Raw genomic sequence first — 144,179 nt, 5'->3', positions numbered from 1 at the left:
TGTTATAAGCAGGTTTATATAATAGTGTGTGTGTGTGGACCCCAAACTTCTGACCCGGGTTTCGAGGGTGCCACAGGTTTGATATCAGAGCTACAGGTTATAAGTCACTGACACAATCCTAGATCAACGGGAATGGGTAGATGGTTAGGATTAGAAGTAAGAAATAGAAAAATAGAACATCGAGAGGTTGAGTGCGACTACATAATAGGTACTAGTATGATCCGCCTTGTGGTTCGAGATTCTGATATTGCGATATGATTTTAGATAGCAACGATGGCAGATTCTTTTAAAGAAGCAGCTTGAACGAGAATAGGAAGTGATTAAGGCATGGAAATCATCCAGAGATGTCCATGCTCAAATCACTAAAGTTCAAGGTATTGAGTCCTTTTATGATGTAGCCTGGAAGAAGAGTAAGGAGAAGCTGGAATCCAATTTGGTTGAAGGATTGTTGATAGATGTGGACTCGACGGATAATGAAAATCATCCGTCGGATAATCAAAAGGATTATCCATCGAGTGACAAAGAGCCACATCCGTCGGCTGTGAGTAAACCTGTGAGCAAAGTTAAGCTTGCCAAGCTGAATGAAAAATATGGCTCAGTTTATAAGAACTTTATTCTAGGAGAATCAAGTCAAGTCAGGAAGGAAAAGAAAGTTAATGTCGGTCATCTTTCTATCAAGCAATTGAATAACAGATTAGAAAAGATTGAGGTTAAAACATAGAAATGGGAAAGTAGGAATCAACAAATATAACAACTACACACCTGATAAATATGCACCAAGAAAAATCCGTGTCAAGTGTGGTAGTGTTAATTACTTGTCTGTTAATTGCAAACTTGCCATGCCTACTCCCATGTCTGCACCTCCCTCTTTTCCCAACATAACTGTTATGCCTACCATGCCATTGAATGCTATGTCTACTCGGAATATGAATGCATAATTTGCTAATATGCCATTTGCACCTAATCCTTATTATGCTGTATTTAGTATGCCTCAAATGCCATTTAGCATGCCTTGCTGGAATAACATGTTTGCAAATAGCATGCATTTTCCTGTTAATCAAAATGTGCATGATAATTCTGTTTTAATGACCGGTTTCAAAGGTTCAACTCAGATGACTAAAAATAAATCAGAAATTCCCAAGTTAAATGAGATCAAACCTAAGAAACCAAAGAAGAAAGCCAACAAGGCAGGACCCAAGGAAACTTGGGTACCAAAATCAACTTGATTTGATTATGATGTGTCCAGGGAAACAGAAAGAATCTTTGGTATCTGGATAGTGGTTGCTCAAGGCACATGACTAGAGATTCTACCCCGCTCACTGAGTTCAAGGAAAGAGCTGGCCCAAGTATTACTTTTGGAGATAACAGCAAGGGTTATACTGTGGGATATGGCTTGATTTCAAAAGACAATGTCATCATTGAAGAGGATGCCCTAGTGGATGGTCTCAAGCACAATTTGCTGAGTATCAGCCAACTTTGTGATAAGGGTAATTCAGTAACCTTCAATTCAGAAGCCTGTGTTATGACAAACAAAAGAGGCAACAAAGTGGTTCTCACTGGAGTGAGAAAAGGAAATGTGTATGTAGCTGACTTCAACTCATCTAATGCAGAATCCGTTACTTGTCTTCTCAGTAAAGCAAGTCAAGATGAAAGTTGGCTATGGCACAAGAAGATGTCCCATCTAAACTTCAAAACCATGAATGAGCTTGTCAAGAAAGAACTGGTTAGAGGCATTCTGTAATATCCGGGATATTGCTTGTAATTATTTTTATCAATAAATGATTTTTATGTGATTATTATGTGATTTTTAGTGAATTATCTGATGATGGGTGTGGATATGTGGATGCTTATATGTGGTAAAGTATAAGTATGTTAATTTTATTATGACCAGAATAAACTATAGATAATTACGGTATTTTTCTGGTAATTTTTGGACTGTTATATGATTTTATATTGATTTATGAATTTATTAATTATTTTCTAAATAATTACAAAATTATATTATAACGCCGGGAATCGTCTAACTTCAACCCTTTTTACGTTTTTATAACCCAAAACTTTTCCGAAAACTTCTTCCTAACCTAATCTTGTAATTCGGGACATTTTCCGTGTTTTGACTTTTTCAATCCGGATTATGGTTTGACCTGTGCGCGGCCCGACGCAAGATTTTCGATATGACAATCATTTAGGTGAATCATCAAAACCCGTATTCTCGAAAGACGGGATATTATTACATTATTTTCGTATAGAGTGTTTTATAAAAAGCCCGGTTTGGATAATTATCCAATACGGGTACCAAATCGGATTGTTTTTGCAGTTACTTAGCGGCTAAGCAACTAATTTATTGATCCAAAACGATCCAACATGAACCAATATTCCATAAATATATATAGCCCTTTTATTATTTCATTTTATTCGTAAAATCATAATCGATCAGTAAACATATAAGAAATACAGAGAAAAACCCTAAAAACGTTACGTTCTTGAGAATCAAACGTACGAACGAAGGCGTTATCGAACTCCGATTCAAGCGTGCTATATATCAAAATAAAGTTCTCGAGAAACCCTTTTTGAATCAACCATCCATTTTTGTGCAGGAATCAAGGTATTTTTCTTATTTATTTATTTTATTTCGAATTAATTAAAGATTAAATTATGAAAATTTGTTCTTAATGTTGTTGATATGATTTGATGATTGCATCGTGTAGATAATCTTTTTCTGGTCATTTTGGTATATTATACTTCAAATTTGGAGTTCAATAACATATGGAAATTGATGTTTGATTCTGTAAAATGGAAATTAGGGTTTATAGGTTGAATGTTCTTAATTGGGAATTGGGTATTTCTGTGTTTAGGGTTATTGTTTGAAATTGATTGCATAGAATTATAGATCGTCCAAAGATGAATCGATTGGTACTAGTGGCATGAACAAACGATAACGGGAAGGCTTTGATCGGAAAAAGTCGAGAAACGGCGGCGAAAACTTTGGCTGGATTTTCCGACCAAACGCCATGTTATTGATCGATTTTAATTGTACAACCGTGTTCCTGGAATTGAGAAGTTGTAGCATTTCTGGGCAAGTTGCAGTTGGCCGGAAAAGCTTGGTGGCCGCCGTTAATGGCGGCCGGCCACCGAAGAAGACGATCGGAAGGGGCAAAGTGCAATTTGACCCATGATGGTTTTCTTCATTTGCAAATTTCGTACTTTCGTTTTAAAAACTTACAAAAACAGGATTGTTGTTTACTTTATTTTGAAAATGATATTTTTATTATTTTAAAAATCAGAAAAATTGTTTATTTAATTATTTTAAATTCAGAAAATTGTTTTAACTATTTAATTATTAAAAAAATAAATCAAAATTATTTTATTAATTAATTTTAATTAGTTTTTAATTATTTTAATTAATAGATTAATTTAATATTAATTGATTAATTAATTTAATTAATTATTAATTGATTTTAATTGATTTAATAATTAGATTTAATTATTTATTTTTGATTTAAAAATTTTGAAAAATAATTTCGAGCTTTAAAATATTATTTTAAATTATTTTCAAGGCTCGAAAATTATTAAAAATTATTTTAAAGTCAGATTCGGGTGTTCGAACCCTGTTATTTAATTATAAAATGATTCGGAGTCCCGTTTTAATTCCGAAAAATGTTCAAAAATTCGTATTAAATATCTGGAAAATCATTTTAACCCCGAATCTTCTTTGAATAATTATTTTAATTGAATATCTTACGTGCTACCTGTTATATGTGATCTGATTGATGCGTAATATGATTGTATGTGCATTGTTTGACTGTTTTATTCATAACTTTCAATCCGTACATCGGATTTGGGTAAAACGAAGGGTAGATGAAAGCTTATGACGTTTATGTGATGATTAGAATGATCTGAGATTGAGTGTTGATAGATACTTGTGATTCCTAGCAGAGTAAGCGAGGCATAGAAAAGAAAGCCAGTGATGAGTAAATAGAACTGAAGTGTGGAAAAAGAAAGTAAGTGATCAATGAATTGAAGCAAGGCATAGAAAAAGAAGGAAAGTGATGGAAAATTAAAACTGTTAGATGGGTACAAGTAAAGTTGGAAATCATCGGTGATAAGGCAAGTACTTCTGAACCTTCTTCAAGATATATTGCAAATATTTTCGAACTTTCTCATAACATGTCGCTATTGTTAGTCCCTAACAATGCAGCAAGAATTACAGAAGGAGGGGGGGTTGAATGTAATTCTAGTAAACTTTTTCTTGAACTGAAAAATATTCTAACTCAAACTATATATATAAGTGTTTTGATTTGCAAGGTGCGGAATAACAAGTTAAGTGAATCAAAAACACAAAGTAATAAAAACATAAGCTTTTAAAACTTTCTGGTGGATTTGAAAGTATCCACCAGATATATATATATATATATATATATATATATATATATATCGATTGAAGAACTCTGTGATGAACAAATTGTCTCACAGCTGCTTTACAAGTGAACAAACAAACTACAGAGAAATTCTTAACAGTTATAGCCTTTTCTATTTCTCTTCTAAAAGTGTTTGCTTAGCAAAACTATCAAGTCAAACTCCATGCTGCTTCACTACTCTATTCCAGCATCTTTGAAAATCTTTTAACTTGCATGGAAATGGTAATGCTTCTTTGTTCTTCATTTCCTGTTAAACAGGCTCCCACATTCCTTTTTGTAAACACCTAACGCATGTGACTGTCTTGTCACTGTCAACAGATGCTTGAATTGATCATCCTTCGGGTATATGCTTGTCATCCGTCGGGTTGCCTTGTTGATCATCCGTCGGGTAGCTTTGTTGATCATCCGCCGGGTAGCTATTTGACACTTGACTTCATTTCACTTATGCAGAATTATAAAACATCTTATATTTACAATTAATCAGCCTATTATGTATATCTGTTAGTAGTCAACATGACTCATATGCTACTACAGGATCTATACAAAGTTGTTCACAGAAATGTGTTATAATACTTATTATTACATAAGCTACTCACTCGATGGATGTCAAATCATCATCCGTCGGGACTATATTGAGTCATCCGTCGGGACTATATTTGATCATCCGTCGAGTGCTACATTTTTCACTAAGTTAAATCTACTAAGGTGTTTTGTTAATGTAATCATCAAGTTCACAACATATTCCCAACAATCTCCCCCAATTTATGCCTACTAGAATTGTAGCCATAAATTAAGAGAAACTTGATGATAACAAAACACCCTAAAAATACAGATTTAAAAGGTAGTAGATAAAACTAAAAAGTGCTGCATAATTTACTGAAAAATTTACAAGACAATGTTTACAAAGATTTGCTCACAATCATTTTCAAGGTGCTCCTCTAGTCTGAGCAAATTGATCTATTTCCTTGATTGTCTGGATATCTTCCCAAGCCTCCTGTTGTTTTCTTCTATTTGATTTTGGAGCTGTCTGTGGAATTCAAGTTCATCAAATTCTGAGAGATGTAGCATTCCTTGCATTTTCAAAAGAGTCTCATTGCTGCTCAACTGGTCTTCAAATCTGAAGAATCTTCTAACTCCCTTATCATCCATGAATTCCATCAGCCAGTAGGGCCTTAGATGCACTCTACTCCTTGTGTAAGGAATAGTTAAAGTCTTTGGGAGTGCATCTTTGGCTCTAACACTCTTCAGTTCTTCAATCTTCTTTAGAACTAATCTTCTAGCTGTCACATTGAATCCAAAGTTCTTTTTGAAGGAAGAATAAACTTTTATCAGTACAGATTGGCTCTCCTGAAGAATCCTGTGAAGTGGCCATGATATCTATTTTCCTCCCTTGTACTTGAATACTAATCTTTCAGGTAGAATCCTGTAAGTATCAATCCCTCTAACTTCTTCCAGTTTATCTAGATAGAGGTTTAGATTAGAAAATTCCTTGATGTCACATATGTACATGATATCTCCCTTGTTGACCTTGGTTTGAGCTTTGGTTAGGGACTTGGATCTGAGAGTTGAGGGCTTCACTTTCTTGACTTCTCTGGTCTTTGTTTTCTTTGGCTTCATGAAATGAGGTAGATTGAGTTCAGGAATTGGTAGACTATCCCAGTCTATTGGCTCATCCTTTGGAATGATAGGTTCATCATGGAAATTCTTGGATGGATCTATCTTAAATTCTTCATGTGCCACAGAGGGCATGGATGTTTGAGTTGTTGTAGAAGTAGACTTTTTGGGAAACTGGTCTTCCAATCCTTCTTCATCAAAGTTCACTTTTCTCTTGGAGTGAAGTTTGTATCTAAACCTTCTTTTTTGCTGTGATTCTTCTTACATTTTCAGATCCTTAGATCCAGTGGTTTCAGATGATTGTTCAGGAATTTATTGTGTGGGTTTCACAGCTTGTAACTTGTCCAAGATAGCAGCTTGCTCCTTCTTTTGTTTGAGCTTTTTAGCATCTAGAGCAGCTTGTTTCTTTTCTTGCTTCAATCTTGCCTTTGCTTCCCTTTTTGCTTCAACAAATTGAGGTTGTCCAGTCACCACACAAATTTCCTTACCATTTCTGAAAACCTTGGCAATTCTCTTCTTCAATGCTGAATCAGTTGGATCTTTGTAGAATGCAATAGATCATGACAACAGTTTCTTCTCATCAGGCTTTGGTGTCTCATACACTGTGTCCAAAGGGTTCTTTAGTGAAGATTTTGGGTAGTTCACCTTTGGCTTCATGATTAGATCTGCCTTTGGGGATTTGATGTAGGATGTCTGGCCTTTTTCCAGATAGTTCATGCTCATATCATTCACATAAATTTGTCTGACTTGAGAGTGATGAATGACTGATTTTTCTGGCTTCTTTGCTAGACCAAACTTCTTTTGAATATCCTCATCAATTTTCTCCTAGTTTATTGGACTAAACTGCTTCTTCTCAGCTACTCTTAAAGTGGCTGTTGCTTCATTTATCAGATCAATGCTATCTTTGGTTGGTGGTTTTGTGAAAGCAATTGTTGGCATAATTGCTTTACTCACTTGAATGTTAAGCACCTTTTGCTCCCCCTCACTCCTAGAACTCTCTTTCTCCCCCTTTTTGTTATCATCAAGCTGAGTAGAGAAGGAGGTCTGTGCAGCCACCAGTTTCTGAAGCAAGTCTGTTTGTTGTGCTTGGTGTAGATGGATTGTTGTAAGAGAAGCTTCCATAGCAAGCATTCTTTTATCCAAGGAATCCACCTTGGTTGCAAGGTCAGAGTTTTTCCTTAGCTATCTTTTGATGTCTATCATTGTTGTCTCTGGAAGTCTAGCTTCCAACTTGTCAGACATGTCTTTCTTAAGTTGATCAACTTCATTTTTGATGAGGGAGACATTTTGACTTTGTTGGTAGCCTGATATTTGCTATAGTTGGAGAGATGCAAGATGTGCTTGCAGAAGCTTCTTGGTGCTAGCATTTGTGGATGATTGAAGTGCAGACTGTGTTTGGCTGATAAGTTGGATGAGTGTTGTCTTGAAATAGTGTTCATCACACTACTTTCAAAATGCTCAAGATGGCATGCCTGATCTTGAACTAGGGCCTACTTCTCCCCCTATATCCAATGGCTCTTCTTCACTATCTCCACTCTCACCTCCAAAGAATTCTTCTGAACCACCAGTCTCATAATCAACATCACCAGCTGTTGAAGGCATAGCTGTGATGGCATCCTTAGCTCTTTGCATGGACTGTGTGGTGTGCACCAAGTTCAGCATCCTTTCTGCATTGTCATTGCCCTGTCTAGCTAGAAGTTGATATGTTGGAACAGGATGAGTAAATGTCTCAGCATCTAAGGAAGTAGAATCTATAACAGCTTGAGTTTGCTGAGATAGTCCCTCCCTATCTGCATCCTGGACATTCATTGACTCACTTGCAATGACATCCACCCTTATGTCTCCTGTACCTGCATTTCTCTCATTATCTATCTTTTCTTGCATCAAGGTCTTACCTTGGCTCCCCACCCTCACACCCTCACCTTCACCATCTAAGGTGGGACTCCTCACACTCACTTTTGCCAGTCCTGAAGAAATGGACTGCATTGGATCACTCTTTTCCTCTCCTTTTTCCTGGGAGCAACCCAGACTCTCACTCGTGTCACTACCTTCCCTCAATCCTAATAATGATTGCATAATTACTAAGTCATCTGCACTTGTAACTATAGTTGAACTTTGGAGTTGTGCAAAGACACCCGACGGATGAGAAATATCCATCGGGGTAGTAATTTGACTATCCGACGGATGACTGCTGTTAGGCACATCCATTGGGATACAATCACTACTCGACGGATGAACAATATCCATCGAGTGAGTAGAAATGAATGAGTTTGGAGCGGAGACTATTGTGGACTCTGTGCAGATTGATGAAAATTTTGGCACAGATGTCTCAACAGTCTCAGAAAGAAATGGCAAGTGAGCCAACAAATCATCTAGAAGATGATGCTCACTTGCATGGATTTTTGGCTTCTCCAACAGAGTTAAAGATGGAAAATATGATTTGATGTTTGAATCATGTCAACATCCAAAGATTGAGTGGGAGAATTTGGTGTTTGAGGTGTTTTAATTTGTACAGATTTTGGCTGTGACTCCATATTTGTTGGAGCCACATCAATTTGACTTTGAGATGGTGCAGTGACTGGGTCTTTAGCTCCAGTTTGCACTGTGTGTGTACCCTATGCATCCTCAAGGGTTTTAGATTTCTTCTTTCTTGTGTAGGTTTGTGGTGAACTTGTGTCCCTACCCCTTTTGTTCTGTGCTCCTGGTTGAGAGCTTGTTTCAATAGTTACATCCTTTTGGGAGGATGAAACTAGAATTGAGCTTTTATCCTTATTAACAACCATAGTTTGTTGGGAAACTATGGCGTGGCTTGGTTTGGGTACACTATGCTCACCATCATTATCCTTAGGGCTTCTTTGATTTTCACCCTGTCCCTCACCTGTCTTTCCCACCTTCACACTCCCCTCTTTGTGTTTAGTGGATTTTATAATTGGCATCTTTTGAGAGACACCAGAGGGGGCTTTCTTTGTCTTTGGATTTGAAAATTTAGTTTTGGTAGCTTGGGTAGGCATCTGTATGGTCATTGACACAGATGACACTACTACACTAGAAGGCAAAGAAATGGTTGAGGTTGGAAGAGTAGAGACAGTTGAAATTACCTCACTTACCTGAGGTGCCTCCATTACTGGAAAGTAGAAGAGTGGCAACTCTTTGTGGTGATCTGCTCTATTGAGATCTGCAATAATTCTTCTTTCTTGAACCCAACAATCTAACTTGTTGGTTGGGTTCTCAAGCACAATATCCTCAGAGAGGTGGTTAGCAAGCATCATGAAAAATCTAGCATAATAAACATTCTTACCCCTCTTATTAAGCTCCCCTAACTTAAACCCCAACTCAAACAAGACTAGATCACTAAAATTGAAGTATTTATCAGTTACTAGCATGTAGAGCATATTGAGCATGGAGATATTAATAGAATCAAAGTTGCTAATTTTACCAGAAAATACTTTAGTAACTACATCACACAGATAACTCCATTCTTTCCTAAGACCCAATCTCCTAATTTCACTTAATTTAGAGATGGTGAGTGCATAACCCATGGAGTTTAACATGTTAACAATATCAGTGTCTATGTGTGGAGTAGTGACAGTATTATTAGGAATCTTAAAGCATGTTTTAACAATGTCACTATTAACACAGAATTCCTTACCTTTAATAGTGAAAGTGATGGTCTTTCCAGTTGAGTTGTACACTGCAGTCGTCCATATTTCCTCCACAACCTCACAGTAGATAGTGGGAGACTCCAACATGGCATATTTGAGTTTACAGCCTTGCACAAAATCCATCATTTTATGGTAGTCGCCAGACTGTTGAATCCCATTGTTCACTAGAGCCGTGAAATTGTTCTTCTCATAGATAAAGCCAGTTTGAGACATGATTTTGACGACTGGTGCCATTGTTAGAGAGTAAAAGTTGCAGAGAGAGATAGGGTAATTGCTTTTGAGAAAGAATGAAGTTAGAGCAGATGAATTGAGAATGATAAAAGAAAAGAAATGAAAATGAATTTTGCTTTTATACTATCTCAAAAATAACTGTAAAAAATAATAAAGTAAAATAAAGTGACCAATAAAAATTGCCCAAAATAGCCGTTTAAAATAAACTGTAAAAATTCCATCACTTATCCGTCGTGTTATGCTTACAAACTGTAAGTATACTCGATGGATAATGTTCAAAAAATCAACGGCTAGGAATGAGACAATTCAACGGATGAGGATAAATCAGTTATCCGTCGAGATATAAAATATTCCAGAAAAATAATTGATTTTATTAAAAAATTATATATCGACGGATGATCGAACTCGATGGATAATGATCATCCGTCGGGATGTAAGTTTTGACTTAGCCAAAATTTCATCCAAGACTGAAAAATCAATTAAATTTTTGGCTGCTTCTTAACTTGCAAAATATCTGAAAAGATTCAAGAATAATTAAGCATACCTAACTCCCTTACCAACCTTGAAAAGGTGGATTCATCCAGTGGCTTGGTAAATATATCTGCAAGCTATTTTTCACTTGGAACAAAATATAGTTCCACAGTACCATTCATTACATGTTCCCTTATGAAGTGATACTTGATGTCTATATGCTTTGTTCTTGAATGTTGTACTGGATTCTCAGTGATGGCAATTGCTCTTGTGTTGTCACAGAAAATAAGAATTCTTTCCACTTGCAGACCATAGTCTAGCATTTGGTTTTTCATCCACAAAATATGTGTACAGCAACTGCCAGCAGCAATATATTCAGCTTCTGTTGTAGAAGTAGAAACTGAATTTTGCTTTTTACTGAACCAAAACACACGCTTGTTTCCTAGAAATTGACAGGTTCCTGTTGTACTTTTTATATCAATTCTACAACCTGCATAGTCTGTATCTGAATAACCAGTTAGATCAAAACCAGAATCTCTAGGGTACCAAATGCCAAGTTTTGGTGGCCATGGGAGTTTTTGCAGATGTGCAATCCATTAGTTCAAACTTCTTCAAAAGATCATAAATGTATTTAGTTTGATTAATGAATATTCCATCACTAACTTGCTTAACTTGCAAACCAAGAAAGTAAGTTAGTTCTCCCATCATGCTCATTTCATACTTACTCTGCATCAATTTGGAAAACTTTTTGCAAAGTTTTTCATCTGTACAGCCAAAAATAATGTCATCTACATAAATTTGAGCAAGTATGCTAGAGCCATTAACATTTCTAAAGAATTAAGTTTTGTCTACAGTACCTCTAGTGAAGTGATTCTCTAAAAGAAACTTTGACAAAGTGTCATACCAGGCTCTAGGTGCTTGCTTCAATCCATAGAGTGTTTTCAAAAGATAGTATACATGATCAGGTAGATTTGGATCTTCAAAACCAGGAGGCTGACTAACATAGACTTCCTCCTCCAAATCTCCATTTAGAAAAGCACTCTTGACATCCATTTGATAGACCTTGAAATTGGCATCGGCTGCATAGGCTAAGAAGATTTTGATGGCTTCAAGTCTTGTAACAGGAGCAAAGGTTTCATCAAAATCTATTCCTTCTTGTTGACAATAGCCCATAGCAACCAATCTAGCTTTGTTCCTGACTACTATGCCATTTTCATCCATCTTGTTTTTGAATACCCATTTTGTGTCTATTAGATTCTTTCCTTTAGGCTTGGGTACCAGCTTCCAAACATTGTTCCTATCAAATTGGTTTAGCTCCTCCTACATAGCTAAAATCCAATCAAGATCCAACAAAGCTTTTTCTACTTCTTTGGTTCTTCCTTAGATAGAAAACTGCTATATATACATTCTTCTTGAGTTGCTCTCCTTGTTTGAACTCTAGAGGATACATCACCAATGATGAGCTCAAAGGGGTGATCCTTTGTCCATTTTCTTTGTTGAGGTAGATTAGATCTAGATGAAGAGGCCTCATTGTTGTCTTGATGTGAGGTTGAGTTTTGATTTTTAGAAACTCCCCCTGAGTTTGTGAATCTATGATTTGATAAAGGGGAACTTTCTGTAAGTAATCTATTCTGACTATCAGCTTCTTTTGATGACCCGACGAATGGTGTATATTGACTTCCGACGGATGAAGCTGACTCTCTCCCGATGGATGATGCAGATTGTCTGTCGATGGATGAAGCATCTTGTAACTCGATGGATGTTGAGTTTTTAGCTTTATTGGTTGTAGATTTTTCTGCACTATCCTTAGTTGTAGTTTCTTGATCACTTTCATCATCACTGTCATCACTAACCATCTCCACATTGTCAAATTTGAGGCTCTCATGGTAATCTCCATCTTGTAGTCCTTCAATCTTTTAATCATCAAACACAACATGTATTGATTCCATAACAATGTTGGTTCTCAGATTGTAGACTCTGTATGCTTTACCAACAGCATATCCAACAAAAACTCCTTCATCTGCTTTAGCATCAAACTTCCCATTTTGATCAGTTTGATTTCTCAAGATATAATATTTGCAGCCAAAGACATGAAGAAAATTTAGAGTTGGCTTCTTGTTCTTGAACAATTGGTAGGGAGTCATGCATTTTGCTTGATTAACCAAAGAAATATTCTGTGTGTAGCATGCAGTATTTACAACTTCAACCCAGAAGTATGTTGGTAACTTTGATTCTTCAAGCATTGTCCTTGCAGCTTCAATAAGTGATCTGTTCTTTCTTTCTACTACTCCATTTTGTTATGGAGTTCTTGTTGCTGAAAACTCATGCATAATCCCATTCTCTTCACAAAATGCTCTCATGACAGAATTCTTGAACTCAGTTCCATTGTCACTCCTGATCCTTCTTACTTTGAAATCAGGATGATTGTTGACTTGCCTTATGTGATTGATGATGATTTCACTAGCCTCATCTTTAGACTTTAGAAAATATGTCCAAGAGAACTTTGAGAAATCATCTACAATAACTAGGCAAAATATTTTCCTTGAGATGGACAACACATTGACTGGTCCAAACAAATCCATGTGTAGCAGTTGCAAAGGTTCTTCAATTGTTGAATCAAGCTTCTTTCTGAATGATGCTTTGATTTGCTTTCCCTTTTGGCAAGCATCACACAGTCCATCCTTAGAAAACTCTACTTGAGGAATACCTCTAACCAGTTCTTTCTTTACAAGCTCATTCATGGTCTTGAAGTTCAGATGGGATAGCTTCTTGTGCCATTGCCAACTTTCATCTTGACTTGCTTTACTGAGAAGACAAGCAACAGATTATGTATTTGATGAGTTGAAGTCAGCTAGGTACACATTTCCTTTTCTCACTCCAGTGAGAACCACTTTGTTGCTCCTCTTATTTGTCACAACACAGGCTTCTGAATTGAAGGTTACTGAATTGCCTTTATCACAAAGCTGGTTGATACTCAACAAATTGTGCTTAAGACCATCCACTAAGGCAACCTCCTCAATGATGACATTATCTTTTAAAATCAAGCCATATCCCACAGTATAACCCTTACTGTCATCTCCAAAAGTAATACTTGGGCCAGCTTTTTCCTTGAACTCTGTGAGCAGGGTAGAATCTCCATTCATGTGTCTTGAACAGCCATTATCCAAGTACCACAGATTCTTTCTGTTTCCCTGCTCACATTAAAATCAAATCAAGTTGATTTTGGTACCCAAGTTTCCTTGGGTCCTGCCTTGTTAGCTTTCTTCTTATGTTTCTTAGGTTTGATCTCATTTGACTTGGGGATATCAGATTCATCCCTAGTCATCTGAGTTGGACCTTTGAAACCATTCATTAAAATAGAATTATCATGCACATTTTGATTAACAGGAAATGGCTTTCTATTTGCAAACATGTTATTCCAGTAGGGCATGCTAAATGGCATTTGAGGCATACTAAATGCAGCATAGTAAGCATTAGGTGCAAATGGCATATTAGCAAATTGTGCATTCGTAAACTGTGTAGACATAGCATTCAAAGGCATAGAAGGTATAGCACTCATGTTGGGAAAAGAAGATGGTACCGTCATGGAAGTAGGCATGGCAAGTTTGCAATTAACAGACAGATGATTAACACTACCACACTTAACACAGATTTTTCTAGGAGCATACTTATCAGGTGTGTAGTTGTTATGTTTGTTAATCCCTACTTTCCTATTTCTATTGTTTTTCTTTTTAGCCTCTGTTTTAACCTCAATCTTTTCTAGTCTGTCATTCAATTGCTTGATGGATAGATGACTAACATTCACTTTCTTCTCCTTCTTCACTTGACTAGATTCTCCTGAAATAAAGTTTTGGAAACTGATCCATATTTTTCATTTAACTTGGCAAGTTTGGCTTTACTCACAGGTTTGCTTACAGCCGATGGATGAGGATTTATGTCACTCAACGGATAACCTTTTTGATTATCCGACAGATGACTTTCATCATCCATCGAGTCTACTTCTGTTAGCAATCCTTCAACCAAATTGGACTCCAGCTTCTCTTTATTCTTTTTCCAGGCTGCATCACAGAAAGACTCAATACCTTGAACTTTGGTGATTTGAGCATGGACATCTCTAGATGATTTCTATGCCTTAATCAACGCATGTTCTCGTTCAAGCTACTTCTTCAAAATTTCTTCTTTCTTCAAGGACTCAGTTAATTCCTCCTTAGCAATCTTACATTCTATTCTCAATTTTTCAAATTCAATAAACTGAGACTCTAGCACATTATTCCTCTCACTTAAAAATAAATTATTTTCTTTGATTTTAGCATTTTCCTTAGTGAGGGACTTAAGTGTAACACGCAAATGATATAATACTGTAGAATGTCATTTATTGCATCATTACACTCAGCTTTAGATAAATGTGCAAGGTTAGTGGTTATTACCTGATTACTTGAAGAGCTTGTCTCTGTTTCATCAGACTTGACCATTAGGGCTAGATTGACATAGCTGACATCTTCATCCTCATCCAGACCATCTGCTGCCCAGTCACTTTCTTGTATAATAAAAGCCCTTTCCTTTTGTTTGAGCAACTCAAAATACTTCTGTTTATAATCCACATGCTCAAACTTTTTCTTGCTGGAATCTGACTTTCTACACTCACTGGCAAAGTGCCCTGCCAAGCCATATTTGAAACATTTGAATTTTGATTTATCCACCATGTTTCTATTTGGCTTAGCTGCTCCAAAGTTCTTCTTGAACTTGAGCTTGGAAAATCTTCTGGAAAGAAATGCAAGATGTTCATCAATATCATCCATATCATCTTGGCTCAAAGAATCTTTATTTTCTGCTACCAGCCATTTGCCCTTATTTTCACAGACCTTTGAAGTAGACTCAACAGCTTCTATCTTCATCTCCTTCTCTTTCTCTAGCTCAGCAACCAGTGCAATGGACCCTCCTTTCTTTCTCCCTTTCTCCATTCTTTCATCTTGCTCTATTTCAAGCTCATAAGTCTTTAGAATGCCATACAGACACTCTAGTGTAAATTCCTTGTATTCTTGTGAGTTTCTCAAGGAGACTGTCATTGGTTTCCATTCTTTTGGAAGGGATCTCAGGAATTTGAGGTTAGAATCTTTGGTTTGGTAGACTCTTCCATGCAGCTTCAGAGCATTTAGTAGCTTTTCAAATCTATTAAAGATATCAGTGAGAGTTTCACCTTCTTCACAGTGGAAATGCTCATATTGTTGAATTAGTAACTGCATCTTGTTTTCTCTAACTTGTTCAGTGTCATCACAAATTATTTGAATGGTGTCCCTGAAAGAGATGTGTCCTAAGTCCAATCATGTATGATGATTTAGGAATAACTTTTATGTAATCTGTTTTGATTTCATTGATATTAATAAAAGACTTGTTTTGTTTTTATTGCGGGCTCTATCTATTTAAATGTTTAAATAAGATATACCACAGTTTAGAGTAAAGTTTTTTATGGATTATGATAAGATCATAATAATGAGACCTAAAAGATGATAACTCTAAACTTAAATAGTTCCTGGTCGTAGGATTACTAACTGGTAATTAATAATCCGCAAAGATCGGTACATACTATGCTTGCTTCATTATGAAGGATGTCTATTCTCATAGACATTTGTGTGGTGACACTATAGCTAGTATGTAGGTGCTTATTATAGAATAAGTTCACTGAACATGACTCACACAGCTGAACAACTGATGGAGTTCACTCACGTGTCAGCAGTTGTTCACATAGTGATAGTTATACAAGTATCCTTAGACTTGAGGTCATCATAGTCATCTTGTGTACACTAACCTATGTTTTGGTTTAGTTCTTAGTCTCAAGGGACAATTATTAGGGCTCTACTAGGTATAAGAATTTGTACACGAAGATAGTGTATGATCAATAAAGGATCTACCCCTTCCAGTAAAGGAAGAGAATGTTCAATGCTGAACAACTTATGTTAGTTCAGGAATCTCTGGCCAGAGTGAATGAAATTAGAAAGGAGTTTCTAATTTACATTAAATAGAACTAAGCATAGTGAATGGGAAAGCAAGTGATTAAATAAGATAGGCTTGACACAAGTTATATGCCTTGTATTTAATCGTGACATTGCAGGGTAGAAGGAATAAATTGTACGGTAACTACTCACTGAATAGGTTCTTGGTATTCTAAGCAGTGAATTCGTATTATCCGGATAGTCGCGATATGCTGAGAAATATCCCTCACGATGTAGAATAAATATGATTAATTAATTAATCATATTTAATGATTAGAGAAATTATATAAATAATGATAAAATAGTTTTATTATTATTATTTATTTCTACTACCGGCTTAATATTGAACCTACAGGGTCATACCATAAAAGAGAATGATTTAATGGTGGAGAAATTAATTAATAATGGCTGATAATTATTTATTTAAGAAATAAATAATTAATTGGCAAATTTAATTATTGATTAAATGAGATTTAATTGATTATAAATTAATTAAGAAAAAGTTCTTAATATTATTAATTAAGAATTTAATTTTTGGAAATTAAATCAAGTGAGAGAATTATTTCTAAAGTGTTTAGAAAAAGGATTAATAATTAAAAGGTGTTTTAATTATTAGTGAGAATAATAAAGGGTTAATAATAATAATATTTTACGGGAAAATTTGCAGCTAAAAATTTTGCCTATAAATACACTATTATAGACCCTATTTTTGCCTCAACCAAAAAGATTTACAAAATCCTAATTCTCTCCACCTCCTCCTCCTTCATTACATCGTTTTCTTGGTGGATACTGGTGGAGTGCTTCACACTTGAGGAGCAGCTGCTAAGGATCTCCGCTCTTTGTTCTTGAATCGCCATTAAAGACCTCCATCTTTCCATTAACGTAAAGCTTCTTAAGGTAAACATACTGAACTACGAAGTAAATATTATTTTTCGCATGGATCCTGCGGAGGGTTTCGTTTTTTTTTAAGATTAAATTTACGTTTTCGCTGCGTTTATGTGCTAAAAACCCTTCAATGGCATCAGAACTACTTGCGAAAAGTTTTTAATTCGTTTATGTGTTTAACTGTTTTCGATATATGAGCATGTACGTGATTCACCATGATTTGATGTTGATATAATATGCTTATATATGTATGGTTTTAAATATATGATATTCATGTGAGTTGAATAATCATAAGATGATTATGTAATCTGTATATGTACTGATATGTACATTATTTATGTTTGTTCAAATTATGAGAATCATATTAGATACGGATTCTGAATTGGCTGCTGCAGATTTGCTGAAATCTGGGTCTAGTGTCCGATTTATGCAAACGAATACCCTATTCCATAGGTAAACGAGCGTCTGAACAAAACTGATAGATAAAGCTATCAACGACTCGTCTGTAAGGCGTTTGACGTCGTTTACTGCCCGTAAACAGTGATTCTTATTTTTCTGATTTGATTCTGATTTTTGTCATTTTTTTTTATGATTACATCATGGATAATATGATATGTTAAGATCAGATTATGTGTTTTAACATGCTTTTATGTGTTTTATGAGCATGGTGGATGGTTATGGCCTTTCGACCTTAGTGTAATGGTTTTGGTTTTGGTTTTAAATAGGACTTGCATGTCGTCAATCTTTGTAATCATAAATCTCGAATGTAACTCGAGTTATTCTTGTAAGTTCATTAGATTAGTTTTACTTTCAATCATGTAATGTAATTGAAGACTCAAGAAGGCTATCCAATGGAGGTGATACAAAGAAGAAGACGAGGCATACAAGAAGTCTAAACAAAGAAGAAGACTTATGTAATAAGTAGTTGTATTTATTTCCATCACCATATTAGATTGACCTTGATCTTTATCATGAGCTTGATAAAGATCACATAGGATGGGGCCATAACCAAACACATTTACTTTATTGCACTTTACATTTACTTGTTTATTTAATTTTATATATGAGATATATGCCTATGTTTACCATGCGATGATAGATTTAGGTGAACTTAAATCAATATAAGGCGTGCTCTAGAAAATCTAGAATATGAATCGTTTCTTGCCTTAACAATAATATTATGAATACAATCATGAGATTTTTGTGTTTATGAAACACGTAATTGAATATGAATTTTCAATATTGAGAGAAAGGATGATTCTGTCAACAATAGATTTCTATCTGTAAGAAAGGGTTATTAAGTGACGCCTCTTGACAATGCTCCACCCGATTTGGGAATCATCTGATTATCGATTATTGATTTGAAATATTTAATTTAAAAGGAAGAATCTCTTTATAATATGATTATGATTGTAACGTAATATAATCCCTCTAAAATTAAATAATATCAAGTAGTAATTGGCCAATGACACAATGGGCTTGTGTCGGTCATAGCCTTCCAACATGGTAGAAAGTGGTTCTTATTTTTAAATCATTATCGTTTCATGCTACAGCCGAGGGCTTTGATTTCGAAATAAGAAATACTTGTCTATTACATAGAGATGTGTACATTGAATTAGAATCTAAAGGTCGGTACGTGCCATAGCCGTGGGCCGTTGGAGACTGATTCAATTGTACGAAATGTTGGGTTAGACTTGACTTAGAATATTGAGTTTGTCGTACCACAGCTGTGACTCAATTATTCAAGAGGCTAAAGTTATATTAGGGAATAACATAAGATGTAATTGACAAGAGTTGCCTGCCTATTGAACATCACATGACGTTTCGTGCCACAGCCGAGGTTGTGTGATGGAATGTAGGATCCCTATTCCCACTAGCATTATAAATGCTTAATTTTCACTTAGGGGGTTGAATAAATTAGATAAACTAGTGGGAGACACTTATGAATAAAGACCCGATTCATATAGTGTTTTGAAATGAAATTGAATATTTGCTAAGTGTTGTTATGTGTTTATCATTTACAGATTTACTATATTCGTCATGTCTTCTGCACTATCACTCCGGAGCATACTAGATGCTCACAAGTTGACTGGTCCTAATTTAGCTGTTTGTTTTCACTGTAACAAGTTGGGGCACTGAAAGAGGAACTTTAAGGTTTACCTTGCAGAATTGAAGAAGAAGAAGAAGGGTAGTAAGACTACCGCTTCTGATTCAGGCATGTTCATGATCGAAGTTAATATGTCACTAGGTCAAATTTCTACTTGGGTATTAGATACCGCCTATGGTTCTCATATTTGCAATTCGTTGCAAGGACTGAAGGGAAGTAGGACTCTTGAAAAAGATGAGGTGATTCTACGTATGGGTAATGGAGCAAGGGTTGCGGCCATATCTGTAGGATCATTTAGTTTACATATGCCTACGGGTAAGACTATTATTTTGAATAATTGTTATTACGTTCCCTCTATTGTGAGGAATATTGTTTCTATTCCTATGTTGGATTTGGATGGTTTTTCATTTATTATTAAGAATAATGAATGTTCTATCCTTAGAGATAATGTTCTTTATGGACGTGGTATTTTAAATAATGGTCTGTATGTATGTGACATAGAGCATGATTTACTTCAGATTGAACAAACTAATAAAAGAAAACGAGATGATGAAAATCTGACCTATTTATGGCACTGTAGGCTAGGTCATATTAGTGAAAATAGACTGCGGACATTGCATAAGGAAGGGTTACCTGACCCCTTTGATTTTGAATCATATCCTACATGCGAGTCTTGTCTATTGGGTAAAATGACCAAATCTCCATTTAGTGGACATGGGGAGAGGGCTACAGATTTGCTAGGATTGGTACACACAGATGTATGTGGACCAATGTCTACGCAAGCCATGGGTGGATTTCCGTACTTCATTACTTTCATAGATGATAGATCTAGATTCGGATATGTGTATTTGATGAAACACAAGTCTGAAGCCTTTGAAAAGTTCAAAGAATATAAACATGAAGTTGTTTATCTCAAAGAAAATGGTATAGATTCCCAGTGGACTGCTCCATATACTCCACAGTTAAATGGGGTATCTGAAAGGAGAAATCGAACTTTATTAGACATGGTTCGGTCCATGATGAGCTATGCGAATCTTCCAGTATTCCTATGGGGTTATGCATTGGAAACCTCAGAATATTTACTGAATAAGGTGCCTTCCAAATCTGTTCCTCAAACACCATATGAGATATGGAAAAGGAAACCGAGTCTTAAACACATTAAGATTTGGGGATGTCCATCTTATATCAAGAAAGTTGACCCAGATAAGCTGGAATCTCGATCCGTAAAATGTAATTTTGTGGGATATCCTAAAGAGACTTTTGGGTATTACTTTTACACCGATCATCGGGTGTTTGTCTCCAGACATGCTACCTTCTTGGAAAAGGAGTTTATCCTTGAAGGAAACAGTGGGAGCAAAATTGAACTTGATGAAGTTTAAGAAGCACAAACTACTACGGATCAAGTGGAAACACCTGTTCAGACTGAACAACCTTCTGTGGAACAGCCCATTCGTAGGACAGGGAGAGTGTCTCGCCAACCTGAGTGGTATTATGGCCTTGTCATTGAGAATGGCAATGAGTTGTCAATCATTGATGATGACGACCCTATGACCTATAATGAGGCTATGAGTAGTGTTGACTCAGAGAAATGGCATAGTTCCATGAAATCCGAAATGGAATCTATGTATACCAACCAAGTATGGACTCTGGTTGAGGCGCCTAAAGGTGTTAAGCCTATTAGGTGCAAGTGGGTATACAAGAGAAAGATTGGAGCAGATGGCCAGGTGGAGACCTATAAGGCCAGGCTCGTGGCAAAAGGATTCAAACAAAGGCAAGGGATTGACTTTGATGAAACTTTTTCGCCTGTAGCCCTGTTAAAATCAATTCGTATTTTGCTTGCGATTGCTGCTTACTACGACTATGAGATTTGGAAAATGGACGTGAAAACGGCCTTCCTCAATGAGGAACTTGAGGAGGAAGTGTATATGACATAGCCAGAGGGTTTTCTTTCCAAAGGAAATGAACACCTAGTGTGTAAGCTGCTGCAAACCATATATGGTTTAAGGCAAGCTTCTTGTAGATGGAACATCCGTTTTGATGAGACAATCAAAGAGTTTGGTTTTATCAAAAACATAGATGAACCATATGTCTACAAGAAGGTTAGTGGGAGTGCGGTAACATTTCTTGTATTGTATGTGGATGACATACTTCTTATAGGAAATGATATACTGATGCTACAATCAGTCAAAGTATGGCTATCAAAGAACTTCACCATGAAGGACTTGGGAGAAGTATCCTACATTCTCGGTATGAAGATCTATAGAGATAGATCTAGAAGAATGATAGGTCTTACCCAAGGTACATACATCCAGAAAGTGCTTAAAAGGTTTAGCATGGAAAACTCCAAAAGAGGTCTCATACCGATGAGCCATGGAGTGCCCCTTTACGAAAAATGTCTCCTAAGACACCTAAGGAAAGAGAGCGTATGAGTAAGATTCCTTATGCTTCAGCAATATGATCTATCATGTACGCGATGTTGTGTACAAGGCCTGATGTTGCTTATTCAATTAGTGTGACAAGCAGATATCAGTCCAATCCAGGTGAAGACCCTTAGAAAGCAGTGAAAAACATCCTCAAGTACTTGCGAAGGACTCAGGACATTTTTCTTGTTTTTGGTGGTGAACCTGAGTTGAAAATAGAGGGTCATACTGACTCTAGTTTTCAATCAGAAAGTGATAGCAAATCCATGTCAGGGTACGTGTTTACTCAGAATGGTGGTGCGATTAGTTGGAAGAGTTCCAAACAGTCTACAACGGCTGACTCCACAGCGAAAGTAGAATATATAGCCGCAAGTGAGGCTGCAAAAGAAGTCGTTTGGATGAGGAAATTTGTTTCTGAGTTGGGAGTTATTCCTAGCGTTGAAGAGCCTATTGTGTTGTATTGTGATAACTACACAGCAATAGCACAAGCCAAGGAACCTAGGTCTCATAAAAATTCCAAACATGTCATGCGGCGCTTTTATCTGATTAAGGAGATTGTTGAAAGAGGAGATGTCAACGTCGAGAGAGTTGACACACATAACAACGTAGCAGACCCACTCACAAAGCCACTTTCTCAAAGTCACTTTGATCGTCATAAAGACAAGATGGGTATTAGATACCAGAGTGATTGGCTTTAGTACAACTGGGAGATTGAAAGAGATGTGTCCTAAGTCCAATCATGTATGATGATTTAGGAATAACTTTTATGTAATCTGTTTTGATTTCATTGATATTAATAAAAGACTTGTTTTGTTTTTATTATGGGCTCTATTTATTTAAATGTTTAAATAAGATATACCACAGTTTAGAGTAAAGCTTTTTATGGATTGTGATGAGATCATAATAACGAGACCTAAAAGATGATAACTCTAAACTTAAATAGTTCCTGGTCGTAGGATTACTAACTAGTAATTAATAATCCGTAAAGATCGGTACATACTATGCTTGCTTCATTATGAAGGATGTCTGTTCTCATAGACATTTATGTGGTGACACTATAGCTAGTATGTAGGTTCTTATTATAGAATAAGTTCACTGAACATGACTCACACAGTTGAACAACTGATGGAGTTCACTCACGTGTCAGCAGTTGTTCACATAGTGATAGTTGTACAAGTATCCTTAGACTTGAGGTCATCATAGTCATCTTGTGTACACTGAACTATGTTTTGGTTTAGTTCTTAGTCTCAAGGGACAATTATAAGGGCTCTACTAGGTATAGGAATTTGTACACGAAGATAGTGTATGATCAATAAAGGATCTACCCCTTCCAGTGAAGGAAGAGAATGTTCAATATTGATCCACTTATGTTAGTTCAAGAATCTCTGGCCAGAGTGAATGAAATTAGAAAGGAGTTTCTAATTTACATTAAATAGAACTAAGCATAGTGAATGGGAAAGCAAGTGATTAAATAAGATAGGCTTGACATAAGTTCCATGCCTTGTATTTAATCGTGACATTGCACGGTAGAAGGAATTAATTGTACGGTAACTACTCACTGAATAGGTTCTTGGTATTCTAAGCAGTGAATTTGTATTATCCGGATAGTCGCGATATGCTGAGAAGTATCACTCACGATGTAGAATAAATATGATTAATTAATTAATCATATTTAATGAATTAGAGAATTTATATAAATAATGATAAAATAGTTTTATTATTATTTATTTCTACTACCGGCTTAATATTGAACCTACAGGGTCACACCATAAAAGAGAATGATTTAATGGTGGAGAATTTATTAATAATGGCTGCTAATTATTTATTTATGAAATAAATAATTATTAGGTAAATTTAATAATTGATTAAATGAGATTTAATTGATTATAAATTAATTAAGATAAAGTTCTTAATATTATTAATTAAGAATTTAATTTTTGGAAATTAAATCAAGTGAAAGAATTATTTCTAAAGTGTTTAGAAAAAGGATTAATAATTAAAAGGTGTTTTAATTATTAGTGAGAATAATAAAGGGTTAATAATAATAATATTTTATGGGAAAATTTTCAGCTGAAAATTTTGCCTATAAATATACTATTATAGACCCTATTTTTGCCTCAACTAAAAAGATTTACAAAATCCTAATTCTCTCCACCTCCTCCTCCTTCATTACATCATTTTCTTGGTGGATACCGGTGGAGTGCTTCACACTTGAGGAGCAGCTACTAAGGATCTCCGCTCGTTGTTCTTGGATCGCCATTAAAGACCTCCATCTTTCCATTAACGTAAAGCTTCTTAAGGTAAACATACTGAAATACGAATTAAATATTATTTTTTGCATGGATCCTGCAAGGGTTTCGGTTTTTTTTTAAGATTTAAGTTTACGTTTTCGCTGCGTTTCTGTGCTAAAAACCCTTCAGTCCCAAACCTCCTTTGTTGTCTTGTAATAGATGATGTCATCAAACATGTCACCATCTGTAATATCTGGGATATATCGTGTAATTATTTTGCAAATAAATAAATATTATGCATGTTCCTTATTTATTCTATGAATTATTTGTTAAGTGGTATATGTATTTGGATGTTTAAAAATAATATAAATTGAGTATTTTAATTTTTATATGTCCAAAATAAAATATAGATAATTGTCATATCTTCCTATTTATTTTTATGTTGATTTATGATTTTATAGGAAATTTATGGATTTTATTATTCTTTTTCCGAGTATTAATAAACTATTTTATATAATCGGGAACCAGCCGACTTCACCCATTTTTACGTTTTTATAACCCGAAACTCGTCCGAGAACTCCTTCCTAACCTAATTGCAATATTCCGAGCATTTTCCATATTTCGACTTTTTCGATCCGGCGTACGGTTTTTCCTGTACGGGTCCCGGCAAAATATTTTTGATATAATATTCGTTTCGGTAAATCAATAAAACTCGTATTTTCGATAAACGGGATCTTTTTATTAAACTATTATAATTATCACCTCGTAATACGTGTAACCAGGCGCTGAGACCAAGACCGCAGTACAAATTGTACTGATTTGGATAATTATCCCGAAAACCGGTACCGTTTGGATTTGTTTTTATAAATAAATGTACTATTTTATATCCGAATGATCCAACATGATACTAATTTTTTGTAATTATAAATAGCCTTTACCGTATTTTATTTCGTACCGAAAATCATTTGCAAACAGTAATTATAGAATTTTACAGAGAAAATTCATATATTCATAAAATCTTCTGAAAATCAAACCAGCTTTTGAAGGTGTTATTGATCTTTGTTTGGAAAGCTCGAGTAACCAAATCGAAGGGTTTGAGGAGTACTATCAGATTCCAGAACTCGTTTTACTGCAGAATCAAAGGTTGATTTTAGATATTTTTATTTATTTTTGAATTATTTTGGTTAAAAATATGAATTTTTGTACGAATGATTGTTTGAATGATTTGATGCCTGCATGTTAAAGAGCTTGTTTTCCTGATGATTTTGATATGTCATATGACTGATTTGGAGTTCAATAACATGTTCAAAATTGAGTTTAATTTTCGAATTTTGAAATTAGGGTTTATAACCCGTATGAATGTTCTTAATTGAAATTTAGGGTTGTTGTGCATATGTTGTGTACTTGATGATTACATAAACAAAACACCTAAGTAGATTTTACTTAGTGAAATAATGTAGCACTCGACGGATGAGAATTATAGTCCTGACGGATGATGACTTATTATCCATCGAGTGAGTAGCTTATGTAATAATGAGTCTATAGCACATTTCTACATACACCTTTGTATAAATTCTATAGTAGCATATAAGTCATGTTGACTTTAACTAGATATGCAGAATAGGCTGATTAATTGTGCATAGATGATGTCTTGTAATTCTGCATAAATGAATTGAAGTCAAGTGCCAAAATAGCTACCGACAGATGATTAACAAAGCCATCGACGGATGATCAAATAGCTATCAATAGATGTTTAATATAGCAGTCGACGGATGATCAATGAAGCCATCAACGGATGATCATAAAGTCGATGGATGATCATGTACTCAACGGATAAAGAATTCAAATATCAGTTGATAGTGACAACTGGTCACATGCATCGAAGTGTATGCAAATGGAATGAGGAAGCCTATTAACTAGGTAATAGAGAACAAAGTAGCAAAGCATTGGACCCGATAGTTTTTATAACGATCCTGTCTTTTGACTTTGTAATCTTGGTAATATATAAACCAAGAAGTAGCAAATAGAAACATAGATCTGAGATACAAAAAGTGAGAAACATTTGTAAGCAGAATTATTAGCATTTCTTTGTATTCTCATTAGTTCATATTTGTAAGCAGCTATGAGCATTCTTGCATACAGAGTTCTCTCGATATTATATATATCTCTGGTGGAATTGTTTAAATCCACCAGAAAGTTTTTAAAGACTCTTGTTTTTAATTACTTGTGTTTTGGTTCACTTAAGTTTTATTCCGCATTGTGCTAATCAATACACTTATATTTATATTCGAGTTCGAACATTTTTATTTTAAGAAAAAGGTTCAAGAATTCCATTCAACCCCCCTTCTGTAATTCTTGCTATATTGTTAAGGGACTAACAATTGGTATCAGAGCTAGCTCTTAACTTATAAAGAGTTTAAAGATCAAAACAATTCAGCAAGATGAACAAGAAGGATGTTGGAGTCAAGATTCCTTTTCTAGATAAAGATAATTACCATCATTAGAAGGTAAAGATGCATCTTCATATGCTTTCTCAAGATGAGGCCTATGTGGACTGCATAGAAAGAGGCCCTCATGTTCCTATGAGAGCTGCAACAGGAAACGAGCCATCAGTCCCCAAGCCAAGGCATGAATGGTCTGATCCTGACTTTGAACAAGTCAGGAAGGATAAAAAGGCCATGAATATTTTGTTTAATGGAGTTGATGCAGACATGTTTGACAATATTATCAACTGCAAAACTGCCAAGGAAGTTTGGGATACTATATAGATAATCTGTGATGGCACTGAGCAAGTTAGAGAAAATAAGATGCAGCTCTTGATTCAGCAATATGAGCATTTTCACATTGAGGAAAGTGAGTCACTCACTGACATTTTTAGTATGTTTCAAAAACTACTAAATGCTCTCAAGTTGCATGGAAGGGTCTATCAGACTAAAGACTCTAATCTGAAATTCCTTAGATCTCTTCCAAAGGAATGGAAACCAATGACAGTCTCATTAAGAAACTCACAAGATTATAAGGAGTTTACTTTGGAGAGACTGTATGGCATCCTAAAAACTTATGAGCTTGAAATAGAGCAGGATGAAAGGATGGAGAGAGGAAATAAGAAAGGAGGATCCATTGCACTAGTTGCTGAGTTGGAAAAGGAGAAGGAAGTGAAGATTGAAGCTGTTGAATCAACTTCAAAGGTCTGTGAGAACAAGGGCAAGGGGCTTGCAGTAGAAAGTGAAGATTCATTGAGCCAAGATGACATGAAGGACATTGATGAGCACCTAGCATTTCTTTCCAGGAGATTTTCCAAGCTCAAGTTCAAGAAGAACTTTGGAGCAGCCAAGCCAAATAGAAACATGGTGGATAAGTCAAAATTCAAATGTTTCAAATGTGGCTTGGCAGGGCATTTTGCCAGTGAGTGTAGGAAGTCAGATTCCAGTAAGAAAAAGTTTGAGTCTGTGGATTATAAGCAAATATATTTTGATCTACTCAAGCAAAAGGAAAGGGCTTTTATTACACAAGAAAATGACTGGGCAGCAGATGGTCTGGATGAAGATGAAGATGTCAGCTATATCAATCTAGCCCTAATGGCCAAGTCTGATGAGACAGAGACAAGTTCCTCAAGCAATCAGGTAATTACTACAAATCTTGCACATTTATCTAAAGCTGAGTGTAATGATGCCATAAATGACATGTCTGCAGAATTATATCATTTGCGTGTTACTCTTAAGTCTCTTACTAAAGAAAATGCTAAAATCAAATAAAACAATTTTTTTTAAGTGAGAGGAATAATGTGCTTGAGTCTTAGTTTATTGATTTTGAGAAATTAAGAATTGAGTGTAAGATTGCTAAGGAGGAATTAACTGAGTCCTTGAAAAAGGAAGAAATTTTAAAAAAGCAGCTCGAGCGTGAACAAGAGGTGATTAAAGCATGGAAAACATCCAGAGATGTTCATGCTCAAATCACCATAGTTCAAGGAATCGAGTCCTTCTGTGATGAAGCCTGGAAAAAGAACAAAGAAAAACTAGAATCTAATTTGGTAGATGGACTGCTAACAGATGTAGACTCGACGGATGATGAGGACTATCCGTCGGATAACAAAAAGTGTTATACGTCGAATGATGAAAATCCTCATTCGTCGGCTGTGAGCAAGCCCATTAGCAAAGCCAAACTAGTTAAGCTGAATGAGAAGTATGGGTCTATTTCCAAGAACTTTGTTTCAGGAGAGTCAAGTCAAGGTAAGAAAGGGAAAAAGGCTAATGTTGGTCACATGACTGTTAAACAGTTAAGTGCCAGACTTGAAAAGATTGAGGTAAAAACATAGACTAAAAGGAAAAACAATAGGAATGGTAAAGTAGGGATTAACAAACACAATAACTACACACCTGATAAATATGCTCCTAGAAAAATCTGTGTCAAGTGTGGTAGTGTAAATCATCTGTCTGTTAATTGCAAATCTGCCATGCCTACTTCCATGTCTGTGCAACCTCAATTTTCTATCATGAATGCCATATCTCCCATGCCTGTTAATGTTATGTCTACACAGAACATGAATGCACAATTTGCTAATATGCCATTTGCACCTAATCCTTTTTATGCTTCATATAGTATGCCACAAATTCCATTTAGCATGCCTTACCGGAATAACATGTTTACCCATAGCATGCCATTTCCTGTTAGTCATAATATGCATGATAATTTTGTTACAATGAATGGTTTCAAAGGCCCAACTCAAATAACTAAGGATGAATCTGAAATTCCTACGTCAAATGAAATAAGACCTAAGAAACAGAAAAAGAAAGCTAACAAGGCAGGACCCAAGGAAACTTGGGTACCAAAATCAACTTGATTTGATTTTGATGTGTGCAGGGAAACAAAAAGAATCTTTAGTACTTGGATAGTGGTTGTTCAAGACACATGACTGGTGATTCTACCCTGCTCACAAAGTTTAAGGAGAGAGCTGGCCCAAGTATTACTTTTGGAGATGACAGCAAGGGTTATACTGTGGGATATGGCTTAATTTCAAAGGACAATGTCATCATTGAGGAGATTGCCTTGGTGGATGGTCTCAAACACAATCTGTTGAGTATCAGCCAGCTTTGTGACAAAGGCAATTCAGTAACCTTCAATTCAAAAGCCTGTGTTGTGACTAATAAAAGAAGTAACAAAGTGGTTCTCACTGGTGTAAGAAAAGGAAATGTGTACCTAGCTGATTTCAACTCATCTAATGCAGATTCAGTAACTTATCTTCTCAGTAAAGCAAGTCAAGATGAAAGTTGGCTATGGCACAAGAAGCTATCCCATTTGAACTTCAAGACCATGAATGAGCTGGTAAAGAAAGAACTGGTAAGAGTTTTCAAAGGATGGACTGTGTGATGCCTACCAAAAAGGGAAGCAGATTAAAGCATCATTCAGGAAGAAACTTGATTCAATAATTGAAGAGCCTTTGCAACTGCTTCACATGGATTTGTTTGGACCAGTCAATGTATTGTCCATCTCAAGGAAAAGATTTTGCCTAGTAATTGTAGATGATTTCTCAAAGTTCTCTTGGACATATTTCCTAAAGTCTAAAGATGAGGCTAGTGAAATCATCATCAATCACATAAGGCAAGTCAATAATCATCCTGATTTCAAGGTTAGAAGAATCAGGAGTGACAATGGAACCGAGTTCAAGAATTCTGTCATGAGAGCATTTTGTGAGGAAAATGGGATTCTGCATGAGTTTTCAGTAGCAAGGACTCCACAACAGAATGGAGTAGTGGAAAGGAAGAACAGATCACTTATTGAAGCTGCAAGGACAATGCTTGAAGAATCTAAACTGCCAACATATTTCTGGGCTGAAGCTGTAAATACTGCATGCTACACTTAGAATATTTCTCTGGTTAATCAAGCAAGATGCATGACTCCCTATCAATTGTTCAAGAACAAGAAGCCAACTCTAAACTTTCTTCATATCTTTGGTTGTAAATGCTATATTCTGAGAAATCAAACTGATCAGAATGGGAAGTTTGATGCTAAAGCAGATGAAGGAATTTTTGTTGGATATGCTGCTGGTAAAGCATATAGAGTCTTCAATCTAATAACCAACATTGTTGTGGAATCAATACATGTTGTGTTTGATGATAAAAAGATTGAAGGACTGAAAGATGGAGATTACCATGAGAGCCTCAAATGTGACAATATGGAAATGGTTAGTGATGACAGTGATGATGAAAGTGATCAAGAAAATGTATCTAAGGATAATGCAGATAAATCTACCACCAATGAAGCACAAAACTCTACATCTGTCGAGTTGCACAATGCTTCATCCGTCGGAAGGCAATCTGCGTTATCCGTCGGGAGACAACCTGCTTCATCCGTCGGTACTCAAAATTCACCATCCGTCGGGTTATCAAAAGGAGCAGGAAGTCAAGACAAAGCACCTTTAGAAAGTTCCCCTTTCTCAAATCAAAGATCCATAAACTCAGGGGGGGTTTCAAATAGTCAAAACTCAATCACACATCAAGACAGCAATGAGGTTTCTTCATCTAGAGCTAATCTACCTCAACAAAGGAAATGGACAAAAGATCACCCCTTTGAGCTTATCATTGGTGATGTTACTTCTAGAGTTCAAACAAGAAGAGCAACTCAGGAAGAATGTCTATATAGCAGCTTTCTTTCCAAGGAAGAACCAAAGAAGGTAGAAGAAGCTTTGTTGGATCCTGATTGGATTTTAGCTATACAGGAGGAGCTAAACCAATTTGAAAGGAATAATGTGTGGAAGCTGGTACCCAAGCCTAAAGGAAAGAATCCAATAGACACCAAGTGGGTATTCAGAAACAAGATGGATGAAAATGGCATAGTAGTTAGGAACAAAGCTAGATTGGTTACTAAGGGCTATTGTCAACAAGAAGGAATAGATTTTGATGAAACATTTGCTCCTGTTGCAAGACTTGAAGCCATCAGAATCTTCTTAGCCTATGCAGCCCATGCCAATTTCAAGGTCTATCAAATGGATGTCAAAAGTGCCTTTCTGAATGGAGATTTGGAGGAAGAAGTATATGTCAGTCAACCTCCTGGTTTTGAAGATCCAAATTTTCCAGAACATGTCTATTATCTTTTGAAAGCACTTTATGGACTGAAGCAAACACTTAGAGCCTGGTATGATACTTTATCAAAGTTCCTTTTGGAAAATTACTTCACAAGAGGTACTGTAGATAAAACTTTATTTTTTAGAAATGTTAATGGCTCTAGTATACTTGTTCAAATTTATGTAGATGATATTATTTTTGGCTCTACAGATGAGAAACTTTGCAAAAAGTTTGCCAAATTGATACAAAGTAAGTATGAAATGAGTATGCTGGGAGAACTAACTTACTTTCTTGGTTTACAAGTTAATCAAGTTAGTGATGGAATATTCATTAGTCAAACTAAATATATTTTTGATCTTTTAAGGAAGTTTGATCTAATGGATTGCACATCTGTAAAAACTCCTATGGCCACAGCAACTAAGCTTGAATTAAACACTACTGAAAAGTCTGTGGATATTTCAAGTTATAGAGGCATGGTTGGCTCACTTCTGTACTTAACAGCTAGTATGCCAGATATAATGTTTGCTACATGTTTATGTGCTAGATTTCAGGCTGATCCTAGAAAATCTCACATAACAGCTATTAAGAGAATTTTCAGATATCTCAAGGGAACACCAAACCTTGGCATTTGGTACCCTAGAGATTCTGGTTTTGATCTAACTGGTTATTCAGATGCAGATTATGCAGGTTGTAGAATTGATAGAAAGAGTACTACAGGAACTTGTCAATTTCTAGGAAACAAGCTTGTGTCCTGGTTCAGTAAAAAGCAAAACTCAGTCTCTACTTCCACAGCTGAAGCTGAATATATTGCTGCTGGCAGCTGCTGTGCACATATTTTATGGATGAGAAATCAATTACTAGACTATGGTTTGCAAGTTGAGAGGATTCTTATTTTCTGTGATAACACAAGTACAATTTCCATCACTGAAAATCCAGTGCAACATTCAAGGACAAAGCACATAGATATCAAGTACCATTTCATAAGGGAACATGTAATGAATGGTACTGTGGAGCTACATTTTGTTCCAAGTGAGAAGCAACTTGCAGATATCTTTACCAAGCCACTGGATGAATCCACCTTTTCAAGGTTGGTAAGTGGGTTAGGTATGCTTAATTACTCTTAAATCTATCTGAGTTATTTTGTAAGTTGATATGCAGCCAGAAATTTAATTGATTTTTCAGTCTTGGATGAAATTTTGGCTAAGTCAAAATTTACATCTCGACGGATGACCCTTATCCATCGAGTTTGGTCATCCGTCGATATATAATTTGCTAATAAAAATCAATTACTTTTCTGGAATATTTTATGTCTCGACGGATAACAGTTTATCCTCATCCGTCGAATTGTCTTAATCTCAGCCGTTAATTCCCTGTACATTATCCATCGAGTATACTTACAGTTTGTAAGCATTACACAACGGATAATGGGTGGAATTTTTTTACAGTCTATTTTTAAACGGCTATTTTAGGAAATTTCTATTGGTTACTTTATAGTACTTTATTATTTTTATCAGTTATTTTTGAGATAGTATAAAAGCTTATTTCATTGCAATTGCTTTTCTTTTATCATTCTCAAATTCAACTGCTCTAATTTCATTCTCTCTCAAGCACCTACTCTCCTTCTCTTCAAGTTCTAATTCTCTAACAATGACACCTGTAGTAAAGATCATGTCTCAAACTGGGTTCATTTATGAGAAGAACAATTTCACTGCATTAGTTAACAAGGGTATTCAGCAATCGGATGACTATCAAAAAAATTATGGAATTTGTGAAGAATTGCAAGCTCAATTATGTGACTATCAAAAGAATTCTGTATCAATAGTGATGTGATAAAAGCATGTTTTAAAATTCTTGATAACAATGTGACTTCACCACACAATGACACTGATATTATAAATATGCTTAATTCCATGCACTATGCTCTTCCTACTTCTAAACTGAGTGATATTAGGAGAATTGGTCTTAGGAAGGAGTGGAGTTTCTTGTGTGATGTAATTACAAAGGTTTTCTCAGGAAAGATCAGTAATTTTGATTCAATAAATATTTCCATGCTTAACATGCTATACATGCTAGTTACATATAAATTTTATAATTTCAGTGACCTTGTCTTGTTTGAGTTAGGTTTTAAATTAGGTGAGTTAGCTAAAAGAGGTAAGAATGTGTATTATGCTAGATTTCTTATGTTATTGGCTAACCACCTCTGTGAAGAGATTGTGCTTGAGAACCCTAACAACAAACTGGACTGTTGGGTTCAAGAGAGAAGGCTCATTGCAGATTTGAACAGGGCCAATCATCACAAGGATGTGCCAATGTTCTACTTTCCTGTAATGCAAGCACCTCAGGTAAGTGAGGTAAGTTCATCCATCCCTACAACTATTCCAAGCTCCACAATTTCTTTGAGTTCAGGAGTAGCTATGGCAACTGTGCCAATGACCAAACAGTTGCCTACCAAAGCTGCCAAACCTACTACTATTTCCAAATCCAAATCAAAGAAAACCCCCTCTGGTATCTCTCAAAAGATGCCAGTTGAAAAATCCACAAAATCCAAGGATGGGAGTGTGAAGGAGGGAAAGTCAGGTGAGGGAAGGGGTGAACATCAAAGAAACCCCAAGAATAAGGTTGGAAAGTTGAGTGAATCCCAGCCTAGCCACACTGCAGTTTCCCAACGAACTGCAATGCTTAAAAAGGATAAAAGCTCACTTCTAGCTGCACTCCCAAAAGGATGTAGTTATTGAACAAAGCTCTCAACCAAAAGCACAGGCCAAGAGGGTTAGGGACACAAGCTCACCCCAAACTTATACAAGAAAGAAGAAATCTAAAACCTCTGGGGATGCACAGGGTACAGTGCAAACTGGTGCTAAAAACACAGTCACTGCACCTTCTCAAGTTCAGTTTGATGTGGCTCCGATAAATATGGAGTCACAGCCAAAATCTCTAGTTATAGAAGCACCTCTAACACCATACTCACCAACCAACTCTCTGGATGTGGATATGATAAACACATCAATCCATGATTCCCCTTCTTTAACTCTGTTGGGGAAGCCAAAATCTAGTGCAAGTGAGCATCATCTTTTAGATGATTTGTTGGCTCACTTGCCAATTCTTTCAGGTACTGTTGTGTCATCTGTGCCTAAAATATCTTCAATCAGCATAGAGTCAACAATAGTTTATATTCGCACCTCATTCATTTCTACTCTCTCGACGGATATTGCTCATTCGTCGAGTAGTGATTGTATCCCGACGGATAAGCCTAACAGCAGTTATCCGTCGGACAGCAAAACCACTTACTCGATGGATATCACTCATCCGTCGAGTATCTCTGCACAATCTCAAACTTCCATTATTTCAAGTGCAGAAGATTTAGTGGTTGTACAGTCACTCTTAGGAATGAGAGAGCAGAGTGTTTTGAGTGAGAGGCTGGGTTGCTCCCAGGCAAAAGGAGAGGAAATTAGTGAAAATATGCTATCCATTTCTTCAGGATTGGCAACAGGGAGTGAGAGGAGTCCCACCTTAGTAGGTGAAGGTGAGGGTGTGAGGGTGGGGAGCCAGGGTGAGACCCTGATGCAACAAAAGAGAGAACATGAGAGAAAAGCAGGTACAGAGGGTATAAGAGTGGATCCATCCATTGCTCATGAGTCAATGATTGTGAATGATGCTGAAAAGGAAAGACAATTTCAGCAACATTACAAAGCTGTAATTGATAAAATTTCCTTGGATGCTGACACTTTTACTCATCCTGTGTCAGCCTATCAACTGTTGGCTGCTCAGGGCAATGAGGAGACAGAGAAGACTCTAAATCTAGTACATACTTCAGAATCTCTACAAAGGGATAAAGCTGTTGTCAATTTGATGCATCCTACAGTTGGTGAGCCATCTGAAGAATTTGGAGTAAATTCTAATGATGATGACTCTGTTTCATTTGATGGAAGCATGAACTTAGGGGGAGATGAAGGCCCAAGTTCTATTCCAGATCTACCTGAATGGGCATTGACAAAGGAGTCTACACCAGGATAATTCAATGTATCCTTAGTCAAACAAATCATGTTTATCCAAAAGGTCATTCAGAACACCTCAAATGCTGGTACCAAGGCTATTCTTCAAGCCCACTTAGATTCTCTACATCTCATGAAGCTACAGCAATTAAGACAGAATCTGAGTGTGGATGAACTCAAAAAGGATATAGCTGACTTGAAGACCTACAATTCTGAGAAGCTGGATTCAATAATGTCATATGGTACCATGCAGAATCTGCTCCTGAGACTGAGAAGAGAATCAGATGCTGAAAAGAAGTTGGCCAAATTGGAGGACAGAGTTCAAGTTATTGAAAACTCTGTGATCACCATTCTTCAAAATCAACAGTCTCAGACCAGTCTTCTAATGCAACTGGCTAAAGCACAAGGCTTGACTCCTCAACTTGATGATAACAAAAAGGGGGAGAAAGGACCAAGTGAGGGGGAGAAACTTCAGATACAAATCAGTAAAGTAATTGTGCCTTCAATTACTATCTCAAAGCCACCAGTTGCAGATGGTATAGATCTGATTCAAGCAGCAGCAGCTAACTTGAAAGTTGTTGAGAAAGAAAAGTTGGGTTTGGTCAACTGGAAGAAGATTGATGAGGAGATACAGAAAAAGTTTGAACTTGTCAAGGAGCCAGTTAAGTCAGCCATCCATCACTCTCAAGTCAAGCAAATTAGTGTGCATGAGATGAGCATGAATTATCTGGAAAGAGGACAATCTTCCTGCATCAAGTCTCCAAAGGCTGAAATGATCCTTAAACCAAGGGCAAACTACTCAAAATCATCTTTGAAGAACCCCTTGGACACTGTGTATGAGACACCCAAGCCTGATGAAAAGAAGCTTTTGTCAAGATCAATTACCTTCTATAAAGATCCAGCTGATTCAGTTTCTAAAAGAAAAATTGCTAAAATTGTCAGAAATGGGAAAGAAATTTGTGTGATGGCTGGACACCCTTAATTTGCTCAAGCAAAGAGAGAAGAAAAAGCTAGATTGAAGCAGGAAAAGAAGCAGGCTGCTCTAGATGCTAAAAAGGCTAAACAAAAGAGAGAGCAGATTGCTATCTTGGCCAAGCTACATGCTGTAAACACATCACAACAAATTCCCTCTCAACCATCTGAAGCTATTGAATCAAGGAAGCAAGTTGAAGAACAGAAGAAATCTCCAAGAAAGAAAGAATTGGCTAAAAGAACTAAAAGGAAACTGGATATTGTTGACAAGGAATTGGAAGATCAATTTCCTAAGAAATCCACACCAATTACAACTCAAGAAACAAAGCCTTCTGTGGTATTTGAAGACATAAGGGTGGTGGATCCCTACAGGAATATTAATGGTGAACCTATTGTGCCCAAGGATGAGCCAATAGATTGGGATAACATACCAATTCCAGACTTCAATCTACCAATCCTTAGCAAGCCAAAAAGGATAAAGTCAAGAGCAGTCAAGAAAGTGAAGTTGTCACCTCTCAAATCCAAGTCTGTAGTTAAAACTCAGCCCAAAGTCAATAAGGGAGACTACCTGTACTTGTGTGACATCAAAGAATTTTCTGATCTAAACCTCTATCTGGATGAACTAGATGAGGTGAGAGGAATTGATGCATACAGAAACCTACCTGAAAGGTTAGTGTTCAAGTACAAAGGAGGAAAGGAGATTCAGTGGCCACTTCATAGGATTTTTCAAGAAAGCCAAGCTGTACTGGTTAAAGTTTATTCATCCTTCAAGAAGAACTTTGGGTTCAATATCACTGCAAGAAGACTAGTATTGAAGAAGATTGAAGAACTAAGGAGTGTAAGAGCTAAAGATGCACTCCCAAAGACTCTAATCATCCCATACACAGGGAGAAAAGTGCATCTAAGGCCCTACTGGCTGATGGAGTTCATAGATGACAAAGGTGTGAGAAGATTCTTTAGATTAGAAGACCAATTGAGCATCTCCAGCAATGAAACTCTCTTGGAAATGCAAGGAAAGCTAAATCTCTTAGAATCTGATGAATTGGAATTCCACAGGCAGCTCCAAAATCATATTGATGAAAACAATAGAAAGCTTGGAAGAAGATCCAGACCTTCAAGAAACTAGAAAAATCTGCTCAGGCTAGAGGAGCATCTTGAAAATGACTATGAGCCAACTTTGTACATTTTGTTACTTGAAGCACTTTTCAGTATTATCTACTTTTCTTTAAAGCTGTATGTTTAGGGTGTTTTGTTATCATCAAGTATCTCTTAATTTATGGCTACAATTTCAGTAGACATAAATTGGGGGAGATTGTTGTGCATATGTTGTGTACTTGATGATTACATAAACAAAACACCTAAGTAGATTTTACTTAGTGAAATAATGTAGCACTCGACGGATGAGAATTATAGTCCCGACGGATAACTCATTATAGTCCCGACGATGATGACTTATTATCCATCGAGTGAGTACCTTATGTAATAATGAGTTTGTAGCACATTTCTGCATACACCTTTGTATAAATTCTATAGTAGCATATAAGTCATGTTGACTTTAACTAGATATGTAGAATAGGCTGATTAATTGTACATAGATGATGTCTTGTAATTATGCATAAATGAATTGAAGTCAAGTGCCAAAATAGCTACCGACGGATGATTAACAAAGCCATCGACGGATGATCAAATAGCTATCAATGGATGTTTAATATAGCAGTCGACGGATGATCAATGAAGCCATCAACGGATGATCATAAAGTCGATGAATGATCATGTACTCAACGGATAAAGAATTCAAATATCAGTTGACAGTGACAACTGGTCACATGCGTCGAAGTGTATGCAAATGGAATGAGGAAGCCTATTAACTGGGTAATAGAGAACAAAGTAGCAAAGCATTAGACCCGATAGTTTTTATAACGATCCTGTCTTTTGACTTTGTAATCTTGGTAATATATAAACCAAGAAGTAGCAAATAGAAACATAGATCTGAGATACAAAAAGTGAGAAACATTTGTAAGCAGAATTATTAGCATTTCTCTGTATTCTCAGTAGTTCATATTTGTAAGCAGTTGTGAGCATTCTTGCACACAGAGTTCTCTCGATATAATATCTATCTCTGGTGGATTTGTTTAAATCCACCAGAAAGTTTTTAAAGACTCTTATTTTTAATTACTTGTGTTTTGGTTCACTTAAGTTTTATTCCGCATTGTGCTAATCAATACACTTATATTTATATTCGAGTTCGAACATTTTTATTTTAAGAAAAAGGTTCAAGAATTCCATTCAACCCCCTTATGTAATTCTTGCTATATTGTTAAGGGACTAACAAGGGCTTTTTGTTCCAGGGTTATTAGATGTTCTAGATGGGTGGGTTTTGTTCCTCTTGAAATTTGCAATCGATTGGTGTATAGCTCGTTAACAGACGATCCCTGGTTGGAAGGGAGTTGTCATTTGAAGTTTTCTTCGAGTCACCGGAAACCGATGAGATTCTTGGCCATTTTCCGGCCAGGTATGGGGTTATTAGGATGAATTGATTGTTGGGTTGTGTTCCTTGTGAGCTGTAGATCATATCTGGAGGAGATGTTGGTATGAGCAGTTCCTTGTGAACTGCAAAATTGCAGTTTAGTCCCTGAATTATTGAAGAAGATGAAGTTTGGTCCCTGTAGTTTCCTGAATTTGCAAAAATAGGATTCCTGTTTAGAAATTATTTAAAAATCATATTTCTTATTTATTTTAATTATAAAAATTTATTTTTAATTACTGAAAATTCCAAAAATTATTATTTTAATTCCAAAAATTATTTTTAATTTAAAAATAAATCTGAATTAATTAGTTAATTAACTTTAGTTAATAATTAATTAGTTAATTGGTCAATTAATTCGAAAATTAATCGATTTAATTAATTATTAATTGATTTTAATTAATTATTTAATTAGATTTAATTATTTATAAATGATTTAAAAATTCTGAAAAATAGTTTCGAGCTTTAAAATATTATTTTAAATTGTTTTCAAAGCTCGATAATTATTAGAAAATTATTTTGAAGCCAGATTTGGCCAACCGAACCCTGTCTATTGCTTTAAAATTGACCCAACGACCCGTTTTAACTCCGAAAAATATTTTAAAAATCATATTGAATACCCGAAAGACTTTATGACCCGAGACTTCCTTATAAATGAAATTTCATTGATTGTTTGACATGTTATGTGCTATATGTGACTTGTTTGTTTGACTATCGGTCTATATGTTCAGTGTTTACTTGTTTTTAGCGTAACTTTCAATCCGTTAGTCGGATTTGAGTAAAACGAAGGGTAGATAGAAATGTATACCAAATAGAATCGTATGAGTTGAGTATTGATAGATACTTATATTATGTGAGCAGAAGAGGTAAGGCGTAGGAAAGGGAAACAGATAGTCAAGGAGTAAGAGATTGTGATTAGAAATTGGTGAAGTATAGCAAGCTAGTACCAGGCAAGTGTTCTGAACTTTCTCGAGATATATTGTAGATAATTGATAATCCTGTTTTATATTGAAAGTGCTTTGAAGCACTGAACCCTAAACCTTGATTCCAGATATTGATCTTTGAACCGTAAACCTTATTCTTTCTTAACCATTGATTGTTGATTACCCGAATACGAACCACAACTATATGATACTACTCCACAAATACATACACACTAAATACCAACCACTGAATCAGATTGCTTACATGTTCAAACCATTGTACCTTACGCTCTGAAAGACCAAATCCTTATAACCTTGAAACTTTGATTCTTTTGTTATCCATTTCTTTCACCATTTGATAGCCATATTTCATTTGTGAAGATTGAAACCATCTCATTATCGGACATCCAATGTTGCTTATGATTTTGTATATTGCTTTGCATTGTTTATTCTGTTATTATGATATAATTGGATCGTTTTATAACATTGTGGACCAGATTCGTGGTCAGACCAGATTGGTGGTCAAGTTAGGCCAATGTGTGCCTTGGATCCAGTAATTAGAGCAGAGCTGTGTGCCTTCCTCGGGGTTAGTGCGTGACTGATCAGCAGCCTAACCTTGGTTTTTAAAATGAAAATATAATATCCAATTCTAAATCATTAATCATTGTTCACTTGATATCATAACTCTTTTCACTTGATGATCATTATTCTCAGTCTTGTCAGTGTGACTTGCTGAGCTAGTTAGCTCATTTATGCGATGTTGTTTATGTTCTTTTCCAATTAAGAAGGAACCTTTTGGTAGCGAGGATCCCCAATCCAGTGTGAGACCTAGGGGTCCAGGTTGATCGAGTTAAGCTAGCTGACAGCTTTTGGAATAATTTAAGTTTATGAAGTTTGTAATAATGTTTAATATTCAGTTGTAAGTTTGAATAGTTGGGATTTGGGCATTTGTAATATAAGTGTGAGTGTGTGTGGCTTGTGTGCATACTTTAACCTGTTGCGGTCCGTGGTAGTTAGTAAGTAGGGTCACTGCATATTATTATTATCTTTATTATTGTTATGAGCAGGTTATAAATAAGGTGTGTGTGTGTGGACCCCAAACTTCTGACCCGGGTTTGAAGGGCGCCACACCATCAACTCCATTGAATAAAATATTCATGGCCTTCTTGTCTTTCCTGACTTGTTCAATATCAGGATCAGACCATTAATGCCTTGGCTTGGGAACTGATGGCTCATTTCCAGTTGCAGCTCACATGGTACATGAGGACCTCTCTCTATGCAATCCACATAGGCCTCATCTTGAGAAAGTAAATGAAGATACATCTTTACCTTCCAGTGATGGTAATTATCTTTGTCCAGAAAAGGAATCTTGACTCCAACATCCTTCTTGTTCATTGTGCTGTTTGTTATGATCTTTAAACTCTTTGTGCTTCAAGAGCTTGCTCTGATACCAATTGTTAGTCCCTAACAATGCAGCAAGAATTACAGAAGGGGGGGTTGAATGTAATTCTAGTAAACTTTTTCTTGAACTGAAAAATGTTCTAACTCAAACTATATATATAAGTCTTTTGATTTGCAAGGTGCGGAATAACAAGTTAAGTGAATCAAAAATATAAAGTAATAAAAACACAAGCTTTTAAAACTTTCTGATGGATTTGAATGTATATATATATCGATTGAAGAACTCTGTGAAGAACAAATTATCTCACAGCTGCTTTACAAGTGAACAAACAAACTACAGAGAAATTCTTAACAGTTATAGCCTTTTCTATTTCTCTTCTAAAAGTGTTTGCTTAGTTATTTGTTTCACTAGCTACACTTGGTTTATATATCACCAAGTTTATATGGTAATAAGACAGGATAATAAAACAAAACTATCAAGTCAAACTCCATGCTGCTTCACTACTCTATTCCAGCATCTTTGAAAATCTTTTTAACTTGCATGGAAATGGTAATGCTTCTTTGTTCTTCATTTCCTGTTAAACAGGCTCCCACATTCCTTTTGTAAACACCTAATGCATGTGACTCTCTTGTCACTGTCAACAGATGCTTAAATTGATCATCCGTCGGGTACATGCTTGTTATCCGTCGGGTTGCCTTGTTGATCATCTGTCGGGTAGCTTTGTTGATCATCCGTCGGGTAGCTATTTGACACTTGACTTCATTTCACTTATGCAGAATTATAAGACATCTTATATTTACTATTAATCAGCCTATTCTGCATATCTAATAATAGTCAACATGACTCATATGCTACTACAAGATCTATATAAAGTTGTTCACAGAAATGTGTTACAATACTTATTGTTACATAAGCTACTCACTCGATGGATGTCAAATCATCATCCGTCGGGACTATATTAAGTCATCCGTCGGGACTATATTTGATCATCCGTCGAGTGCTACATTTTTCACTAAGTTAAATCTACTAAGGTGTTTTGTTAATGTAATCATCAAGTTCACAACATATTCCCAACAACTATTATTCAAAATAACTCATGTTTTATATTGCAAGTGCTTTAAACTATTTAGCCTTGAACCCTGATTCTTACTGATCTTGAGCCATAAGCCTTATTCTTCATAAACCATTGATTGTTGAATTCCAAGATACGAGCCAGACACATACGATACTACTCCACAAATATATATCTACCATATACTGATTTCTGATATTGAATTGCTTGACATACCAACCCTTATTCCTTGTTTAACAGAAGACCAATCCTTGGAACCCTTGAACCCTTGGTCTTCTACTTTCTGATTCTTTCCTTGATTGAAAGCCAATATTTTTGAATTCCTTGTTATACCTTCATGGTATTGTGAATCACCCTATGCTTCAAAATAAATGTTATTTATGATTCAGCTTATTGAATTACATTGGTTATCATATTTAATTGTTTTAGAATTTGATGGTTTTAGAATTTGATGGTTTTATAAATGTGGACCAGATTCGTGGTTGGACCAGATTCGTGGTCATAATAGGCCAATGTGTTCCTTGGATCCAGTATATAGAGCAAAGCTGGGAGCCTTGCTCGGGGTTAGTGTGTGACTGATCAGCAGCCTAACCTTGGTTTTTAAAATAAAAAGTGAATATCCAATTCTAATCATTGCTTATTCAGAAAATTGATTCTTCCGAATCGTTTTAATTGGTTATTATTTAATCTCGGTTATTGCTATTATGACTTGCTGAGCTAGTTAGCTCACTCTTGCAAACCTTTTAATATTTTCAACAGTTGAAAAGGAAATTGTTGGTAACGAGGATTCCCAGTCCAGTGTGCAAGCTAGGATTCCAGGTTAAGTTGGATCGAGCTAGCAGGAGCTTTATATTGTAGATGAGTTATGCAAGATTGTAAGAACGGTAGTATTATCAATTGTAAGTTGAACTAGTTGGGATTTGGTACGATGTAATAAAAGATAAGGTTGTGGCTTGTTTTCATACTTTAACCTGTTACGATCCGTGGTTGTGTAAAGAAGGGTCAATGCATATAATATTTTATATAAAGGTTTATATATTGGGGGTGTGTATTGTGAACCCCAAACTTCTGACCCGGGTTTGGAGGGCGTTACACATTCCTCCTATGGAGTTTACTAATGATGGATTGTGTGATGCCTGTTAGAAAGGAAAGCAGATCAAAGCATCATTCAGAAATAAGCTTGATTCAACAATTGAAGAACCTTTGCAATTGTTGCACATGGATTTATTTGGATTAGTCAATGTGTTGTCCATCTCAAGGAAAAGATTTTGCCTAGTAATTGTAGATGATTTCTCAAAGTTCTCTTGGACATATTTCCTGAAGTCTAAAGATGAAGCCAGTGAAATCATCATCAATCACATAAGGCAAGTTAACAATCATCCTGATTTTAAAGTAAGAAGAATCAGGAGTGACAATGGAACTGAGTTCAAGAATTCTGTTATGAGATTATTTTGTGAAGAGAATGAGATTATGCATGAGTTTTCTATAGCAAGAACTCCACAACGAAATGGAGTAGTGGAAAGAAAGAACAGATCTCTTATTGAAGTTGCAAGGACAATGCTTGAAGAATCAAAGTTACCAACATATTTTTGGGGTGAAGCTGTGAATACTGCTTGCTACACTCAGAATATTTCTTTGGTTAATCAAGCAAAGTGCATGACACCCTATCAATTGTTCAAGAATAGGAAGCCAGCTCTAAACTTTCTTCATGTCTTTGGCTGCAAATGTTATATCTTAAGGAATCAAACTGATCAACATGGGAAGTTTGATGCTAAAGCAGATGAAGGAATTTTTGTTGGATATGCTATGGGAAAGGCATATAGAGTCTACAATCTAAGAACCAACATTGTTATGGAATCAATACATGTTGTGTTTGATGACAAATAGATTGAAGGACTACAAGATGGAGATTTCCATGAAAGCCTCAAGTTTGATAATGTGGAGATGGTTAGTAATGACAGTGATGATGAAAGTGATCAAGATACAGTGAATAAAGATAATGTAGAAAAATCTACAACCAATGAAGCATATAATTCAATATCTGTCGAGTTACAAAATGCTTCATCCATCGGGAGAAAATCTACCTTATCCATCGGGAGACAATCAGCTTCATCCGTCGGGACACAAAGTGCATCATCCGTCAGAACATTAAGAGAAGCTAACAGTCAAAATAGATCATCTACAGAAAGTTCCCCTTTCTCAAATCAAAGATTCACAAATTCAGGGGAAGTTTCTTATAATCAAAACTCAGTCACACATCAAGACAACAATAAGGCCTCTTCATCTAGAGCTAATCTACCTCAACACAGAAAAATGGACTAAAGATCACCCTTTTGAGCTCATCATTGGTGATGCATCTTCTAGAGTTCAAACAAGGAGAGCAACTCAAGAAGAATGTTTATATAGCGGCTTCCTATCTAAGGAAGAACCAAAGAAGGTAGAAGAAGTTTTGTTGGATCCTGATTGGATTTTAGCTATGCAGGAGGAGCTAAACCAATTTGAAAGGAACAAGGTGTAGAAGCTGGTACCCAAACCTAAAGGAAAGAATCCAATTGACACCAAGTGGGTATTCAGAAACAAAATGGATGAAAATGGCATAGTGGTCAGGAACAAAGCTAGATTAGTTGCTAAGGGTTACTTTCAATAAGAAGGAATAGATTTTGATGAAACATTTGCTCCTGTTGCAAGACTTGAAGCCATCAGAATTTTCTTACTCTATGCAGCATATTCCAATTTTAGGGTCTATCAAATGGATGTCAAAAGTACCTTTCTGAATTGAGATTTGGAAGAGGAAGTCTATGTCAGTCAACCTCCTGGTTTTGAAGATCCAAATTTTCCAGGATATGTATACTATCTTTTGAAAACACTTTATGGACTGAAGCAAACACCTAGAGCCTGGTATGACACTTTATCAAAGTTTCTTTTGGAAAATCACTTCACAAGAGGTACTGTTGATAAAACCTTATTCTTTAGAAATATTAATGGCTCTAGTACACTTGTCCAAATTTATGTAGATGATATTATATTTGGTTCTACAGATGAAAAAGTTTGCCAAATTGATGCAAAGAAAGTATGAAATGAGCATGAGGGAAGAACTTACTTCCTTGGTTTACAAGTTAAGCAAGTTAGTGATGGAATATTCATTAGTTAAACCAAATATATTCATGATCTTTTAAAGAAGTTTGATCTAATGGATTGCACATCTGCAAAAACTCCCATGACCACTACAACTAAGCTTGAGTTAAACACTACTAAAAAATCTGTGGATATTTCAAGCTATAGAGGCATGGTTGGCTCACTTCTATACTTAACAGCTAGTAGGCCAGATATAATTTTTGCTACTTGTCTTTGTGCTAGATTTCAGGTTGATCTTTGTGCTACTTGTCTACAGCTGAAGCTGGATATATTGCTGCTGGTAGTTGTTGTGCACAGATTTTGTGGATGAAAAACCAATTGTTGGACTATGGTCTACAAGTGGACAGAATTCCCATCTTTGTGATAACACAAGTGCAATTGCCATCACTGAAAATCCAATACAGCATTCAAGAACAAAGCACATAGACATCAAGTACCACTTCATAAGGGAACATGTGATGAATGGTACTGTGGAACTTCATTTTGTTCCAAGTGAAAAGCAGCTTGCAGATATCTTTACCAAGCCACTTGATGAATCCACCTTTTCAAGGTTGGTAAGTGAGTTAGGTATGCTTAATTATTCTTGAATCATTTCAGATATTTTTGCAAGTTAAATACAACCATAAAATTAATTGATTTTTCATCTTTGGATAAAATTTTGGCTAAGTCAAAATTTACATCCCGACGGATGCTCATTATCCATCGAGTTTGGTCATCCGTCGGTATTTTGTTTGTTAATAAAATCAATTATTTTTCTGGAGTATTTTATAACTCGACAGATAATTGTTTTATCCTTATCCGTCGAATTGTCTCAATCTTAGCCGTCGGAATTTTAGACATTATCCATCGAGTATACTTACAGTTTGTAAGCATAACACGACAGATAATTGAAAGAATTTTTACAGTTTATTTATTTTCAAACGGCTATTTTGGGCAATTTTAATTGGTTACTTTATTTCACTTTATTATTTTTTGTCAGTTTATTTCTAAGATAGTATAAAAGCAGAATTCATTTTTATTCTACTCTTTTACCATTCTCAAGAATCAATTGCTCTAACTTCTTTCTTCCTCAAAAGCAAACACTCTCTCTGCAAATTTCAAATCTTTAGCAATGGCACTAGTAGTCAAAATCATGTCCCAGTCTGGATTTATCTATGAAAAGAACAACTTCACAGCTTTTGTGAACAAGGAGATTCAACAGTTTGGAGATTATCACAAAATGATGGATGTTAGATATATTTGATAATGTCATGGCTAATATGATTTATGTTTAGATTTAGATCTTATTTAACAGGACAAATCAGTACTTAACCATTAATCAGTACTTATACTGGAAGTCAGGACTTAAGGATATCAGTACTTACATTATCAGGAGATAATCATCAGAAGTTAGATATCAGAACTTAAGTGCTGAAGGACGTTCGGTTAAGGACAGTAGCTGATTAAAGGAAAGAAGATCGAGATAAACATAAGAAGAGATATGCATGAAGAAGGAGTTCCGTGAAGAATGGAATACTTGGAAGAAAATATATCTGATTGATATATTTTAGGAAACAGAATTATATTCTATATCAATTAGCGATTATCTTGTAACTGTGTAGTATATAAACACAGACATAGGGTTTACACTATAAGTGTTATCATATTCAAGAAGATTATTCATTGTAACCCTAGCAGCTCTCGTGATATTTGTTCATCACTGAGAGGTAACAGTTCCATACTGTAACAGAGTTTATTGTTTCAATAAAGTTTGTTTTCTGTTACTTAAGATATTAAAGTTCGATTTGATTGTATTATACACTGTATTCACCCCCTCTACAGTGTGTGTGACCTAACAAGTGGTATCAGAGCCAATCTGTTAACACACATACAGTTAAAGATCCAAACACAATCATGTCTGACACAGAAACTCCAACTAAGCCTACCAAAACTGAAGAACCTCCAAAGACACAAATTCAAAGTCGGTATGAGACTATCAGAGTCCCCATACTGAGACCATCTGAATATCCCATATGGAAGGTAAGGATGACCATATTCCTGGAAGCAACAAATCCAGAATACCTTGATAGAATCAAGGAAGGGCCTCACAAACCAACCAAGCTCGCTGTTGCAGTTGCAGGTGAAGCAGCAAAGACCGTACCAAAGGAGAAGAGTGATTATACTGCTGAAGATATAGCATCAATTGCTAAGGATGCTAAGGTACGACACTTACTGCATAGTGCCATTGATAATGTAATGTCAAACAGGGTAATCAACTGCAAGACTGCTAAGGAGATATGGGATGCTCTGGAAACAAGGTGTCAGGGAACTGACACAATTAAGAAGAACAGGAAGACAATACTCACTCAAGAGTATGAACACTTTGACTCAAAGGCTAAATGAGTCATTGAATGATTTATATGATAGATTTGTCAAACTTTTGAATGATTTGTCATTGGTAGATAAAGAGTATGATCTTGAAGATTCAAACCTTAAATTCCTGTTAGCTCTTCCTGAATGTTGGGATTTGAAGGCAACGACAATAAGAGACAACTACAATCTTGATGAAACAACTCTTGATGAAATCTATGGAATGCTCAAGACTCATGAACTTGAGATGGAACAAAGAAGCAAGAGGAAAGGAGGAAAGTCAAGGACAATTGCTCTTAAGGCTGAAGAAGAATTCCCCAAAGCAGTTTCCTCAAGGAAAGACAAGGGTAAAGCTCTTTTCATAAAGTTTGATACTGAGTCATCAAGTTCTGAAAGTGATGATGACTCAGATTCTGAAAGCTTGCCTGAGACTGATGTTGATGAGGAGATAATGAAGTTGTGTGCTCTTATGGTGAAAGGAATCACAAAGATTGCATACAGGAAGTTCAGGAAGGGAAAGAAGTTTTCCAGGAAAGGCATAAGTTCTGATAAGAAGAAATTCAGAAGATCTGAAGGCAGAAGAGGAAAGTCTGACAGAGGAGATTATACCAATGTTAAATGCTATAACTGTGGTGAGAAAGGCCACATATCTCCTGATTGCAAGAAGGTAAAGGGTGACAAAGGCAAGGCTCTTGTCACAAAGCAGAAAAACTGGACAGACACCTCAGACTCTGAAAGTGAGGGGAACTATGCATTGATGGCAAATGCTGCTAAAGAAAGTACTGAGAGCAGTTCTGAAGCTACTGAAACAAAGGTACCTCAGACTACTTATGCTTTTCATACTGATGATATTAATGAGTTGAGAAGATATCTTAAAACCATGTTTGTTAGTTATAGAGATCAAACTTTAACATGTGAAAGATTAACTTCTGAAAATCTTGCTTTTAAGAAAAGAAATGATTTCTTAGAAAAAGAGTTAGTCATGTTCCATCAAACTCAGAAGGATGGAGATGATGCTTTTTATGTTAGGGATGAAGTGCTAAAAATGAATGAATCTCTAAAAACTGAGTTAGAAAAGGAAAGAGAGATTATCAGGACTTGGACTAACTCTGGCAAAACAACTCAAAATTTGCTAAGTAGTGGAAACTGGAAAGAGGGCTTAGGTTATGGAGAGGATAAGAATGATAAAGGAACTGAAGAAATTAAGCATGTTGTTAAGCAAAAGCCAAAGTTAAAACCTATTAAGTTTGTAACTGTAAAGTCTGAAAATGAGAAATCAGAAGTTAAAGAGGAATTAACTTCTGACAAACTAAAACAAGAAAAGACAGCTGAAGTAAACATAGGCTTAATGACAAAGAAGCAGCTTAAGCATAAGCTGAAAGATGTTAAGAATGCAAATAAGGTAAAATTACCTAGGAAAAATAGGAATGGAAAGGAAGGTGTGAATAAAAGCAATGATTATAAACCTGTTCCTGATGCTCCTAGGAAAACATGTCATAACTGTGGAAGTTCTAACCATCTGGCTTTTTTTTGCAGGAAGAATAAGAATATTAACTCCTTACCTACAAAATCAGGAGTTAAGAGTCAGTCTGTTAGATACAAACCACAAAATCCTTGTTTTCATTGTGGTAGTTTATGGCATTCCATTTATACTTGTAAGGAATATCATAGTTTGTACTATGATTATTATCAAATAAAACCTTCTTTGAAGAAAGTTTCCATTATTCCTTCTAGTGTAAATTCTGATTCAAAGTCTGATAGTGTAAGTTCTGATAAGAAAAATGTTAACATAAACTCTGATGCTAAATCCGCTGCAAATGTTAACAAACTTAATAAGACCAAAGGATCCAAGCAAGTCTGGGTCCTTAAAACTAATAATTAGTGGTCTTTGTGATTGCAGGGCAACAGGAAAAATATTCTAGTTCTGGACAGTGGATGTTCAGGACATATGACTGGAAATAAGGCCCTGCTATCAGACTTTGTGGAGAAAGCTGGCCCAAGTGTTTCTTATGGAGATGGCAACATTGGAAAAACATTGGGATGTGGCAATATCAATCTTGGGAATGTCATAATTAAAGAAGTAGCTCTGGTCTCAGGACTTAAACACAATCTGCTGAGTATAAGTCAGATCTGTGACAGAGGTTATCATGTTGATTTCTTTGAAGAACACTGTGAAATTGTGAGTAAATCTAAAGGCAAAGTTGTTCTGAAAGGATACAGGCGTGGTAACATTTATGAAGCTAAGCTTTCAACAAGTACTAATGGTTCTGCAATTTATCTGATGAGTAGTGCATCAATTGAAGAAAGCTGGAATTGGCACAAGAAACTCTCTCATTTAAATTTCAACAATATAAATGAACTGGTCAAGAAAGATCTTGTGAGAGGACTGCCAAAGTCAGTATTTACTCCTAATAGCCTTTGTGATTCTTGTCAGAAAGCCAAATAAAGAAAATCTTCATTTAAGAGCAAAACTGAATCATCAATTCTTGAGCCTTATCATCTACTACATGTTGATCTATTTGGTCCAGTGAATGTCATGTCTATTGCAAAGAAGAAATATGCGTTGGTCATAGTGGATGAGTTCACCAGATACACATGGGTGTATTTCTTGCACACAAAAAGTGAAACTGCATCTATCTTGATTGATCATGTCAAACATCTGGATAAATTGGTCAAAGATTCTGTGAAAATCTTAAGGAGTGATAATGGCACTGAGTTCAAGAATTTGATAATGGAAGAGTTCTGCAAAAACCATGGAATAAAGCAGGAATTTTCTGCTCCTGGAACTCCACAGCAAAATGGAGTTGTTGAAAGGAAGAATAGAACTCTCATTGAAGCTGCACGTACAATGCTTGAAGAAGCAAAGCTTCCAACCTATTTCTGGGCTGAAGCTGTGCAGACTGCTTGTTTTACTCAAAATGCAACACTCATTAACAAGCAAGGAAAAACACCATATGAGATGGTGAAGAAAAAGAAGCCAAATCTGAAGTACTTCATGTATTTGGATGCAAGTGTTTTGTTCTCAAGACTCATCCTGAACAGCTATCCAAGTTTGATCTAAAAGCTGATGAAGGAATCTTTGTTGGATATCCACTTTCCACAAAAGCCTTCAGAGTCTATAATTTGAGAACAAAAGTGGTAATGGAATCTATCAATGTCTCTTTTGATGACAAGAAGTTTACTGGTCTTGAAGATTTCATTGACCATGATCAGCTGAGATTTGAAAATGAAGACTCAAATTATGATACTGAAAATCCTGACAGTTTAAGTCCTGATACTGTAAACTCTGATGGATTAAACTCTGATGTTATTGAAACTATGGTGACTACGTCAAAGGAAGATGCACCTATGCAGGGGGAGCATACTCAAGATCTTACCACATCTCAAGAAACATCAAAACATACATTTGGCTCTTCAAGTTCTGATTCGTCAAGTTCTGATAAGCCAAGTTCTGATAGTGCTGAAAATCTAAATTCTGAAGAATCTAACTCAGAGAGCATAGTTTCAGGGGGAGCATCAGAAAATGAAATTGAAGACAGCATGGATCGGGGGGGAGCATCCAGTTCTAGAGAAAACCTTCCATCTGCAAGGAAGTGGACAAAATCACATACACCTAATTTGATAAATGGAAATCCTGATGCAGGTGTTAGAACTAGAACAGGTACTTCAAATGAATGTCTTTACAATTCTTTTCTCTCTCAGACTGAGCCAAAGAAAGTGGAAGAAGCTCTTCAAGATGCTGATTGGGTGCAAGCAATGCAGGAAGAGTTAAATGAATTTGAAAGAAACAAAGTCTGGACCCTAGTGCCAAGATCAAAGAATAGATCTGTTGTTGGTACAAAGTGGGTATTCAGAAATAAAACTGATAGTGATGGCATAATTACAAGGAATAAGGCAAGGCTGGTTGCAAAAGGATATTCTCAACAGGAGGGAATTGATTATGATGAAACATTTGCACCAGTTGCTAGGTTAGAAGCCATAAGGATATTTTTGGCTTTACTGCTCACAAAAAGTTTACTGTCTTTCAAATGGATGTGAAAAGTGCTTTTCTCAATGGAGAATTGGAGGAGGAAGTATATGTTGAACAACCTCCAGGCTTTGTAGATTCCAAACATCCAGATTATGTCTACAGGCTTGATAAAGCACTTTATGGACTTAAGCAAGCTCCTAGAGCATGGTATGAGACTTTAGCTCAGTTTCTTCTGGGAAGTGGATTCAACAGAGGAACAATAGACAAAACACTGTTCTACTTCAACCATGCAAAGGACTTACTTCTGGTCCAGATTTATGTTGATGATATCATTTTTGGGTCTACAAATGACAGACTTTGCAAGAAGTTTGCCAAACTGATGCAGTCAAGATATCAGATGAGTATGATGGGGGAACTTAGCTATTTTCTGGGCCTTCAAGTCAAGCAGAATGAAGAAGGCACTTTTATTTGTCAAACTAAGTACACCAGAAACTTGCTGAAGAAATTTAGAATGCAAGATTGTTCAAGTGCATCCACTCCCGTGGCCACTGCAACAAAACTGGATAAGGATACTGGTAAATCAGTAGATATTACTGATTACAGTGGTATGATTGGCTCTCTACTCTATCTAACTGCTAGTAGACCTGATATCATGTATGCTACCTGTCTTTGTGCAAGATTTCAAGCAGATCCAAGAGAACCTCACTTAACAGCTGTGAAAAGAATTTTTAAGTATCTTAAAGGAACAGCTGATCTGGGATTGTGGTATCCTAGAGAATCAGATTTTAAACTAATAGGTTACTCAGATGCAGATTTTGCAGGTTGCAAAATTGACAGGAAAAGCACAAGTGGAAGCTGCCAATTCCTTGGAGGCAGATTGGTTTCTTGGTTCAGCAAGAAACAAAAGTCAATTTCCACATCAACTGCAGAAGCAGAGTATATTGCTGTAGGAAGCTGTTGTGCACAGATTCTTTGGATGAAGAATCAGTTAATGGATTATGGGTTAACATATTTCAAAATCCCTATTTACTGTGATAATCAAAGTGCTATTGCTATGACAGGTAATCCAGTTCAACACTCTATGACAAAGCACATCAGCATCAGGTACCACTTCATAAGGGAACATGTGGATGAAGGTACAGTGGAATTGCACTTTATTCCAACAGATCAACAACTAGCAGATATCTTCACAAAACCACTGTGTGAAGCCACTTTTACAAGATTGGTAAATGAACTTGGAATGGTTTCAGGTTCTTTTTCTAAATCTGCCCAGTTTTGTTCTGATGCATCAGACTTTATGATCAGTATTTACAGAATGTAATCTCTTTGTGTATTCTATGATTAATTGAAATATGCGTTTAGTACTGATTGTTGTCTGATATATGTTTCTAAACTCTGATAAGTGATATGTCTGTTTAAGTAACTATTCAATCCTATGAGGATAACTGTGCTAGATACTGACCTAGTAGTCTTCAATAAACAAATGATCCCATGTAAGAAGTAATTATTTATGTGGAAATCTTATGACACAAGCAAATTCTGATAATTGAGCTTAGTTGAGTTTACTTTGTTTATCTTATTACTAAGTCACAAATTAGAATAATGCTACTCATCTGTTAAGTTCTGATACTAGTAAAACTGCTGAATGTACTAAGTGCTGATAAACCTCACTTATCAAAAGAAAAAGCAAAAGGATCAAAGAATAAAATCAGGTACTCCTTTGAGATCTAGAGTAAAAATGTGGAAGGGACGACCCAAGTGCATTGCTGGTATTAAGTAAATATGCATTAGAAAAGCAAAATATTTTCTTGGTGACTTTTCACACTCTGTGATTACTGGAGAAATACTTTGATAATAGCATAAATTTTGATAAACAGTCGTGACTCACTTACACTGAGAAGCCATTGTAAAATAGAATTTAAAAATATGCATAAAATTAGCACAAAACAGTTGAGGTGGACTCAAGCATGAACTCATTCATCAGTAGGTTTCAGGATAATGACTGCTCTTTAGCAAAATTTTAGTTATGCCTTATTTCTAAGATGTACTGAAGTGAATCAGACTTTACTCTTTGTCTGCTATTTAGCTTGATGCACACACTAATCACTCCATTTGAATGATGAAAATTAATGTGGTGGTATATGTTGTTTTAGATAAACAGTCATTGTGTCATTTTGCACTAATTCTGAGGACAAGTTCTGGTTGCATATTCTGAAGATTAAGTTCTAAAGAGTATAACTCATAACTTGTATAAGGATTTACTCCGATAGGCATTCCTTTTTCGAGTTAAGAAATTATGTTCTGATGACTGTTAAGTTCTGATATAAGTCTAAGTTCTGATATTACAGTCTAAATTCTTTACTTGACTTATCTGTGGATAAAATTTGATAACAGTCTCGGTTCAATCTAGAATATGTTGAAGTGGAAGACTGTTTTCTCACGCCCAGTAACTATCCGTTATTACTGCATGTCTGACAGGTGTCCAACGGTAACATTTTTTTTTCAGAGTATAAGTACGACAGAGAGAGGATTTCTTTAATCTTTTATTTCCTTCATACTTTTTCTCTCTACTTGATTTTACTCTCTCTTTCTCTCGTCTTCTCACGTTGGTTTTTTCATACAGACATTTTATCAAACACCTAACAGGCACTTTTAAATCTCAATTTTTCACATGGCACCTAAGGATTTAATCATTGATGGAGCTAAGTTTGTTCCAAACAACTATGCTGCAATTCTTGATCATGCTGAAGCTCCATCTAAATTGCATTTTGTGCAAGATCTTCTTGCACACAGTGAGATTGGGTATGCATTAACCCGGCCTTCAGTCTTTTCGAGCCAACAAGTTCTGACGTTTTGGCGGACTGGGCACTTTGATGATGGTGGTAGACATGGCACTCCTAGTATTGTTTTCGAAGTGGGTGATTCTTCTTATGCAGTCACTCATGGTACAATACGCAAGGCTCTACATCTCCCAGAAGGTTGTACCTTTTCAATTCCAGAAGAATCAGCTCTTCAGGAGTTAATGGCAAATTTGGGGTATGAAAAGAGTTTGGCAAAACTTGGGCAGTTGAAACGGGCTCATATCAGAAGAGAATGGAGCTTCTTCTTCGACTGCATCACTAAAGCTTTTGGGAACAAATGTTCGAATTTTGATGCTATCCCAATTCTGAGTCAGCACATCGGGTATGCAATTATAAATCAAACTAATTTTGATTTTGCAACTGGTATAATTGGTTTTATTGGGGATAGGATGACAGAAGATAGGAATGTTGTCTATCTTGCTAGATTCTGTCAACTTATTTATACTTTTTGTACTGATGAACCTCAATTAGTCAGTTCCTCAACCCCACCTTTTAAAGTTGCAAAACGCTACTTTAATGACCTGGTAAATGCTGACACTAAGAAATCAGTGGTTAGACCATTACAGATTCCTCAGTCTGTAAAACAGATCCTAGTAAATGTTGATCCTGATACTTATAGATCTGTTTACTCTGATGTTCAACCAACAACAAACACTCAAAAACCATCATCCTCAGCACCTACCACTCATTCTACTCAACCTACCCTCAGGAAATATCTCAAATCCTATCTCTCCACTTCACAGACTGTTCAACCCTCATCCTCAGCACCTACTGTGAAGCCTTCATCCTCCAAGCCAAAGAGGACAAAGATTGTTCCTCAAATACCTCAAAAGAGAAGGAGGATTGCCTTGAGAGATGAATCTGATACTGAGGACCAGGTTCCTTCTTCAGAACCTGTTGTAGGTGAAGCTGAGAAAGAGACTTCTCAGAAGGATTCTGGAATTGGGGGATCTAGGCTTCTCAAAAGGCTTAGAAGAATGACAGTTCCTGAAACTCCCAAGGAATCCAAATCAACAAAGAGATACAAGAAACAGAGGGCAAAAAGGCCAGTTTCAGATGATGAAGAGGAAGCAGCTAAGGAAGGGGATCAGGAATCTCTGATCTCACAAGACAAGGAATTTGCTACAGTCATTTCTTCTCCATCAACTCCATCTAAGGAAGCTGTTTCTGAAAAGGCTAACACACCATCTGTGTCTCCTGTTGATCCAGGCACAAAAGCTGATATTGATGTTCAAAACTTGGTTGTGCCTGAAGTAATTCTCTTAGAAGCTCCAACAGCAACTAATCCTTCAACAACACCTGTTACTGATGCTGTTCAAACTCCAGAGTTATCTACAACACCTTCTCTGCATCATGATGCTGATGATCAGACTTTAGGTGAGCATCAGGATATGGCTGTTGATCAGAACTTAGAACCAGATCATCAATTAGAGGATGCTGAAGCCTCCATTTCTACACACACTGTTGTCTTATCAGAAGATACTGATTCTTTAAGTTCAGATGCTGCAAATGCTGGAGATACTGGTGATGCTGCTCCAACTGCAGATGCTGATGCAGCAGGTCCTTCAGGACATGCTCCTCAACAAACTATTCTTAAGTCTGAACTTATTAAGAAGTTTTTTACCCGAGAAGCACCAGTGCCTTGGAGTGAAACTCCTGCAGGACGGGAGTGGACTAAGGAATGGAACTCAGTTTCATGTGTTCCAAATGATATTCATCTTGCTGAGCACTTGACTAAAGCTAATGAAATGTTAAATTCTGATGATTTCAAAACCCAGCTTAGAGTCACTGCATTGAGTACTAAACATCTACAAGGTCTTCATTCAACTACTCATGCAGAGCTATACAAGATTCAGGAAGAATTTATTAAGCAAGGAGAAGTTTGGAAAATTGATAAGAAAAAGTTCTTCCAACCTACCTTTGACATGATTGCTTCTATTGAGAAGACTCAAGATCATCAACAAGCTCAGATTGGTGATATTCTGAAAAATCAAGCTTCTCAGCAATCACAACTTAATGAAATCCAATCTTCAGTGGAATTGCTTGTCTCTCTTCTATTACCTGCTGATGCCAAAAAGGGGGAGAAAGTAATTAAGTCCAAATGCAAGACTGACAAGACACTGAAAGGGAAGGATGATGGAAAAGATGATCGAGGAAGCTCTGGAATGGGTAGAGGTCATAGTCAAGGTAGAGGATTCACATCAAGATAAGCTGAAATCACAAGTTACAGGACAAGTTCTGATACTAGGAAAAGAATAAGTTCTGCTACTGGTAAAAGGATAAGTTCTGATGAACTTTTAGATCTTGATGAGGAAATGTCAAGACAGTTATTTCTTCAGGAAAATTCAGGAATGGACTTGGAGAGTTTAATGGAAGAAGAAGCCAGACTTAAATCAGAGAAAGTTGCATCTAAATCTGAAGCTTCTGGTAAAAAGCCACTTCCAAAACTCAAAGGCATTGTGATCAAAGAAAGGACACATACTGAAGCAACATTGGCTAAATCACAACCGCAGATAGATCCAAGATCCAAGGGTAAAGAAAAGGTTGGTGAACCTATCAAGGTTTATGTGCCTCCTGAGAATGAAGAAATTACTGATGAGAAGGATGATCTTGCTCTGACTTCAAGAAAAGTTCTTAAAACAACCTCTGACATGGCTCAAGTTGTTCAGAGTCAAGAAATTGTAAGTTCTGATACTCAGAAGAAGCAAGTAACCTCTGACATAGCTCAAGTTAACTTGATATCAGAAGATAGACCAAAGACACTCCTACCAGGATTCACTAAAGCAAAACAGACTCAATCTTTGAAGACTATTGCAAGTGGTTTTGAAGCTAGAGTAGTTACTGGAAAGGAAGCAAGAGATAAAACTGGATTGGGAAGTGCTAATGAAAGAAGAATACATAACACTACTAATGATCCAACTTCCTTGAGTGAACCAGGTATTGGAGCAACTCCTGAGAGATTGAATCAACTAGAATCTGTACAAATGGTTTATCATACCTACTTGAAAGAATACATCTTGTTGTATTTCATGACAGATGGTAGGGTTTATCATATAAGACAAAATGCCATTCCATTGAAGTATTTTGAAGAATTGGAGCATGTACTATTCTTACTTCAAGTGGATGACAGATTGACAGGGACTACTGCAAACTATTTGAAAGATCAGATTCAGAGACAGAAATGCTTAATTCTGTTAAGTCTGACAGCACATACGTTCCAAAGTACAGAGATCACAAGGGTGATATAGTTGAAATGAAGCCCAATTATCCTCAAATTATAACTACCTTTCTAGGGTACAGGGCTGTGGAATTCAATCTTGAGTCTGATAAAGCTTATTTGATCAGACTGGATCAGGATATAAGAAAAGCAAAGATCAATGATCTCAGAGCTGCAATCTTTCAAATTGGTGAAGATACTACAGAGCTTAAAGATGCCAAAAGGAGAATGATTGATGAACTTAGATATGCTGAGAGATGTTTGTTGAAGAACTATCTAAGAACAACTCCTGACATCAGAGAGATCAGATAATGAAGCCAAGTCAAAGATCTACAACTGCTTAAATTCTGATATTTGTACAGACTGAAGTTGTTATCAGAAGTTAAATATTGGTAAAGCTTTAAGGACTGTAAGTTGTAGTTATCTAGTCTAATTCTCATGCATTTGTACTTAATGTTTTTAACATCATCAAATATCTGTTAAACTTGTATATTATGCTAATTTACAAGTTGGGGGAGATTGTTAGATATATTTGATAATGTCATGGCTAATATGATTTATGTTTAGATTTTAGATCTTACTTAACAGGACAAATCAGTACTTAACCATTAATCAATACTTATACTGGAAGTCAGGACTTAAGGATATCAGTACTTATATTATCAGGAGATAATCATCAGAAGTTAGATATCAGAACTTAAGTGCTGAAGGACGTTCGGATAAGGACAGTAGCTGATTAAAGGAAAGAAGATCGAGATAAACATAAGAAGAGATATGCATGAAGAAGGAGTTCCGTGAAGAATGGAATACTTGGAAGAAAAGATATCTGATTGATATATTTTAGGAAGCAGAATTATATTCCATATCAATTAGTGATTATCTTGTAACTGTGTAGTATATAAACACAGACATAGGGTTTACACTATAAGTGTTATCATATTCAAGAAGATTATTCATTGTAACCCTAGCAGCTCTCGTGATATTTGTTCATCACTGAGAGGTAACAGTTCCATACTGTAACAGACTTTATTGTTTCAATAAAGTTTGTTTTCTGTTACTTAAGATATTAAAGTTCGATTTGATTGTATTATACACTATATTCACCCCCTCTACAGTGTGTGTGACCTAACAATGGATTTTGTGAAAGGCTGTAAACTCAACTATGCGATGCTGGAATCTCCCACAATCTACGGTGAGGTTGTAGAGGAGATATGGACAACAGCTGTGTACAACTCTACTGACAAAACCATAACCTTCACTCTCAAAGGTAAGCAGTTTTGCATTAATAGTGATATTATCAAAGCATGCTTTAAAATTTCAGTTAACACTGCCACTGTTCCACACACTGATGTTGAAATAGTTACCATGCTTAATTCTATGGGCTATGCACTCTCTACTTCTAAGTTAAATGAAATTAGGAGGTTGGGTCTTAGAAAGTAATGGAGCTATTTGTGTGATGTGGTAACTAAGGTATTTTCTGGTAAGATTAGTAACTTTGATTCTCTTAACATTTCCATGCTTAACATGCTTTATATGCTAGTTACTGATAAGTACTTTAACTTCAGTGACTTAATCATATTTGAGTTAGGTTTTAAGTTAGGAGAACTCAATAAGAGAAGTAAATGTGTCTATTATGCTAGATTCTTTATGATGCTTGCTAACCATCTTATTGAGGACATTGCAATTGAGAACCTAACCAACAAGTTGAATTGTTGGGTTCAAGAAAGAAGAATTATTGCAGATCTTAATAGAGCAAGTCACCACAAAGAGGTGCCCCTCTTCTATTTTCCAGTCATGGAGGGACCTCAGGTAAGTGAGGTAAGCACCACTGTCTCCACTCTTCCAACGTCACACATTTCTTTGCCTTCTAGTGTAGCTATGGCATCTGTGTCAATGACCCAACAGATGCCTACCCAAGCTACCAAACCAATAATTTCAAAATCCAAAGCTAAGAAAGCACCCTCTGGTTTCTCTCAAAAGAAATCAGTTGCAAAATCTACTAAACACAAAGAGGGGAGTGTGAAGGAGAGTGAGCAAGGTGAGGGACAGGGTGAAAATCAAAGAAACCCTAAGGATAAGGCTGGTGAGAACAGTGTACCTAAACCTAGCCACACCACAGTGTCCCAACAAACTGTGGTTGTTAATAAGGAAATAAGCTCATTTCTAGTTTCATCCTCTCAAAAGGATGTTACTATTGAAACAAGCTCCCAACCAGGAGCACATGCCAAGAGGGTTAGGGACACTAGTTCACCACAGACTTATGCTAGAAAGAAAAAATTAACAACCCTTGGGGATGCACAGACTTATGCCAAGGGGATGCACAGGGAACACACACAGTGCAAACTAGTGCTAAAGACCCAGCCACTGTACCATCTCAAAGTCAGATTGATGTGGCTCCAATAAATATGGAGTCACAGCCAAAATCATTAACTATTGAAGCACCTGAAACACCAAATTCACCCACACACTCACTGGATATTGACATGATCAATACATCACTTACAAATTCTCCATCTTTAACTCTGTTGGAGAATCCAAAACTTCAAGCAAGTGAGCATCATCTTTTAGATGATTTGTTGGCTCACTTGCCAATTCTTTCTGAGTCTATTGAGAAATCTGTGTCCAAATTTTCATCAATCTGCACAGAGTCTATAATAGTCTCCACTCCAAACTCATTCATTTCTTCTATCCCGGTGAATATCATTCATCCGTCGAGTAGTGATTGTATCCCGACGGATGTGCCTAACAGCAGTCATCCGTCGGCTAGTCAAACTACTACCCCGATGGATATTTCTTATCCGTCGGGAGTCTCTGCACAACTTCAAATTTCTTCAATTATCACAAGTGCAGAGGACTTAGTAGTAGTACAATCACTCTTAGGACTGAGGGAATGGAGTGAACTGAGTGAGAGGCTAGGTTGCTCCCAGGCAAAAGGAGAGAATATGAGTGAACAAATGCAGACAATTTCTTCAGGTCTGGCAAAAGTGAGTGAGAGGAGTCCCACCTTAGATGGTGAAGGTGAGGGTGTGAGGGTGGGAATCCAAGGGGAGCCCTTGATGCAAAAATAGAGAGATTATGAGAGAAATACAGGTACTGGAGTGATAAGGATGGAAACCATTGCAAGTGAGTCAATGAATGTCAGTGATGTAGAAAGGGAAAGGCTATTTCAGCAAGAATACCAAGCTGTCATAGATTCTATTTCCCTAGATGCTGAGACATTTACTCATCCTGTTTCAGCTTATCAAGTAGTAGTTGTACAGGGCAATGAGGAGGCTAAAAGAATGCTTAATTTGGTGCACACCACTCAATCCATGCAAAGAGATAAGGATGCCATCAAAGCCATGCCACCTAAAGCTGATGATGATATAGACTATGGTACTAGTGAATCTGAAGATCTTTTTGGAGATGATGGTGATGATAATGAAGAGCCCATGGACATAAGGGGGGTAGCAGGCACCAGCTCTAGATCTGGCCTGCCATCTTGGGCATTGTCCAAGGAATGTGATCTTTAACATTTCAAAATCACTCTCATCCATCAAATCCAGGAGACACATAATGCTCTTCAATCTACAACAGATGCTGGCACCAAGATGCTCTTACAGGCACATCTCAATTCTCTACAAATGCAACAAATCCAAGGCTTTCAACACAATCAGGATGTCACTTCTATCAAGACTGAGATTGATCAAGTGAAGAAGGATATTTCTGAAAGATTGGATGCTAAACTTCCAGAAGAAACAATGCTTGATATTAAGAGACAACTAAGGAAAAACTCTGATCTTGCCACAAAAGTGGACTCCTTGGACAAAAGGATGACTGATATGGAAGCTTCTCTCACAGCTATACATCTACATCAAGCATAGCAAACTCAACTGCTACAACAGCTGGTCGCTGCACAATCTTCTTCCTCCACTCTACTTGATGATAACAAAAAGGGGGAGAAATCATTATCTCAAGTCATTCAAGCAGAGCCATCTAGTGAGGGGGAGAAAGTGGTAAATGTACAAATCAGCCAAGTAATTGTTCCAGAAATTACTCTGCCAAAGCCACCAGTATTGGACAGCATTGATCTGATCCAAATAGCAGCTGCTAAGCTTGAGTCAAAGTCAATTCCTAAGGTGCTTGATGTTGCAGCTGTGGAGAAGGAATTAGATGATAAATGGAGAAAGATAGATGCAGAAACTCAACAAAAGTTTGGGCCAATTCAGAAACCAGACAAAATCTTCATTCATCACTCTCAAGCCAAGAAGATTTATGTGAATGATATAAGTATGAATTATTTGGAAAAGGGCCTAATTTCTTGTGTAAAATCTCCAAAGGCAAATCTTATCATGAAGCCTAAAAGAAACTACTCTAAGTTCTCAGACAAGAATCTTATGGATATTGTGTGTGAGACACCTAGGCCAGATGAGAAGAAGCTGTTGGTTAGGTCAATTGCATTTTTCAAATATCCCACTGATTCAACACTTAAAAGAAGAATTGCCAAAATCTACAGAAATGGTAAAGAAATTTGTGTGATGGTTGGACATCCTCTGTTTGTAGAAGCTAAGAAGGAAGAAAAGGAAAGAATCGGGAAAGAAAAGAAGCAAGCTTCCTTAGATTCTAAGAAGCTCAAACAAAAGAAGGAGCAAGCTGCTATCTTAGCCAAACTTCAAGTTGTGAAGACTACAACTGAAATTTCTGTACAACCATCTGAGATTACTGAACCTCAAGATCAGAAAATGCAACATGAACCACAACAGAAAAGAAGATTCAGATACAAGCTCCCCTCCAAAAGAAAATTGGACTTCAATGATGAGGAAATGGAAGACTACATTCCCAAAAAGTCTGCAACTTCAACTTAGACATCAAAACCCTCAGTGGTATTTGAAGAATTCAAGGTGGTGGATCCAACTAGGAATATTCATGGTGAGCCCATAATTCCAAAGGATGAGCCAATAGACTGGGATAATCTGCCAATTCCGAAGCTAAATTTTCCTATCTTCAACAAGCCAAAGAAGACAAAGACTAGAGCAATCAAGAAAGTGAATCATGTGACTCTTAGATCCAAGACCCTAACTAAATCTCAATCTATAGTCAACAAGGGAGATATGTTATACATTTGTGACATCAAGGAGTTCTCTGATATAAACCTCTACTTAGATGAATTGGAAGAAGTAAGAGGGATTGATGCTCATAATCATCTCCCTAAAAGGCTGGTATTCAAATACAAGGGAGGGAAAGAGTTCATATGGCCACTTCACAGGATTCTTCAAGAAAGCCAATTTGTTCTGATCAAAGTCTTTTCATCCTTCAAGAAGAACTTTGGGTTCAATGTAACTGCAAGGAAACTGGTCTTGAAAAGGATAGAAGAGCTAAGGAGTAATAAAGCCAAAGATGCACTTCCAAAAACTCTAACAATTCCCTTCACAAGAAAGAGAGTGCATTTAAGGCCTTATTGGCTGATGGAATTCAGGGATGAAAAGGGAGTTAGAAGATTCTTCAGATTGGAGGACCAATTGAGTATCTCTAGCAATGAGACTCTACTGGAAATGCAAGAAATGTTGGATTTATCTGAAGCTGATGAACTTGAATTCCACAGATAACTCCAAAATCAGATAGAAGAGAACAACATGAGGCTTGGGAAGAAATCCAGACAATCAAGGAAATAGATTTATCTGCTCAGACTAGAGGAGCATCTTGATAATGATTGTGAGTAACTCTTTATACACTTTGTCTTTATTCAATTTTTAGTAAGTATTGTAGCACTTATTTGTTTTATCTACTACCTTTCAATCTGTATCTTTAGGATGTTTTGTTATCATCAATTTTCTCTTAATTTATGGCTATAATTCCAGTAGACATAAATTGGGGGAGAGTGTTAGGAATATGTTGTGAACTTGATGATAAATTAAAAAAAACACCTTAGTAGATTTAACTTAGTGAATTTAGTAGCACTCGATGGATATTTAATTATAGTCCCGACGGATGAGTTAATATAGTTCCGACGGATGACAAATTGACATCCACCGGGTGAGTAGCTTATGTAATAATAAGTATTGTAGCACATTTCTGCAAGCAACTTTGTGTAGATTCTGTAAGAGTATTTGATTCATGCTGACTACTAGTGGATATGTAGAATAGGTTGATTAATTATAAATATGTGATGTCTTGTAATTCTGTATAAGTGAAATGGAGTCATATGACAAATAGCTACCCGACGGATGATCAACAAAGCTACCCGATGGATGATCAACAGAGCTACCCGACGGATAACAAACATGTACCCGACAGATGATCAAATTCAAATATCTGTTGACAGTGACAACACAGTCACATGCGTTGGGTGTTTGCAAAAGGAATGTGGCAGCCTGTTAAGCAGGAATTTGAGAACAAATAAGCATTACCATTTCCATGCAAATTATGAAGATATTCAAAGATGCTGGAATAGAGTTGTGATGTAGCATGGAGTTAGACTAGATATGTTTGTTTTATTATCTTGTCTTATTGTCATGTAAACTTGGTGATATATAAACCAAGTGTAGCTAGTAGAACATTAAACTAAGCAAACATATTTTGAAAGAGAGATAGAAAAAGCTGTACTTGTAAAGAATTTCTATGTATTTTATTTGTTCTACTTGCAAAGAAGCTGTGAGCCAATTTGAGCTACACAGAGTTCTCAAACCGATATATATATATATATATATATATATATATATATATATATATGGTGGATACATTCAAATCCACCAGAAAGTTTTAAAAGCTTGTGTTTTTATTACTTTATGTTTTGATTTATATAATTCTTTCATTCCGCACTTTGCAAATCAAACACTTATATATATTCAGTTAGAACAGTTTTTAAAATCTTGAAAAAGTAGCCAGAATTACATTCAACCCCCCTTCTGTAATTCTTGTTGTATTGTTAGGGAAAAACATGTAGTATTTGTTCTTATCAGTTTAATATCTGATATGTGGGCCAATGGTTCACACGATATTAAATTAATTTTTTTATCGGGGAAGATCCTAACAATAGCTTGTTATTGAGGTCTTCATGCGTCGCCTAAGTTTTGCACTACTGCTCGGGCCTGGCACCCCCACGAAATCAAACAATTAATAAATATTTTAAAGGACAGGAACTCTTTACCGGAGAAAAAAATCGATATTCCGATTGTTTCCAGATGAAAGTTTTAAACTACGACGATATATTTCAAATATAATTTAACTTAATGTAACAATTTACAACTAATGCCTCAATTTCACCTTTTTAATATAATATTTCATAATAATAAGTAATATAGTTCCAGATTCAAGTACAAAGATTGTACCTCATTTCGATCCATGTTCAACGAACCGAGTTATTATGTCACCCAAATTTATTTTCACTCATTGGCCGGAAACTGCATAAAGGTACCGGTGGTGTAAGAAATTACGTTTGGAGATATAGATATTCCGTCTTTTTTATTTAAGACAAATAACTCCCAAATTTTAAATTACATGTCAATCGCACTACGAAATTATAGTCAAATACATCATCACAAGATTTACACTATTGTTGATAACAAAAGTCAGCTCTGAGAACTTCCCACATCGTCCGATCTAAGGTAAAATATTCCAACAACGCTATGAATAGAGATATACGGCCTACATAAAAACTTACTTACCTGGATGAGGTCAATGGGCGATCATTAAGGTCCATGTCCTAGGGAAGTGACTTTCATTGCACTTTGGATGGGTTCTTGCCTAAGGTCTAACCAAGTGGTGGAGCCTACATCATAATTTGTGTTAGGGGGCTTGTGTTCGCTCGGCCCCGCCAACTATATTATATAATTTGTTATATTACTGAATTTCATGAAACCTGGTAAACCAAGGGGATTTTAAACTTGGGGTGGCGAAATTTAAAATTCGGGATTAATCAATTAAAAACTTCATTTATTTAAAGTTATTACTATTTATTGAATATTTGCAAGTAAAATTACTCTTATTAACATGCAAATGAATTTATAGTCTCTCACTAAATAAATTCATCATAATATAATATAAGAAATGATAGGTGAGGTAAATATTCACAATTACAAACATCAACATGCAAATATATTGTACTGCGCCATTGTTGAGTGGCATTTATGACACTTTATAATGCTCTATAAAGGCTTGAATTGATGTTTTGTACTCAAGTTATTTGTGTTTTTGATGTGTTTTGTAGTGTTTTTGCATTTCAGGCTTTATCTGAGGAATCAGGTGAATTAACATTGTTTTGATGTTAATATGGTGTTAGGATGGAGTCTAAGGAATAAAGCTCCGGAAGCCAACTCGATTGCAGCTGGAATTAAAGAAAGTCAGAAGTTTTTCCAGAAGCACGGCGCGCCCGCGCTGGTCTAACGCACAGCCGTGCCCATTTGTCAGAGAGCCAGCGTGCCCGCGCTAATAAAGTCGGGATTTTAGAATCTTGATTCTAATTGATTTACAATTGGGAGGACTTCTATCTTACTTGGGCTGCTATATAAGCATACTTTAGGTCAGTTTTTAAGATATATCAAGACAGAGCGCAAGGAGAAGACGGCAATAGACTTATAGCACAATTCAACAAAGGCGAAGACGATCTAGTTTATTCTTGTGAATCTTTGTTTTGAGTTGTAATCTTGGATGCTCATTTCTTGTTTTGTTGAACCTATACTCTTGTTTTGTACTTAGTTTTAATTATTTGATTATAAAGACTACGTTTTTTTTACCATGCTTTCATCGGAATCCACGTTGATGATAAGTCCGATTATGGGCTAATCGTAATTGTGGGGTTCTAGTGGATTTATTTATGGATTTCTTTAGTTAATTTGTTCAATACCTTAGTGTGTAGTGATTGATTGATAACCTAGTATTGGTTGTGCTTATTCGTCTTATGAGCGTCGCGAACTTATAAGATAGCGTGTTAATTCTTAATGAAGCGAAAGTGAATTTAAGGATTTAGAACTTGTCATTCTAGCACAGGTTCATGTATTGTTATGCATGATTCGTAGGTAATTTTAACCATCTTACTTGCCCTGTGTAATCAAGATAGATAACTTGTGCTTAAACCGTTATATTGTCAAATTCTATAGACATATAGGGTCTCAATATAATTGGTGTCTATCCAGCTTCTATCTCTTTTATGGATGTCTGATAGTATGGTACTCGTGCAACGAAAGTTGGCGTTTATCAGTTTCGTGTTATCTGATTAGTATCATCACCATTGCATGCTAAGGTTAAGAATGAAAAGGCTATAGAATGAAGTATTTAATGAAGTTAAAATCCCATGTTTGTCAATATATTAATTCAATCAATCTTATTCTCGTAGTTTTAATTATTAGTTTAATTCTTAGTTAATAAAAATCTCAATCAGTTATCGTCTTAGCATTGAATAATAACCATACATTGTTGCTTAGGTGCATGACTTAATTAGTTAACCAATACAGTCTCTGTGGGAACGAACTAGAAAAGATTATATACTACTTATGAACTCGTATACTCTCGTGTATTATTAGCGCGTTTTTAGCGACTAACAAGTTTTTCTTGTTCACGTTAAGGGTTTCGTTTTCTTTTAAGTATGATGACATATTGTACTTAAAAATTAATTCTCCACTTACGTGGAGTTTTTATAATTTTATTTTCCGCGACAATGACAAATACCGTGAAACTAAATACGCATATGGTTTCTCACAACACAGTTTTTCCGCATCAATCATATTTAATGTGGTACTCGGTATTGCTTTCCCGTTTAAGTTTCAGTTTAAATTTGAAAATAAAACACAAGTCTCGCAACATACTAAATTTCTTGTTGGGTGTGGTTGCATAAAATTTGCAGCGTGCAACTGAATAGAAATTCGTAACGCGCCAAGAGTGATAGAAAAGCAGTTGACTTGCATATTATTAATTAAACAATTTGGAAAAACATTTTATGCACTTACTCCAACAGTTTATTATTTTTTTATTTTTCAAGGGAAAAGTCAATCTGTATGTACTCGAACAATTCATATTCATATCTTATTCCACGCTTTACAGCATTGCTTATATTAGTAGTTTATATGTACCTGGAGTTTCGTACCACCTCGAGATACTTTCTGATTGATGTGCCGAACTCATCCATATAAACAAGGTCAAATAGCTTGTTCATTCATACCTTTCTCGGCCTTTTGGCTAAGATCAAGTGTAGTATCTGTTTTTATCAGTTTAATATCTGATATGAGGGCTAATGGTTCACACGATATTAAATTAATTTTTTTATCGGGGAAGATCATAACAATCGCCTAAGTGTTGCACTACTGCTCGGGCCTGGCGCACCCCCACAAAATCAAAGAATAAATAATTTTTTAAAAGACACGAACTCTTTGCCAGAGAAAAAAATCGCTATTCCGATTGTTTCCAGATGAAAGTTTAAAACTACGACCATATATTTCAAATATAATTTAACTTGTAACAATTTAGGAATATAGCCTCAATTTCACCTTTTTAATATAATATTTCATGACAATAAGTAATATAGTTTCAATTTCACCCTTTATAATAGAATACATGACAATAAATAATAAAGTTCTGATTTTCCAGATTCAAGTACAAAGATTGTACCTCATTTCGATCCATGTTCAAAGAACCGAGTTATTATGTCACCCAAAGCTATTTTCACTCATTGGCCGCAAACTGCATAAAGGTACCGGTGGTGTAAGAAATTACGTTTGGAGATATAGATATTCTTTGTTTTTTATTTAAGACAAATAACTCCCAAATTTTAAATTACATGTCAATCGTACTACGAAATTATAGTCAAATACATCATGACAAGATTTACACTATCGTTGATAACAAAAGTCTGCTCTGAGAATTTCCCACATCGACCGATCAAAGGTAAAATTTTCCAACAACGCTATGAATAGAGATATATGGCCTACATGAAAACTTACTTACCTGGATGGGGTCAATCGGCAATCATTAAGGTCCATGGCCTAGGGAAGTGACTTCCATTGCACTTTGGATGGGTTCTTGCCTAAGGTCTACCCAAGTGGTGGAGCCTAGATCATAATTTGTGTTAGGGGGCTTGCGTTCGCGCAGCCCCGCCAACTATATTACATAATTTGTTATATTACTGAATTTCATGAAACCTGGTTAACCAAGGGGATTTTAAACTTGGGGTGCCGAAATCTAAAATTCGGGATTAATCAATTAAAAACTTCATTTATTTAAAGTTATTACTATTTATTGAATATTTGCAAGTAAAAATTACTCTTATTAACACGCAAATGAATTTATAGTCTCTCACTAAATAAATTCATCATAATATAATATAAGAAATGATAGTTGATGTAAATATTCACAATTACAAACATCAACATGCACATATATTGTATTGCGCGATTATTTTGTTCACTTTAAGGGTTTCATTTTCTTTTAAGTTTGGTGACATATTGTGCTTAAAAATTAATTCTCCTCTTACGTGGAGTTTTTTTTTAATTTTATTTTCTGAAACAATGACAAAAACCATGTAAACTAAAGACGCATATGGTTTCTCCCAACACGGTTTTTCCGCATCATTCATATTTAAGGTGTTACCCGGTATTGATTTCCGTTTAAGTTTCAGTTTAAATTTGAAAATAAAACACAAGTCTCGCAACATACTAAATTTCTTGTTGAGTGTGGTTGCATAAAATTTGCAACAAGCAACAGAATAGGAATTCGTAATGCACCAAGAGTGATAGAAAAGCAGTTGACTTGCATATTATTAATTAAACGATTTGGAAAAACATTTTATGCAGTTACTCCAATAGTTTAATATTTTTTTATTTTTCAAGGGAAAAGTCAATTTGTATGTACTCAAAAAATTCATATTCATATCTTATTCCATGCTTTACGGCATTGCTTATGTTAGTAGTTTATATGTACCAGGAGTTCCGTACCACCTCGAGATACTTTTCAGAGAATATGCCGAACTCATCCATATGAAAAAGGCCAGATAGCTTGTTCATTCATACCTTTCTCGGCCTTTTGGCTAAGATCAAGTGTAGTATCTGTTCTTATCAGTTTAATATCTGATATGTGGGCCAATGGTTCACACGATATTAAGTTAATTTTTTTATCGGGGAAGATCGTAATAATAGCTTGCTATTGATGTCTTCATGCGTCGCCTTAGTGTTGCACTACTACTCGGGCCTGGCGCACCCCCACCAAATTAAAGAATAAATAATTTTTTAAAGGACACGAATTCTTTGCCGGAGAAAAAAATGGCTATTTCGATTGTTTCCAGATGAAAGTTTAAAACTATCAGTTTCACCTTCTTAATATAATATTTCACGACAATAAGTTATATAGTTTCAATTTCACCCTTTATAATAGAATGCACGATAATAAATAATAAAGTTCTTATTTTCCATATTCAAGTACAAAGATTGTACCATGTTCAACGAACCGATTTATTATGTCACCCAAAGTTATTTTCACTCATTGGCCGCAAACTGCATAAAGGTACCGGTGGTTTAAGAAATTATGTTTGAAAATATAGATATTCCGTGTCTTTTATTTAAGACAAATACCTCCCAAATTTTAAATTACATGTCAATCGCACTACGAAATTATAGTCAAATACATCATGACAAGATTTACACTATCGTTGATAACAAAAGTCTGCTCTGAGAACTTCCCACATCGACCGATCAAAGGTAAAATTTTCCAACAACGCTATGAATAGAGATATATGGCCAACATTAAAACTTACTTACCTGGATGGGGTCAATGGGCAATCATTAAGGTCCGTGGCCTAGGGAAGTGACTTCCATTGCACTTTGGATGGGTTCTTGCCTAAGGTCTACCCAAGTGGTGGAGCCTACATCATAATTTGTGTTAGGGTTCTTGCGTTCGCGCGGCCCCGCCAACTATATTACATAATTTCTTATATTATTGAATTTCATGAAACCTGGTAAACCAAGGGGATTTTAAACTTGGGGTGCCGAAATCTAAAATTCGGGATTAATCAATTAAAAATTTCATTTATTTAAAGTTATTACTATTTATTGAATACTTGCAAGTAAAAATTACTCTTATTAACACGCAAATGAACTTATAGTCTCTCACTAAATAAATTCATCATCATAATATAATATAAGAAATGATAGGTGAGGTAAATATTCATAATTACAAACATCAACATGCTCATATATTGTACTGCGCCATTATCTTGTTCACGTTAAGGGATTCGTTTTCTTTTAAGTTTGGTGACATATTGTGCTTAAAAATTAATTCTCCTCTTACGTGGAGTTTTTTTTAATTTAATTTTCCGAAACAATGACAAAAACCGTGTAAACTAAAGACGCATATGGTTTCTCACAACACAGTTTTTCTGCATCATTCATATATAACGTGTTATCTGGTATTGCTTTCCCGTTTAAGTTTCAGTTTAAATTTGAAAATAAAACACAAGTCTCGTAACATACTAAATTACTTGTTGGGTGTGGTTGCATAAATTTTGCAGCAAACAACTGAATAGGAATTCGTAATGCACAAAGAGTGATAGAAAAGCAGTTGACTTGAATATTATTAATTAAACGATTTGGAAAAACATTTTATGCAGTTACTCCAACAGTTTAATATTATTTTATTTTTCGAGGGAAAAGTCAATTTGTATGTACTCGAACAATTCATATTCATATCTTATTTCATGCTTTACAGTATTGCTTACGTTAGTAGTTTATATATACATGTAGTTCTGTACCACCTCGAGATACTTTTCGGTAGATGTGCCGAACTCATCCATATAAACAAGGTCAGATAGCTTGTTCATTCATACCTTTCTCGGCCTTTTGGCTAAGATCCTTTTGGCTAAGATCAAGTGTAGTATATGTTCTTATTAGTTTAATATCTGATATATGGGCCAATGTTTCACATGATATTAAATTAATTTTTTTATCGGGGAAGATCCTAACAATAGCTTGCTATTGAGGTCTTCATGCGTCGCCTAAGTGTTGCACTACTGCTCGGGCATGGCGCACCCCCAGCAAATCAAAGAATAAATAAATTTTTAAAGGACACGAACTCTTTGCCGGACAAAAAAATCGCTATTTCAATTGTTTCCAGATGAAAGTTTAAAACTACGACGATATATTTCGAATATAATTCAACTTGTTGTAATAATATACGAATATTGCCTCAATTTCACCTTTTTAATATAATATTTCACGACAATAAGTAATATAGTTTCAATTTCACCCTTTATAATAGAATGCACGATAATAAATAGTAAAGTTCTTATTTTCCAGATTCAAGTACAAAGATTGTACCTCAATTCGATCCATGTTCAACGAACCGAGTTATTATGTCACCCAAAGCTATTTTCACTCATTGGCCGCAAACTGTATAAAGGTACCGCTGGTGTAAGAAATTACGTTTGGAAATATAGATATTCCGTGTTTTTTATTTAGGACAAATAACTCCCAAATTTTAAATTACATGTCAATTGCACTACGAAATTATGTCAAATACATCATCACAAGATTTACACTATCGTTGATAACAAAAGTCTGTTCTGAGAACTTCCCACATCAACCGATGTAAGGTAAAATATTCCAAAAATTCTATAAATAGAGATATACGGCCTACATGAAAACTTACTTACCTGGATGGGTTCAATGGGCGATCATTAAGGTACATGGCCTAGGGAAGTGACTTCCATTGCACTTTGTATGGGTTCTTGCCTAAGGTCTACCCAAGTGGTGGAGCCTACATCATAATTTGTATTAGGGGGCTTGCGTTCTCGCGGCCCTGCCAACTATATTACATAATTTGTTATATTATTGAATTTCATGAAACCTGGTAAACCAAGGGGATTTTAAACTTGGGGTGCCGAACTTTAAAATTCGGGACTAATCAATTAAAAAATTCATCTATTTAAAGTTAGTACTATTTATGGAATATTTGCAAGTAAAAATTACTCTTATTAACACGCAAATGAACTTATAGTCTCTCACAAAATAAATTCGTCATCATAATATAATATAAGAAATGATAGGTGAGGTAAATATTCACAATTACAAATATCAACATGCACATATATTGTATTGCGCCATTATCATGTTCACATTAAGGGTTTCGTTTTCTTTTAAGTTTGGTGACATATTGTGCTTAAAAATTAATTCTCCTCTTACGTGGAGTTTTTTTTAATTTAATTTTCTGAAACAATGACAAAAACCGTGTAAACTAAAGACGCATATGGTTTCTCACAACACAGTTTTTCCGCATCATTTATATTTAAGGTGTTACCCGGTATTGATTTCCCGTTTAAGTTTCAGTTTATATTTGAAAATAAAACACAAGTCTCGCAACATACTAAATTTCTTGTTGGGTGTGGTTGCATAAAATTTGCAGCAAGCAACTGAATAGGAATTCGTAATGCACCAGGAGTGATAGAAAAGCAGGTGACTTGCATATTATTAATTAAACGATTTGGAAAAACATTTTATGCAATTACTCCAACAGTTTAATATTTTTTTATTTTTCAAGGGAAAAGTCAATTTGTATGTACTCAAAAAATTCATATTCATATCTTATTCCATGCTTTACAGCATTTCTTACGTTAGTAGTTTATATGTACCAGGAGTTCCGTACCACCTCGAGATACTTTTCGAAGAATATGCCGAACTCATCCATATAAAAAAAGGTCAGATAGCTTGTTCATTCATACTTCTCTCGGCCTTTTGGCTAACATCAAGTGTAGTATCTGTTCTTATCAGTTTAATATCTGATATAAGGGCAAATGGTTCACAAGATATTAAATTAATTTTTTTTATCGTGGAAGATCCTAACAATAGCTTTGTATTGAGGTCTTCATGCGTCGCCTAATTGTTGCACTCCTGATCGGGCCTGGTGCACCCCCACCAAATCAAAGAATAAATAATTTTTTAAAGGACACGAATTCTTTACCGGAGAAAAAAATCGCTATTTCGATTGTTTCCAGATGAAAGTTTAAAACTATCAGTTTCACCTTTTTAATATAATAATATTTCACGACAATAAGTTATATAGTTTCAATTTCACCCTTTATAATAGAATGCACGACAATAAATAATAAATTCTTATTTTCCATATTCAAGTACAAAGATTGTACCTCATTTCGATCCATGTTCAACGAACCGAGTTATTATGTCACCCAAAGCTATTTTCACTCATTGGCCGCAAACTGCATAAAGGTACCGGTGGTGTAAGAAATTACATTTAGAAATATAGATATTCCGTGTTTTTTTTAAGACAAATACCTCCCAAATTTTAAATTACATGTCAATTGCACTATGAAATTATAGTCAAATACATCATCACAAGATTTACACTATCGTTGATAACAAAAGTCTGCTTTGAGAACTTCCCACATCGACCTATCTAAGGTAAAATATTCCAACAATGCTATGAATAGAGATATACGGCCTACATGAAAACTTACTTACCTGGATGGGGTCAATGGGCAATCATTAAGGTCCATGGCCTAGGGAAGTGACTTCCATTGCACTTTGGATGGGTTCTTGCCAAAGGTCTACCCAAGTGGTGGAGCCTACATCATAATTTGTGTTTGGGGACTTGCGTTCGCGTGGCCCAGCCAACTATATTACATAATTTGTTATATTACTGAATTTCATGAAACCTTGTAAACCAAGGGGATTTTAAACTTGGGGTGCCGAAATCTAAAATTCGGGATTAATCAATTAAAAACTTCATTTATTTAAAGTTATTACTATTTATTGAATATTTGCAATTAAAAATTACTCTTATTAACACGCAAATGAACTTATAGTCTCTCACAAAATAAATTCATCATCATAATATAATATAAGAAATGATAGGTGAGGTAAATATTCACAATTACAAACATCAACATGCACATATATTGTATTGCGCCATTATCATGTTCACGTTAAGGGTTTCGTTTTCTTTTAAGTTTGGTGACATATTGTGCTTAAAAATTAATTCTCCTCTTACGTGGAGTTTTCTTAAATTTTATTTTCCAAAACAATGACAAAAACCGTGTAAACTAAAGACGCATATGGTTTCTCACAACACAGTTTTTCCGCATCATTCATATATAAGGTGTTACCCGGTATTGCTTTCCCGTTTAAGTTTCAGTTTAAATTTGAAAATAAAACACAAGTCTCGCAACATACTAAATTACTTGTTCGGTGTGGTTGCATAAATTTTGCAGCAAACAACTGAATAGGAATTCGTAATGCACCAAGAATGATAGAAAAGCAGTTGACTTGAATATTATTAATTAAACGATTTGGAAAAACATTTAATGCAGTTACTCCAACAGTTTAATATTATTTTATTTTTCGAGGGAAAAGTCAATTTGTATGTACTCGAACAATTCATATTCATATCTTATTTCATGCTGTACAGCATTGCTTACGTTAGTAGTTTATATATACCTGTAGTTCCGTACCACCTCGAGATACTTTTCGGTAGATGTGCCGAACTCATCCATATAAACAAGGTCAGATAGCTTGTTCATTCATACATTTCTCGGCCTTTTGGCTAAGATAAAGTGTAGTATCTGTTCTTATCAGTTTAATATCTGATATATGGGCCAATGGTTCACACGATATTAAATTAGTTTTTTTATCGGGGATGATCCTAACAATAGCTTGCTATTGAGGTCTTCATGTGTCGCCTAAGTGTTGCACTACTGCTCGGGCCTGGCGCACCCCCAGGAAATCAAAGAATAAATAATTTTTTAAAGGACACGAACTCTTTGCCGGACAAAAAAATCACTATTTCGATTATTTCCAGATGAAAGTTTAAAACTACGACGATATATTTCAAATATAATTCAACTTGTTGTAATAATTTACGAATATTGCCTCAATTTCACCTTTTTAATATAATATTTCACCACAATAAGTAATATAGTTTCAATTTCACCCTTTATAATAGAATGCACGATAATAAATAATAAAGTTCTTATTTTCCAGATTCAAGTACAAAGATTGTACCTCATTTCGATCCATGTTCAACGAACCGAGTTATTATGTCACCCAAAGCTATTTTCACTCATTGGCCGTAAATTGTATAAAGGTACCGGTGGTGTAAGAAATTACGTTTGGAAATATAGATATTCTGTGTTTTTTATTTAGGATAAATAACTCCCAAATTTTAAATTACATATCAATTGCACTACGAAATTATGTCAAATACATCATCACAAGATTTACACTATCGTTGATAACAAAAGTCTGTTCTGAGAACTTCCCACATCAACCGATCTAAGGTAAAATATTCCAAAAACGCTATAAATAGAGATATACGGCCTACATGAAAACTTACTTACCTGGATGGGTTCAATGGGCGATCATTAAGGTCCATGGCCTAGGGAAGTGACTTCCATTGCACTTTGGATGGGTTCTTGCCTAGGGTCTACCCAAGTGGTGGAGCCTACATCATAATTTGTATTAGGGGGCTTGCGTTCTCGCGGCCCTGCCAACTATATTACATAATTTGTTATATTATTGAATTTCATGAATCCTGGTAAACCAAGGGGATTTTAAACTTGGGGAGCCGAACAATAAAATTCTGGATTAATCAATTAAAAAATTCATTTATTTAAATTTATTTCTATTTATTGAATTTTTGCAAGTAAAAATTACTCTTATTAACACGCAAATGAATGTATAGTCTCTCACTAAATAAATTCATCATAATGTAATATTAGAATTGATAGGTGAGGTAAATATTCACAATTACAAACATCAACATGCACATAAATTGTATTACGCCATTATCTTGTTCAGGTTAAGGGTTTCATTTTATTTTAAGTTTGGTGACATATTGTGCTTAAAAATTAATTCTCCTCTTACGTGGAGTTTTTTTTTAATTTTATTTTCCGAAACAATGACAAAAACCGTGTAAACTAAAGACGCATATGGTTTCTGACAACACGATTTTTCCGCATCATTCATATTTAAGATGTTACCCGGTATTGCTTTCTCGTTTAAGTTCCAGTTTAAATTTGAAAATAAAACACAAGTCTCGCAACATACTAAATTTCTTGTTGGGTGTGGTTGCATAAAATTTGCAGCAAGCAACTGAATAGGAATTTCTAATGCACCAAGATTAATAGAAAAGCAGTTGACTTGCATATTATTAATTAAATGATTTGGAAAAACATTTTATGCACTTACTCCAACAATTTATTATTTTTTTATTTTTGGAGGGAAAAGTCAATTTGTATGTACTCGAACAATAATATTCATATCTTATTCCACGCTTTACAGCATTGCTTACATTAGTAGTTTATATGTACCCGGAGTTCTCTACCACCTCGAGATACTTTTCGGTAGATGTGCCGAACTCATCCATATAAACAAGGTCAGATAGCTTGTTCATTCATACCTTTCTCGGCCTTTTGGCTAAGATCAAGTGTAGTATTTGTTCTTCTCAGTTTAATATCTGATATAAGGGCCAATGGTTCACAAGATATTAAATTAAGTTTTTTTATCGTGGAAGATCCTAACAATAGCTTTCTATTGAGGCCTTCATGCGTCGCCTAATTGTTGCACTCCTGATCGGGCCTGGCGCACCCCCACCAAATCAAAGAATAAATAATTTTTTAAAGGACACGAATTCTTTACCGGAGAAAAAAATTGATATTTCGATTATTTCCAGATAAAAGTTTAAAACTATCAGTTTCACCTTTTTAATATAATATTTCACGACAATAAGTTATATAGTTTCAATTTCACCCTTTATAGTAGAATGCACGACAATAAATAATAAAGTTCTTATTTTCCATATTCAAGTACAAAGATTGTACCTCATTTCGATCCATGTTCAACGAACCGAGTTATTATGTCACCCAAAGCTATTTTCACTCATTGGCCGCAAACTGCATAAAGGTACCAGTGGTGTAAGAAATTACGTTTAGAAATATAGATATTCCGTGTTTTTTATTTAAGACAAATATCTCCCAAATTTTAAATTACATGTCAATCGCACTATGAAATTATAGTCAAATACATCATCACTAGATTTACACTATCGTTGATAACAAAAGTCTGCTTTGAGAACTTCCCACATCGACCTATCTAAGGTAAAATATTCCAACAACGCTATGAATAGAGATATACGGCCTACATGAAAACTTACTTACCTGGATGGGGTCAATGGGCAATCATTAAGGTCCATGGCCTAGGGAAGTGACTTCCATTGCACTTTGGATTGCCTAAGGTCTACCCAAGTGGTGGAGCCTACATCATAATTTGTGTTAGGGTTCTTGTGTTCGCGCGGCCCTGCCAACTATATTACATAATTTGTTATATTACTGAATTTCATGAAACCTGGTAAACCAAGGGGATTTTAACCTTGGGGTGCCGAAATCTAAAATTCGGGATTAATCAATTAAAAACTTCATTTATTTAAAGTTATTACTATTTATTGAATATTTGCAAGTAAAAATTACTCTTATTAACACGCAAATGAACTTATAGTCTCTCACAAAATAAATTCATCATCATAATATAATATAAGAAATGATAGGTGAGGTAAATATTCACAATTACAAACATCAACATGCACATATATTGTATTGTGCCATTATCATGTTCACGTTAAGGGTTTCATTTTCTTTTAAGTTTGGTGATATATTGTGCTTAAAAATTAATTATCCTCTTACGTGGAGTTTTTTTTAATTTTATTTTCCAAAACAATAACAAAAACCGTGTAAACTAAAGACGCATATGGTTTCTCACAACACAGTTTTTCCGCACCATTCATATATAAGGTGTTACCCGGTATTGCTTTCCCGTTTAAGTTTAACTTTAAATTTGAAAATAAAACACAAGTCTCGCAACATACTAAATTACTTGTTGGGTGTGGTTGCATAAATTTTGCAGCAAACAACTGAATAGGAATTCGTAATGCACCAAGAGTGATAGAAAAGCAGTTGACTTGAATATTATTAATTAAACGATTAGGAAAAACATTTTATGCAGTTACTCCAACAGTTTAATATTATTTTATTTTTCGAGGGAAAAGTCAATTTGTATGTACTCGAACAATTCATATTCATATCTTATTTCATGCTTTACAGCATTGCTTACGTTAGTAGTTTATATGTACCTGTAGTTCCGTACCACCTCGAGATACTTTTCGGTAGATGTGCCGAACTCATCCATATAAACAAGGTCAGATAGCTTGTTCATTCATACCTTTCTCGACCTTTTGGCTAAGATCAAGTTTAGTATATGTTCTGATCAGTTTAATATCTGATATGTGGGCCAATGGTTCACACAATATTAAATTAATTTTTTTATCGGGGAAGATCCTAACAATAGCTTGCTATTGAGGTCTTCATGCGTCGCCTAAATGTTGCACTACTGCTCGGGCCTGGCGCACCCCCAGCAAATCGAAGAATAAATAATTTTTTAAAGGACACGAACTCTTTACCGGACAAAAAAATCGCTATTTCGATTGTTTTCAGATGAAAGTTTAAAACTACGATGATATATTTTAAATATAATTCAACTTGTTGTAATAATTTATGAATATTGCCTCAATTTCACCTTTTTAATATAATATTTCACGACAATAAGTAATATAGTTTCAATTTCACCCTTTATAATAGAATGCACGACAATAAATAATAAAGTTCTTATTTTCCAGATTCAAGTACAAAGATTGTACCTCATTTCGATCCATGTTCAACGAACCGAGTTATTATGTCACCCAATCACTCATTGGCCGCAAACTGTATAAAGGTACCGGTGGTGTAAGAAATTACGTTTGGAAATATAGATATTCCGTGTTTTTTATTTAGGACAAATAACTCCCAAATTTTAAATTACATGTCAATTGCACTACGAAATTATGTCAAATACATCATCACAAGATTTACACTATCGTTTATAACAAAAGTCTGTTCTGAGAACTTTCCACATCAACCGATCTAAGGTAAAATATTCCAAAAATGCTATAAATAGAGATATACGGCCTACATGAAAACTTACTTACCTGGATGGGTTCAATGGGCGATCATTAAGGTCCATGGCCTAGGGAAGTGACTTCCATTGCACTTTGGATGGGTTCTTGCCTAAGGTAAACCAAGGGGATTTTAAACTTGGGGTGCCGAACTATAAAATTCGGGATTAATCAATTAAAAAATTCATCTATTTAAAGTTATTACTATTTATGGAATATTTGCAAGTAAAAATTACTCTTATTAACAAGCAAATGAATTTATAGTCTCTCACTAAATAAATTCATCATAATATAATATAAGAAATGATAGTTGAGGTAAATATTCACAATTACAAACATCTACATGCACATATATTGTATTGCGCGATTATCTTGTTCACGTTATGGGTTTCATTTTCTTTTAAGTTTGGTGACATATTGTGCTTAAAAATTAATTCTCCTCTTACGTGGAGTTTTTTTAATTTATTTTCCCAAACAATGACAAAAAACATGTAAACTAAAGACGCGTATGGTTTCTCACAACACTCTTTTTCCGCATTATTCATATTTAAGGTGTTACCCGGTATTGATTTCCCGTTTAAGTTTCAGTTTATATTTGAAAATAAAACACAAGTCTCGCAACATACTAAATTTCTTGTTGGGTGTGGTTGCATAAAATTTGCAGCAAGCAACTGAATAAGAATTCGTAATGCACCAAGAGTGATAAAAAAGCAGTTGACTTGCATATTATTAATTAAACGATTTGGAAAAACATTTTATAAAGTTACTCCAACAGTTTAATATTTTTTTATTTTTCAAGGGAAAAGTTGATAGGGATAAATAAATTATGATTGTATAATTAAATACTGCATTAATTGTACAAGCTGTGGGCTGCTAGGCCCAATAAAAAGATATATGATACTCAGACCAGAAAGGTTAAGCCTGATGGACCAGATCAGGCCTGATGGAATAAAAAAGGCCCAAAAGCCCTGATTATTAATTAATTACGAAATTAATTAATAAGGGACAAAACAGATGTTGAAAAGAGTCCCAATAAGAATATAAATCCTTGGAGATTAGCCTCAAGGGGACCTAAAAGGATAAGGAATCAATTTCCTACTATCTAGGACTCCAAAGTCTATTCTAACTATGAGACTTGCCCACCAAGTCTCCTATACCAAGTCCAATTCAAGGACTCCCAACATCTATATAAGGGGTCTCACCCCATAAATCAGAACTACGTTTTTTGGCTTGATTCTCTAATACACAGAGATACGTAGGCATCTCGTAAAGGCAGATCGAGCCACGAAACACGAGAGCAGCCATTAAAGGCCTTGAGCTCCCGAATCTTAGTAATAAATACAGCATATAATAACTTTCGTTTTTTATCCATAACATTTGGCGCCGTCTGTGGGAAAAACGGAACAACAACCATGGCGAGAACACGGAGAACAACTAGCACTCTGGAGGAGGGAACACCATCAGGGACAACCCAGGTGATTTCATCAACCGTGGAGGTTCCTCCCCATTCAACTTATGCATCTACTCAGGGGGAAGCCCAGACAGGGGCAACTCATCCTCAGCCACAAGGGACAACTCCCCCGACTATTCAAGGTACGAATCCTCAAGTTCAACAAATACATATACCTGTGAATTCTCGACCCGTCGGGTATGAATATTCAACTATTGTTACTACTAACCCCCCTTATGGGATGCCCCTTCACCCTGAGGTTGGAGGAAGCGGATATGCTGGGCGAAGCGAAGCACGAGGGCGGTCGCCCCCCTATATACGAGGTTTGGATCTTATCCCTGAGGATCGGGAATTTTCTGGTCCATACATTGAGAGAGACTCCGAATCTTCGGATGATGAAGTGGCCCCGAGAAGGAGGCGCCCTGGAAAAGAGCCAATGGCCGATGGAAGGCAACGCCCCCAAAGCACCCCAGGGGCGAATCCCCAAGAAGTGCAGGAAAAGATCAGGGCTCATGAGGCTGAAATCCAAAGGCTGAGGCGTGATTTGGAGGCTCACCAAGCCACCAGACCCCACATACCTCCTAGGGGGAGAAATCCTCCTCCTATCATAGACCTGGATGGTCCGGTAAGAAGAAGGGCTGCTGTCCCAAGAACTGATCCAAGCAATCTCCTTCCCCTTGGAGATCCTGATGATCCAACTCCACCCTTCACAGAAGAGATAATGAATGCCCATATCTCAAGAAAATTTAAGATGCCCACTATCAAAGCCTATGATGGCACGGGAGACCCCGCTAATCATGTTAGGACATTCTCTAATGCACTGCTGCTGCAACCCGTGAATGATGCTATAAAATGTCGGGCCTTCCCTCAAACCCTGTCGGGTATGGCTCAAAGATGGTACAGTCGCCTACCCCCCAATTCTATTGGATCATTCAGAGAATTAAGTCAGGCTTTTATTAAGCAATTCATCAGTGGAAGAGTCCATGAGAAAAGTTCAGCATCTCTTATGAGTCTTGTGCAGGGAGCTAAAGAATCCTTAAGAGATTACCTAAATCGTTTTACAAAGGAGGCTTTAAAAGTCCCAGACCTTGATGATAAGGTAGCCATGATAGCACTGCAACAAGGAACTAGGGATGAGTTTTTCAAGATGTCTTTGGCCAAACGACCCCCTGAGAGCATGTTGCAGCTCCAAGAGAGGGCAGGGAAGTATATCAAGGTTGAAGAAAGTATGAGGAAGACCGTAGTAAGTAATGAGCCCACTGGAGGCAAGAAACGAAAAACTGATTTGGAGTATATCGCTAAGGATAAATATCCTAGAACGGAACAAAACCCTGATTCAACCCCCAAGAAGGGAGGACCTGGGCAAAAGTTCACTGAATACGCTAAGCTGAATGCTCCCAGAAGTCAGATTTTGATGGAGATTGAGAAAGACAGAGATATTCGCTGGCCTAAGCCCTTGAAGGCTGATCCCGCCAAGCTAGATAAGGGCAAATATTGCAGGTTTCACAAATATGTTGGCCATGACACCGATGAGTGTAGGCAGTTGAAAGATGAAATTGAGTTTTTGATCCGAAAAGGAAGGCTGAACAAGTATACTGGAGATGGAGGAGACAGAAACAATAATGGAAGGAAGAATTTTGAAGATCGTAGGAGGGACCAAGATGATCAGGGGCGGAATCCCCAACCTAGAGGACCAGTTATAAACACCATTTATGGAGGGCCGAGACCTCGAGGGCCTGTGATAAACACGATCTTTGGAGGTCCAACTGCTGCTGGATTGTCCAAAAATTCCAGAAAGGCATATACTAGAGAGGTTATGCATATTGTTGGAGAAGCCCCGAAGAGGGCCAGGACAGAAGTAACATTGGCTTTTGATGATTCCGACCTAGAGGGTGTGAAGTTTCCCCATGACGACCCGCTGGTCATAACGCCGATAATAGGAAATAGCCCGGTTAAGAGGGTCCTTGTGGATAATGGTGCTTCTGTGGATATCTTGCTACACGACACCTTTCTAAGGATGGGGTATAACGAATCCCAGTTGACACCAACCGACATGCCGATATATGGATTTGCTGGAGTAGAATGTCCTGTGGAAGGGATAATTAAATTGCCAACCACCATAGGTACGGAGCCAAGGCAAGCAACGCAGATGCTGGATTTTGTGGTGGTAAAGGCTAGTTCAACTTATAATGCTATCATGGGGAGAACAGGGATACATGCCTTCAAGGTAGTCCCCTCTTCCTACCATTCAGTCATGAAGTTTCCCACCCGAAACGGAATTGGAGAAGAGAGGGGAGATCAAAAAATGGCTAGAAGCTGTTATGTGGCCTCTTTGAGGGCAGATGGAGTCGGGGGGCAGGTTCTTCCTATTGAAGATATGGATGTTCGAGAAAATGATGAGAATAGAGGAAGGCCAGCAGAAGAATTGGTTTCGGTTCCTTTAGATCCCAAGAATCCTGAGAGGATGACTTTCATTGGAGCTACATTAGAGGAGCCCCTTAGAGGGAAGTTAGTGAAATTTTTGCAAGAAAATAGTGATGTGTTTGCATGGTCAGCAGCTGATATGCCAGGCATAGACCCGGAGTTAATTACCCACAAGTTAAACGTGGATCCAAGCCGGAAGACAGTGAAACAAAAGAAAAGAAATTTTGCCCCGGAAAGACAAGAGGCTATAAAGCAGGAAGTGGAAAAGCTCTTAGAGGCTGGTTTCATTGAGGAGATTCAATTTCCGGAGTGGTTAGCAAACCCTGTAATGGTGAAGAAGGCTAATGGAAAGTGGAGGATGTGTATAGACTTCACCGATCTGAATGATGCATGCCCCAAAGACTGTTTTCCGCTGCCTAGAATTGATACTTTGATTGATGCCACCGCTGGACATGAGATGCTGAGTTTCATGGATGGGTTTAGCGGATACAACCAGATCAAAATGCATAAGGATGACGTTCCAAAGGTATCATTTATCACTGACTTTGGCGTTTATTGTTATCTTGTTATGGCGTTTGGTCTCAAGAATGCAGGAGCCACCTATCAAAGGTTGGTGAATAAAATTTTTAAGGATCTTATTGGGAAGACTATGGAAGTCTATGTTGATGACATGCTAGTCAAGAGTCTAGTAAAGACTGATCATATAACCCATTTGAGGGAAGCTTTTGAGGTCCTGAGGTACCACAAGATGATGTTGAATCCCACGAAGTGTGCTTTCGGAGTAGGATCTGGAAAATTCTTGGGATTGATGGTCTCAAAGAGGGGAATTGAGGCTAACCCCGATAAAATAAAGGCAATCCTGGACATGGAACCCCCAAAAACTGTCAAGGATGTTCAGAAACTCACAGGAAGGGTTGCTGCGCTAGGACGATTCATCTCCAAGTCAGGAGACAAGTGCTTGTCATTCTTCAAGTCATTAAAGAACATTAAAGACTTTGTATGGAGTGAGGAAAATCAGAAGGCATTTGAAGAGTTAAAGAAGTATATGGGCCAGGCCCCGTTGTTGGCCAAGCCAGTTCTGGGTGAAGTTTTATTCTTGTACTTGGCTGTTTCAGAAAGCGCCTTGAGCGCGGTGTTGGTTAAGGAGGAACTAAAAGTCCAGAAACCCGTATACTATGTCAGCAAAATTTTGCATGGTGCTGAATTGAATTATTCAGCCATTGAGAAATTCGCTTTAGCCTTGATAATGGCTTCAAGAAAGCTGCGTCCTTATTTTCAAGCTCACCAAATTGAAGTGCTAACAAATCAGCCACTGAGAAATATCATTCACAGTCCCAAGGCAAGTGGGAGACTGATTAAGTGGGCAATAGAATTGGGAGAGTTCGATCTCAAGTATAAGCCACGTATGGCCATAAAAGCCCAGGCACTAGCTGACTTCGTGGTGGAATGTACCATACCCAACCAAGAAGTCGGGGGGCAGGAAGATACCACACCTCAAGACAAGGGAGTCAACAATGGGGACAAGGAGAAAGAATATTGGGTTCTCTATTTTGATGGAGCATCAAAAACAAATTCCAGTGGAGCAGGATTGGTTTTGCAAAGCCCTGATGGATTCTTAATTGAGTATGCCATGAAGCTAGACTTCCCAACCACAAATAATGAGGCAGAGTATGAAGCCCTGATTGCTGGCCTTGGTCTAGCTGGGACACTTAGAGTCAAAAACTTAAAGGTCCGTGGAGACTCGAAGCTGATCATATCCCAGGTAAAGGGAGAATTTGAGGCAAGAGATGATACGATGGCTAAATATGTTCGCCTAGTAAGGGCTGTGATGACCCAATTTAATGAATGCCATGTTGAACACATTCCAAGGGAAGAAAATGCTAAAGCAGATGCGCTATCAAAGTTTGCTTCATCTGAGATTGAAGAAAGTTCAGGAAGTGTGTACTTCCGTGTTATGAAGACACGAAGCATAGATGTTAAGCTTGTGGCTCCCATAGGCCTGGGGGCGTCATGGATCGATCCCATTAAGGCTCACATTCAAACTGGATGGTTGCCAAGCGATGCAACTGAAGCACGAAAATTAAGTGTTCGAGCACTAAGGTACTCCTTGATAGATGGAATTCTGTATAAGAGATCTTTCGTGGTTCCTTACTTGAGGTGTCTCAGGCCCGATGAGGCACGCTTGGCTCTTGAAGAAGTGCATGAAGGTATTTGTGGACAACACTTGGGGGGCAGGGCCTTGGCTCATAAGATAACTCGTTTAGGCTTCTATTGGCCAGAAATGATGGCTGATGCCAAAGAATATGTAAAGAAGTGTGACCGCTGTCAGAAGCATGCACCAGTTGTGAGACAACCCCCCGAGATGCTGACCTCTATCAACTCGCCTATTCCCTTTGCCATGTGGGGGATGGATATTCTAGGGCCTTTTCCTATGGCCACGGCACAAAGGAAATTTCTAATTGTAGCCATTGATTATTTCACCAAGTGGATTGAAGCCAAGCCCTTGGCCAAAATCACAACTAAGCACGTTGCACAATTCCTGTGGGAAAACATTATGTGCCGATATGGAATTCCCCGTATCCTCGTCACTGACAATGGAACACAATTCAACAATGAGGAATTCAAGAAGTATTGTGAAGAAAATGAAATCGAGTTACGATTCACCTCTGTGGCTCACCCGCAAGCTAATGGACAAGCAGAGGTAGCAAATCGGATAATCCTGGATGGACTGAAGAAAAGAATCGAGAAGTCGAGAAATAATTGGGTGGACGAGATACTTCCCATATTATGGGCCTATAGGACTACCTGTAGAGTCACGACAGGAGCAACTCCCTTCTTGTTGGCATATGGGGCAGAAGCGGTAGTTCCCGTGGAAATATCACATTCCTCTCCGAGGATTCAGGCTTTTGATGAAAAAGAAAATGAGGAAGGGCAGAAGTTAGCCCTGGATTTAATCGATGAAGTGCGAGATAAAGCACACGCAAAGATAGTAGAATATCAGAAAAAGGCTTCATTCTACTACAACCTAAGGGTTAAAGAGAGGTTTTTCAAACAAGGTGACCTAGTCTTGAGAAAAATAGAGGCTTCTGGTGTCGGACAGAAAGGAAAGCTTGCCCCAAATTGGGAAGGGCCGTATAGAGTCAAGACCGTTCAGGGTAGAGGAACCTACAAGCTGGAGACTATGGATGGTTTTGAAGTCCCGAGAACCTGGCACGCACAAAACCTGAAGGTTTACTACGTGTGAGATGGTCGAAGTACGATTCTCACTTGTCATTGACAAGTAGGTTTAAAAGCACCTTGAAGCTTTGCTTGTATAGGATTTTATATTCCAGTAGAATTCACATTGTCTAGTTATTGTTGATTAGGGTCGAACCCATGCTATGTAAGGTTTTGGAAAACCAGACTTCATATTAAAGAGTTTGAAATTATTTCTATCTAAGGATGTTTAAGGTTCAAATGCATATTAAGATTGTAAAGATAAAACAGAAAAAGGCAAGAAAAGCAACATATAGAATACAAGCCCCGAAGGGTAATGAGTTCTGAATGCGATTAAGTCAATACATAGAAAGCCACAATGGGCCAAACAAGAAAAACAAAATACTCAAAGATCCTTGAAGAAGTCATCATCGATGTTTCCTTCATTGGCAGCAGAAGAAGGAACTGGAACATGATCAGCACCTCGAGGAGAAACAGCTTCGGCCTCAGCAGAAGAAGCAAGAATAGGAGAAAGAGGGATGTCATCAAGAAGAGGCTCTCTCCCAGGAATGTCAGGGACTGGATAGGCAGTGAGAGTCACCTCCGGAATCTTCTTCCCAATCTCCTCTACTATCTGCTCCCAACAGCTAGAAAAGGTCTCCGGGAAGTTAGCATCGTACTCAGCATTTAGGACATCCTGAAAGTCCTGAGATGCCTTATACTTAGCTATCACCTCAGCTCGGGCCCTTTGAGCATCCAGCTCCAGCTTACGAACTTTCTCCTTCTCATCCGCCAGCTCCTTCTCTACCTCACGGAAACGAGTGAAGTTGGCCTCAGAAGCCTTGAGGTACCTATCCCTGTCCCTCTCAGCAATAGTTAGGCTGGTCCTCACATCCTTCAAATTGTGAAGGGCAGCCTGGAGATAGGTATTCATCTGCATGAACATATCAAAGTACAGTAAGTAATTAAAAAAAAAAAAAAAATAGTTAAAAAAGGAAGAGGCTTACAGAAGCCACGGCCTGAGCACCCAGACGCTCAATCTGTAGGTCATCAGAAGACTCTACGATCTCAGCCCTGTCACGAGGCGTGATCACACTCTGAGACCAAACGGCGGCAGCCTCGGAACTCCCTACTACCGTGTCCCTCCTCTGAAGGCCCCAAGTGACGGTGAAGGGAGAGGTATCTTCATCAAGGCTAGGAGGCCTCTGGGATAAAAAGGTAGGGACGGCCTCCTGAACCGTGACTGAAGGGCCGTCACCAATCCTAACCCGCTTGTCGCGGTGGGTCTCAACAGCAGAGCCCTGGGCGGCACGGGCCTCCCGCTTCTTGAAGATCGTGTCCAAAGCGGCCTTAGCTGCAGGCAAATACGAACACGTAAGAAAAAGGACAAATAGAGAAAGGAGGAAATGGAACAAAAAGGGGAAAGAAATACCCTCGGGACCGAGGTCACTTAGACCTAAACTTTGCAAATTACCCTCTGAAAGGATGAGAGCGCAATGGTGCAAGTTATCAGCAGTAATAGCCTTGATGGCCGCATCCTCATCTATCCCCAATTTTAGGTCTCTTAAAGACCCGTCTATACTTTTTGAGAAGTTGGGCCTGAAAAAATGATCCCAACCCTCCTCGGAATCCAGAAATACAAAAAACCACTCACTCTTCCATGTTGGATACGAGTCGGGGTTGGTGCCAGAAATAAAGCAGGAACGGGCCAAGGATCTATGAACTATTTTGACCCATCCTTGGTCCTCAGAAGCATTTACAAATTTAAATAAGTAACGAAAGACACAAACATTTGGCTCAAAACCGTGTTTACGAGATTGGGCCATATAACAGTGAATAAAACGCCAAGAGTTGGGTGTGAGTTGGGTCGGACAGACTCGGGCCTCAGCCAAGAGGCGAAAAACAAAAGGATGAGGAGGTAGGCGAAAACCAGCATAGAAGGTTTCCTTATAGACCCGAATGGCCCCAGGTTTTGGGTAGCAGGCCCTATCATTTGGGCCTGGAGCCTCGGCCCTATAAGGGTGAGAAATGCCAAAAAGGCGGGCTATGGTGCCTACTTGATCTAGACCAAATCTAGAAGGATAATTATATGCATCTAAGTGTAACATGTTAGGAAAGGCTTGCCCGAATTCGGTTAAAAGATCCCTAAGAGAAATAACTGAGGAATGTACAAGAGATTTTTTACCTCGGCTGGCCCTAGAGGGACGGGCGACAGCTTGGGGGACATGGGAGTGAGATGAATCGGAATCCGCCATGAATGAAGACAAAAACCCAGGAAGCTCTTGAAAGTAAGTGAAGAAGATGAAGATTCAAACGGAATCTTCAAAATCAGCCCAGAAAGCGGTGGAGTATAAAGCCGGAAATAGCTTGGAGGTGGCGATTCTTAAGAGACTAATTGCAGAGTTGAAGTTTAGAAATTTTTGTGAAGGTGAAGTGTGAGAAATGAACTCACACTCCACCTCTTATATAGAGGAGCTCAAAGATGCACAAATGGGCCTGGGCCTAAGAAAAAGGCGGGAAGCCCATAAGATTTGAATTTTGAAAAGATTTAAAATCAAAGTTCATTGAATGAATCAAAGCTCGAACAACCTCCAACAACGCCCAGGAGACAATATTCCTAGGCGCTGTTGGAAGGATGTCTCCTAGGCGGGGGTCAACAACGCCTAGGAAGTATGGGACCTCCAACAACGCCCAGGGGACAATATTCCTAGGCGCTGTTGGAAGGATGTCTCCTAGGCGGGGGTCAACAACGCCTAGGAAGTATGGGACCTCCAACAACGCCCAGGAGACAATATTCCTAGGCGCTGTTGGAAGGATGTCTTCTAGGCGGGGGTCAACAACGCCTAGGAAGTATGGGACCTCCAACAACGCCCAGGAGACAATATTCCTAGGCGCTGTTGGAAGGATGTCTCCTAGGCAGGGGTCAACAATGCCCAGGGGACAATATTCCTAGGCGCTGTTGGAAGGATGTCTCCTAGGCGGGGGTCAACAACGCCTAGGAAGTATGGGACCTCCAACAACGCCCAGGAGACAATATTCCTAGGCGCTGTTGGAAGGATGTCTCCTAGGCGGGGGTCAACAACGCCTAGGAAGTATGGGACCTCCAACAACGCCCAGGAGACAATATTCCTAGGCGATGTTGGAAGGATGTCTCCTAGGCAGGGGTCAACAACGCCTAGGAAGTATGGGACCTCCAACAACGCCCAGGGGACAATATTCCTAGGCGCTGTTGGAAGGATGTCTCCTAGGCGGGGGTCAATAACGCCTAGGAAGTATGGGACCTCCAACAACGCCCAGGAGACAATATTCCTAGGCGCTGTTGGAAGGATGTCTCCTAGGCGGGGGTCAACAACGCCTAGGAAGTATGGGACCTCCAACAACGCCCAGGAGACAATATTCCTAGGCGCTGTTGGAAGGATGTCTCCTAGGCGGGGGTCAACAACGCCTAGGAAGTATGGGACCTCCAACAACGCCCAGGAGACAATATTCCTAGGCGCTGTTGGAAGGATGTCTCCTAGGCGGGGGTCAACAACGCCTAGGATGCATTATGCAATAAAAGCCAATTTTCTGATTATTTAATTAATCAGAAAATGGGCTAAAAGTAAGAAAATTGCTGAAAAAAATTCCAAAAAATAGGGAAAAACAAAAGCAAAAATTCCCAGAAAATCAGGAAAATTAAAAAAATAATTTTCAATAATTATTTTTAATATTCTTGAAAAATTAGGGGAAAATACCTGTGAGTACCAAAATAAGGAAATTCCTTAAATATTTTCAGAAATAAGGAATAAATCCAGAAAATTAAGGATAAATCCCAGTAAATTAGGGAAAAATCCAGAAAATTAGGGAAAAATCCAGAAAATTAAGGATAAATCCCAGAAATTAAGGGAAAATTCCAGAAATTAGGGAAAAATCCCGGAAATAAGGGAAAAATCCCTGGAAATCAAAATAATTCCTAAATAAAAGGAAAAATTCGTTGTAAACGTGTAGGTCGCTCCACACTTTACGGAAAAACGAAACCCTGTAAGGGAACAAATAGACTTAACTTCTGCGAAACCTATTCAATGTTTCCCAAAAGTTGGGGGGCAAATGATAGGGATAAATAAATTATGATTGTATAATTAAATACTGCATTAATTGTACAAGCTGTGGGCTGCTAGGCCCAATAAAAAGATATATGATACTCAGACCAGAAAGGTTAAGCCTGATGGACCAGATCAGGCCTGATGGAATAAAAAAGGCCCAAAAGCCCTGATTATTAATTAATTACGAAATTAATTAATAAGGGACAAAACAGATGTTGAAAAGAGTCCCAATAAGAATATAAATCCTTGGAGATTAGCCTCAAGGGGACCTAAAAGGATAAGGAATCAATTTCCTACTATCTAGGACTCCAAAGTCCATTCTAACTATGAGACTTGCCCACCAAGTCTCCTATACTAAGTCCAATTCAAGGACTCCCAACATCTATATAAGGGGTCTCACCCCATAAATCAGAACTACGTTTTTTGGCTTGATTCTCTAATACACAGAGATACGTAGGCATCTCGTAAAGGCAGATCGAGCCACGAAACACGAGAGCAGCCATTAAAGGCCTTGAGCTCCCGAATCTTAGTAATAAATACAGCATATAATAACTTTCGTTTTTTATCCATAACAAAAGTCAATTTGTATGTACTCAAAAAATTCATATTCATATCTTATTCCATGCTTTACAGCATTGCTTACGTTAGTAGTTTATATGTACCAGGAGTTCTGTACTACCTCGAGATACTTTTCGGAGAATATGCCGAACTCATCGATATAGAAAAGGTCAGATAGCTTGTTCATTCATACCTTTCTCGGCCTTTTGGCTAAGATCAAGTGTAGTATCTGTTCTTATCAGTTTAATATCTGATATGTGGGCCAATGGTTCACATGATATTAAGTTAATTTTTTATCGGGGAAGATCGTAATAATAGCTTGCTATTGAGTTTTTCATGCGTCGCCTTAGTGTTGCACTACTGCTCGGGCCAGGCGCACCCCCACCAAATCAAAGAATAAACAATTTTTTAAAGAATAAATCAAAGAATATAATATTTCATGAAATTAAGTTATATAGTTTCAATTTCACCCTTTATAATAGAATGCACGACAATATATAATAAAGTTCTTATTTTCCATATTCAAGTACAAAGATTGTACCTCATTTCGATCCATGTTCAACGAACCGATTTATTATGTCACCCAAAGTTATTTTCACTCATTGGTCACAAACTGCATAAAGGTACCGGTAGTGTAAGAAATTACGTTTGGAAATATAGATATTCCGTGTTTTTTATTTAAGACAAGTACCTCCCAAATTTTAAATTACATGTCAATCGCACTATGAAATTATAGTCAAATACATCATCACAAGATTTACATTATCGTTGATAACAAAAGTCTGCTCTGAGAACTTCCCACATCGACCTATCTAAGGTAAAATATTCCAACAACGCTATGAATAGAGATATACGGCCTACATGAAAACTTAATACCTGGATGGGGTCAATGGGCGATCATTAAGGTCCATGGCCTAGGGAAGTGACTTTCATTACACTTTGGATGGGTTCTTGCCTAAGGTCTACCCAAGTGGCGGAGCCTACATCATAATTTGTGTTAGGGTTCTTGTGTTCGCGCGGCCCTGCCAACTATATTACATAATTTGTTATATTACTGAATTTCATGAAACCTTGTAAACCAAGGGGATTTTAAACTTGGGGTGCCGAAATCTAAAATTCGGGATTAATCAATTCACAACTTCATTTATTTAAAGTTATTACTATTTATTGAATATTTGCAAGTAAAAATTACTCTTATTAACACGCAAATGAATTTATAGTCTCTCACAAAATAAATTAATCATAATATAATATAAGAAATGATAGGTGAGGTAAATATTCACAATTACAAACATCAACATGCACATATATTGTATTGCGCCATTATCATGTTCATGTTAAGGGTTTCATTTTCTTTTAAGTTTGGTGACATATTGAGCTTAAAAATTAATTCTCCTCTTACGTGGAGTTTTTTTTAATTTTATTTTCCGAAATAAAGACAAAAACCGTGTAAACTAATGACGCATATGGTTTCTCACAACACGGTTTTTCCGCACCATTCATATTTAAGGTGTTACCCGGTATTGCTTTCCCGTTTAAGTTTCAGTTTAAATTTGAAAATAAAACACAAGTCTCGCAAAATACTAAATTACTTGTTGGGTGTGGTTGCATAAAATTTGCAGCAAGCAACTGAATAGGAATTCGTAATGCACCAAGAGTGATAGAAAAGCAGTTGACTTGCATATTATTAATTAAACGATTTGGAAAAACATTTTATGCAGTTACTCCAACAATTTAATATTTTTTATTTTTCGAGGGAAAAGTCAATTTGTATGTACTCGAACAATTCATATTCATATCTTATTCCATGATTTACAGCATTGCTTACGTTAGTAGTTTATATGTACCTGGAGTTCTGTACCACCTCGAGATACTTTTCGGAGAATGTGCCGAACTCATCCATATAAACAAGGTCAGATAGCTTGTTCATTCATACCTTTCTCGGCCTTTTGGCTAAGATCAAGTGTTGTATCTGTTCTTGTCAGTTTAATATCTGATATGTGGCCAATGGTTCACACGATATTAAGTTAATTTTTTTATTGGAGAAGATCTTAACAATAGCTTGCTATTGAGGTCTTCATGCATCGCCTAAATGTTGCACTACTGCTCGGGCTTGGCGTACCCCCACCAAATCAAAGAATAAATAATTTTTTAAAGTAAACGAATTATTTGCCGGAGAAAAAAATCGCTATTTCGATTGTTTCCAGATGAAAGTTTAAAACTACGACGATATATTTCAAATATAATTCAACTTGTTGTAATAATTTTCGAATATTGCCTCAGTTTCACCTTTTTAATATAATATTTCATGATAATAAGTAATATAGTTTCAATTTCACCCTTTATAATAGAATGCACGACAATAAATAGTAAAGTTCTTATTTTTTCAGATTCAAGTACAAAGATTGTACCTCATTTCGATCCATGTTTAACGAACCGAGTTATTATGTAACCCAAAACTATTTTCACTCGTTGGCCGCAAACTGCGTAAAGGTACCGGTGGTGTAAGATATTACGTTTGGAAATATAGATATTCCGTGTTTTTTATTTAAGACAAATAACTCCCAAATTTTAAATTACATGTCAACCGCACTACGAAATTATAGGCAAATACATCATCACAAGATTTACACTATCGTTGATAACAAAAGTCTGCTCTGCGAACTTCCCACATCGACCGATCTAAGGTAAAATATTCCAACAACGCTATGAATAGAGATATGCGGCCTACATGAAAACTTACTTACCTGGATGGGGTCAATAGGCGATCATTAAGGTCCATGGCCTAGGAAAGTGACTTCCATTGCACTTTGGATGGGTTCTTGCCTAAGGTCTACCCAAGTGGTGGAACCTACATCATAATTTGTGTTATGGGCTTGCGTTCGCGCGGCCCCACCAACTGTATTACATAATTTGTTATATTACTGAATTTCATGAAACCTGGTAAACCAAGGGGATTTTAAACTTCGGGTGCCGAAATCTAAAATTCGGGATTAATCAATTACAAAAATTCATTTTTTTAAATTTATTTCTATTTATTGAATATTTGCAAGTAAAAATTACTCTTATTAACACGTAAATGAATGTATAGTCTCTCACTAAATAAATTCATCATAATGTAATATTAGAATTGATAGGTGAGGTAAATATTCACAATTACAAACATCAACATGCACATATATTGTAGTGCGCCATTATCTTGTTCAGGTTAAGGGTTGTTAGGAATATATGTGCATTAGTTTGATGATATGTTTAACAAAACACTTAAGTAGAAATCTAGTGTTTGTAGCCTCAACGGATAAGACCATTTTGGTTATCCGTTGATGGTGTAGCTTTACTTAGAAATAAGTCTAGTGTTGTAGCACATTTCAGTCTCTGAATTTGAGATATAAATTCTTAAATGTTGAGGGAAATTATAAGTCATGTTGACTACTAGAGGATATGCAGATAGGAAGGCCAATTGTAAGTATTTCATGCCTTGTAATTTTGTATAAATGAAATGGTGTCAACGGATAACTTAAAGACCTTCAACGGATGAGAAACAAAGCTTCAACGGATGTCTCTAAAGCTTCAACGGATAACATCCTTCAACGGATGAGTGCATCAACGGATAGAGCTTCAACTGCTAACACATCAACGGATAAAGCCATCAACGGATGAAGGCTTCAACGGATGTTCTGTTAAATAGCAGTTGACAAGTGGTAGTTGTACCTACAAACAGAGGCACATGGGTTGACAGAGACAACTGAGATGTGGTAGCCTATTTCAGGAACATCAGAAAAAGCAGCCGTTCTACTCTAGTATAAAGAGGCAATAGTCAACAATGCACTGGAGTAAAATGGAGAAGAAACAAGTGGAGAACTTATTTTATTATTGTACTTTTTATCTTTGTCTTCACTTGTAAACTTGGTGATATATAAACCAAGTAGCAGCTAGTAATTAGAAGAGAATTTTTCCAGAGCTGTTTAGAAAAATCTTGAGAGAAAAATTATCTAGTTTGTACTAGGACGCAGCTGTGATCAACTTCTTGAATCACATATTTTCTGTAATACCATCTCTGGTGGAACAACAATCCACCAAAAAAGTTTTTAAGGTCTGTTGTGTTCTTTACATTAGTGTTTGAATATATATCTGTCAGTATTAGCTTAAAGCAATTCATACACTTGTTTATCTTAAACACATAGCCTTTGAAACTGCTCAAAAAGTTTTGAGATTTACATTCAACCCCCCTTCTGTAAATCTCATTGTTAGTTCATTAGGAATAACAATTGGTATCAGAGCAAGCTCTTGACACACAAAGAGTTTAAAGATCTTGGAAACTAACAAAGATGAGTAAGAAGGATATTGGAGTAAAAATCCCAGTTCTTGACAAGACAGTTATCACCATTGGAAGGTGAAAATGCACCTTCATCTACTCTCCCAAGATGAAGGTTATGTAAACTGCATTGAGAATGGTCCTCACATTCCCCACAAAGTAGCCACAGTTGCTACGGCCATAATTGCTATTGGTCAATCCATTCCAAAACCTAGAGCAGAATGGACAATGGAAGACACAGAAGAAGTCCACAAGGATAAGAAGGCTATGAACATTTTGTTTAATGGTCTTGACAAGGATATGTTTGATAATGTGATAAATTGCACAACTGCCAAAGAGGTTTGGGACACAGTTCAGCTACTGTGTGAAGGTACAGAACAAGTAAAAGAAAACAAAATGCAGCTTCTCATTCAACAGTATGAGTATTTTCATTTTAAAGAAAATGAATCTTTAAATGACACATTCAATAGATTCCAAAAGCTGTTGAATGGACTGAAGCTGTATGGTAGAGTGTACCAGGTGAAGGATTCAAATCTTAAATTTTTAAGATCCTTACCAAAGGAATGGAAACCCATGACTGTCTCCTTGAGAAACTCTCAAGATTATAAGGACTTCACTCTTGAAAGATTATATGGAATCTTGAAGACTTATGAACTAGAGCTGGAACAGGATGAGGTATTGGAGAAGGGAAGAAAGAAAGGAGGTTCAGTTGCCTTGGTAGCTGAAAATGAGAAAGAATGCAGACAAGAAACTGTGAGATCAACATTAAACTCCAAAGATGGCACAAGCAAATCAGAATCAAGCAAGGGTAAGGAGCAAGTTGCTGAGAATGAAGACAACTCCAGCCATGATGACTCTGATGGTATTGATGAGCATCTTGCATTTCTGTCCAGAAGATTTGCAAAGATGAAATTTAGGAAAAACACAAGAGCCACTAAACCTCATAAGAACATGGTGGACAAATCCAAGTTCAAGTGTTTCAATTGTGGTATAAGTGGACACTTTGCAAGTGAGTGCAGAAAGCCAACTTCTGAAAAGAAGAAATTTGACCAAGTAGATTACAAAAAGAAATATTTTAATCTGCTCAAGCAAAAGGAGAGGGCTTTCATTACTCAAGAAAAAGACTGTGCAGCTGATGGAGAAGAAGAGGATGAAGATGTGGAATATGTCAACTTGGCTCTCATGGCTGATTCTGAGGAAAATGAAGTTAGTTCATCAAGCAACCAGGTAATCACTACTGATTTAACACAGCTTACTAAAGAAGAGTGCAATGATGCTTTTAATGACATGTCTACTGAACTGTATCATTTGCGTGTGTCTCTTAAATCTCTTGCTAAAGAAAATAGTAGGATTAAAGAGAACAATTTGTTTTTAAGTAATAGAAATGCTGTGTTAGAAGATAAGTTGATTGACCTAGAGAAAACTAAGCTACATTGTATATCTGTTGAAAATGAACTAGCTGAATCTGTTAAGAAAGTAGAAATACTTTCTAATCAATTAGAGAGAGAGCAAGAGGTGATTAAAGCCTGGAAGACATCTAGGGATGTTAGTGCTCAAATTGTCAAGGTCCAAGGAATTGAATCATTTTGTGAGACTGCCTGGGATAAAAACAAAAAGAAAATGGAATTAATTGATGGGCTATCAACGGATGTGGAATCAACGGATGATGAAAATTATCCGTTGAAGGAAGAAAAGGAGCATCTGTTGAAGGTTCCTCAATTAAAACAGGCAGATGTTTCTAAAAGTGAAAATCTAAAGAAACTCAACAAAAAGTTTGGTTCAACTTCCAAGAACTTTGTCAAAGAAGAAGCAAGCACATCCAAAGATTTCAGTAAGGTGAATATAGGACACATGACCTTAGAACAGTTAAAGAATAGGCTCAAAGTGGTTGAGGATAAAAAGGAAACTAAAAGGAAATCTAATAGAAATGGGAAGGTAGGGGTTAACAAACACAACAATTAAACACCTGATAAGTATGCTCCTAGAAAAAGCTGTGTGCATTGTAGTAGTGTTAATCATCTATCTGCTAATTGCAAATCTATTAAGAAAACTCCCATACCTGTGCCCTCTTCCATGCCTAATATGTCTGCATCACCTCTGCATGCTATGCCTGTTATGTCTGAACAGAATCCTTATACACATTTTGCAAACATGCCATATTTTAACAATCCTTATCTTACTGCATTTAGTATGCCTCAAATGCCATACAATATGCCAATATGGAATAACATGCTTGCACAATCCATGCCTTATCAAATTCCAAATGTGCTAAATGATTCTGTGACTAACCCTACACCTCAACGAACTACATCTAAGATCAAGGTAGACTCAAAGTTACCTAAGTCTAAAGATGCAGGAGGAATGAAGTCTAGGAGAAAGGCTAACAAGAATGGACCCAAGGAAACTTGGGTACCAAAATCAACTTGATTGATTTTATGGTGTGCAGGGAAAAAGAAGAAATCTATGGTACTTGGACAGTGGCTGTTCAAGACACATGACAGGAGATTTCTCCCTGCTCACAGAGTTTAAGGAGAGAGCTGGCCCTAGCATAACCTTTGGAGATGACAGCAAAGGGTTTACTATGGGATATGGCTTGATTTCAACAAGGAATGTCATAATTGATGAAGTTGCATTAGTTGATGGTCTCAAGCACAACTTACTGAGCATCAGTCAACTATGTGATAGAGGGAATACAATTTCCTTCAATTCAGAAGCCTGTGTTGTCACCAGCAAGAAAGACAACAAAGTGGTTCTAACTGGAGTTAGAAAAGGAAATGTGTACTTAGCTGACTTCAACTCTACAGATGCAGAATCTATTACTTGTCTCTTTAGCAAAGCAAGTTCAGCTGAAAGTTGGCTATGGCACAAGAAGCTATCCCATTTGAATTTCAAGACAATGAATGATCTAGTCAAAAAGGACTTAGTTAGAGGAATTCCTCTTGTTGAATTCTCAAGGGATGGTTTGTGTGATGCTTGTCAGAAAGGCAAATAAAGGAAAGCATCATTCAAAAAGAAGCTTGAAACAACAATTGATGAACCATTACAGCTGCTACATATGGATTTGTTTGGACCAGTCAATGTATTGTCAATTGCAAGAAAAAGATATTGCTTGGTGATTGTAGATGATTTCTCAAAGTTTTCATGGGTCTATTTTCTTGGATCAAAGGATGAAGCAAGTGAAATCATTATCAATCACATCAGGCAAGTCAATAATCATCCTGACTTGAAGGTTAGGAATATCAGGAGTGACAATGGAACTGAGTTCAAGAATTTGACAATGAGGCTGTTCTGTGAAGAAAATGGAATCATGCATGAGTTCTCAGCTCCAAGAACACCTCAGCAAAATGGGGTAGTTGAAAGAAAGAACAGATCTTTAATTGAGGCTGCTAGAACAATGCTTGAAGAATCAAAGTTACCAACATATTTCTGGGCTGAAGCTGTTAATTGTGCCTGCTACACTCAGAATATTTCTTTGATCAATCAAGCTAAAGGCATGACTCCTTATCAGTTGTTCAAGAGAAGAAAACCAACTCTAAACTTTCTTCATGTCTTTGGATGTAAATGCTTTATACTGAGTAATCAATTTGACCATAAAGGGAAGTTTGATGCAAAGGCTGATGAAGGGATATTTGTTGGTTACTCAGCTGGAAAATCTTATAGGGTCTACAATCTAAGAACCAACATTGTTATGGAATCTGTGCATGTTGTGTTTGATGATAAAAAGATTGATGGACTAACAGATGAGGGACACCATGAAAGACTCAAATTTGACAACATTGAGATATATTGTGATGATAGTGAAGAGGAGATTGATGGAGATGACACTTCAAAAGGGATTCAAGATATGCCCTTGGATAATGCACAGAATTCTGCATCCGTTGAAAGAGGCAATGCGGTATCCGTTGAAAGACCTAGTGCATCATCCGTTGAAGTACATAATGAAGCATCCGTTGAACATAGTTCATCAACGGATAATCGATTTACATCATCAGTTGATAGAACTCCAAGTTTCCTGCAAAGGACCAACAGCTCAGGGGGAGTTTCAACTGATCAACACTCTGTCTCACATCACGACAATACTGAGGCCACCTCATCTAGAGCACATCTTCCACCTCAAAGGAAATGGACCAAGAATCATCCCTTTGAACTGATCATTGGTGATGCATCATCTAAAGTGCAAACAAGAAAAGCTACTCAAAATGAATGTCTGTATAGTAGTTTTCTATCTCAGGAGGAACCTAAGAAAGTGGAAGAAGCCTTAATGGATCCAGATTGGATATTAGCTATGCAGGAAGAGCTGAACCAATTTGAGAGAAACAAAGTTTGGAAGCTGGTACCCAAGCCAAAGAATAAGAGTTCCATTGACACAAAATGGGTATTCAGAAACAAGATGGATGAAAATGGCATTGTCATAAGGAATAAAGCCAGATTGGTTGCTAAAGGCTATTCTCAACAAGAGGGAATAGATTTTGATGAAACATTTGCTCCAGTTGCAAGACTTGAAGCCATCAGAATCTTTCTAGCCTATGCAGCTAATGCCAATTTCAAAGTCTATCAGATGGATGTCAAGAGTGCATTTCTAAATGGGGAATTGGAGGAAGAAGTTTATGTAAGCCAACCTCCAGGTTTTGAAGATCAAAATTTTCCAGGCCATGTGTATTATCTGTTGAAAGCACTCTATGGACTAAAGCAAGCACCTAGAGCCTGGTATGAGACTTTTTCAAAGTTCCTTCTAGATAATCATTTCACAAGAGGTACTGTTGACAAAACTCTCTTCTTTAGAAATGTTAATGGCTCTAAGATACTTGTACAAATTTATGTAGATGATATTATATTTGGATCTACAGATGATAAGCTTTGTAAAAAGTTTGCTAAATTAATGCAAAGTAAATATGAAATGAGCATGATGGGAGAGCTAACTTACTTTCTTGGGTTACAAGTAAAACAAGTTAGTAGTGGAATTTTCATTAGTCAAACTAAATATATTTATGATCTTTTAAAGAAGTTTGACTTAATGGATTGTTCACCTGCAAAAACTCCCATGGCCACTACCACTAAGCTTGAATTAAACAAGGCTGAAAAGTCTGTGGATATTACAAGTTATAGAGGCATGGTTGGCTCACTTTTATATTTAACTGCTAGTAGACCTGATATAATGTTTTCTACATGTCTCTGTGCTAGATTTCAAGCTGACCCTAAAGAATCTCACTTAGTGGCCATTAAAAGAATTTTCAAATATCTCAAGGGGACTCCAAATCTAGGAATTTGGTACCCTAGAGAGTCTGGTTTTGATCTAATTGGCTACTCAGATGCAGATTATGCAGGTTGCAAAATAGACAGGAAAAGCACAACAGGCACCTATCAATTTCTAGGGAACAAGCTTGTATCATGGTTCAGCAAGAAGCAGAATTCTGTTTCTACATCAACAGCTGAAGCTGAGTACATTGCTGCTGGTAGTTGCTGTGCACGGATACTATGGATGAGGAATCAACTATTTGACTTTGGACTAACTGTTGACAAAATTCCTATATTCTGTGAGAACACAAGTGTCATTGCCATTACTGAAAATCCAGTGCAGCACTCAAGAACCAAGCACATTGATATCAAGTACCACTTCATTAGGGAACATGTGATGAAAGGTACAGTGGAACTTCATTTTGTTCCAAGTGAACAACAAATTGCAGACATATTTACCAAGCCACTTGATGAATCAACATTCACAAGATTGGTAAGTGAGCTAGGTATGCTTAATTACTCTTAAAATTCATGTCCTTATTGCAATTTGAATCGAAGCCTGAAATGTATTAGCTGCAAGAACAAATTTGATTTTTAACACAGATTATTCCATCAACGGATATTCCCTATCCGTTGAAAGTCAAAATTGTTCTGCCAACGGATGTTCATTATCCGTTGAAAGTCATATACATTTCTGGAATTTTTATCCGTCAACGGATAAAACTGAAGTGCTCTTCAACGGATGACAGTTTACCTTATCCGTTGAAATATCACATCAGTCGATTCAAGTGTTTCACAGCCGTTGATTCTATTGTCTTAACCGTTGATACTCATACATACAGCTGTATGTATTTGTTTTAAAGGTAGTTTTTAGAATACTTACAGTTTATTCTTAAACGGCTGAAATTCACTTACATATATTTATTGTTTAATCTCTTATTTATGCTTTTTAATTTGAGAAAGTATATAAGCCCTTCTGATTTTTCATTTTTTACTTTACGCTTTCTCGAAATTTCAAAGCTTTTACCATTTTCTCTCTGCAAAACCTTCAAGTTATTCTCTGCAAATTCTACTCACAACAATGGCACCAGTAGTAAAGATTATGTCTCAATCCGGATTCATCTATGAGAAGAACAATTTCATATCTTTGGTAGCAAAGAATGAAGCCCACTCAGATTATCACAAAATGATGGACTTCATCAAAAACTGTAAACTTAGCTATGCAATGCTGGAAGCCCCAACAATTTACTGTGAAGTAGTTGAGGAGATTTGGACAACTGCTGAGTTCAACTCCATAGATATGACCATCTCTTTCACTCTCAAAGGTAAAAATCACTGTGTTAACTGTGATGATTTACTAGCATGTTTTAAATTGCCTGAGAACAATGCCATGACACCACACACTGATAATGATGTATCCAGCATGTTAGATTCCATAGGTTATTCTCTTAACTCTGCTAGTTTAGGGAGTATTAAAAGAAAAGGCCTTAGGAAAGAATGGAGTTTTCTTAGGGATGCCTTTATCAAGGTTTTCTCTGGGAAAATTAGCAATTTTGATGCCATAACTTCATCTCTTGTTAATATGCTCTATATGCTTGTTTCTGATAGGTATTTTAATTTTAGCAACTATGTTATGCTAGAATTGGGTACTAGATTAGGTAACAAAGCTAATAGATCTAATAACATCTATTATGCTAGATTCTTTATGTTATTGGCTAACCATGTTGCTGAAGATTTGGTCATAACCAATGAGAATAATAAACTCAAGTGCTGGGCACAAGAGAAAAGAGTTCTTGCAGATTTATTGAGAATGGATCTCAACAGCAGTGTGCCATTGGTATATTTACCAATCATGAATGCACCTCAGGTAAGTGAGGTAATTGCTTCTACAACTCCTACTTCTTCCAACCCCTCTATTTCTTTATCTTCTAGTGTGGCCATGGAATCTGTGACAATGCCCCAACAGATTTCTACCAAGGTCACCAAAACTAAACTTTCAAAATCAAAGACAAAGAAAACTACCTCTGTTGTTTCTCAAAAGACAACAGTTGTAACATCTACCATTAACCTTGAAGGGAGTGAACAGGGTGTGAGTGGTGAGGGGAGGGGTGAACATCAAAGAAACCCCCAGGATAAGGAAGGAGAGATAAGTGCTTCCCAAGCTAGCCAAGCCACAATTTCTCAAAAAGTTGTGGTGGTTGAAAGGGTTACTAGCATATCCCTAGCTGCATCCTCCCAAAAGGATGTAACTATTGAAAATAGTTCCCAACCAGGAACACAGAACAAACGAGGGAGGGACACTAAAGCCAAACACTCACCAACAAAAGCCTTTATTAGAAGAAAGAGAGCAAGAACCCAATCTTCTACACAGGGTGCACACACTGCACAGATACATCCATCTGTATCTATGCCTTCTCAAACTCAGTTTGATGTGGCTCCAACAAATGTAGAGTCACAGCCCCATTCTCTCACAATTAACACACATCAATCACCACACACTTCTTCACCATCTCTAGATGTGGATATGTTATTCCCATCAATTCCTGATTCTCCCTCTTTACAACTCAGGGAGGAGCCCCACTCAAATACAGGTGATCATCATCTTTTAGATGATTTGTTGGATCACCCGCAAATTCTTTCAGATGTAATTGAAGAATCTGTGTCACCAAAACTCATATCAATCTACACAGATTCAACAGTTATATCACTTTCAATTTCTACTTCTTTTCCTTCTTCAACGGATATCACTCATCCGTTGACAAGTGGTTGTTCTTCAACGGATAAGCTTAACAGCAGTTATCCGTTGATACCATCAGTTTCACCTTCAACGGCTATTCCTCATCCGTTGATAGTCTCTACACACACAACTGAAACAATTCCAAGTGTAGAAGACTTGATTACTGTACAATCACTTCTAGGACTGAGGGAAGAGAGTGACAATTTGAGTGAGAGGCTGGGTTGCTCCCAGGCAAAAGGAGAGATTGAGAGCTCAAACATGCATGCTATTTTTTCCAGCATGGCAAAAGTAAGTGAGAGGAGTACCACCTTAGTAGGTGAAGGTGAGGGAGTGAGTTGTGTGAGCCAGGGGGAGCCCCTGATGCAAGAACATAGAGAAAATGAGAGAAAGGCAGGTACAGCAGAAATAAGGATGGATCCAGCCATTGCTAGTGAGTCAATGATTGTGAATGATGCTGAAAAGGAAAGACAATTTCAGCAACATTACAAAGCTGTTATTGATAACATTTCCTTGGATGCTGACACTTTTACTCATCCTGTTTCAGCCTATCAATTATTGGCTGCACAGGGCAATGTGGAGGCAGAAAAGACACTACATCTAGTACATACAACAGCATCTCTTCAAAGGGACAAAGCTGTTATTAACAAGATGCCTTCAACAGCTGGTGAGTCATTTGAAGAATTTGGAGTAAATTCTGATGATGATGACTTTGTTTCTTCTGATGGAAACATGAACTTAGGGGGAGATAAAAGCCCTAGTTCTATTCCAAATCTACCTAAATGGGCCTTCACAAAGGAGTCTACAACAGGGCAATTCAATATCTCCTTAGTCAAACAAATCAGTACTATCAAACAGGCCATTCAGAAAACTTCTCATGCTGGTACAAAGGCTATCCTTACAGCTCACTTGGACTCCCTGCATCTCATGAAGTTGCAGCAAGTAAGACAGAATCTGAGTGTGGATGAACTCAGAAAGGATATTGCTGACTTGAAATCCTACAATTCTGAAAAATTGGATTCAGTCATGCCCTATGGTACAATGCAGGACATTTTGTTGGGATTGAAAAAGGAATCACATACTGAAAAGAGGCTGGCCAAATTGGAAGACAGAGTTCAAGTTATTGAAGATTTTGTGGCCACCATTCTTCACAACCAACAATCTCAAACAAATCTACTTATGCAGCTGGCAAAAGCACAGGGCTTGACCCCTCTCTTTGATGATAACAAAAAGGGGGAGAGTAAAAGGGAAGGGGAAGGAGAGCCATCTACAAAAATCCAAATATCTAAAGTGCTAGTTCCTGCCATCACTACTTCTCCAATCATTCAAATCAAAGGAAAGCCTGATGGAATTGATTTAATCCAGCTAGCAGCAGCTGAAATTCAAGTGAAAGAGCAAAGGAGGAGAATTGATGAAAGGATGCAACAGCTGTTTGGTTCTACACAAGATAAATCAATATCTGTGAAACATAGCACAAAGGTTGAACCAATCAATATGGAGCACAAGCCAGAAAGGAGAAATAAGGTTGGAGAGACTTCTTTCAAGAATCTAAAACCTATGGTTCTCAAGCCCAACACTAGATCCAGCAAGGACTCCACAAAGAACCCTCTAGACTTTGCTCAGATGAAAGAAGTGGACTTTCCTCTTCCAAAGCCTGATGAAGACAAAGTTTTGGGTACTAGCATCATAAAACACAAGGAGACCATGGATGAGGCAGTAAGGAGAAACATGGCTATTATCTTTAGAGAGGGAAAGAGCATATGTGTGATGCAAGGACATCCCAAATTCTCAATAGCCAAGAGGGAAGAAACCAAAAGGTTAAAGAAAGAAGCTGAAAAACTCAAGGCTGACAAAAGAGCACAAGCAAAGCTTGAACAAAAGCTAAAGTCAAGTCTAGTTGAAAAAGAGAAAGGAATTGAAGTCAGGGGTGAAGACAAGATTGCAAACTTAGATGAGGTTTTTGGGAGTATATTTAGTGAAAGTATGGAGGAAAAAGAGGAATGGCAGAAGGGAAACAGAAGAAAGGCCAAGGCACATAGAAGGAGTGAAGGCAACACTGAAGAAACTAAATCTCTACCTTCCATACCTGAACCCTTTGTTGCTGATCCCACTATAAACATCCATGGTGAACCAATCATCCCAAAAGAGGAACCTATTGATTGGGACACCATCAATTTGCCTACCTTTTTAACCACTCTTCCACTACCAAAGAAACAGAAAAGAAAATCCAAATCTACACATCCCCTAAACTCTAAGAAATTCACTCAAAAACATAAACCTAACCCTAAGCCACCCATTTCTAAAGATGATTATGTTCACATCTGTGACATAAAAGAAATTTCAGACATTGAACTCTATCTGGATGAGCTGGAGGATGTAAGGGGAATTGCTGCTTACAGACAGCTACCAGAGAGATTGGTGTTCAGATACAAAGGAGCTGGGGAAAGAACATGGCCTCTCTACAGGATTCTGAATGAAGGCTACTCTACCTTGATCAGAGTCTTTTCATCCATACAAAAGGATTCTGGCTTTACCAGGACTGCCAAGACTGAAATTCTCAACAAGATTGCCAACATAAGGAAAACTTGGAGGGAGCCCAATGCCTTGCCCAGAACCTTACTCATTCAAGAAAGGGGAACTACAATTCACAAATCACCTCATTGGTTGATGGAATTCAGAGATGATAAAGGAGTCAGAAGATTTTTCAGACTTGAAGACCAACTCAAGATTGCCAGCAATGAAACTCTCAAAGAAATGCAATCTAAGTTGGATATCAGTGATGAAGATGAAGCTGAATTCTTCAGACAACTCCAACTCCAAATTGAGGAAAATGACAAAGGGCTAGGAAAGAAAACCAGGGATCAAAGAAGAAAAAGATGTTTTGATCAGGCTAGAGGAGCATCCTTGGAAATACTGTAAATCTTCAATTACCTTCTAGTACATACACTTTTGCAGCACTTTTGAATTTCTACTTAGTTTCAGTTCATATATTTGTTAAGTGTTTTGTTATCATCAAGTTAACCTTGAATTTATGTCTACAATTCTTATAGACATAAATAGGGGGAGATTGTTAGGAATATATGTGCATTAGTTTGATGATATGTTCAACAAAACACTTAAGTAGAAATCTAGTATTTGTAGCCTCAACGGATAAGACCATTTTGGCTATCCGTTGATGGTGTAGCTTTACTTAGAAATAAGTCTAGTGTTGTAGCACATTTTAGTCTCTGAATTTGAGATATAAATTCTTAAATGTTGAGGGAAATTATAAGTCATGTTGACTACTAGAGGATATGCAGATAGGAAGGCCAATTGTAAGTATTTCATGCCTTGTAATTTTGTATAAATGAAATGGTGTCAACGGATAACTTAAAGACCTTCAACGGATGAGAAACAAAGCTTCAACGGATGTCTCTAAAGCTTCAACGGATAACATCCTTCAATGGATGAGTGCATCAACGGATAGAGCTTCAACTGCTAACACATCAACGGATAAAGCCATCAACGGATGAAGGCTTCAACGGATGTTCTGTTAAATAGCAGTTGACAAGTGGTAGTTGTACCTACAAACAGAGGCACATGGGTTGACAGAGACAACTGAGATGTGGTAGCCTATTTCAGGAACATCAGAAAAAGCAGCCGTTCTACTCTAGTATAAAGAGGCAATAGTCAACAATGCACTGGAGTAAAATGGAGAAGAAACAAGTGGAGAACTTATTTTATTATTGTACTTTTTATCTTTGTCTTCACTTGTAAACTTGGTGATATATAAACCAAGTAGCATCTAGTAATTAGAAGAGAATTTTTCCAGAGCTGTTTAGAAAAATCTTGAGAGAAAAATTATCTAGTTTGTACTAGGACGCAGCTGTGATCAACTTCTTGAATCACAGATTTTCTGTAATACCATCTCTGGTGGAACAACAATCCACCAGAAAATTTTTTAAGGTCTGTTGTGTTCTTTACATTAGTGTTTGAATATATATCTGTCAGTATTAGCTTAAAGCAATTCATACACTTGTTTATCTTAAACACATAGCCTTTGAAACTGCTCAAAACTTGAAAAAGTTTTGAGATTTAAATTTGAAAAAAAAACACAAGTCTCGCAACATACTAAATTTCTTGTTGGGTGTGGTTGCATAAAATTTCCAGCAAGCAACTGAATAGGAATTTCTAATCCACCAAGAGTGATAGAAAAGCAGTTGACTGCATATTATTAATTAAATGATTTGGAAAAACATTTTATGCACTTACTCCAACAATTTATTATTTTTTTATTTTTGGAGGGAAAAGTCAATTTGTATGTACTCGAACAATAATATTTTATATCTTATTCTTGGAGTTCTCTACCACCTCGAGATACTTTTCGGTAGATGTGCTGAACTCATCCATATAAAAAAGGTCAGATAGCTTGTTCATTCATACCTTTCTCCGCCTTTTGGCTAAAATCAAGTGTAGTATCTGTTCTTATCAGTTTAATATCTGATATAAGGGCCAATGGTTCACAAGATATTAAATATTAAATTAATTTTTTTTATCGTGGAAGATCCTAACAATAGCTTTCTATTGAGGTATTCATGCGTCGCCTAATTGTTGCACTCCTGCTCGGGCCTGGCGCACCCCCGTCAAATGAAAGAATAAATAATTTTTTGAAGGACACGAACCCTTTGCCGGAGAAAAAAATCGCTATTCCGATTTTTTCTAGATGAAAGTTTAAAACTACGACGATATATTTCAAATATAATTTAACTTGTGGTAATAATTTATGAATATTGCCTCAATTTCACCTTTTTATTATAATATATTTCACGATAATAGGTAATATAGTTTCAATTTCACCCTTTATAATAGAATGCACGACAATAAATAATAAAGTTCTGATTTTCCAGATTCAAGTACAAAGATTGTGCCTCATTTCGATCCATGTTCAATGAACCGAATTATTATGTCACCCAAAGCTATTTTCACTCATTGGCCGCAAACTGCATAAAGGTACCGGTGGTGTAAGAAATTACGTTTGGAGATATAGATACTCCGTGTTTTTTATTAATGACAAATAACTCCCAAATTTTAAATTACATGTTAATCGCACTACGAAATTATAGTCAAATACATCATCACAAGATTTACACTATGGTTGATAACAAAAGTCTGCTCTGAGAACTTCCTACATCGACCGATCTAAGGTAAAATATTCCAACAATGCTATGAATAGAGATATACGGCCTACATAGAAACTTACCTGGATGGGGTCAATGGGCGATCATTATGGTCCATGGCCTAGGGAAGTGACTTACATTGCACATTGGATGGGTTCTTGCCTAAGGTCTACCCAAATGGTGGAGCATACATCATAATTTGTGTTAGGGGGTTTGCGTTCGCGCGGCCCCGCCAACTATATTACATAATTTTTTATATTACTGAATTTCATGAAACCTGGTAAACCAAGGGGATTTTAAACTTGGGGTGGCAAAATCTAAAATTCGGGATTAATCAATTAAAAACTTCATTTATTTAAAGTTATTACTATTTATTGAATATTTACAAGTAAAAATTACTCTTATTAACACACAAATGAATTTATAGTCTCTCACTGAATAAATTCATCATAATATAATATAAGAAATGATGGGTGAGGTAAATATTCACAATTACAAACATCAACATGCACATATATTGTACTGCGCCATTATCTTGTTCACGTTAAGGGTTTCGTTTTCATTTAAGTTTGATGATATATTGTGCCTAAAAATTAATTCTCCTCTTACGTGGAGTTTTTTTAATTTTATTTTCCGGCAACAATGAGAAAAACCGTGTAAACTAATGACGCATATGGTTTCTCACAACACGGTTTTTCCGCATCATTCATATTTAAGGTGTTCCCCGGTATTGCTTTCCCGTTTAAGTTTCAGTTTAAATTTGAAAATAAAATACAAGTCTCGCAATATACTAAATTTGTTTTCGGGTGTGGTTGCATAAAATTTGTAGCAAGCAACTGAATAGGAATTCATAATGCACCAAGAGTGATAGAAAAGCAGTTGACTTGCATATTATTAATTAAATATTTTCGAAAAATATTTTATGCACTTACTCCAACAGTTTATTATTTTTTATTTTTCGAGAGAAAAGTTAATTTGTATGTACTTTTATAATTCATATTCATATCTTATTCCACGCTCTACCCCATTTCTTACATTAGTAGTTTATATGTACCTGGAGTTCCGTACCACCTCGAGATACTTTTCGGTAGATGTGCCGAATTCATCCATATAAACAAGGTCAGATTGATTGTTCATTCATACCTTTTTCGGCCTTTTGGCTAAGATCAAGTGTAGTATCTGTTCTTATCAGTTTAATATCTGATATGTGGGCCAATGGTTCACATGATATTAAATTAATTTTTTTATCGGGGAAGATCCTAACAATAGCTTGCTATTGAGGTCTCCATGCGTCGCCTAAGTATTGCGCTACTGCTCGAGCCTTGCGCACCCACGCCAAATCAAAGAATTAATAAAAAATTTAAAGGACACGAACTCTTTGCTGGAGAAAAAAACCGCTATTCTGATTTTTTCAGATAAAAGTTTAAAACTATGTCGATATATTTCAAATATAATTTAACTTAATGTAACAATTTACTACTAATTCCCCAATTTAACCTTTTTAATATAATATTTTATGACAATAACTAATATAGTTTCAATTTCACCCTTCATAATAGAATGCACGACAATAAATAATAAAGTTCTGATTTTCCAGATTCAAGTACAAAGATTGTACCTCATTTCGATCCATGTTCAACGAACCGAGTTACTATGTCACCCAAAGCTATTTTCACTCATTGGCCGCAAACTGTATAAAGGTACCGGTGGTGTAAGAAATTACGTTTGGAGATATAGATATTCCGTGTTTATTATTTAAGACAAATAACTCCCAAATTTTAAATTACATGTCAATCGCACTACGAAATTATAGTCAAATACATCATCACAAGATTTACACTATCGTTGATAACAAAAGTCTCCTCTGAGAACTTCCCACATCGACCGATCTAAGATAAAATATTCCAACAATGCTATGAATAGAGATATACGGCCTACATGAAAACTTACTTACCTTGATGGGGTCAATGGGCGATCATTAAGGTCCATGGCCTAGGGAAGTGACTTACATTGCACTTTGGATGTGTTCTTGCCTAAGGTCTACCCAAGTTGTGGAGCCTACATCATAATTTGTGTTAGGGGCATGCGTTCGCGCGGCCCCGCCAACTATATTACATAATTTTTTATATTACTGAATTTCATGAAACCTGGTAAATAAGGGGGATTATAAATTTGGGGTGGCGAAATCTAAAATTCGGGATTAATCAATTAAAAACTTCATTTATTTAAAGTTATTACTATTTATTGAATATTTGCAAGTAAAAATTACTCTTATTAACACGAAAATGAATTTATAGTCTCTCTCTAAATAAATTCATCAGAATATAATATAAGAAATGATAGGTGAGGTAAATATTCACAATTACAAACATCAACATGCACATATATTGTACTGCGCCATTATCTTGTTCACGTTAAGGGTTTCGTTTTCATTTAAGTTTGATGATATATTGTGCCTAAATATTAATTCTCCTCTTACGTGGAGTTTTTTTAATTTTATTTTCCGGCGACAATGACAAAAACCGTGTAAACTAAAGACGCATATGGTTTCTCACAACACGGTTTTTCCGAATCATTCATATTTAAGGTGTTCCCCTGTATTGCTTTCCCGTTTAAGTTTCAGTTTAAATTTGAAAATAAAACACAAGTCTCGCAACATACTAAATTTATTTTCGGGTGTGGTTGCATAAAATTTGCAGCAAGCAACTAAATAGGAATTCGTAATGCACCAAGAGTGATAGAAAAGCAGTGGACTTGTATATTATTAATTAAATATTTTGGAAAAACATTTTATGCACTTACTCCAACAGTTTATTATTTTTTATTTTTCGATTGAAATGTCAATTTGTATGTACTTTAACAGTTCATATTCATATCTTATTCCACACTTTACAGCTTTTCTTACATTAGTAGTTTATATGTACCTGTAGTTTCGTACCACCTCGAGATACTTTTCGGTATATGTGCCGAACTCATCCATATAAACAAGGTCTGATAGATTGTTCATTCATACCTTTCTCGGCCTTTTGGCTAAGATCAAGTGTAGTATTTGTTCTTAGCATTTTAATATTTGATATGTGGCCCAATGGTTCACATGATATTAAATTAGTTTTTTTATCGGGGAAGATCCTAACAATAGCTTGCTTGCTATTGAGGTCTTAATGAGTCGCCTAAGTGTTGCACTACTGCTCGAGCCTGGCGCACCCCCACCAAATCAAAGAATTAATATTTTTTTAAAGGATACGAACTCTTTGCCGGAGAAAGAAATCGCTATTTTGATTTTTTCCGGATGAAAGTTTAAAACTGCGTCGATATATTTCAAATATAATTTAACTTAATGTAATAATTTACAACTAATGCCCCAATTTAACCTTTTTAATATAATATTTTACGACAATAAGTAATATAGTTTCAATTTCACCCTTCATAATAGAATGCACGACAATAAATAATAAAGTTCTGATTTTCCAGATTCAAGTACAAAGATTGTACCTCATTTCGATCTATGTTCAACGAACCGAGTTATTATGTCACCCCAAGCTATTTTTACTCATTGGCCGCAAACTGAATAAAGGTACCGGTGGTGTAAGAAATTATGTTTGGAGATATAGATATTCCGTGTTTTTTAGTTAAGACAAATAACTCCCAAATTTTAAATTACATGTCAATCGCACTACGAAATTATAGTCAAATACATCATCACAAGATTTACACTATCATTGATAACAAAAGTTTGCTTTGAGAACTTCCCACATCGACCGATCTAATGTAAAATATTTCAACAACGCTATGAATAGAGATATACGACCTACATGAAAACTTACCTACCTGGATGTGGTCAATGGGCGATCATTAAGGTCCATGGCCTAGGGAAGTGACTTATATTGAACTTTGGATGGTTCTTGCCTAAGGTCTACCCAAGTGGTGGAGCCTACATCATAATTTGTGTTAGGGGGCCCGGGCCCGCCAACTATAGTACACACGGCCCCGCCAACTATAGTACATAATTTGTTATATTACTGAATTTCATAAACCTAATAAACCAAGGGGATTTTAACCTTGTGGTGGCGAAATCTAAAATTCGGGATTAATCAATTAAAAACTTCATTTATTTAAAGTTATTACTGTTTATTGAATATTGGCAAGTAAAAATTACTCTTATTAACACGCAAATGAATTTATAGTCTCTCACTAAATAAATTTATCATAATAAAATATAAGAAATGACAGGTGAGGTAAATATTCACAATTACAAACATCAACATGCACATATATTGTATTGCGCCATTATATTATTCACGTTAAGGGTTTCATTTTCATTCAAGTTTGATGATATATTGTGCCTAAAAATTAATTCTCCTCTTACGTGGAGTTTTTTAATTTTATTTTCCGGCAACAATGACAAAAACCGTGTAAACTAAAGACGCATATGGTTTCTCACATCACAATTTTTCCGCATCATTCATATTTAATGTGTTCCCTGGTATTGTTTTCCCGTTTAAGTTTCAGTTTAAATTTGAAAATAAAACACAAGTCTCGCAACATACTAAATTTGTTTTGGGGTGTGGTTGCATAAAATTTGCAGCAAGCAACTGAATAGGAATTCATAATGCACCAAGAGTGATAGAAAAGCAGTTGACTTGCATATTATTAATTAAATATTTTGGAAAAACATTTTATGCACTTACTCCAACAGTTTATTATTTTTTATTTTTCGAGGGAAAAGTCAATTTGTATGTACTTTAACAATTCATATTCATATCTTATTCAACGCTTTACCGCATTTCTTACATTAGTAGTTTATATGTACCTGGAGTTCCGTACCACTTCGAGATACTTTTCGGTAGATGTGCCGAACTCATCCATATAAACAAGGTCAGATAGATTGTTCATTCATACCTTTCTCGGCCTTTTGGCTAAGATCAAGTGTAGTATCTGTTCTTATCAGTTTAATATCCGATATGTGGGTCAATGGTTCACATGATATTAAATTAATTTTTTATATCGGGGAAGATCCTAACAATAGCTTGCTATTGAGGTCTTCATGCGTCGCCTAAGTGTTGCACTACAGCTCGAGCCTGGCGCACCCCCACCAAATCAAAGAATTAATATTTTTTTTAAAGGACACGAACTCTTTGCCGGAGAAAAAAATCGCTATTCTGATTTTTTCAAGATGAAAGTTTAAAACTACGTCGATATATTTCAAATATAATTTAACTTAATGTAACAATTTACAACTAATGCCCCAATTTAACCTTTTTAATATAATATTTTACGAAAATAAGTAATTGTTAGGAATATGTGTATTAGTTTGATGATAAGTTAAATAAAACACTTAAGTAGAAATCTAGTGTTTGTAGCCTCAACGGATAAAACCATCTTGGCTATCCGTTGAAGGAGTAGTTTTACTTAGCAATAAGTTTAGTATTGTAGCACATTTCATTCTCTAGATTCAAGTTGTAATTCTTAGATGTTGTAGGAAAGTATCAGTCATGTCGACTACTAGTGGATATGCAAATAGGAGGGCTAATTGTAAATATTTCATGCCTTGTAATTTTGTATAAGTGAAGAAGTATCAACTGATATTGAAGAACTTCAACGGATAAGAAACAAAGCTTCAACGGATGTCTCTAATGCTTCAACGGATAATATCCATCAACGGATAGGTGCTTCAATGGATAAAGACTTCAACTGATAATGCATCAACGGATAAAGCTTCAACGGATAAAGCCTCAACGGATAAGGCATCAACGGATGAAAGCTTCAATGGATGCTTAGTTCATTAGCAGTTGATGGTGACAATTCATAAGCTAACAGAGGCACATGGGTTGACAGAGACAAACTAGAATGTGGAAGCCTCTAGGAGGATTCAAGAAAATGCAGCATTTCCATTCTGGTGCAAACAAGGAAGTATTCAAAGATTAACAGCTAAGCCTAAATTGCATTGGATAGAGAAATGAAGAAGAAACATGTGAAGAGCCTTTTTAATTGTATTTTACAGTTTTGTCTTCACTTGTAAACTTGGTGATATATAAACCAAGTAGCAGCTAGTAATTAGATTTGAATTTTCCAGAGCTGTTTAGAAAAATCCAGAGAGAAAATCATTTAGTTTGTACTAGGAAGCAGTTGTGATTTAATTCTTTGAATCACAGATTTTCTGAAATAACACATCTCTGGTGGAACAACAAATCCACCAGAAAAGTTTTTAAGTTCTCTGTGTTCTTTACATTTGTGTTTGAATATATATCTGTCTGCATTAGCTTCAAGCAATTCACACACACTTGCTCTCAAAAACACTTAGCCTTAGAAACTGCTCAAAACTTGAAAAAGTTTTGAGATTTACATTCAACCCCCCTTCTGTAAATCTCATTGTTAGTCCACTGGGAATAACAATTGGTATCAGAGCAAGCTCTTAACTTACAAAGATTTTAAAGATCTATTCTACTAACATCATGAGTAAGAAGGATATTGGTGTAAAGATTCCAATCTTGGAAAGAGATAACTATCATCACTGGAAAGTGAAGATGCATTTACATCTTCTCTCTCAAGATGAAAGCTACATCAACTGCATTGAAAATGGTCCTCACATCCCTCACAAGGTGGCCACAGCTGCTACTGCAACAGTTGCTGTTGGACAGTCTATTCCCAAGCCAAAAGCAGAATGGACTGTGGAAGATATTGAAGAGGTTCACAAGGATAAGAAAGCCATGAACATTCTGTTTAATGGCCTAGATCAAGATATCTTTGACAATGTCATTAACAGCCAAACTGCTAAGGAAATTTGGGATACTGTGCAGCTTATCTGTGAAGGCACTGAGCAAGTTAGAGAAAACAAAATGCAGTTTCTCATTCAACAGTATGAATATTTTCATTTTGAAGAAGGAAAATCATTGAATGATACCTTCAACAGATTTTAGAAACTGTTGAATGGATTGAAGCTGTATAGGAGAGTGTACCAAGTCAAGGACTCCAATTTAAAATTTCTAAGGTCTCTACCAAAGGAATGGAAGCCTATGACTGTTTCTCTAAGAAATTCTCAAGATTATAAGGACTTCACACTTGAAAGATTATATGGAATTTTGAAGACATATGAACTTGAGATGGAGCAAGATGAGCTGTTGGAAAAGGGGAAGAGAAAAGGAGGAGCAGTTGCACTTGTAGCTGACAGTGAGAAGGTTGAAGCCAGGAATGAGGAGAAGACCAAGTCTCAAAATAGGCACAAGCAAATCAGAATCAAGCAAGGGTAAAGAGCAAGTAGCTGAGGATGAAAACAATTCCAGTCAGGATGACTCTGATGATGTTGATGAACATCTGGCTTTTCTGTCCAGGAGGTTTGCAAAGATGAAGTTCAGGAAAAATACAAAATTCACTAAGCCAAACAAAAACATGGTGGACAAATCCAAGTTCAAATGTTATAACTGTGGCATTAGTGGACACTTTGCAAGTGAGTGTAGGAAGCCAACCTATGATAAGAAGAAATTTAAGCAAGTTGATTACAAAAAGAAGTATTTTGATTTGCTCAAACAAAAGGAAAGAGCTTTTCTCACTCAAGATGATTGGGCAGCAGATGGAGTCAATGAAGATGATGATATGGAATATGTCAACCAAGCCCTGATGGCTAATTCTGATGAAAATGAAACTAGTTCATCAAGCAACCAGGTAATTACTACTGATCTCTCTCAGCTTTCTAAAAATGAATGCAATGAAGCCATAAATGATATGTCAAATGAATTATATCATTTGCGAGTTTCCCTTAAATCACTAGCCAAGGAAAACACTAGGATCAAAGAGAATAATGTGTTTTTAAGTGATAGGAATGTTGTGTTAGAGGAGCAGGTAATTGAGCTTGAAAAGATTAAACTTAAATGCTTGACTGTTAAGAGTGAACTAGAAGAAGCTGTTAAGAAAGTAGAAATTCTTTCTAAACAGTTAGAAAGTGAGCAAGAGGTAATCAAGGCCTGGAAAACATCTAGGGATGTTAGTGTTCAGATTGCCAAGGTTCAGGGAATTGAATCATTCTGTGAGGATGCCTGGAAGAAAAACAAAAAGGAGTTGGAATTAATTGATGGATTGTCAACGGATGTGGAATCAACGGATGATGAAAGTTATCCGTTGAAGGAAGAAAAGGAGCATCCGTTGAAGGCTCATCAATTAAAACAGGCAAGTAATTTCAAAAATAAAAATCTCAATAAGAAGGATGGTTCAACTCTCAAGAACTTTGTCAAAGAAGGAGCTAGCACATCCAAAGATGCCAGTAAGGTGAATCTAGGACACATGACTTTAGATCAGCTGAAAAATAGGCTTAAGTTGGTTGAGGAGAAGAAGGAAACTAAAAGAAAATCTAAAAGAAATGGGAAGGTAGGGATTAATAAATATAACAATTACACACCTGATAGGTATGCTCCTAGAAAAAGCTTTGTGTATTGTAAAAGTGTTAATCACCTATCTGATAATTGCAAATCTGTTAAAAATGCTCCCATGCCTTCAAATCCCTCAATGCCTAACATGTCTATGTCACATCTGCATGCTATGCCTGTTATGTCTCATCAGAATCCCCATGCACATTTTGCAAACATGCCATATATTAATAATCCTTATTTTACTGCATTTAGTATGCCTCAAATGCCATATAATATGCCTATATGGAATAACATGTTTGCACAATCTATGCCTTATCAAATTCAATCAAATGTGTTAAATGATTCTGTGACTAACCCTACACTTCAACCAACCACATCTGAGATCAAGGTTGACCCAAAGTTACCTAAGTCAAAAGATGCAGGAGGAATGAAGTCTAGGAAAAAGACTAACAAGGCTGGACCCAAGGAAACTTGGGTACCAAAATCAACTTGATTGATTTTATTGTGTGCAGGGAAAAAAAAGGAATCTATGGTACTTGGACAGTGGCTATTCAAGACACATGACAGGAGATTTCACCCTGCTCACAGAGTTTAAGGAGAGAGCTGGCCCTAGCATAACCTTTGGAGATGACAGCAAAGGATTCACTATGGGATATGGCTTGATTTCAAAAAAAAATGTCATCATTGATGAAGTTGCATTGGTTGATGGTCTCAAACACAACTTATTGAGCATCAGTCAACTATGTGACAGAGGGAATATTATTTCCTTCAATTCTGAAGCATGTATTGTCACAAGTAAGAAGGACAATAAAGTGGTTCTAACTGGAGTAAGAAAAGGGAATGTGTACTTAGCTGACTTTAACTCTACAGATGCAGAATCTATTACTTGTCTTCTCAGCAAAGCAAGCTCAGTTAAAAGTTGGCTATGGCATAAGAAGCTGTCCCATTTGAATTTCAAGACAATGAATGATCTAGTCAAAAAGGACTTAGTTAGAGGAATGCCTCTAGTAGAATTCACAAGGGATGGGCTGTGTGATGCTTGTCAGAAAGGAAAGCAAAAGAAAGTATCATTCAGTAAGAAGCTTGAATCTGCAATTGATGAACCATTACAACTGCTACACATGGATCTTTTAGGACCAGTCAATGTATTGTCAATTTCAAGGAAAAGATATTGCTTAGTGATTGTAGATGATTTCTCAAAGTTTTCATGGGTTTATTTTCTTGGATCAAAGGATGAAGCTAGTGAAATCATTATCAATCATATCAAGCAAGTCAACAATCATCCTGATTTTAAAGTAAGGAATATTAGGAGTGACAATGGAACTGAGTTCAAGAATTCAACCATGAAGTTGTTCTGTGAAGAAAATGGGATCATGCATGAGTTCTCAGCTCCAAGGACCCCACAACAAAATGGTGTGGTAGAAAGGAAGAACAGATCACTAATTGAAGCTGCAAGGACAATGCTTGAAGAGTCAAAACTCCCAACTTACTTTTGGGCTGAGGCTGTTAACTGTGCATGTTACACTCAGAATATTTCTCTAATCAATCAGGCAAAAGGCATGACTCCCTATCAATTATTCAAGAGAAGAAAACCAACATTAAACTTTCTGCATGTCTTTGGTTGCAAATTGTGGCGCCCTCCAAACCCGGGTCAGAAGTTTGGGGTCCACACACACTTTAATTATAACATGCTTATAACAATAATAAAGATAATAATAATATATGCAATGACCCTACTTACCAACCACCACGGACCGCAACAGGTTAAAGTATGCACACAAGCCAAACACACTAATATATTACAAACCGTTCAAATCCCAACTATTTCAAATTCAAACTGAGTATTAAACATTATTACAAACTTTACAAACTTAAATTATTCCAAAAGAAGCCTACTAGCTCAGCTTTCTCAACCTGAACCCCTAGCTCTCGCGCTGGACTGGGGATCCTCTTTACCAACTGGTTCCTTTTTAATTGGAAATAATATAAACAACATCGCACAAATGAGCTAACTAGCTCAGCAAGTCACAATGACAAAACTGAGAATAATGATCATCAGGTAAATAGGATTATGATATCAAGTGAACAATGGATTATGATTTAGAATTGGATATTATACTTTTAATTTAAAAACCAAGGTTAGGCTGCTGATCAGTCACGCACTAACCCCGAGCAAGGCACACAGCATTGCTCTAACTACTGGATCCAAGGCACACATTGGCCTAACTTGACCATTATATGGTCTGACCACGAATCTGGTCCATAATTTTATAAAAACAATCCAATTCTAACATAATAACAGAATATGCAATAATAAACAATAACCGAAATCATTAACAATAATAAATGTTTAATAATGAAAGGGTTTTATTCCTTGTAAGGATCAATAAGGCAATTTAAAAGCTTGGATGCTGGGTAATGAAAGAATTGGATAACAAAGGAATCAACATTTCAAGGTTTCAAAGATTTAGGCTTTCAAAGCATAGGATACAATGATTGAATGTACAAGTAATTCAGTTCAGTGTTTGGGATTTTGTTTACATGTATTTGTGGAGTAGTATCGTAGATTTGTGGTTCTTGTTTGGGTATACAATAATCAATGGATTAGAAAGAATATGATTCATGGCTCAAGAACAATAACTGAAATCAGGATTTAGGTTTCTGTACTTCAAAGCACTTGTAATATCACAGGATTATCAAGTACTACAATATCTCGAGAAAGTTCAGAACACTTGCCTGGTATTAGCTTACTATACTGCACTCACTTCCAATCACAACCGTCTTACTCCTCAACTACCTGTTTCCCTTTCCTACGCCTTGCCTCTTCTGCTCACATAATATAAGCATCTATCAATAATTTACTCATGGAATTCTATTCAACACATACTTCTATCTACCCTTCGTTTTACCCAAATCCGATTAACGGATTGAAAGTTATGCAATAATCAAGTAAACACCGAATATATAGACCGATAGTCAATTAACAAGTCACATATAGCACATAATACATCACGTAATCAATGATATATTATTTATAAAGAAGTCTCGGGTCATAAATAGGCTTTCTGGTATTTTAAATGATTTTTAAAACATTTTTCGGAATTAAAACGGGTCGTTGGATCAATTTCGGGTTAATAAACAGGGTTCGGTTGGCCCATTCTGGCTCCGAAATAATTTTAGAATAATTATCGAGCCTTGGAAATAATTTAGAATAATATTTTAAAGCTCGAAACTATTTTTCAGAATTTTTAAATCATTTTTAAATAATTAAATCTAATTAAATAACTAATTAAAATCAATTAATAATTAATTAAATCAATTAATCAATTAATTTTCGAATTAATTGACCAATTAATCAATTATAAATTAACTGAAATTAATTAACTAATTAATTTAGATTTATTTGTGAATTAAAAATAATTTTCAGAATTAAAATAATAATTTTTAGAATTTTCAGAAATTAAAAATGAATTTTTATAATAAAAATAAATAGGAAATATGATTTTTAAACATTTTATAAACAGGTATCCTAAATTTGCAAAGTCTGAAAACTTCAGGGACCTCACTGCATCGTTATCAAAAGTTGGGGTACTAAACTGTAATTTTTACACCCCGTCGCCGGAAAACACAGAGGTGGTCGGAGAACACGTTCTCGGCGTCCTCACCCCACCAACACCTCCAGATCACATCTACACAACACCAGGAATAGAACCATGCAATCAATTCATCCTAACAATCCCTGAGTTGACCGGAATTTGGCCGTGAAATTTCCCAGTTTCCGGCGAACATCGGAAAACTTCAAAACACAACTCCCTTCTCTACAGACCTCGTTGGTTCATGAAACTTATACGACTAGATTGCAAATTTCACAGAGAACACAACCCACTATAACACAACATCAATCTATCACAGAATAAGAAACCCCCAAATTTCAATTAAGAACATTCATACGGGTTATAAACCCTAATTTTGAAATTCGAAAATCAAACTCAAATTTGAACATGTTATTGAACTCCAAATCAGACGTATGACATATGAAAATCATCAGGAAAACAAGCTCTACAACATGCAATCATCAAATCATACAAACAATCATCCGAACAAAAATTCATATTTTTAATAAAATAAATTCAAAAATAAATAAATTTTTAGAAAAATAACCTTGATTTCTGCAGTGAAACAAAGCTCAGAATCTGACAGAACACCTCAAATCCTTCGTTTTGGTTACTCAAGCTTTAAAAACAGAGATCGGTAACGCCTTCGTTTTGCTGTTTGATTCTTAGAACAGTTTTAGGAAATTAGGGCTTTTCTCTGAAAATTATATAATTAACTATCTGCAAATGATTTTGATACGAAATAAAATACGGTAAAAGGCTATTTATATTTATGAAAAATTAGTATCCCGTTGGATCATTTCGGATATAAAACGGTACGTTTATTTGTAAAAACTGATCCAAACGGTATCGGTTTTCGGGATAATTATCCAAATCAGTACAATTTGTACTGCGGTCTTGGTCTCAGCGCCTGGTTACACGTATTACGAAGTGATAATTGTGATAGTTTAATAAAAATCTCCCGTTTATTGAAAATACGGGTTTTATTGATTTACCGAAACGAATATTATATCGAAATTGTTGCGCCGGGACCCACGCAGGACAAACCGTACGCCAGATCGAAAAAGTCGAAATATGGAAAATGCTCGGAATATTACAATTAGGTTAGGAAGGAGTTCTCGGAAGAGTTTCGGGTTCCAAAAACGTAACAACGGTTGACGTCGGTTGGTTCCTGTTTTTATAAAATAGATTTTAATTACCCGAAAAAAGATTTTAGAAATTTCATATGATTCTTATAAATCCATAAATCAACATAAAAATAATTAGGAAGATATAACAATTATCTATATTTTATTTTGGACATATAAAAATTAAAATACTCAATTAATATTATTTTTGAATATTCAAGTACAGATAACACTTAACAATTAACTCACGGAATGGATACTGAGCACACATAATAATATCAAAAATAATTACACGATATATCCCGAATATTACATCCTTCCCCCCTTAAAAGGATTCTGTCCTCAGAATCTCCTAAGAAAACAAATGAGGGTACTTTTCTCTCATATCACTTTCTAATTCCCAGGTTGACTCTTCAACCTTTGGGTTTCTCCACAATACTCTTACTAACTTTATCACTTTATTTCTCAATACTTTCTCTCTTGCCTCTAGAATCTCTATCGGACTCTCTACATATGATAAATCTGCCTGAAGCTCTATTGGCTCATATTCTATTACATGCCTGGAGTCTGGATTATATTTCTTGAGCATTGATACATGAAAAACATTGTGAATGTGCTCCATGTGCGGAGGTAACGCCAATTTGTAAGCTACTTTGCCAACGCGCTTTAGGATCTCAAAAGGTCCGACATATCTTGGGCTTAGCTTCCCTTTCTTTCCAAACCTCGTTAGTCATTTCCATGGTGATACTTTCAGTAATACCAAGCTTCCTTCTTCAAATTCCATGTCTTTCCTTGATTGGTCTGCATATTTCCTCTGACGATTTTGAGCGGCTATTAATCTTTTCTGGATAAGTTCAACAACTTCCTTTGTCTGCTGTACCAGTTCAGGTCCAAGTATCTTGCGTTCTCCTACTTCGTCCCAATATATTGGAGATCTACATTTGCGTCCATAAAGGGCTTCATAGGGTGGCATTCCAATGCTGGCATGATAACTGTTGTTGTAAGCAAACTCTACCAGGGGTAAATATTCGTCCCAACTTCCTTTGAAATCAATAGCACAAACACGTAACATATCCTCGATTGTCTGGATCGTTCTTTCACTTTGGCCATCCGTTTGGGGGTGATAAGCTGTACTCATATTCAGTCTTGTTTCCAAACATTCTTGAAAACTCTTCCAGAATCTTGAATTAAACCTTGGATCTCGATCAGATACGATAGACACTGGAACTCCATGACGAACTACAATTTCTTTTAGGTACATATGGACCAACTTGTCGAACAAAAATCTTTCATTTATAGGCAAAAAATGAGCTGACTTGGTAAGTCTATCTACTATAACCCAAATGGCATCATGATTAGCCCTTGTCCTTGGTAATCCAACTATGAAATCCATGGCAATATGTTCCCACTTCCACTCTGGAATCTCCAATGGCTGTAGCAATCCGCTTGGTCTCTGATGCTCTGCTTTAACTCTCTGACAGGTATAACATTTGCTAACCCATTCCGCAATTTCCCTCTTCATATCTGGCCACCAATAATTCTTCTTTAAATCTCTGTACATTTTGGTACTCCCTGGATGGATGGAATATCTTGAACTATGTGCTTCTTGTAAAATTTCATTCTTTAACTCCGTCACCGATGGAATCCAGATTCTAGATAAAAATCTCAGAATGCCTTGATCATCCTTCTGCGTGCATAATTCTTCACCTACTAAACGATTTATATCTTGATCCATTACATCTTCCTGACATTTCTTTATTTTCTCCAACAACTCCGGCTGGAAAGTCATACTGTACACTTTCGCTTCCTCAGGTTTGCAAACTCTAATTTCCAATTCCAATTTCTGAAATTCCTTATATATATCTTCAGGTACTGATAACTCATTTAACTTTTCCTTTCGACTTAACGCGTCTGCCACCACGTTCGCCTTACCGGGATGATAATTAATCGAGCAATCATAATCCTTGATCAATTCTAACCATCTCCTTTGCCTCATATTAAGTTCCTTCTGGGTAAATATATATTTCAAACTTTTGTGATCCGTGAAAATCTCACACTTTTCTCCATACAAATAATGTCTCCAAATCTTCAAAGCAAAAACTATAGCTGCTAGCTCCAAGTCATGAGTAGGATACTTTTGTTCGTGTGGTTTCAATTGCCTTGACGCATACGCAATCACCTTTTCGTGCTGCATTAAAACACATCCTAATCCTTTATGAGAAGCATCGCTATAAATTACGAAATTCCCTTGATCGTCTGGAAGTGACAAAACAGGTGCCGTGATTAATCTCCGCTTCAACTCCTGGAAACTTTCTTCGCACTTGTCATTCCATATAAACTTTTCATTCTTTCGTGTAAGCTTTGTCAATGGTGTTGCAATTCTTGAGAAATTCTGAACGAATCGTCGATAATATCCTGCCAATCCCAAGAAACTTCTTGCCTCAGTGGGTGTTCTCGGTCTTTCCCAATTCGTAATTGCCTCGATCTTTGCCGGGTCCACTTTGATCCCTTCATTACTGACTATGTATCCTAAGAACTGAACTTCCTGTAGCCAAAACTCACACTTCGACAATTTAGCATATAACTTCTTTTTCCTTAAAATCTCCAAAGTTGTCCTTAAATGTTCCGCATGATCCTCCTCCGTCTTTGAATAGATCAAAATATCATCTATAAATACTATAACAAACTTGTCCAAATATTCCTTGAAAATTCTGTTCATCAGGTCCATAAACGTTGCTGGGGCGTTGGTCAATCCAAAAGACATCACTAAAAACTCGTAATGCCCATACCTTGTTCTGAAAGCTGTCTTTGGTATATCTTCTGGTTTGATCTTCAGTTGATGATATCCCGATCTTAAATCGATCTTGGAGAAATACTTGGCTCCCTTTAATTTGTCAAACAAATCATCGATTCTGGGTAACGGATACTTGTTCTTGATTGTCAGCTTGTTGAGCTCCCTATAGTCGATGCACAGTCTCATGCTTCCATCCTTCTTCTTGACAAATAATACCGGTGCACCCCACGGGAATACACTGGGTCTAATTACTCCTTTCTCTAACAGCTCTTGCAATTGCTTTGCTAACTCTTTCATCTTAACGGGCGCCATTCTATACGGGGCCTTGGATACTGGTTCGGTTCCAGGTGCTAAGTCGATTGCAAATTCAATTTCTCTATCTGGAGGAAGTCCTAGTAACTTGTCGGGAAATACGTCTGGAAATTCATTTACAACTGGAATATCTTCAAGTTTTGCTGGCTCCTGACTTCTGTCGATCACATATGCTACGAAATACTCACATCCTTGTCGTAGTAACTTCTTGGCTTGAATCATCGTTAAGAACTTCTTTACCTGCTTCTGTCCCTTGAACATTACTGTTCTTTTGTCTGGCATTTTCACCATTACTTTCTTATTTCGACAATCTATCTGAGCATCATGCTTAGATAACCAATCCATCCCTAATATAACGTCAAATTCTCCTAACTTAAACGGTATCAAATCTACACAAAACTTACTACCAGAAATCTCAATCTCACAATTCCCACAAACTTGGTTAACAGTTACACGTTCTTGATTTGCTAATTCCACAGTCATTATTTCATTTAAATACCCAACTGGACAATTTAACTTACTAACAAAATCTTGTGAAACAAACGATCGAGTTGCTCCCGAATCTATTAACACTTTGGCACATAAAGAATTCACATTAAGCATACCTGTCACGACATCCGCATCCTGGATCGCATCCTTCACCGACATGTCAAAAACTCTAGCTCTCGGAGTCTCATTCATTGTTGGGGTAGATCCCATAATCCTTAATGCATTACTGACTGGGGCTGGTGTCTTGCAATCCCTGGCCATATGTCCTGGCTTCCCACATTTAAAGCATGTAAATCCAATGACTGGAACCTTCACTGCTGGATTCCGGATAGGCTGATCCTTATTTGCTGGCTCTCTTGCTGGCTGATTTCGGCACTCCCTCGAGTAGTGCCCTTTCTGGTTGCATTTAAAACATACCACATTCAACTTGTTACAAACTCCTCCATGCTTCTTTCCACATACTTGACAATCTGGAAAAGTTAATCTCAACTGATTCGGCTGATTCACATTAGCTGAACGATTGCCCTGGCCTCCGTCTCCTGCATTTTGTCTTCTAAAATTAAAATTTCTCCCTGGCTGAAACTTGCCCTTCTTAAAATTTGGAAACTTCCCTGTTTGTGACTGACCTTCACTTCCCTCAACTTTCCTTTTCTTGCTTTCCTTTTCTTTCTGGAACATCTCACTCTCTGTCTCTGCGATCATAGCTTTCTGTACAACCCCGGTATAGGTATCCAATTCAAAAATGGCTACCTTCCCTTTGATCCATGGTTTCAAACCTTGCTAGAATCTTTTAGCTTTCTTCCTATCAGTATCAACATACGACGGCACATACCTTGACAATTCCTCAAATTTACCCTCATAATCTGTTACCGACATATTCCCTTGCTTTAACTCTAAAAACTTCAGCTCCATTTGATCCTGAATAAACTGAGGAAAATACTTTTCTAAAAACAATTCCTTGAACCTTTCCCAACTAATAACATCTGTGCCTTCCAATGTCTTCACCATTTCCCACCAATAGGTGGCCTCATTCTTCAGATAGTAACTTGCAAACTCAACCTTCTGTTCCTCTTTCACTTTCACTAAGGCAAATGCCTTTTCTATTTTTTTAACCAAACATTTGCTTCAATTGGCTCTAAGGAACCCTTGAATTCTGGTGTGTTTATTGCCTGAAAAGTTTTGAAAGTTACCTGGGGATTGGTCTGTCTTTGTTGTTGTTGTACCAGGTGAACTGTTTGTTGGGCCAAGATTTGAAGAATCTGGGCTATTGCTGTGTCCATGGGTCCTGGGTTCAGATTCTGGGTTGTATCATCTTGGTTATTATTGTTGTTGGTTTCTTCATTTTGGGTGTTGGTGCGGGTATTTCTTCTGGGAGGCATTCTCTGTAAAGAATCAATCAACTTATTTAGCTTTTGAATCAATCTTTTATATAAAAGAATAGTTTTGCAAAACAGAAATATTTCTTTTTGAAAATAGTTGTGACTAAATAAATTGCATGCTTCTTTACAGAATATAAACAGTTATGGAAAACAGGGCACATGGTATCACAGGGTATAACTGGTGCAATAAAATAAATGACAGTGCTGGAAAGGAAAAAGGTACTGATATATATAGATCAAAAGTTTTAGGGTAGTACAAGCGTAAAGACGCTTCGAAAGTAAAAGCAAAAAGGGTACAACAACCTACTCACTAGTCAGCATAGCTAGTCTATAAATACAACTCAAAAGTCTACTGATACACACTACACACTACTGTACATACTATATAACCATAACAACACTGCTCAGAATCTCCATCTCTGAATCTCTGGCTCATGACAAGTCTGGACCTCCAATCTCCTCAAGCTCTTCTAGAACCCATTTAGCCCACTCTACTAAGAAATCAGGGGTGATGTCCTCATGTGTAGCCTCAGCAATCCTCACTGCATCTGTCCTACGAAACGCCTGGAGCCTCTCTCTAAGTCGCCTCTCACCACTCCCCATCTCTCTGGTACGCATAATATGTAGTAACTCCTGAATCTGACCCTGAAGGAATCGCTACTCCATAAGGCAAGCCTCAAACTGATGATATGGGACAGGATAGAAAGAGAACTGGAAAGGTACTCCTGTGACTGAATGACCGGTAAAACCTGAATCAGCAGGTGGGGGTCCTCTGACAGGTGGCCTCACGCCTGGAGGTGGAATAGCCTGCAGTGGTACGGGCTGCAACACAGATGGAGGTAGAATAACCAATGCTGGTGGAATAACAGGACGTGGATCCGAAGACGGCACTCCAACTGAATGCTCTGAGTGATCAGCTGATATGGGAATAAAAGAGTCGGCCATCACTGCTATCTAAAATCATATCGTAATATAAGAATCTCGTACCACGACGCAAACTATACTAATATCAGTTATACCAAAACACTCAACCTCTCAACGTTCTATCATCCTATGCCTTACTTCTAATCCTAACCCTCTACCCATTCCCGTTAACCTAGGCTTGTGTCAGTGACTTATAACTTGTAGCTCTGATACCAAAACTGTGGCGCCCTCCAAACCTGGGTCAGAAGTTTGGGGTCCACACACACACTTTAATTATACCCTGCTTATAACAATAATAAAGATAATAATAATATATGCAATGACCCTACTTACCAACCACCACGGACTGCAACAGGTTAAAGTATGCACACAAGCCAAACACACTAATATATTACAAACCGTTCAAATCCCAACTATTTCAAATTCAAACTGAGTATTAAACATTATTACAAACTTTTACAAACTTAAATTATTCCAAAAGAAGCCTACTAGCTCAGCTTTCTCAACCTGAACCCCTAGCTCTCGCGCTGGACTGGGGATCCTCTTTACCAACTGGTTCCTTTTTAACTGGAAATAATATAAACAACATCGCACAAATGAGCTAACTAGCTCAGCAAGTCATAATGACAAAACTGAGAATAATGATCATCAGGTAAATATGATTATGATATCAAGTGAACAATGGATTATGATTTAGAATTGGATATTATACTTTTAATTTAAAAACCAAGGTTAGGCTGCTGATCAGTCACGCACTAACCCCGAGCAAGGCACACAGCTTTGCTCTAACTACTGGATCCAAGGCACACATTGGCCTAACTTGACCATTATATGGTCTGACCACGAATCTGGTCCACAATTTTATAAAAACAATCCAATTCTAACATAATAATAGAATATGCAATAATAAACAATAACCGAAATCATTAACAACAATAAATGTTTAACAATGAAAGGGTTTCACTCCTTGTAAGGATCAATAAGGCAATTTAAAAGCTTGGATGCTGGGTAATGAAAGAATTGGATAACAAAGGAATCAACATTTCAGGGTTTCAAAGATTTAGGCTTTCAAAGCATAGGATACAATGATTGAATGTACAAGTAATTCAGTTCAGTGTTTGGGATTTTGTTTGCATGTATTTGTGGAGTAGTATCGTAGATTTGTGGTTCTTGTTTGGGTATACAATAATCAATGGATTAGAAAGAATATGATTCATGGCTCAAGAACAATAACTGAAATCAGGATTTAGGTTTCTGTACTTCAAAGCACTTGCAATATCACAGGATTATCAAGTACTACAATATCTCGAGAAAGTTCAGAACACTTGCCTGGTATTAGCTTACTATACTGCACTCGCTTCCAATCACAATCGTCTTACTCCTCAACTACCTGTTTCCCTTTCCTACGCCTTGCCTCTTCTGCTCACATAATATAAGCATCTATCAATAATTTACTCATGGAATTCTATTCAACACATACTTCTATCTACCCTTCATTTTACCCAAATCCGATTAACGGATTGAAAGTTATGCAATAATCAAGTAAACACCGAATATATAGACCGATAGTCAATTAACAAGTCACATATAGCACATAATACATCACGTAATCAATGATATATTATTTATAAAGAAGTCTCGGGTCATAAATAGGCTTTCTGGTATTTAAAATGATTTTTAAAACATTTTTCGGAATTAAAACGGGTCGTTGGATCAATTTCGGGTTAATAAACAGGGTTCGGTTGGCCCATTCTGGCTCCGAAATAATTTTAGAATAATTATCGAGCCTTGGAAATAATTTAGAATAATATTTTAAAGCTCGAAACTATTTTTTAGAATTTTTAAATCATTTTTAAATAATTAAATCTAATTAAATAACTAATTAAAATCAATTAATAATTAATTAAATCAATTAATCAATTAATTTTCGAATTAATTGACCAATTAATCAATTATAAATTAACTGAAATTAATTAACTAATTAATTTAGATTTATTTGTGAATTAAAAATAATTTTCAGAATTAAAATAATAATTTTTAGAATTTTCAGAAATTAAAAATGAATTTTTATAATAAAAATAAATAGGAAATATGATTTTTAAACATTTTATAAATAGGAATCCTAAATTTGCAAAGTCTGGAAACTTCAGGGACCTCACTGCATCGTTATCAAAAGTTGGGGTACTAAACTGCAATTTTTACACCCCGTCGCCGGAAAACACAGAGGTGGCCGGAGAACACGTTCCCGGCGTCCTCACCCCACCAACACCTCCAAATCACATCTACACAACACCAGGAATACAACCATGCAATCAATTCATCCTAACAATCCCTGAGTTGGCCGGAATTTGGCCGTGAAATTTCCCAGTTTCCGGCGAACATCGGAAAACTTCAAAACACAACTCCCTTCTCTACAGACCTCGTTGGTTCATGAAACTTATACGACTAGATTGCAAATTTCACAGAGAACACAACCCACTATAACACAACATCAATCTATCACAGAATAAGAAACCCCCAAATTTCAATTAAGAACATTCATACGGGTTATAAACCCTAATTTTGAAATTCGAAAATCAAACTCAAATTTGAACATGTTATTGAACTCCAAATCAGACGTATGACATATGAAAATCATCAGGAAAACAAGCTCTACAACATGCAATCATCAAATCATACAAACAATCATCCGAACAAAAATTCATATTTTTAATAAAATAAATTCGAAAATAAATAAATTTTTAGAAAAATAACCTTGATTTCTGCAGTGAAACAAAGCTCAGAATCTGATAGAACACCTCAAATCCTTCGTTTTGGTTACTCAAGCTTTGAAAACAGAGATCGGTAACGCCTTCGTTTTGCTGTTTGATTCTTAGAACAGCTTTAGGAAATTAGGGCTTTTCTCTGAAAATTATATAATTAACTATCTGCAAATGATTTTGATACGAAATAAAATACGGTAAAAGGCTATTTATATTTACGAAAAATTAGTATCCCGTTGGATCATTCCGGATATAAAACGGTACGTTTATTTGTAAAAACTGATCCAAACGGTATCGGTTTTCGGGATAATTATCCAAATCAGTACAATTTGTACTGCGGTCTTGGTCTCAGTGCCTGGTTACACGTATTACGAAGTGATAATTGTGATAGTTTAATAAAAAGCTCCCGTTTATTGAAAATACGGGTTTTATTGATTTACCGAAACGAATATTGTATCGAAATTGTTGCGCCGGGACCCACGCAGGACAAACTGTACACCGGATCGAAAAAGTCGAAACATGGAAAATGCTCGGAATATTACAATTAGGTTAGGAAGGAGTTCTCGGAAGAGTTTCGGGTTCCAAAAACGTAACAACGGTTGACGTCGGTTGGTTCCCGTTTTTATAAAATAGATTTTAATTACCCGGAAAAAGATTTTAGAAATTTCATATGATTCTTATAAATCCATAAATCAATATAAAAATAATTAGGAAGATATAACAATTATCTATATTTTATTTTGGACATATAAAAATTAAAATACTCAATTAATATTATTTTTGAATATTCAAGTACAGATAACACTTAACAATTAACTCACAGAATAGATACTGTGCACACATAATAATATCAAAAATAATTACACGATATATCCCGGATATTACACAAATGCTACATCTTAAGGAATCAATCTGATCACAAAGGGAAGTTTGATGTAAAGGCTGATGAAGGAATATTTGTTGGTTATTCTGCTGGAAAATCATATAGGGTCTACAATCTAAGAACCAACATTGTCATGGAATCTGTGCATGTTGTGTTTGATGATAAAAAGATTGATGGACTAACAGATGAGGGACATCATGAAGGACTCAAATTTGACAATATTGAGATATATTGTGATGATAGTGAAGATGAGAATGATGAAGAAGGCATCTCAAGAAGAATTCAAAATATGTCTTTGGATAATGCACAGAATGCTGCATCCGTTGAAAGTCATAATTCAGCTTCCATTGAAAGAAGCAATGCAGCATCCGTTGAAAGACAAAGTGCATCATCCGTTGAAGTTCATAATGAAGCATCTGTTGATCACAGTCTGTCAACGGATAATCAATTCACTTCATCAGTTGATAGAGCTCCCAATTTCTTTCAAAGGATCAGCAACTCAGGGGGAGTTTCAACCAATCAACATTCTATCTCACATCATGACAATACTGAGGCAACCTCATCTAGAGCTAATCTACCACCTCAAAGGAAATGGACCAAGAATCACCCTTTTGAACTGATCATTGGTGATGCTACATCTAAAGTGCAAACTAGAAGGGCTACTCAAGATGAATGTCTGTATAGTAGCTTTCTATCACAGGAGGAACCTAAGAGAGTAGAAGAAGCTCTATTGGATCCAGATTGGATTTTAGTAATGCAAGAGGAGCTAAACCAATTTGAGAGGAACAAAGTATGGAAGCTGGTACCCAAGCCAAAGAACAAGAGTTCTATTGACACAAAATGGGTATTCAGAAACAAGATGGATGAAAATGGCATTGTCATAAGGAATAAAGCCAGATTGGTTGCTAAAGGCTATTCTCAACAAGAGGGAATAGATTTTGATGAAACATTTGCTCCAGTTGCCAGACTTGAGGCTATCAGAATCTTTCTAGCCTATGCAGCCCATGCCAATTTCAAAGTCTATCAAATGGATGTCAAGAGTGCATTTCTAAATGGGGAATTGGAGGAAGAAGTTTATGTAAGCCAACCTCCAGGGTTTGAAGATCCAAACTTTCCAGACTATGTGTATTATCTGTTGAAAGCACTATATTGACTAAAGCAAGCACCTAGAGCCTGGTATGAGACTTTGTCAAAATTCCTTCTAGATAATCACTTCACAAGAGGTACTGTTGACAAAACTCTTTTTTTTAGAAATGTTAATGGCTCTACAATACTTGTTCAAATTTATGTAGATGATATTATATTTGGATCTACAGATGATAAGCTTTGTAAAAAGTTTGTTAAGTTAATGCAAAGTAAATATGAAATGAGCATGATGGGAGAGCTAACTTATTTTCTTGGTTTACAAGTTAAACAAGTTAGTAGTGGAATTTTCATTAGTCAAACTAAATATATTTATGATCTTTTAAAGAAGTTTGACTTAATGGACTGTTCATCTGCAAAAACTCTCATGGCCACTGCCACCAAGCTTGAATTAAACAAGGCTGAAAAGTCTGTGGACATTTCAAGTTATAGAGGCATGGTTGGCTTACTTTTATATTTAACTGCTAGTAGACCTGATATAATATTTTCTACATGTCTCTGTGCTAGATTTCAAGCTGACCCTAAAAAATCTCACTTAGTGGCTATTAAAAGAATCTTCAGATATCTTAAAGGGACTCCAAATCTAGGAATTTGGTACCCTAGAGAGTCTGCTTTTGATCTAATTGGCTACTCAGATGCACATTATGCAGGCTACAAAGTAGACAAGAAAAGCACAACTGGCACTTGTCAATTTCTAGGGAACAAGCTTGTGTCATGGTTCAGCAAGAAGCAAAATTCTGTTTCTACATCAACAGCTGAAGCTGAGTACATTGCTGCTGGTAGTTGCTGTGCACGGATACTATGGATGAGGAATCAACTATTTGACTTTGGACTAACTGTTGACAAAATTCCTATATTCTGTGAGAACACAAGTGTCATTGCCATTACTGAAAATCCAGTGCAGCACTCAAGAACCAAGCACATTGACATCAAGTACCACTTCATTAGGGAACATGTGATGAAAGGTACAGTGGAACTTCATTTTGTTCCAAGTGAAAAGCAGATTGCAGACATATTTACCAAGCCACTTGATGAATCAACATTCACAAGATTAGTAAGTGAGCTAGGTATGCTTAATTATTCATAAATTTATGTCCTCTATATAATCTGCCTTGTAGCCTGAAATGAATTTGCTGCAAGAACAAAGTTGGCTTTAAGTAAGACTTATTCTATCAACGGATATTCCCTATCCGTTGAAAGCCAAAATTGTTCTATCAACGGATGTTCATTATCCGTTGAAAGACAAATACATTTCTGGTAATTTTATCCCTCAACGGATAAAATAGTGTTGATCATCAACGGATAACTATTAACCTTATCCGTTGAAGTGTCACATCAGTTACTTTAAGTGAGTCACAGCCGTTGATTCTTTTACTTAACCGTTGATACAGATATACACTGTTGTATATATTTGTATTAAAGGCAGTTTTCAGAATTTCTACAGTTTTCTTTATTTTTAAACGGCTGTAATTTATTTAAAAGTATCATTTAATCATTTTATTTACGTTTTAATTCAAGAAAGTATAAAAGCCCATTGAATTCTAATTTTCACTTTACGCTTTCTTGCAATTTTGATTCTCCTTCTCTCCCAAAATTCTCAAGTTTTTCTCTGCAACCTCTACTCACAACAATGGCACCAGTAGTCAAAATTATGTCTCAATCTGGATTTGTTTATGAAAAGAATAATTTTGTAGCTTGGTTGAAAAGAATGAAGCTCATTCTGATTATCACAAGATGATGGACTTCACCAAAAACTGCAAACTAAGCTATGCAATGCTGGAAGCCCCAACCATCTACTGTGAGGTGATTGAGGAGATTTGGACAACTGCAGAGTTCAACTCCACAGATATGACTATTGCCTTCTCTCTCAAAGGTAAGGATTATTGCATTAACTGTGATGATATACAGTCTTACTTTAAGTTACCTGAGAATAATGTCATGACACCACACACTGATAAAGATGTATCTGCTATGTTAGATTCCATAGGCTATGCTTTTAATTCTGCTAGTTTAGGTAGTATTAGAAGGAAGGGCCTTAGAAAAGAATGGAGTTTTCTTGGAGATGCCTTTATCAAGGTTTTCTCTGGGAAGATTAGCAATTTTGATGCCATAACTTCATCTCTTGTTAATATGCTCTATATGCTAGTTTCTGATAGGTACTTTAATTTTAGCAACTGTGTCATGCTAGAATTAGGTTCCAGATTAGGTAACAAAGCTAATAGACCACATAACATCTACTATGCTAGATTCTTTATGTTATTGGCTAACCATATTGCTGAAGGATTGGTTATATCAAATGAGAACAATAAACTCAAATGCTGGGCACAAGAGAAAAGGGTCCTTCAAGACCTTTTGAGAATGAACCTCAACAGCCAGGTGTCATTGGTATATTTTCCAATCATGAATGCACCACAGGTAAGTGAGGTAAACACTTCTATAACTCCTACTGTTTCCCACCCCATTGTTTCTTTGCCTTCCAGTGTGGCAATGGAATTTGTGTCTTTGTCCAAACAGGTTCCTACCAAAGCCACCAAAACTAAAATTTCAAAACACAAGTCAAAGAAAACCACCTTTGTTGTCTCTCAATAGACAACAGTTGTAACAACTACCATAAACCCTGAAGGGAGTGAACAGGGTGTGAGTGGTGAGGGGAGGGGTGAACATCAAGAAACCCCCCAGGATAAGGTGGGAGAGGTGAGTGGTACCTCATCCAGCCAAGCCACAGTCTCTCAAAAGACTGTGGTGGTTCAAAAGGAGTCAAACACATCCCTAGTTGCATCCTCCCAAAAGGGTACAACTATTGAAAATAGTCCCCAACCAGGGACACAGAACAAAAGAGGGAAGGACACTGCAGCCACACATTCACCAATCAAAGCCTTTTCAAGGAAGAAGAAGGCCAAGACCCTAGTTTCCACACAAGGGGCACACACAGCACAGATACATCCACCTGTATCTTTGCCTTCTCAAATTCAGCTTGATGTGATTCCAGCAAATGTGGAGTCACAACCCCATTCTCTCATAATAGAAACACATCAATCATCAAACTCTCCATCACCCTCTCTGGATGTGGATATGATATTCACATCAATTCCTGATTCTCCCTCATTAAAACTCAGGGAGGAGCCCCACTCAAAACCTGATGATCATCATATTTTAGATGATTTGTTGGATCATCAGCCAATTCTTTCAGATATAGTTGAAGAATCTGTGTCACCTCACTTAAAATCAATTTACACAGATTCAACAATTATGTCATTTTCTATATCTACATCTTTTCCTTCTTCAACGGATATCTCTTATCCGTTGACAAGTGGTTGTTCTTCGACGGATAAGCTTAACAGCAGTTATCCGTTGATACCATCAGTTTCCACTTCAACGGATACTCCCTATCCGTTGATGGTCTCTACACATATAACAGAAACAATTCCAACTGTAGAGGACATGGTTACTGTACAATCACTTTTAGGTTTGAGGGAAGGGAGTGATAATTTGAGTGAGAGGCTGGGTTGCTCCCAGGCAAAAGGAGAGGTTGAGAGTCACCATATGCATGCTATTTCTTCCAGCATGGTAAAAGTGAGTGAAGGGAGTGCCACCTTGAGGGTGAGGGTGTGAGGGTGTGTGTGAGCCAGGGGGAGCCCCTGATGCAAGAAAATAGAGAAAATGAGAGAAAGGCAGGTACAGAAGCTATAAGGGTGGATCCAACCATTGCTAGTGAGTCAATGATAGTGGATGATGCAGAAAAGGAAAGACAATTTCAGCAACATTACAAAGATGTAATTGATAACATTTCCTTGGATGCTGACACTTTTACTCACCCTGTTCCAGCCTATCAATTATTGGCTGCTCAGGGCAATGTGGAGGCAGAACAGACTTTGCACATTGTACACACTTCAGGATCTCTTCTCAGAGACAAAGCTGCTGTTAACAGGCTGCCTTCTCAAGCTGGTGAGCCATCTGAAGAATTTGGAGTAAATTCTAATGATGATGACTCTGATTCTTTGGATGAGAGCATGAACTTAGGGGGAGAAGCAGGCCCAAGTTCTGTTCCAGATCTCCCTGATTGGGCATGGGCAAAGGCATCTACACCAGGAGAGTTTGGTGTCACTTTGGTCAGGCAAGTAATGACTATTCAGAAGGCCCTTCAGGAGACTATAGATGCTGGTACTAAGGCAATTCTTCAAACTCATCTAGACTCTCTGCATCTCTTACAGTTGCAGCATTTCAAACAGAATCTAAGTGTGGATGAACCCAAGCAGGACATTGCTGATCTGAAATCCTACAATGCTGAGAAGTTGGATTCAGTCATGCCTTATGGTACTATGCAAGATTTGTTGGGGAGACTGAGGAAAGCATCTGATGCTGACAAGAGGGTGGCCAGGTTGGAAGACAGAGTTCAGATCATTGAAGACTCTATGGTCACCATTCTTCAGAATCAACAAACTCAGACAAATCTACTAATGCAGCTGGCAAAAGCACAAGGCTTGACCCCTACCCTTGATGATAACAAAAAGGGGGAGAATAAAGGGGAAGGGGAAGGAGAGCCATCAACAACAGTTCAAATATCTCAAGTGCTAGTTCCTGCCATCACCACTTCTCCAACTATTCAAATCAAAGGAAAGCTTGATGGAATTGATCTAATCCAGATAGCAGCAGCTGAATTGCAAGTCAAAGAGCAAAGGAGGAAAATTGATGAAAAGATGCAACAAATTTTTTGTTCTACAACTTCTAAATCACAATCTGTGAAGCATAGCACAAAGGTGGAACCAATTATTATGGAGCTCAAGCCAGTAAGGAGGAATAAGGTTGGAGAGACTTCTTCCAAGAATCTGAAACCTATGGTTCTCAAGCCCAACAACATATCCAATAAGGACTCTACAAAGAATCCTCTAAGCCTTGCTCAGATGAAAGAAGTGGATTTTCCTCTTCCAAAGCCTGATGAAGACAAGGTTTTGGGTGGAAGTATCACAAAGCACAAAGAGACCATGTATGTGGTTGTAAGGAGGAACATGGCTATTATCTTTAGAGAGGGAAAGAGCATCTGTGTGATGCAAGGACATCCCAAATTCTCAATAGCCAAGAGGGAAGAAACCAGAAGGTTGAAGGAAGAAGCCAAAAGGCTAAAGGCTGACAAAAGAGCACAAGCAAAGCTTGAAAAACAGCTAAAGTCAAGTCAAGCTGAAGAAAAGAAAGAAATTGAAGACAAAAGTGAAGATGAAGGTATGGGGGACATGGTTGATAATGATATGGAAGAAAGAAGTAAGGAAAGAGAGGAATGGAAGAAAGGGAACAGAAAGAAGGCCAATACAAAGAGAAAGATGGTAGATGAGACTGAAGAAACCCAATCAAAATCCAAACCACTACCTTCTATTCCTGAACCCATTGTGCCTGACCCCTTCAAAAACATTCATGGTGAAATAATCATTCCTAAGGAGGAACCAATTGATTGGGACACCATCAAATTGCCCACCTTCTTAACCTCTTCTCCACCATCAAAGAAGTAGAAAAGAAGAATCAAATCAACACCCTCTAAAACCTCAATCAAATTCACTCAGAAGCCTAAGCATAAGCCACAAGCCTCTAAGGATGATTGTGTTCACATTTGTGACATAAAAGAATTTTCAGACATTGAACTCTATCTGGATGAGCTGGAGGAAGTAAGGGGAATAGCTGCCTACAGACAGCGACCAGAAAGACTAGTGTTCAAATACAAAGGAAGTGGGGAAAGAACTTGGCCTCTCTACAGGATTCTGAATGAAGGCTACTCTACCTTGGTTAGAGTCTACTCAGCCATACAAAGGGATTCTGGCTTTACCAGGACTGCCAAGACTGAGATTCTCAACAAGATTGCCAACATAAGGAAAACTTGGTGGGAGCCCAATGCCTTGCCTAGAACATTACTCATTCAAGAAAGAGGAATTACAGTTCACAAATCACCTCATTGGTTGATGGAGTTCAGAGACAACAAAGGAGTCAGAAGATTTTTCAGACTTGAAGATCAGCTCAAGATTGCCAGTAATGAAACTCTCAAGGATATGCAATCTAAGTTGGACATCAATGAAGAAGATGAAGCTGAGTTCTACAGACAACTTCAACTTCAAATAGAGGAGAATGACAGGAGGCTAGGAAAGAAAACAAGGGATCAAAGGAAAAGAAATTAATCTAATAAACCTAATAAACCTATAGTACATAATTTGTTATATTACTGAATTTCATAAACCTAATAAACCAAGGGGATTTTAACCTTGTGGTGGCGAAATCTAAAATTCGGGATTAATCAATTAAAAACTTCATTTATTTAAAGTTATTACTGTTTATTGAATATTGACAAGTAAAAATTACTCTTATTAACACGCAAATGAATTTATAGTCTCTCACTAAATAAATTTATCATAATAAAATATAAGAAATGACAGGTGAGATAAATATTCACAATTACAAACATCAACATGCACATATATTGTAGTGCGCCATTATCTTATTCACGTTAAGGGTTTCATTTTCATTCAAGTTTGATGATATATTGTGCCTAAAAATTAATTCTCCTCTTACGTGGAGTTTTTTAATTTTATTTTCCGGCAACAATGACAAAAACCGTGTAAACTAAAGACGCATATGGTTTCTCACATCACGATTTTTCCGCATCATGCATATTTAATGTGTTCCCCGATATTGCTTTCCCATTTAAGTTTCAGGTTAAATTTGAAAATAAAACACAGGTCTCGCAACATACTAAATTTGTTTTTGGGTGTGGTTGCATAAAATTTGCAGCAAGCAGCTGAATAGGAATTCGTAATGCACCAAGTGTGATAGTAAAGTAGTTGACCTGCATATAATTAATTAAATGTTTTGGAAAAACATTTTATGCACTTACTCCAACAGTTTATTATTTTTTATTTTTCGAGAGAAAAGTTAATTTGTATGTACTTTAACAATTCATATTCATATCTTATTCCACGCTCTACAGCATTTCTTACATTAGTAGTTTATATGTACCTGGAGTTCCGTACCACCTCGAGATATTTTTCGGTAGATGTGCCGAACTCATCCATATAAACAAGGTCAGATAGATTGTTCATTCATACCTTTCTCGACCTTTTGGCTAAGATCAAGTGTAGTATCTGTTCTTTTCAGTTTAATATCTGATATGTGGGCCAATTGTTCACATGATATTAAATTAATATTTTTTATAGGGGAAGATCCTAACAATAGCTTGCTATTGAGGTATTCATGCGTCGCCTAAGTGTTGCACTACAGCTCGAGCCTGGCGCTCCCCCGCCAAATCAAAGAATTAATAAATTTTTTAAAGCACATGTACTCTTTGCCGGAGAAAAAAATCGTTATTCTGATTTTTTCCGGATGAAAGTTTAAAACTACGTCGATATATTTCAAATATAATTCAACTTAATGTAACAATTTACAACTAATGCCCCAATTTAACCTTTTTAATATAATTTCAATTTCACCGTTTATAATAGAATGCACGATAATAAATAATAAAGTTCTGATTTTCCATATTCAAGTACAAAGATTGTACCTCATTTCGATCCATGTTCAACGAACCGAGTTATTTAGGTCACCCAAAGCTATTTTCACTCATTGGCCGCAAACTGCATAAAGGTACTGGTGGTGTAAGAAATTACGTTTGGAGATATACATATTCCGTGTTTTTTATTTAAGACAAATAACTCCCAAATTTTAAATTACATGTCAATCGCACTACGAAATTATAGTCAAATACATCATCACAAGATTTACACTATCATTGATAACAAAAGTTTGCTCTGAGAACTTCCCACATCGACCGATCTAAGGTAAAATATTCCAACAACGCTATGAATAGAGATATACGGCCTACATAAAAACTTACTTACCTGGATGGGGTCAATGGGCAATCAGTAAGGTCGGTTGCCTAGGGAAGTGACGTACATTGCACTTTGGATGGGTTCTTGCCTAAGGTCTACCCAAGTGGTGGAGCCTACATCATAATATTTGTTAGGGGGCTCGGCCTCGCCAACTATAGTACATAATTTGTTATATTACTGAATTTCATAAACCTGGTAAACCAACGGGATTTTAAACTTGGGGTGGCAAAATCTAAAATTCGGGATTAATCAATTAAAAACTTCATTTATTTAAAGTTATTACTATTTATTGAATATTTGCAAGTAAAAATTACTCTTATTAACACACAAACGAATTTGTAGTCTCTCACTAAATAAATTCATCATAATATAATATAAGAAATGATATGTGAGGTGAATATTCACAATTACAAATATGAACATACACATATATTGTTTTGCGCCATTATCATGTTCACATTAAGGGTTTCGTTTTCTTTTAAATTTTTTGCACTTACCATAACAGTTTATTATTTTTTATTTTTCGAGGGAAAAGTCAATTTTTATGTACTCAGACAATTCTTATCCATATTTTATTCCATGTTTTACAACATTGCTTACATTAGTGGTTTATATGAACATGGAGTTTTGTACTACCTCGAGATACTTTCGGTAGATCTGCCGAACTCATCCTTATAAACAAGGTCAGATAGCTTGTTCATTCATATCTTTCTCGTCCTTTTGGCTAAGATTAAGTGTGTATTTGTTCTTATCAGTTTAATATCTTATATGTGGGTCAATGGTCATCTTGATTTTAAAATACTTATTTTAACGGTGAAGTTCCAAACTATATCTTGTAATTGAGGTCTTCGTCTCTTAAGTGTTGCATTCTCATCAAATCAAAGAATAAATATTTTTTTTATTAACACTTTTAATCTCCTAGATGGAGAAAAACCTCGCTAATCCGAATAGTTTTTAAATGAAACAAATTCGGACAAGCCTAAAACGTCTCGAAAAAGTCAAAATAAAAATAGTTTTAGGTCCACAATTAACAGATCTATATACATATGCATCAACGAAGTCGAAAAATGGGCTGAATTTAAGGTTTTCTGGTCAAAACTTAAAAATTCCAGCGAACATTAAACTCCGGCCACCGGAAATTTGAAATTACACCAATCGTAAAATCTGAGGTTAGAAATAGGTAGAGATTGATTTGGGCTTCAATTTGGTTACTAGAACTTGTGATTTGGAGGTGACTAACACTTTCAACCGGACTTTCGGCTCTCAGAACAGTTCAAGAACTCAGGAAATGGCGCGCGCCACGTCGGCGAAATGTAACATCTATTACTAATCCAGTAACGGAATGACTTGAAGCTGGAAAAATTGAAAGTTAAATGATCTGAAGTACAAAATCTTTATTTCAGGGACCAAACAATAAAACAACAATAGTTAAAGGACCATTCAATTATTTTCCCTAAATTTAAAAAAAGGCTTGGTAAATTCGTCCGAAATCTAATTTATTTCCAATATTATCATTTATCTTTGGCCAATAAAATTTATCATTCATCATACAAGCAAGCTATAAGAGCAAGTCCAACAGTCTCTTAATAGGTTCCTTATAAATATTATAAAATATTAACTCTTAGTAATTTAAAACATGATTTTGAATTTGGACTCCAACAATGATCCTTATCTTCATTCCTAATTATTATTATAATAATAAATTTGAATGAGATATGAAAGGAAGAGAGAGAAAATGACTAAAACGAAGAGAGAAAAATCAATTTTTTATTGATAAAAATGAAATAAGGAATGAATTGTGGTTCCTTAAAGATAAGGTATGAGAGATATGTGTTAGTGATATAAGGAACCCCTAAGACATTGTTGGAGTGCAATTTTTTATCATATTTTTTATATTTGGAGTTAGAGCATGTTTTAAGGGATTTGTTGGACTAGCTCTAACATAAATTAACCCTAGATGGTCTCTGGTGATTTATCATAACATGTACATGCAGAGTTTCCTATGTTTGTGTTTGATTTAGCAGTATGTATCCAAAGCTCTAAGAAGTGAGTACTATGGAATATTGTCAATGCAGTCTCTATTTGTATTAATTTTTATGAAGTTTTGAAACTTAGTGCCCGTTTGGAAAATCTTAAAATAAGTAATTTAGACTTAAATCGAATAAGTGACTGATAAGTGATAAGTTGATAAATGCTTATAAGTTATATAAGTGTTTGGATAATTTAACTTATAAGTTAGAATTTTTTTTTATTTAAGTTAAATTGATATTAAAAAAATATATATTTTAAAAATAAAATTGATAAAAAATAAAAAATTAGTTAAAAAAAGTATGTCGTTACTAACATTCAACTTATCAGCTTATAAGTTAAGTTGTAAATTCAACTTATAAGTTGGGCCGACAAACACTCGTCGGACTTATAAGTCAATAAGCCAACTTAACTGATTTGCCAAACAGACTCTTAACAAAAGCTTGGGGCTCTTTCTGTCAACGACGTGGAAGGCGCTTTCTGTCAACTAGGGGTGTACAGACGAACCGCTCAACCGCATCCAACCGCTCAACCGCTCGCAACCGAACCGCATTTTGCGGATAACCGCGGAACGCGGGTTGGTTGTGGATTTAAATTTTCAAAACCGCTCATTCGCGGTTTGGATGCGGTTTTAAAATCTTGAAAATCACAAAATTGCAACCGCAACTCGCAACATATATTTATAATAAAATATATTTCCAAAAATATAGTTGATATCATATATATTAATTAATATACACATTTATTAACTAATCTTATGTTAATGTTAAGACTTCGTTCTTAAGATTCACAATCATTATAAAATATATAACTAAACAAATGGAAAATGTAATCAACATGTAATTTTTTTTATCCTTTTCTTTTTTCTATTCTCTCACCTCCATATTTTTGTATGTTTTTAATATCCTTACTCCTCACGAGCATTAGTTTATATTTTATTTTTGAATGTAAATTTATCACGTAACTTAAACTTGAATTTATTAATATTCTGAATTTATTTTTTTACAAATTATTATAACAACGTGGAAGGCGTTTTGGCCAGTAAAATTGGGTCAAAAAACAATTCGCTAATTTAACTGAATTTTCTTTTCGTAAGCTAGGAGTGATACAAAATTTGGAACTAGATTGGAAGGGGCTGCGTGGACGAGCCAATAGACCTTACGCTCGCACCCCTCCCAAGTGCAATGAAGATCACTGACCCAGGCCATGAGCATTCTTCATCACCTATTAACCCCATCTAGGTATGTAAATTTTAAAGTAGGAACAATGTCTATATTTATAGGCAGGGAGTAGTGTTTGTTGCTCTATATTATCGATGTGGGAGACTTGTAACACATGCCTAGTACTTAGGCGGTACGTGACAATTCAAATTCAAGTAGGATTGTACTTGTGCCGTCCTTTTAAGATTTTGTATTAGTGTGCTAATATTAGAACATTCTACATGTTAGTGTTTTAAATCTAAAATGATTAGGCCTTCTAAATTGGGTAAATACTTTCATGATTTAAACGAAAAATAAAGTACAGCTATACTAAATTGAATAATATACTTAATACAAAATTTGTAACTGTTTTTTTTCTTCAATTTCAGGATAGTTTTAGTTAGATAATACTTTTTAAACTATCACTACTATAAAATCATCAAATTTTAATTTTTAGAACTCAAAATAGAGGCAAAATAAATTATATAAACCAATTATTATTTTTCATGTAATATTTATCTAGTAGCATTAAAATATCTTTATAACTTTAAGATTAATATATTTATAAATAATAAAAAGTGACATGAGAGATAAATTTAAAAAATGAAAAATAAAAAAATCGCATGTGAGTGATATATAATTAGCGTAACGGATCTTACCCAATATTTGGTTTGATAGTCATGACCCCGACAATAGAAT

At 36.3% G+C, this 144,179-nt stretch overlaps 24 non-coding genes and 5 pseudogenes across 24 annotated transcripts; all 29 read left to right on the top strand.

The window, feature by feature from the left end:
* Positions 1-64,396: 64,396 nt before the first annotated feature.
* LOC141681953 (U2 spliceosomal RNA) lies at positions 64,397-64,588 on the top strand. Its single transcript, XR_012559364.1, has one exon. It is a non-coding gene; the product is annotated as a U2 spliceosomal RNA (small nuclear RNA).
* A 554-nt stretch (positions 64,589-65,142) lies between these two features.
* Positions 65,143-65,301, top strand: LOC141682367 (U1 spliceosomal RNA). Its single transcript, XR_012559769.1, has one exon. It is a non-coding gene; the product is annotated as a U1 spliceosomal RNA (small nuclear RNA).
* Positions 65,302-67,635: 2,334 nt separating this feature from the next.
* LOC141681945 (U2 spliceosomal RNA) lies at positions 67,636-67,805 on the top strand (annotated as a pseudogene).
* A 608-nt stretch (positions 67,806-68,413) lies between these two features.
* On the top strand, positions 68,414-68,572 carry LOC141682282 (U1 spliceosomal RNA). The gene has a single exon (XR_012559683.1). It is a non-coding gene; the product is annotated as a U1 spliceosomal RNA (small nuclear RNA).
* Positions 68,573-69,478: 906 nt separating this feature from the next.
* On the top strand, positions 69,479-69,674 carry LOC141681538 (U2 spliceosomal RNA). The gene has a single exon (XR_012558967.1). It is a non-coding gene; the product is annotated as a U2 spliceosomal RNA (small nuclear RNA).
* Positions 69,675-70,218: 544 nt separating this feature from the next.
* Positions 70,219-70,377, top strand: LOC141682184 (U1 spliceosomal RNA). The gene has a single exon (XR_012559585.1). It is a non-coding gene; the product is annotated as a U1 spliceosomal RNA (small nuclear RNA).
* Positions 70,378-71,286: 909 nt separating this feature from the next.
* Positions 71,287-71,497, top strand: LOC141681918 (U2 spliceosomal RNA; annotated as a pseudogene).
* A 610-nt stretch (positions 71,498-72,107) lies between these two features.
* Positions 72,108-72,266, top strand: LOC141681317 (U1 spliceosomal RNA). Its single transcript, XR_012558758.1, has one exon. It is a non-coding gene; the product is annotated as a U1 spliceosomal RNA (small nuclear RNA).
* A 910-nt stretch (positions 72,267-73,176) lies between these two features.
* On the top strand, positions 73,177-73,373 carry LOC141681936 (U2 spliceosomal RNA). Its single transcript, XR_012559351.1, has one exon. It is a non-coding gene; the product is annotated as a U2 spliceosomal RNA (small nuclear RNA).
* A 556-nt stretch (positions 73,374-73,929) lies between these two features.
* LOC141681073 (U1 spliceosomal RNA) lies at positions 73,930-74,087 on the top strand. Its single transcript, XR_012558516.1, has one exon. It is a non-coding gene; the product is annotated as a U1 spliceosomal RNA (small nuclear RNA).
* Positions 74,088-74,997: 910 nt separating this feature from the next.
* Positions 74,998-75,193, top strand: LOC141681698 (U2 spliceosomal RNA). The gene has a single exon (XR_012559124.1). It is a non-coding gene; the product is annotated as a U2 spliceosomal RNA (small nuclear RNA).
* A 610-nt stretch (positions 75,194-75,803) lies between these two features.
* Positions 75,804-75,962, top strand: LOC141681085 (U1 spliceosomal RNA). The gene has a single exon (XR_012558528.1). It is a non-coding gene; the product is annotated as a U1 spliceosomal RNA (small nuclear RNA).
* A 906-nt stretch (positions 75,963-76,868) lies between these two features.
* Positions 76,869-77,065, top strand: LOC141681926 (U2 spliceosomal RNA). Its single transcript, XR_012559341.1, has one exon. It is a non-coding gene; the product is annotated as a U2 spliceosomal RNA (small nuclear RNA).
* Positions 77,066-77,621: 556 nt separating this feature from the next.
* Positions 77,622-77,773, top strand: LOC141681403 (U1 spliceosomal RNA; annotated as a pseudogene).
* A 909-nt stretch (positions 77,774-78,682) lies between these two features.
* LOC141681883 (U2 spliceosomal RNA) lies at positions 78,683-78,878 on the top strand. Its single transcript, XR_012559302.1, has one exon. It is a non-coding gene; the product is annotated as a U2 spliceosomal RNA (small nuclear RNA).
* Positions 78,879-91,353: 12,475 nt separating this feature from the next.
* Positions 91,354-91,548, top strand: LOC141681563 (U2 spliceosomal RNA). Its single transcript, XR_012558991.1, has one exon. It is a non-coding gene; the product is annotated as a U2 spliceosomal RNA (small nuclear RNA).
* A 481-nt stretch (positions 91,549-92,029) lies between these two features.
* Positions 92,030-92,191, top strand: LOC141681391 (U1 spliceosomal RNA). The gene has a single exon (XR_012558830.1). It is a non-coding gene; the product is annotated as a U1 spliceosomal RNA (small nuclear RNA).
* Positions 92,192-93,096: 905 nt separating this feature from the next.
* Positions 93,097-93,291, top strand: LOC141681785 (U2 spliceosomal RNA). Its single transcript, XR_012559208.1, has one exon. It is a non-coding gene; the product is annotated as a U2 spliceosomal RNA (small nuclear RNA).
* Positions 93,292-93,903: 612 nt separating this feature from the next.
* LOC141682135 (U1 spliceosomal RNA) lies at positions 93,904-94,061 on the top strand. Its single transcript, XR_012559537.1, has one exon. It is a non-coding gene; the product is annotated as a U1 spliceosomal RNA (small nuclear RNA).
* Positions 94,062-107,866: 13,805 nt separating this feature from the next.
* LOC141681944 (U2 spliceosomal RNA) lies at positions 107,867-108,070 on the top strand. Its single transcript, XR_012559359.1, has one exon. It is a non-coding gene; the product is annotated as a U2 spliceosomal RNA (small nuclear RNA).
* A 609-nt stretch (positions 108,071-108,679) lies between these two features.
* On the top strand, positions 108,680-108,838 carry LOC141681097 (U1 spliceosomal RNA). The gene has a single exon (XR_012558540.1). It is a non-coding gene; the product is annotated as a U1 spliceosomal RNA (small nuclear RNA).
* A 905-nt stretch (positions 108,839-109,743) lies between these two features.
* LOC141681710 (U2 spliceosomal RNA) lies at positions 109,744-109,939 on the top strand. Its single transcript, XR_012559136.1, has one exon. It is a non-coding gene; the product is annotated as a U2 spliceosomal RNA (small nuclear RNA).
* A 611-nt stretch (positions 109,940-110,550) lies between these two features.
* On the top strand, positions 110,551-110,708 carry LOC141681147 (U1 spliceosomal RNA). The gene has a single exon (XR_012558589.1). It is a non-coding gene; the product is annotated as a U1 spliceosomal RNA (small nuclear RNA).
* Positions 110,709-111,613: 905 nt separating this feature from the next.
* Positions 111,614-111,813, top strand: LOC141681940 (U2 spliceosomal RNA). The gene has a single exon (XR_012559354.1). It is a non-coding gene; the product is annotated as a U2 spliceosomal RNA (small nuclear RNA).
* A 611-nt stretch (positions 111,814-112,424) lies between these two features.
* LOC141681453 (U1 spliceosomal RNA) lies at positions 112,425-112,570 on the top strand (annotated as a pseudogene).
* A 929-nt stretch (positions 112,571-113,499) lies between these two features.
* On the top strand, positions 113,500-113,696 carry LOC141681625 (U2 spliceosomal RNA). The gene has a single exon (XR_012559052.1). It is a non-coding gene; the product is annotated as a U2 spliceosomal RNA (small nuclear RNA).
* Positions 113,697-139,469: 25,773 nt separating this feature from the next.
* Positions 139,470-139,666, top strand: LOC141681923 (U2 spliceosomal RNA). Its single transcript, XR_012559338.1, has one exon. It is a non-coding gene; the product is annotated as a U2 spliceosomal RNA (small nuclear RNA).
* A 588-nt stretch (positions 139,667-140,254) lies between these two features.
* On the top strand, positions 140,255-140,401 carry LOC141681490 (U1 spliceosomal RNA; annotated as a pseudogene).
* A 555-nt stretch (positions 140,402-140,956) lies between these two features.
* LOC141681961 (U2 spliceosomal RNA) lies at positions 140,957-141,144 on the top strand. Its single transcript, XR_012559368.1, has one exon. It is a non-coding gene; the product is annotated as a U2 spliceosomal RNA (small nuclear RNA).
* The last annotated feature ends 3,035 nt before the right edge of the window (positions 141,145-144,179 follow it).

This window comes from Apium graveolens, chromosome 8 (assembly GCF_009905375.1).
Source record: "Apium graveolens cultivar Ventura chromosome 8, ASM990537v1, whole genome shotgun sequence".
Lineage (NCBI taxonomy): Eukaryota > Viridiplantae > Streptophyta > Magnoliopsida > Apiales > Apiaceae > Apium > Apium graveolens.
Note: the sequence above shows the minus strand (reverse complement) of the source record. Positions and strands in the feature narration are given on the sequence as shown.